Source organism: Xenopus laevis, chromosome 9_10L (assembly GCF_017654675.1).
Source record: "Xenopus laevis strain J_2021 chromosome 9_10L, Xenopus_laevis_v10.1, whole genome shotgun sequence".
Taxonomy (NCBI): domain Eukaryota; kingdom Metazoa; phylum Chordata; class Amphibia; order Anura; family Pipidae; genus Xenopus; species Xenopus laevis.
In genome coordinates, this window is record NC_054387.1 from 44,518,074 (window position 1) to 44,635,239 (window position 117,166).

At 41.8% G+C, this 117,166-nt stretch overlaps 4 protein-coding genes across 10 annotated transcripts; 1 reads left to right on the forward strand and 3 right to left on the reverse strand.

Moving 5' to 3' along the window:
• Positions 1–3,443: 3,443 nt before the first annotated feature.
• Positions 3,444–30,957, reverse strand: LOC108701076 (deoxynucleoside triphosphate triphosphohydrolase SAMHD1-like). Of its 2 annotated transcripts, XM_018235245.2 has the most exons (15): positions 30,775–30,955; positions 28,587–28,644; positions 20,373–20,533; positions 19,172–19,287; positions 18,754–18,818; positions 17,866–18,003; positions 16,961–17,064; positions 16,457–16,565; positions 16,212–16,303; positions 8,899–9,014; positions 8,682–8,821; positions 7,573–7,662; positions 6,692–6,796; positions 4,873–5,013; positions 3,444–4,250 (listed from the first exon to the last, which is right to left on the reverse strand). In XM_018235245.2, exons 2-15 carry the CDS (start codon positions 28,608–28,610, stop codon positions 4,221–4,223), a joined length of 1,431 nt encoding a protein of 476 aa, XP_018090734.2. In that variant the 5' UTR covers positions 28,611–28,644; positions 30,775–30,955; the 3' UTR covers positions 3,444–4,220. The 2 variants fall into 2 exon arrangements, with proteins under 2 accessions (XP_018090734.2, XP_041432188.1); XM_041576254.1 differs by lacking the exon at positions 6,692–6,796 and having other exon boundaries at positions 30,775–30,957.
• Positions 30,958–32,954: 1,997 nt separating this feature from the next.
• On the reverse strand, positions 32,955–66,453 carry rbl1.L (retinoblastoma-like 1 L homeolog). Of its 4 annotated transcripts, none has more exons than XM_018234247.2 (23): positions 66,075–66,453; positions 61,129–61,262; positions 60,765–60,965; positions 59,645–59,709; positions 59,238–59,285; positions 58,668–58,796; positions 58,293–58,441; positions 58,115–58,164; positions 50,397–50,580; positions 49,779–49,945; positions 49,553–49,665; positions 49,079–49,182; positions 42,432–42,569; positions 42,086–42,247; positions 41,747–41,867; positions 41,180–41,395; positions 40,287–40,492; positions 37,872–38,048; positions 37,429–37,500; positions 36,435–36,522; positions 35,949–36,103; positions 34,758–34,922; positions 32,955–34,606 (listed from the first exon to the last, which is right to left on the reverse strand). In XM_018234247.2, exons 1-23 carry the CDS (start codon positions 66,243–66,245, stop codon positions 34,439–34,441), a joined length of 3,183 nt encoding a protein of 1,060 aa, XP_018089736.1. In that variant the 5' UTR covers positions 66,246–66,453; the 3' UTR covers positions 32,955–34,438.
• A 1,572-nt stretch (positions 66,454–68,025) lies between these two features.
• Positions 68,026–72,207, reverse strand: LOC108701077 (extended synaptotagmin-1). Its single transcript, XM_018235246.2, has 14 exons — positions 72,121–72,207; positions 71,911–71,983; positions 71,736–71,825; positions 71,476–71,525; positions 71,258–71,375; positions 70,811–70,972; positions 70,483–70,565; positions 69,604–69,652; positions 69,419–69,508; positions 69,240–69,335; positions 69,059–69,130; positions 68,886–68,972; positions 68,628–68,771; positions 68,026–68,322 (listed from the first exon to the last, which is right to left on the reverse strand). The coding sequence occupies exons 3-14, from the start codon at positions 71,778–71,780 to the stop codon at positions 68,278–68,280; spliced, it is 1,041 nt and encodes a 346-aa protein (XP_018090735.2). The 5' UTR covers positions 71,781–71,825; positions 71,911–71,983; positions 72,121–72,207; the 3' UTR covers positions 68,026–68,277.
• Positions 72,208–76,076: 3,869 nt separating this feature from the next.
• Positions 76,077–96,419, forward strand: LOC108701078 ((E3-independent) E2 ubiquitin-conjugating enzyme UBE2O). 3 transcript variants are annotated; one of them, XM_041575988.1, is made up of 19 exons: positions 76,077–76,132; positions 76,615–76,677; positions 83,240–83,299; positions 83,395–83,505; positions 83,766–83,863; positions 84,027–84,090; positions 85,610–85,753; positions 87,374–87,477; positions 87,610–87,760; positions 87,941–88,131; positions 88,375–88,529; positions 88,982–89,118; positions 90,942–91,070; positions 91,325–91,414; positions 91,508–92,219; positions 92,643–92,779; positions 93,825–94,028; positions 95,379–95,436; positions 95,535–96,419. In XM_041575988.1, exons 1-19 carry the CDS (start codon positions 76,079–76,081, stop codon positions 96,233–96,235), a joined length of 3,363 nt encoding a protein of 1,120 aa, XP_041431922.1. In that variant the 5' UTR covers positions 76,077–76,078; the 3' UTR covers positions 96,236–96,419. The 3 variants fall into 3 exon arrangements, with proteins under 3 accessions (XP_041431922.1, XP_041431923.1, XP_018090737.1); XM_041575989.1 differs by having other exon boundaries at positions 89,006–89,118; XM_018235248.2 differs by lacking the exons at positions 76,077–76,132; positions 76,615–76,677 and adding an exon at positions 78,019–78,317.
• Positions 96,420–117,166: the final 20,747 nt, after the last annotated feature.

Genomic DNA, 117,166 nt, shown 5'->3' on the forward strand with positions numbered 1-117,166 from the left:
ACCGATATAATTTATAGGATATTCATGGCTCTTGTGTATTATAATAGGTAAAAAAGGCCTTTTGAGAACCAGTTCAAATAAATATCTGTAATGCATAGACCAAAAACGAACTAAAATGTGATCTATAAATGTGTCAACGATTTGTACAATCACACTGAGCCTTTATTATTTGAAATGTACATGCACTACACAGCTGCCACCAGAAGATCTCATATGACATTGAGACACAGAATATATAAACTCATCAGAAATACTGTATATTCTATTGGATAAGCTACGTTTACACCTTTTTGATAAAAGTATCCCAAAGACTGTCTGTCTACCTTTCTGGAAATTGGTCTTCCATTTTCCCCCTTCTCCTCTGGCAAGGCTTTCCATCAGGTGCTGGAACATTATTGATGGGTCTGTTTCCATGGAGTCATAAGAGTATTAATGGAATGTCACAATGTCGGGGGCCTGCAGGAGATGAACACCACTTTTTAAGTGAAAGAAGAGAAATTATAATGGGATCTTTGAATGAGTGAGGGCCCCGTGTGCATTGCTATGACCAGTGACATTTTTTGCACGTTGCATGCGTCATGGTGCATTGTGTGACTAGTGCAGGCCCCTGTGCTCTGTTTCAGAGTGTAGTCATGCGGCTCCCTTAAAGGAGAAATCAACCCCTTTGGCGCTAAAATCCCACCCCCCTCCCCTGTGTTGCCCCCACTCCCTCCTCCCCCCCCGGGCAAATGCCCCTAACTTGTTACTGACCCCTCCGTGCAGGTCCTCTCCTGTTGAGTTCACAGCAGCCATGTTCGCCTGTGCGCTCTTCTTCCTGTATTCGCCGGCATTTGGTGGCGTATGCTCAGTAGAGGGATTTATCGGTAAGGATCTACTGCGCATGCGCTGAAAGTCACAAAGTTTCCGAAAAAAGAAATAGGCCAAAAAGTTGCCACAAAAAAGTGTGGTGAAATGTTTTTGACCACACCCTTTTTTGTCGCCACTCCCCCTAATTGCCATGTTAATTTTACAAAATTTGCCACATTATACAGTGTCGGACTGGCCCACCGGGATACTAGGAAAACTCGCGGTGGGCCCAGTAGTCAGTGGCCCTCCTGCTTCTAAAAATTTGGCCTATTTCATGGCCATTACCTATTTCTATGAGAACAAAGAGGCTAAATAGCTGGAATAAGATTATAGTATGTAAAGGAAAGAGAGAATAGAGGCTGATTCAGGAGAGGAAGAAAATAATACTTAGACTGGGCCCCTAGTCCAAAGGTTTTGGGGTGGGCCCCTGGTCTAAGGGTTTTTGGTGGGCCCCTGGTGTCCCAGTCCGACACTGTTATGAAAGTTTGAACATATTTCTGTGTTTTTTTTTTACAGTTATTAAAGTTTTGCTAATGAAGGTGAATTGCCCTTTAAGCTGTGAGTCTAACTTTTCCCAAGGGACCCCCTTATCTTATATTGTTACAATTACTTATTTGCTTATCTAGATACATTTGAATTGTTACATAAGTATCTTATCTGTCTCTTATCTTGGCTGTTCTGGGCTCTCTGCCAAAAGCCAAGCCAAGTTAGAAACTTTGTTTCTTTTTCTGACTGTTCAGTGCAGAGAAAAACTGGAGTTTCCAGTACAAACGAGGGACTGCGGGTTGAGCTGTCAAAAGAGGGACTGTCCCTCTAAAAACAGGACAGTTGGGAGGCATGCACAAGGTATGAAGTGGCAGGAGGTAGAGCCCGCCTCGAGCAGGCAGTAAAGTTATCGTCAGGCAGTAAAGACAGGGCTGAGCTGTGCCTTCTGATGCTGTTGATGACTGTTAGAGAATTCAATACATTAGTTGCTCTCGTTTGGTTTATTTAAGCACTAGCATTTTAAGATAGGAACTGGGGTAACATTAATGAATAAATAATTATAACCATATTTGAACTTAAAGAATGACCCAATCACAAACACATACAGACTTCAGTTATTTTATTATGTATAAATGAATTAATTTATGAAAGCACAAGCACTTTACAGAATAAATCTGAAATCAATATAGAATATACAAATAATCACGCTTTAAATTGATGAATTGATAACTTTAAAATCATGCAATTAATTGTATTAAATTATTAATTGTATAAATAAAATAAAATTTAATGTTTAAAAGGAATCTAGTGTAGAAAAATTGTTGAAAAACAATTCTTTAAAGCATATACAATTGGTATATTTAATCCGTACTGTCCGTATCCGGTATAATCTATATGTATGTAAAAAAGTATGTGAAATTAAAAAGGGGAAATCCCGGAAATCAGAAAGAAAGAGATTTTATATCAGCTTTTTATGATTGTGAACAAGATTTAAAAAATATCTATAGCAGCGATCATCCGGTTACCGTGAGAACCCGTGAAACCCGAACTGAGCAAATCCAGAAATACAGGGAAGGAGAAAAGCCACGCCGGTGGAACTCAGGCCGCTCTTAGAGGGGAGTTGAGCGCAGGAATAGACGCATTCGTTTTTTTTTTCAATGGGGCTGTACTCACACAGGCGCGTGTAGGTGCCGAAAGCAGGTTGAGACACAACATGCTGCATTTTTCCTGCGTTTGGCGCCTACACGTGCCTGTGTGAGTGCAGCCCCCGTTTTTTGAAAAAACCCGAATGCGTCTATTACTGCGCTCCCCTGCGGCTGAACGCAGAAAAACGGAACGCAGCTTCAACCGTTCGTCAGTAACAGCCCTAATAAATGGGAGTGCAATACACATTTTTTTAAATATTTTTACTAATAAATTTTTTTACACTATTGGATTTCTATGTTCCCTCTTTGGAGCTTAAAAGTGTACTGCGAGGAGAATCTACACCTGTGAAATATTACATGCGATACCCCAATTGTGGTCCTGTAAGTAGGCATTTGTGCCAAACTGGTGGAGGCTGCTATAATTAATCAGTGGTGTGATACTCACGGGGAAAAGAAGGTGTCACTGAAGAACCACATATTACAGGAGTTCTGATTGAACGCAGGGTGTTAATTAAATTTAACTGGAACATACTACACTAAGGGGCACATTTACTAAGGGTCGACGTGAATTTTCTAAATTCAAAAACTTCGAATTCCAAAGTAATTTTTGGGTACATCGACCATCGAATAGGCCAAAATTCTGTTTGAATTGAAAAAACTTTGAATATTCGACCATTCGAAATTTGAAGTACTGTCTCTTTAAAAAAATTTCGACTTTGACACTTCGCCACCTTAAACCTGACGAATTGCTATGTTAGCCTATGGGGACCTCCTAGAACCCATAGCCAGTATTTGGTTAAGTTTTAAGAAGTCAAAGTATTTTTTTCAAAAATCGTTTGAATCGTTCCATTCGAATGATTCAATCAAATGATTTTTATTTCGACCGAAAACGGCCGTTTTCGATCGAAAAAATACTTTGACTATCGTAGTATCAAATTCGATGGTCGAATTTCGAAGTTTTTTAACTTCGAAATTTGATCCTTAGTAAATGTGCCCCTATATATTGTTTCGGGTCTCTCCATTGCCCTAGCCGCTGATCCTCTTCTTTAATTGTTACAGCTGGGAGACTGTGAAAGGATCAGCAGGAAGATTAAACACTAAAGGACTAACTAACTTTTCTTCTTTCCTTTTTTATATCGTTGCTCTTGTTTAAAGTTGACTTAAGCCGGCTAAAGAACTTCAAATTTGATATATTAGTTCCTGGCAAAGCTTTAAACTGAGGCAGAACCAGCTGAGAAATGCCAGCAAGTAATGTATCCAATTGTTATGTGGGAACAGATAGGATGTCAGGAAGCATTTCCCTTTCAAACTGGAAGCTAAAAGCATAAATTCAATACAGGTATGGGATCTGTTATCATGAAACCCGTTATCCACAAAGCTCTGATTTATGGAAAGGCTGCCTCCCATAGACTCCATTTTATCCAAATAATTGAAATTTAAAAAAAATTATTCCCTTTTGAATTGTAATAATAAAACAGTAGCTTGTACTGTCCCAGCTAAGATTTAAATAACCCTTATCGGAAGCAAAACCAGTCTATTGGGTTTATTTAATGTTTTACTTTATTTTCTAGTAACTTAAGGTATGACAATCCAAATTATGGAAAGATCCATTATCCGGAAAAACCCCAGGTCCCGAGCATTCTGGATAACAGGTCCCATACTTGTATATAAAACTGTTTAACATAGACAAAATTGGTAGGATATTTGTATAACTCAAGACTGCTGAGGCAACTGAGCCTCAATTTAGTGATCTCCAGCCGCAGCTCCATAACCCTATAAGAAAAAAGTTGAGGAGTCAATGAGATATGTTTGTTTCTTTATCCAAAGCAAAACATTTGAAAGATGCTGCTTAGTGTAAGTTTCTGCGCAGGTTAGGCCAAAACCTGCTGGCAGAGGTCTGGACCAACTACATTGCCAAAATGTGGATCAATGGCATGTGCTGGGTGGGCGAATACCCAAATCCTTTGTGAAAGAGTCAGCCAAATACCGATCCAAATCATAATTTGCATATACGGATTAGGGGTGGGAAAGGGAAAAGTGTGAGTATTTTTTTAACTTTCTTGTTTTGTGATGAAAAGGCATGTGATTTCCCTCCCTGCCCCTAATTTACATATGCCTAACCGATTTGGATTCGGTTCGGACAGACACAAGGATTCGGCCAAATCCGAATCCTGCTGAAAAAGGCCGAATCCTGGATTTGGTGCATCCCTAATATATATATATATATATTTATTTATTCTTTACCCCCTAATGTCACCAAACATATTTCAACCCCTTTCAGTGACATCTACTCCTGTCCATGACATCACAGGTTGGGGGAAAGCCTACGCAGAAAAGTCAAGCAGGAATTCCCAGCATGCACATCACTAGTCTCAATCAAACTAGAAGCACAGACCTGGCGAATTGAGAAGCCTTTGTCCTGGCACAACTTTATGAAGGCCTTCTTGGAAGCTTTCAGTATATTCTCATCATCAGTTTTTTTGCAGTAGGCGCGGATGATCCTTTCTGAGAAATTCTCTAGAAGTAAATAGGAGACCTGAGAAAAGAAGCAGACGGGTGTGAATTTGGTTAAATGAGCCCCAGTTATCTTTGATTGGTTTGATATAACAAATGGAGAGCAGCTCTGTGATTACACTGCTGTAAGCACTGATATTCAAAGCAAATTCTGGTTACATAATGTAAATTGTGCCATCCTAGAAAACCTGGACCCATCGGAGAACCTACAGGCTGCTGCAAATTGGAGTAAAGTGTCTTACTGGTCTGGGGTCTGAAGTAAGCAGTTAACAGTTAGTATAACCACTAGGGGTGTCTAACAAGTTACATAGTTAAATTGGGTTGAAAAAAGACAAAGTCCATCAAGTTCAACCCCTCCAAATGAAAACCCAGCATCCATACACACACCCCTCTCTACTTTCACATAAATTCTATATACCCATACCTATACTAACTGTAGAGTTTAGTATCACAATAGCCTCTGATATTCTGTCTGTCCAAGAAATCATCCAAGCCATTCTTAAAGGCATTAACTGAATGAGCATCACAACATCACCCGGCAGTGCATTCCACAACCTCACTGTCCTGACTGTGAAGAAAAAAGTTCCATGCTATTTGTCTATAATGTCCTCTGATGTACTTGTAAAGTGTAATCATGTCCCCTCGCAAGAGCCTTTTTTCCAGAGAAAACAACCCCAACCTTGACAGTCTACCATCATAATTTAAGTCATCCATCCCTCTAACCAGTTTAGTTGCACTTAGTCTCTGCACTCTCTCCAGCTCATTTATATCCCTCTTAAGGACTGGAGTCCAAAACTGCACTGCATACAACAAGTTAACCTTTTCCTTGTCCTTTAAAGGGGTTGTTTACCTTTGGGTTAACTATGATGTAGAGAGTGATATTCTGAGACAATTTGCAATTGGTTTTCATTTTTTTTTAAATGTTTTTGAATTATTTAGCTTTTTATTCAACAGCTCTCCAGACAGATATTTAAGCAATCTGGTTGCTAGGGTCAAAATTAACTTAGCAACCATGCATTGATCTGAATAAGAGACTGAAAAATGACTAGGGAAGGATCTGAATAGAAAGATGAGTAATAAAAATAAATATGTAGCCTCACAGAGCATTTGTTTTTTTGATGGAGTCAGGGACCTCTATTTGAAAGCTGTAGAAGAAGAAAAAGATAAATAATTAAAAAAAATGATAAAAAAAATAAATAATGAAGACCAATTGAAAAGTTGCTTAGAATTGGCCATTCTATAACAAACTAAAAGGTGAACCACCCCTTTAAAATCCACTGGGTGAGTATCATCTTAGACGGGGAAGCCTATTTATCAAAGTCCGAATTTTATCTCAATATTTTTTAAGAAACTACTCCGACCAAATCCGCATGGGTTTCTTTCTCCTTATTTATCAATACACTTTCCCCAAAATTTTCTTTGCGGGAAAAAAACCTGAAAAAAACGTGAAAATAACTAATTGTACAAATTTTTTAGATTTTCCACCGGAAAACTTGTGATTTTTTTCCACTAAAGATTATGATTTTATATTAAAAAAAAAACCCACAATTTTTTCTGGGTTTTGCCATTCGGAGTTTAATAAAAAAAAACCCTATTAGAGTATTCCAAAGAAATGGAAATATACAAAAATGCACTTATCAAAGTTGCGCTGTGTATACAGTGTGGGTTTTGGTGAAGGAATCATTACTCTTGTGCCTCACCTGACCTTTCTCGATATGAAATGCTTCTTTTGGGTCATTCTTGCTATAGAAGTGAACTTTGTCTATGGGATTTTTTTCTTTCATTCCATAATCCATAAGGAACACCTACATTACTCAGAAATAAACAGAAAAAAAATAAATCTGTTGAAGGGAAACTATACCTCTTCACATTGCAGGTCTCTATAAAAATATATCACATAAAACAGCTCATTTGTAAAACATTTTAGCATTTAGGAAAAGGATCATTTTCTAATAGTATGTACCATTGGATAATGCCATATACAAACTGCCATTTTTAGTACTTAAGTCCTTCCCTATAGGTAATATGAGGCACTGTGCTCACACATGCTAGATTATATCAGCCAATGAATAGACAGAGGTGAGTCTTCCACTTCCAGGCTATTCCTGTTCCAGTCAGACACTGTATGTGTGGGCAGAACTGATTGGGATATGGCTAAAATGTTTTGTATACTAATATTGGGCGTCAATCAGTAAGTCCGAGGGGATGGAAATAACCAGTATTTCCAAGAACAGTATACTCTGTATTCAAGCTGGGATTTTTTATTTGTGTAATAATATTAGAACAGTCTAATGAGAATTTAACTTCACCATCTCTGGTTATAAATAAATAAGGGTCTGCATGCTTCTGTTCCATGTCTGCACAAGTGGAATGTTAACACAACTGATAATTCAAACATAACTTCAGTATGTTACTGGGCCCCACAGCAAATTCATTTTAGGGCCCCCAACATATCCAGAGTTTGTCCTGTTTTGCCAATATATGTTGCAATTGCTCATTAATTAGAGGCCCCTGTGCCTCCTGGGCCCCCCTGCAGCCACAGGGTCTGCTTCTTCTGTAGTTACGCCCCTGCATTACTTACATCTACCACAAAATCCTCACTGGTACATCTCATATTGGGATCTTCTGCAGCAACTGCTTTGGCCAGTTCTTCCAATAACTGTTTTTTATCCTGCAAAAGAAACACTATAAATAATATGCACGTATATGGACCAAAAACAATCACCAACATGGACCCAAACAATCATTTTTCATCTTATCAGGAATAATTCAGATATCAGTCATACTAGGTGGTACATCCCATCAGTGGAGGAGCACATCGATCCAGGGTATGTGATCTGTGGCTGACAGCATTATATACTTGGGCTACATACAAGCCCATGGACCCCAAGTGTAAAATGCTGTCAGCCACAGATTACATACCCTGGATTGATGTGCTCCTCAGCCGATGGGTTCACACTTTTTTTTTCAGTTCAATTGCTTTCAGATTGTTCACCAGAAATAAGGACTTTTTTCAATTACTTAGCATCTTTTATTTTTTACTGTTTTTTCCAAAAAATTAAAGGGGAACTATCGCGAAAATGAAGATTTAATATAAGTTTTAGCATACTGAAATAAGAAACTTTCTATATACAAAAAATTTAAAATTCTGTATTGTTTTTGAAATAATCAAGTTTATCTTCACTATCCCTCTCTCAGCATCTGTTTCTCCACATTCAGGAGTTGGGTGTCAGATGAATGAACCAATATATCTTAGGGGGCTGCTTTTGCCTAGAAGATGTATTAGAGCTCACGCTACTAAAATCACTAGAATTCCTGTCTCTCTACATGCAGAATTGTTGAAAAAGGCAGTTATTTTGTTAGATTTTATTTGCCCCTCACCTCATAGAAGGTGATAAATGAAACTTTACACTTCAATGTTAGAAAAACAGTCAGACATAGAAAACAGAAAGTAATTGCAAAAAGTCTTTATTTGTGGTGAACAATCTGAAACCAACTGAATTGAAAAAGGTGTTGGAAGGTGAACAACTCCTTTATTATTATTACTATTTTATTATTAACATGTATGTTTAGAGCGTCACCATACTGCGCAGCGCTTTAACATTGAAATCAGTCAGATTAAGCCTGCCCTATTGCAAATTCAATATTACAGTATGAAAACACAAAAGATAATGAGTACTAGCACTTTACCAGGGATTGTGTGTTGTTTGGATTGGGAGTTGCTTCTCCCAAGTATTTGTAAAACTTGCGTTGTACGATTTTCTCCAAGATTTTTTTGGCATCAGACAGTTTGGAATCACTTGAATACAGAATCTGCACAAAGATTGCATCTGAAAGAGAAATTGTAAATATTTAATTTTTTTTAAAGGGCAATTACTTATGATAGGCCTCTGCTATAGGAACTCACCTGTCAGTTTAGTATAAGCAGCCATATCATCCACAGCTTTAGAGATGGTAAAGGATCCTCCATTTGAACCTTCTATCTGAATGTATTGGTCGGCTTTTCTAAAAGCTTCTCCGATCCTGTATGTAAATATAAGCGCACTTGGGTGAGAGCAGCTGATATAATGGAGAGGTCTGCTGGGAAGCAGTTATTCATTTTTTTATATAAGAGGGTACAAACAGGGGGCATGGTTTGGCGCTACATGTAGGAGGACGCACTAGAGAGTTGCTCTGACTCCCGATACCAAATATCCTGTGAATATCAGCGACATCACCCAGCAAAAACGGAACCCAGAGACCTGAGTTGGGAGCCCTTGCCGTGAAGATCCCTGATGGGGCAAAACCGGGTGCAGAATCGAGATACAGAAGCCGCAGCTAGGCTGGAAAGGTTTGGCCACGATGCGCGGCAAGGCCAAGATGGCGGTGATGGGCCCGACCCCAATGACAACGATGATCCTCAGCCAGCAGAGCCCACGCTTACGGATCTCCGTACTGAAATTAGATCATCTAATGAAGCTTGCACATCGCTGATATGTGCAAAGACCGAGGAGATAAAAGTGGAACTTTCTATAATAAAACTAGACCTCCAGAAGCTGCGAGAGCGTACTGCCACACTGGAGCGCAGAGTAAGCTCGATGGAGAAGGTGTGCAACCTGCTGGCGGAGCACATGCAGCAACTGGATAAGGCGATACATACTTGGGCAAGTAAATCCAACGACCTGGAATACAGGCTCCATCGCAATAACCTCTGGTTCATTGGGTTCCCAGAAAAAGCTGAAGGAGGTTCCCCTGAGAAATTTATCGAGGCCTTGCTGGTGGAAAAATTTGGAAGAGAGTCTTTTTCAACCGCTTTTGCAGTTGAGCGAGCACATTGGATACCAAATAAGGCTCCAATTCCAGGTGTGGCTCCGAGACCAGTCATCACAAGATTGCTTAATGCCAGAGACAGGGACTCCTGAGGGAGCTGGGATACCAGTATGCCATCTTGTACCCAGCTCGGTTAAGGGTGATTGCAAATAACAGTTCGCACTTCTTCACCTCTCCACAGGACCTCAGCGACTGGATCGATACAAAGAAGAAGAGGGAAGCCTAGTAACCCGGGCATGTTTCCAAGCTGAGCGTACATCGTTTCATCCCCCGGGCATTACGGGGAACTTGTGACACCACAGTCAGGTCGTATAAATCTGCCATGTTACTGTTTATCATTATAATCTTTCAGTTGCTCGGACTATTGCTGCAGGGGCCCTATCCCACAGCTGCTGTTCTCCTTACAGGAACTGTTCTCGTTATTCATGACTTTCTTGTTTATTCCCAATTGCTCAGTGGGTAACTACTCTTAATCGCTATGGGATCGGGCGAGTGAGTAACTTTTTTTGGAACTGTGGTGTTGTTCCTAAAGGTGGCCAGTGCTAAGCTTAGCACATGGGAAAAAATGGCCACTCAAGCACCCCCGGCAAACGCTGATGTTAATTGTTATTGATGGTTATGGGTAACAAATCTGCCAGGAGTTGGGGAATTGGTCAGTTGGGGAGGGGGAACGGCTTTATGATTGCAAGTTGATTAATGGGTTAATGTTCCTCAACAAAGGTTCAAATATGATATGTCTGATCAACAGGTGCAGCTAGGGCTGATGCCCTAATAGGTACACAGGAGCATCAATAGTAAAAAAATTTCAAAAAGGAAAAATGACGCGGTTACTTAGCTTAAACGTCAGAGGGCTAAACGATAGTATAAAACGCAAACTGGTTATGGATTTTGTTAAGAAAACTGGGGCTAACATAATTATGCTACAAGAAACTCATCTAGTTGGCAGTAAGACCCTAGCCCTGAAGAGACCTTGGGTGGGCTGGTACTACCATGAGGAGTACTCTAGCCACTCTTCAGGGGTAGCAATACTTATCTCCCGCAATACTCCATTCAGGGCTGTAACAATCAAATCTGACCCCAAGGGAAGATACATATTCATACATGGCTATATCCAATCCCAAGAGGTTATTCTAGCGTGTGTATATATACCACCCCCATACCAGGATGCATGTCTGGTTCAACTCATTGAATTTGTAGCAAACTATCCGCATCCCATTTCCATGGGAGACTTTAATGCACCACTAGACAACACTGTGGACCGTCTCAGAAGGTACAGCCAGGTTACCAAAGATTACTGAATCTGCAGGCCTCACAGAAGCCTGGAGACGTAGACACCCAGATAAACAACAGTTTTCATGCTACTCCATGTCCCATTCAGTGTTATCCCGCCTAGACCTTGCCTTCTTGAGCCGTGGGGCACACCTAATGCTCCAGAACGTGAGATACCTGGCCAGGGGACTGTCGGACCATGCTCCTCTTGAAATGATTTTGGGGCTGGGAGCACCTCTTAGTAGATCACGCTGGTCCCTTAACCCAAACTGGCTGAATGTGCTAGACAACTTCCAGTCCATTGAGGATGAAATCCATGAATTTCTGGCCATAAATGATAGCACAGTAGACCACTTAACACTATGGGATGCCTTAAAGGCATTTCTTAGAGGGCAATTTAACTTTGAAATCAATGCCATTAAAAAACAGCATAAGCTCCAGCAAAGCCAGCTGGAACAAAAAGTATCTGAAGCTGAAATGGCAGTAACCCTTGACCCAACGCCAGAGAAATTTAGGGCCCTGTAGGTGACTCAAGACAAATATGCAGAGTTGATGAGAGAGAAAGCTCAGCACTCTTTGAGCTTCATGAAACTCAATGTAAGAGAGTGTGGAGAAAGAGCAGGTAAACTGCTAGCTCATCTAGCCAGAAAGCAAACTTCTCCTCCAGCAATAACCTTGCTATAAACACAGGAGGGAGCGCTAACCTCTGACCCCATTCTAATTCAGAATACCCTGTCGCACTTCTATTCCACTCTCTACGTGTCTACCCTTGACAGCACCTCTACTAAACTAGTAGACAACTTTATTGAATCAGTGACACTGCCCTTACTAGCAGACAGCCATAGGGAATTCTTAGAAGCAGACATCTCTCTGTTGGAGCTTCAGTAGGCAATTGACTCGTTTCCCTCAGGGAAAGCTGCTGGAGCAGATGGCTTACCCATTGAGGTCTATAAAAAGCATGCCCATACATTGGCCCCAGTCCTATTAAAAGTATACAATGAGGCAGTCACACAATCCCACCTTCCCGCCTCAATGTACCATGCAGCAATAACCTAAAACCGGGAAAAGACCAGACAATACCGGAGTCCTATAGGCCAAATTAAAAATTCTTGCTAAGTTCTTCCCTGGTTGAGGAGGATCAGTTGGGCTTTATGCCAAGGAAAACAAATGCCCTCAACATCAGACGTTTATTTTATAATTTTACCTCTGACTATACTAATTCAGGCACTAGAGCCATAGCTGCATTGGATATCGCCAAGGCCTTTGACACGGTGGAGTGGCCTTACCTGTGGAAGGTCTTGGCGGCATTTGGTATAGGCCCAAAGTTTGTAGCACTGGTGCAGCTCCTATACAAAGCCCCTATGGCATCTCTCAGGGTCGGTAATGGAGACACACCACAGATATGCAGCATGGGGTAACTTGCCGGTGGGACCAGCAGGCCGAATACACCTAATAAAAATGTTTGTGCAACCGAAAATCTCATATATGTTGTGGCATTCTGCAAGGTCGCCAACCCGGTCCTTCTTTAAAAAACTAGATGGAATAATTAGAGGGTTTGTCTGGGGTAAAGGCAAAGCTAGAATAGGACTCCCTCTTCTGAAGCGCCCTAGACACGAAGGCGGGGTAGCCCTCCCAGATTTTCAAATTCTATATCTAGCTGCGCAGCTGTCGCATGTGTGCTCACTAACCCTGAGTGGCCCGTGCACACCTCTGTATAACAGCTGGCAGCAGGGGGGCAAAATGCAGCAGCCTGCCTTGCAGGCCCTACTAAATCTACCCTTGAGGCCTGAAAGGAGCCAAATGAACCAGGAATCCAGATCTGCATATACGGCCGCCAAAAAAATCATGCAGAACACAATAATAGACCCTGCTACCCCTCTCTGGCTTAACAAAGCCTTAGGAAAATTAGCCGAAATGGTCCCCCCATCGTGTTGGTTAGAGTGTGGAATTGTAAACATTGGAGATGTGTGGGGGGAGGAGGGAATGAAATCATTTGCAGCCCTCAGGCACCAGTGCAATCTACCAGCTGCCCAATGGTTAACCTATAACAGAGTTAAAGTGTATCTAGGGAAGAGGCATAGGCTCTCCCCCATTAAAATCGCAGAGAATCCAATGTTAAATTTAATTAAACAAGGCCCATTGAAATGTAAGATCTCAACTATGTATAAGCTTATCACTACAGCCAATGCGAGTTCCACTAGTTTAAAATGCAGACCCCCTATGGGAGAGAGATGTGGGGGGACCTGACAGATACCCAGTGGAAACTAGCACTTAAGACCCCCAGGATGGTCTCAAAGGATTGTAGACATGAACTTCTCCAGTTTTACCTGATACATAGGGCCTATTATACAAAAGAAAAACTGCATAAAATGTTCCCAGAGATATCCCCACTGTGCAACAGATGTAAAACGGAAGCTGGATCCCTCATACACACTCTGGGTATGCCCGGCACTGCAGCAGTACTGGAAAGAGGTCCTGTATCGTACAAGTAAAGCTATAGATACATTGGTCCAAGCAGACCCGATGTTATGTATATTAGGGGTGAATACAGACCAAAGTATGCTGGTAGAGAAGAAACAGCTGTTAACTAAAGCGTTATTTCAGGCCAGGAGGCTTATAACTAAAAATTGGAAAGTGGAAGCACCCCCATCCATAGAGGACTGGGTAGAGGCAATGCAGGATGCCTGTTAGTTAGAGAAGCATATATATAAGAGAAGAGGGACACTTCAGCAATTTACAAGGATATGGGCCATGTGGATGGCAAGTAATATGGACATGGATAGCCCAACGTGGGTGAATCAGATTAAGGCAATTTTAGCTCAGACGAATATTTTGGCCGTGTAGGTAGCTTTCAGCCATGCCTCAAAAATTTCTATTTGCTGGTTGTAAAGTGTGAGAATATGTTATACACATACGAAATATACTGTACTGTTGATAATCAGTTGGTAAATGATGTTGACTGTGTATTTGCAGAAGCACACCAATCTGTGAATTGGGCTTGGAATGTACATGCACTGTTGTGTAAATTGTTGCTTTTCTAACTGTTCAATAAACTTATTTGAACCAAAAAGAGAGGGTTTGTTTTTTTAAGGTTTACCTATCCTTAAAGGTTATCTGACTACCACTTCAAGGCATTTTTGGTTTAATGGCTATCTATTTGGCTTTATTTCTATCTACTTCTTCCAGACCCTTTGGCTTTTTTCTATCTACTACGTCCAGACCCTTTGGCTTTAAAGCTATCTACTACCTCTAGACTCTTTGCCTTTATTTCTATCTACTAGCTTTAGACTCTTTGGCTTTATAGCTATCTACTAGTCTAGACTCTTTGGCTTTATTTCTATCTACTGCTTCCAGACCCTTTGGCTTTATAGTTATCTACTACCTCTAAACTCTTTGGCTTTATAGCTATCTACTACCCCTAGACTCTTTGGCTTTGTGGCTATCTACTACTTCCAGACCCTTTGGCTTTATAGCAATCTACTACCTCTAGACTCTTTGGCTTTATAGCTATATACTACTTCCAGACCCTTTGGCTTTATAGCTATCTACTACCTCTAAACTCTTTGGCTTTATAGCTATCTACCTCTAGACTCTTGGGCTTTATAGCTATCTACTACCTCTAAACTCTTTGGCTTTATACTGTAGTTATCTACCTCTAGACTCTTTGGCTTTATAGCTATCTACTATCCCTAGACTCTTTGGCTTTGTAGCTATCTACTACTTCCAGACCCTTTGGCTTTATAGCAATCTACTACCTCTAGACTCTTTGGCTTTATTTCTATCTACTACTTCCAGACCCTTTGGCTTTATAGCTATCTACTAACTCTAAACTCTTTGGCTTTATAGCTATCTACCTCTAGACTCTTTGGCTTTATAGCTATCTACTATCCCTAGACTCTTAGGCTTTGTAGCTATCTACTACTTCCAGACCCTTTGGCTTTATAGCAATCTACTACCTCTAGACTCTTTGGCTTTATTTCTATCTACTACTTCCAGACCCTTTGGCTTTATAGCTATCTACTACCTCTAAACTCTTTGGCTTTATAGCTATCTACCTCTAGACTCTTTGGCTTTATAGCTATCTACTACCTCTAGACTCTTTGGCTTTATTTCTATCTACTAGCTTTAGAATCTTTGGCTTTATAGCTATCTAACCTCTAGACTCTTTGGCTTTATTTCTATCTACTGCTTCCAGACCCTTTGGCTTTATAGCTATCTACTACCTCTAAACTCTTTGGCTTTATAGCTATCTACTACCCCTAGACTCTTTGGCTTTATAGCTATCTACTACCCCTAGACTCTTTGGCTTTATAGCTATCTACTACTTCCAGACCCTTTGGCTTTATACCAATCTACTACCTCTAGACTCTTTGGCTATATTGCTATCTACTAGCTCTAGACTCTTTGGCTTTATAGCTATCTACTACCTCTAGACTCTTTGGCTTTATTTCTTTTTTTTTTATTATTATTAATTTTTATTTTATTTATTTCTTTGGCTTTATAGCTATCTACTACTTCCAGACCCTTTGGCTTTATAGCAATCTACTACCTCTAAACTCTTTGGCTTTATAGCTATCTACCTCTAGACTCTTGGGCTTTATAGCTATCTACTACCTCTAGACTCTTTGGCTTTATTTCTATCTACTGCTTCCAGACCCTTTGGCTTTATAGCTATCTACTACCTCTAAACTCTTTGGCTTTATACTGTAGTTATCTACCTCTAGACTCTTTGGCTTTATAGCTATCTACTAGCTCTAGACACTTTGGCTTTATAGCTTTCTACTACCTCTAAATTCTTTGGCTTTATAGCTATCTACTACCTCTAGACTCTTTGGCTTTATAGCTATCTACTACCTCTAGACTCTTTGGCTTTATAACTATCTGCTAGCTCTAGACTATTTGGCTTTATAGCTATCTACTACCTCTAGACTCTTTGGCTTTATAGCAATCTACTATTTCAATACCTGTTGACTTTATGGCTGCACACTACTTCCAGACCCTTTGGCTTTATAGCTATCTGCTACCTCTAGACTCTTTGGTTTTATAGCTATCTACCACCTCTAGACCTTTTGGCTTTATGTCTATCTACTTAAAGATATATAGAAGTGCATCATACTTGGTATAAAATATTGATACTCTTACATTATCTCAATGACATTCACAACTCTGTGGTGGCAAGCTCTTCGGTAGAGACCATAACGTGTGTAAAACATATTGTACAGGTTCCAAACCTCCTACAAAAGGTGAAAAGTTTCAGTTTTAGCAGCAGGTCAGAAATGTTTACGCTATACACAGCACAGAAGAAATTAACTTTCCAGAATGATATGTAGTACGTTGAAATATCTCATTGTTATTATGGGGAAATATTTCTTAGTGAACATGCTTACCTTGTCTCGGACACAAATGTGTTTCCTGTTACCAACATCACAAACTCGGGCAAATTTGAGAAATCTCTTATAGTCAAAATTATTTTGAATACCCAGATGGTAACAGTCCCTGTTGAAATGCAAGAGCATAGTTAGGAATACAAAAAAAAGTTAATTGCTTGAATGCTATTGGTTGTGTTATATAGGTATGTTGCATTCTAAAAAGCGAAAATTACTATGCTCGCCCCTAGGCACCTAACCTTGGCATGTCATTACTAAGTTGAGGTGTTTAGGGGCACCCTAACTCTAGAAATATATAGACATTCTAGGTAAAGTTATAATGCATAGAAACATCTCAGTTGGCTTCTACAATCAGTTACTTATTCATTGTAGATGTAAAGGCTAAAGCTGTTTTATGCCAGTGATAATTATCACTAGCTGGTTTAGTGCTTTAGACAATCATTTAAATTAAACTTTCACTGGAGTTTGTCTAAAATTAGAAATGTTGTTTCTCATTAGCAGTACCTGGCAAAATAGTCAAATTTATCCACATCAATGCCGTTTTCTTTGTTAGCCACAATTTCATAAAGGAATGATTTCTCTTCTGGTCTTCCTGCATATGGCCACACCTAGTGAATGAATGGGAGAAGGAAAAAAGTTGACAGAATTTGAATACATAGATTGTACAGTATACTCATATTAACACTACTCCAGACCCCACCCACTTTCAGATGAGCTCTGTCCTTTTTGGGGTTTGCAAAATGAGACTGTCCATCCTAAATAAGAATAACTGGGAGTTGCGATATGGAATTTGAGACCACTGTTTTCTGCATTGCATTTAGGGTTGCCACCTGGCCGGTATTTTACAGGCCTGGTCGTTAAAATGATGGTTGATCCCAATGTTATTAATAAGGAAAAAAAGATGGTGGAGATGATAACAGCTGCCTTACAAACTGGGAACTGTGACAGCAGATAAAAAATACTCAAGTGAGGGTTTTAGTTTGGAGACCTTCGCCTACACAAAGTTATAGGTTATTATTCCCCAAACAAGAAGACAGGAGAGGGCATGGCATAGCAGATATGGATGTTCCTGTAAGCCACTGTAAGGACTTTTTGTAGCAGGCATAACTCCTTAGGTTTGCTTATAGCCTGCATAGAGAGATCCTACACAACTAGGGTTAGTGTAGGTAATCATCAGTAACAAAGCACAGTTCGACAGTCTCCCAAGTTGGATGGTTACTGTTGCCATTACCCTATTAAACCTAATCAACTCTTCCTGCCTACAAAGCTCTTTGCATGGGCAAACTAATGCGCAGGACTCAGGGTACCCTCCCCAATATGAACTCTTTAAACATTTCTTTGTGTGTGTCTCTGGGAAAGCACTGCACAATGACAGTGAAATAACACCATGGCCAGGCAAAAATACTTACTTCTTGCTTCAGTTCGTCTGACAATGGGCAGCCCATTATAAGCTCTTTTATAAATATTAGGTCACTCTCAGATATTTCTTCCTTTAGATTGTTGGATGCAATTAGATGATCAAACATTTTTACAGATACATCTTCATGCTAAAAAAAGAAAAAGAACAAAGCCAGTATTAGATTAAACATGCAGAGAAAAGCCTTCTGAAAAAAAGACGGTATTCACATTCCTCATGCTCTACACATACACTGCCTGAAAACCAAAAATGACATTCTTAACTCTCACATATGGAATTATGGGCAGCAACATGCAAATGCCTCTGCCCAACTATGGATCCAGAACTGCTGGTTTAATAGCACAGATACAGTCTAGTAGGTCACAGCCATATGCCCAAACTTGCACACAGCATATTTCCATCTTCTTTTATCTCACTGGTGCAAGATATTGGCTTCTGAGGCGACTCTAAATATATCTGAAAAAAATTAAGTAAATATACAGAAAGTGATCCCTGTATAGGGTTCTCTACGTTACTACCCAGCCCTGATGCACCTACTCTGTCAAGTGTTACCAGATCATTAACAAGACACAATTCGGGGGGGTGAAAGGCCTTAAAAGCATAAAAGTGGAAAGGAATGCAGACTGCGTGAGGCTAGCACATAGAAAATTAGTTTTTTACCCTTATATCAATTGTTTATAAAAAATCTGATTCCTTTCATAATAAATGTGCTCAGAGGAGCATTATCTGGGTTTTTCCATCCCCTTTAATAAAAATGTCATCATGTATCATTTGTACCAGTTGGGCTGGTAATACACTGATGAGGTGCCAACCGTCACACAATGTGTTTTACTGTAGGTGACACCATGGAAGATTGCTCTGTAACAGCTGGAAAGCTCACCTTAAATTCTGGCTTTGTGTAGGTTGTGAATTGTTTTTCAAACAAATGTGAAAACGGCCCATGGCCTAAAATAAAAAGTTAAATTAAAATGGTAACAAATTCTCTTATGGCTGATGAGATCACAAAAGTGCAAATGATTTCCATCCGTGTAGGACAAATGTGAAATTCCATTGTTACCCCACAGCAATAGCAGAGCTTTAGCAACTGTGCACTCAAGTAATTGCTGTATTCCTTTAGAACTGCTATATGTACACAAATAACAAATCAACTCAGCTGACACTGTATACATAAAGGCAAATAATCCCATATCAGGTAGTATACATTGATGCAGAGGTTTCATTATCAAAACAATGAGGAATGATCACTAAAACCAACTTTGCACTGAGAAGAGTAGGTAGGCAACAGCACTGGTACTTACCCAAATCATGGCAAAGTCCTGCTATCTGTACACACAGTATATCTGTGTCAGTAATGCCAAGATCTGTCTGTCTGTCACGTAACTCTCGGGCGAGACATCCTGCCAAGTGACCTACTCTGTACAAGGAAACAAAACATTAAACAGGGACATCTGGGAATAAAAGCCACAAACAATATATTAATCCTTCACTGTAATCAACATTTCCATTTACCATATGGAGTCATGCCCAAGAGTAAGGCAAAAAAAGATTGATCTTTTATTAAGTAGTGAAGACTACTACATGTCACATGGTGCTAATCAGCTCTTTGCTTTGTTAGTTTGGAAGCAGTGGTATAACTATAGACGAAGCAGACCCCGCAGTCGCAGGGGGGCCCGGACTGTGGGGTCAGCTTCCTCTATAGCTAATAAAAACCCCCTCCTCCCCAGCCACTCCTCTTGCCGGAGAGGAAGGGGGAAGCAACACGGATGGGAGAGGGCGGAGCTGGGGTAGGATGTGGGTGGAGTTGGGGTGTGGTGTGGGCAGAGTCAGTCAGGACATGGGTGGAGCAGGGCAGAGGCGGGACAGGAAGTGGGCAGGAAGATGGGGATCTGAGTGTGATGGATTTTTTTGCAGGGGGCCCGGTGCGCTCTAGTTACGCCACTGATTGGAAGATTACTCTTCTTTCTATTCAGGCCTCTCCTATTCTTATTCCAGTCTCTTATTAAAATCAGTGCATAGTTGCTATGGTAGTTTGAACCCTAGCAGCCAGACTGCTGAAATCGGAAACTAAAGAGCTGCTGAATAAAAAGCAAAATAATAAAAAATCAAGACCAATTGAAAATTGTCTCAAAATATCACTCTCTACGCAATAACAGTTCATTTAAAGGTAAAAACCCCCCTTTAAGTTACAATTTGTATTACATTATAGTATATAAAAGTCCTTTTAGATGTGTATACAAGTTTGAATGCAATACTCACTTTCTGGAACACATTTTGTATTCATATGCTTTTTCTCCATGAGATTACTTCCATTTACAACAATATAAAAAGTCATTTATAAACAGGATCACTTTAAATTAGGCACCTTGAATTTGTTTGGGCAAAAGCATTGTGATAAAGAAAGTGGGAGTACACTTCACCTTTGAACATCCTTTTTCTTTGTTCAGTGTATACAGCTGAAAAATGTGTGTGAATGTGTGTGAATAACATGTATAACCTCACCCAATGGAGTGCTCAAATCTGTTGTGAGAAGCCCCAGGGAAGACATAATAGATTCCTCCGAGCTGTTTGATGTATCTCAGGCGCTGAAACTCAGGGGTGTCAATGATACGGACTAGCAGAGGGTGCAACTCAATGTGACCATGTACTGGATCATTGAACACCTGGACAGTATAAAGAGCAACTATGTAAGACAGTAAGTTATTATAGAAGTTGGATTCTGAATATAAAATTGCAATAAAAACAAGTCAAAATAAAAAAAGGACAATTGCCCTACAGAATTGAAGGATAAAGTGAAAGACAAAGTAAAGCTGGCCAAATCAATGTGCCAATGTGTTTCTCATACAAAGCATTTCTAGCAAGGATTGTCAAGGTAGAAAAGATTGAAATAAGGCTTGAGGAAAATGGCTGAGAGGGCAGGAAAGGGGTGGAAATGGGAGGAAGGAAGAGACCAAGAGGGAAGAATGGCAGAGTGGAAAGAGAATATTGGGAAGAGAGATGGAGAAAGGAAAGGGCATGATTAAAGGCAGAGAGTGAGATGGAAGCAGAGCTGTAACCAAGAGGGAAAAAGTGTTAGAACTCACCCTGGTGGTCTAGTGGCTTCAAGGGGCCAGCAGGAACGCCCGCACGCCGATGCACAATTCTCCTATGGCGCACGCGGCCGCTTGCTTCCGGGTTTACGCGGAAATTCAAGTATTTAAAGGGAGCCGTGGGCAATATTGATTGCCCAATGTAAAATAGGATTTTTGTTACTCACCGTTAAATCATTGGTAGAAAGGGGGACACAGGGAATGAATGGTTAAGCTCCATCCTCCAGGAGGCAGGACACTTGATTCAAATTTGAAAAAGGGTATGTGCCAACCCACTCCGGCTTACCCCTACACTTAACTCCTCCTACAATCAGTTGGTACCAAAGTCCATATAAGATAACTCTGATAACTTGATAACTCAAACAACTTATAAGGCAGAACGTAGAATGGGAAATCATTCCCAACATGGCCATTAGGCCGGCAACATAGCCACAATTTATACAGGGTGGGAAGCCGTGTCCCCTTTTTACCACAGAGAAATGGATTTAACGGTGAGTAACAAAAATCCTATTTTCTCTGTTGTTTAAAGGGGGACACAGGGAACGAATGGGGACTTAACAAAGCAGCCCCAGATCCAGCAGGGTGCGATACCATAGAGATATCTGCCTTACCGCACTACTGAATGCAGAACCTTTCGGCCAAAGGCGGCCTGAGCGGACAAAATGTGTCCAGTTTGTAAAATTTGGTGAAGGTGTGCACAGAGGACCAAGTAGCTGCTCTGCAGATCTGGTCCAGAGAAGCCGAGTTGCGCCATGCCCATGATGCACCCATCGCTCTAGTAGAATGTGCCTGGATTCCTTGAGGCGGTGGTTTCCCCTTTGATAAGTAGGCATGTCGGATAGTCTCTCTGATCCATCTTGCGATCGAGGACTTGGACGCTGCCTGACCCTTCCTGGGTCCAGATGGGATGACAAATAAGGCTTGTGTTCGACGAAACAGCTTGGATCGTTCTATATAGCTTCGCAAGGCTCTGACCACATCCAGGGTGTTGAGCCTACTTTCCTTCTGATTCTTGGGATCCGGACATAGAGATGGCACTACAATCTCCTGATTTATGTGAAAGGCGGAAACCACCTTAGGTAGAAATGAAGGAACCGTGCGCAATACTGCTTTGTCTTTGTGGAAGATTAAAAACGCAGGGTCGCATGACAAGGCCCCCAATTCAGACACCCTTCTGGCGGACGATATTGCTACTAGGAAGACCACCTTCCATGTTAGCCATGTGTCAGAGATAGAATCCAAAGGTTCAAAGGGTGGTTCCAGGAGAGCTTCCAGCATGAGTTTGAGGTCCCAACCAGGAACCGGTGGTTGGAAGGGAGGGGCCAAGTGAGCAACTCCCTGCATAAAAGTTCTAACAGAGTCAGCCAGTGCTAATCGAGACTGAAGTAGAACTGATAGTGCCGACACCTGGACCTTGATGGAACTGAGCTTGAGTCCTAACTGGACTCCCTGCTGTAGAAACATTAGGACTCGAGGGATGTCAAGTTGTAGGAAGGGAACCTGCGACTCTCTGCACCAAATCCAGTAGGAATGCCAAACTCTATGGTAGGATTTAGAGGAAGTAGGCTTATGAGCCCTGATCATAGTCTCTATGACTCTCTCGGAAAATCCCTGGCGTCTCCAAATGGCTGCTTCAACAGCCATCCTGTCAAAGTGAATAGGCCCGGATTGTGATGAAGAATGGGCCCTTTTAGTAGAAGATCCAGCCTTGGCGTCTGTCGGATCGGTTGGTCCACTGACATTTCCTGCAAGTCCAAAAACTAGGTCCTCCTGGGCCAGTAGGGTGCTACTACTATTACTGTGACGGTGGCTCGTCTGATCTTTTTGAGGATGCGTGGCAGCATTGGCAGAGGTGGGAATACATAGGCTAGATTGAAGTGCCATCGTTGAGTCATGGCATCTACTCCGTCTGCCCTTGGATCTCTGGATCGTACAAAGAATCTTGGCACCTTTCGGTTGTTTCCGGATGCCATCAAGTCTATCTGAGGAATGCCCCAATGACGTACTAGTTCCTGGAAGGCTTGTGGATGAAGTTCCCATTCCCCTGGATCTAGTTGATTGCGGCTGAGAAAGTCTGCCTTTATGTTTGACACGCCTGGAATGTGAATGGCTGACAGCCGAGCAGAGTTGGCTTCTGTCCATGCTAGGATCTGTTGGGATTCTGCTAGAGCTGCTGCGCTGCACGTCCCTCCTTGTCGATTTATGTAAGCTACTGTCATGGCGTTGTCGCTCTGAATCCGGACGGATTTTGCTTGTAGTCCGTGAGACCAATGGTTGAGAGCCAGACGCACTGCTCGCAGTTCTAGAATATTTATGGGAGGTTTGGACTCCGTGGGAGACCACACTCCCTGTGCGGCTAGATCCTGCCACGTTGCTCCCCAGCCCTGAAGGCTGGCGTCTGTGGTTATCACTGTCCAGGTGGGTGTTGACCTGTGGCTAGTGTGGTTGGTTGTAGCCACCAGTGGAGAGAATCCTTCAGTCTTTGAGTGAGGCAAAATGTCTTGGAGAGGGATCCCCCTTTCCAGACCCTGAGGATCTTCGCTTGGAGGGGACGAAGGTGAATCTGTGCAAATGGCACTGCTTCTATTGACGTCACCAGTGTTTTCAGAACATTCATTGCCTGGTGAATCGTGGGCCTCTGAGTGTGCACTAGTAAGTGAACCTGTTCCCGGATCCTGTCTTGTTTCTCCCGGGGAAGGGACACCGACTGTAACAAGGTGTTGAACTCCAGGCCTAGAAAGTCATGAGATGATTGGGGTGAGGGTTGGATTTTTCCCAATTGATGATCCACCCAAATTCCTGGAGTAGTGACGATGCCCGTTGCAAATCCCTCTCGGCCTGGATTACTGTTCTGGCTTATATCAATAGATCGTCCAGATAGGGCATCACCGATATTCCCTGAAGTCTCAGGGTTGCCGCTGTTACCACCATCAGCTTCGTGAACACCCTCGGGGCTGAGGATAGTCCAAATGGGAGTGCCACAAACTGAAAATGCTGGTTTGCGAAGGCAAATCTGAGGAAGCGGTGGTGGGGGGGCCAAATTGGAACATGTAGGTAGGCATCTTTGATATCCAGGGACATCAGCAGCTGTCCTGGTTCCATTCCCCGGATCACCGATCGTAAGGTCTCCATTTTGAATCGTACCGACCTCACGAATTTGTTCAGTCCCTTCAGATCTAGGACTGGGCGAAAGGATCCGTGTTTCTTGGGTACGATAAACAGGTTGGAGTAGAAGCCGAAGAATCTCTCGTGCGGTGGTACTGGCACGATCACTCCGGCCCTCTGTAATGTTGTTACACACTTTAAAAATGTCTGTGCTTTGGGGTTTTTTTGAGGAACTCTGGACATGATGAACTTCCTGGGGGGATGAGAAGTGAAATTGATGTGGTACCCTTCTGTGATTATTTCTACTACCCAGGTATCTGTGGAATACTGGGTCCATACCTCCCGGAATCTTAGCCTGCCCAATAACAGGTCTGCGGACTCCGGAGGGCGTGCCCCGTCAGACTGAGGTGGTCTTATCTGCAGGGGGCCATGTTGGGCTTCCAGGTGGGACGGTTCCGGTCCCCTGGTCTGTTCTTGAACTAAGAGCGATGTGGGGAGACAGTGCGTCTGTTAAAACGATTGGTTTGGCCACGAAATGTTTTTCCACGTCTTGAGGCCGTGGCCGATCGAGCCCTGGACTGAGGGAGATGAGTACTCTTCCCGTCCGTGGCCTGCGAGATGATCTTTTCCAGCTCCTCTCCGAATAGGCGACCTCCTTTGAAGGGGAGCGCTGTGAGTGACTTCTTAGAACTGATGTCTGCTGACCAGTTCTTTAGCCAGAGTGTTCGACAGGCTGCCACAAATAGCACAGAGGAGCCTGCAATAATTTGAGCGGACTCTAGAGTGGCCTCGCACAGGTAGTCTGATGCCTCTAACATTGCCCTTGCTGTTGCTAGTAGATCTGATCTTGGGGAGCCCTCCTGTATGTCGTGAACTAGGGATTCCGCCCAAGACTGAATGCCTCTGCTAACCCATGCGGAGGCAAGGGTGGGGCGTAGTGAAGATCCGGAGGAAGTATAAATGGCCCTGAGAAAACCTTCTAGCCGCTTGTTAGATGGGTCTTTGAATGCTGCTGCGTCCGTAACTGGTAATGCAGTGGATTTGGATAACCTAGATACTGGTGCATCCACTGATTGGGGGTTGCTCCATTTTTCCGTCAGTTCCTTGGAAAAGGGGTAGGATTTAGAAAATTTCCGAGTGGCCTGGAACTTTCTTTCAGGGAAATTCCATTCATCCTGTATGATGCCTGTAAGCTGTTCATGTGAGGGGAAACAGGTTGAGGACTTGTGTTGTCTTTTGAATAGGCCCTTTGTTTGTTGTTGACCAGGGTCCGGGGTAATGTTGAGGGTCTCTATAACTCGTTTGATTATACTGTCAATGTCATGGTGTACATCCTTGCCTGTATGTTCCGCCTCCTTGTCATCTGAGGAGGTGTGGGAAGATGGCAGTTCCCCTCTGACTCCGATGGGTCTTGAGACTCTGATGATACCTTAGAATATTTACTTGTTGACGGAACAGTCTTGGATTTGTCTGGCCTCTTGCACTTGCCAGTAGTTTTGTGGTCTAATTTGGCAATGGCCTTTCCCACTGAGTCAGCGAGTAAGGGGAGACCCTGGAGGGAGGCCAGGGACTGAGATAATTGTACCGCCCATAGTGGTGCCGGCGGTTCTTCAGAGGAGCTGGCTGGCGGATCCTGTGAAGTGACTTCTGTTGCAGTAGGCAAGGGATCAGGGTTGCTCACTGGGCTAGGCGCAGACTCCTGTCCCCTGGAACAGGATCTACAGAAAGGTTCTGACTGCCCTCCGTGTGTCTTAGAGTGACACTTAGTGCAGGCTAGGTATCTCACCTGAGCTACTGGCGCTGGGGCTCTTCCCCCCACCCTGGGAAATAAATCCCCTGTCCTACCTTCTGCCATAGTAGGGAGGTAAGTGTAAGGGTGAGTCGCAGTGGTAGCACTTGCTGGAGTCTGCTTATGTCTCTGCTGGCTCTGGATTGCGCTCCGTGAAAAGGCTTGATACCTGTTGATTGAGCACGCGCACTGTAACAGCGCGTGTACGTTTTTGGCGCAAAGCCAGAGAGAGACGCTAGGTCCATCTGCGCTCATTAAAAATGGCGCCCAGACTGCCTGTCCCCGTCCCCTTCCAGGATTCCCTTGGGGACTGTGCATCAGTAATGCCGTCTTCCCCCTGAATCCTCCAGCCCGGCGCGCTCCTCCATTGCGACACACTGAGGCAGGAGCTGAGACTGAAGCGCCATAAGGAGCAGGGGGGGCCGAGGGGGGGGGAAGAGCTGCCAGCTAGCCTTCTGTGTGAGGGAGCTGAAAAATATCCCTGCAATTCAGTCCCGGGCAGAACGGAGTGAGGAAGAGAGAAAGAGGGGGCACTGCGATAAAGCAATCTACTCACCCCAATGCTTCACCGGCCAGACCGTCTGCATTCCTATGGGTAGCAGGATGGAACTGTCTGGGTGGTGGGTATGGTCAAAGACCAGAGTTTTACCCTGGTGAATTCTCCCACGGAGGGGGTTAACCGAAGGTGGGTCAGGCAGTCCTGACCCCGGTCTCACACCTGGTGTCAGTGCTACCCACTGACCGAAGATTTCCATCTGTCTCACTAGAGACCAGGTTAGGCTCCAACCTCCTAGGAGCAGGACACTTGAAAAACTGATTGTAGGAGGAGTTAAGTGTAGGGGTAAGCCGGAGTGGGATGGCACATATCCTTTTTCAAATTTGCATCAAGTGTCCTGCCTCCTGGAGGATGGAGCTTAAGCATTCGTTCCTTGTGTCCCCCTTTAAACAACAGAGAAAATGTCTATTCATAGTTCCTTGGTGTGATTTCTATCTGTTACTGTTGTTTTTGACCCTGCCTGTTACTGACCAAGTCCTGTCTTGCTGCCTGTCCTGACATATGCTTGTATTTGACCATTCTTCTGGATTCCGTAATTACGCTGCTTTACTGACCCAGCCTGTTTACTAACTACACTCTCGTCTGCTGCTACGGTACTACTCAGCTCTCTTGATATAGACCCAGCCTGTGACTCGACCATGCTCGTCTCCTGAATCTGTACCTCTCTGCCAGTTTGGTATTGACCCGGCTTGTGACCCGACCATGCACTTGCTCCCTGAATCTGTGCTGTCCTGCTTTTTTGGTATTGACCCGACTATGCTCCTTGTTCTGCATTTATGTATAACGTGCAGTTCCCTTGCCTGCCCAGAACTCTTCCCCTGGTCTTCTAATTTTAAGATCTGGCGGCACCCAAGTAGCCGAGGGCTCCTCCCGGAGCGAAAGGTGGTTGTTAAAGGCAGAAGGCTGAGCCTTGACCGGGACCTTGGGGTTTGTTCTGGGTTTGGGATACCAGTCATAACAAAAAGAAGAGTAAGTAGGTGTTGAAAGGAAAATGATAAAGGTACAGAAGAAATACTAAGGCACAAGGAAGGGAGTGTGAAGTGTTGGAAGGCAGTTATTGAAGGGGCAGAAGGCAGGATAGGCTTTGGAATCCAGCCCAGGTAGAAGACTGCAGCTTAAGATCTCAGACAATTGTGTGTCAGTTGGGGACACAAGGTGAAGGTTAATGGGAACCCACGGTTACTGTAGGGAGGTAGTCTGAGAATTTTGTTCTCAGAGGGGAATAATTACTAGTGGGGTGACCCCCCCCCTCAACAGCTGATGGAACTCTGCTAGTGTATTACTCACTACAACTGGAACATGTGTATGTGATGCAAGTGAGACAGAAGAAATATTTATTAGAAGTATATGGGAGATTTGGGCCACCAGTTGTTTCACATGTTCCTTGGTTCATTGCACCTGTATGTTCCATGTCTGAATTTTACCTCTCCAAACAGCTTTCCAGTGACAGGAGCCCATCAGCCACGGGTGTCCCTGTTACATGGTGGTGGTGGGGGGTACAGTATACATTTAGTATCACAAAAAAGAGGGGGTTGCCTACCACCTTTTCCTGGTTGTGATGGGTGATTTCCCCTAACATGTACTAGTTTCCGAGCACACCCGTAATTGATCTTCCCTGTATGAATCACCAGGGAGTTTTTGGTAAGCAGCAAACCAATTGGCTGAGGAAAAAAATCAAAATCTGCTATGGGATAGGGAGGTCCCATAAAGAACTTGGATTTGACACTGAGCAGGAACGAGGCACCACCAGAACCCAAGTTACCATCTTGTGTCTCACAACATCTAGGGAGGTAGGAATGCCTGGTGAACAAGGCCTCGAGCCCCAACCCAGTACAGAGAGACAGAGCAGTCACACATAGAACTGACTGATGCCCAGCAGATGATTGAAGCAATTAATGATCATGTAACCACTCCCATGTTGCCTGTAAACTCCAGTGTGCATATGTGATATGCCACCAGGGGATGAATGAGTATTGGAAGGGTACTGGCAAAACCTTATCACCCCACAGTTACAATTTACAAAGAGAAGGAGCTTATTACCTGCCCTGCCATACCCAGCTAATAACCAATAACCCCTCATCCCCAAACATAGAGACATTTCCTGTCCTTGAACTCTTGTGTTAAGAAACAGAATTCTTAAAAAGAAAAAAAAAAATTGTTCAGCAAAGTCAACATACCTTGGTTGGTTTTGAAGGGTTCATCTTGTAATGAATAAGACAGCTTTATACCACACAGCTGCAAACAAACAGCGGCACATCACAGGCTGCAGTCACTGGGTCATATCAAAATACTGTACATGTTTTTACTATTTTGAGGTCCCAGTGCAACTATACCAACACCAATATATTTTTTTTTTTCATTTTTGGAAGTAAGAATACTTTTTTAAAGTTATGGAAAGTTGAGTTTTATATAATATTCTTTGGTTTTTAAAACTCTTCAAATGTTTTTCTACCTAAAATTGTTAAAAATGTGGGAAATCGTTTTTAAAAAAAATGACTAGGTATAGGAAAGCCTTGCTCAGGATAATGATATTTATAAATGTGTACAATAGTAGTGGCCAAGCCAGTCGGGCGCCCTAGGCAACCTGGTCAGCCACCTCGCTGGACTATTGAATGTGATACATTTCCAACATGGTCAATTTTTTATATAAAACATGAATATGCAAATTAGGATTCAAGTGAGGTCCTGTATTCAGTGCATAACTAATGTATAGGGATTAAGATTAATATGATGTTACTTTTAGTTTTGTAGGGCTTTCTGTATGAAGGCAAAAGTATTATACAGGTACAGGATCTGTTATCCAGAATGCTTGGGACCTGGGGTTTTCCAGATAAGGGATCCTTCTGTCATTTGGATCTTAATATCTTAAGTCTACTAGAAAATCATGTAAACATTAAATAAACCCAATAGGCTGGTTTTGCTTTCCATAAGGATTCGTTATATCTTAGTTTGGATCAATTACAAGATACTGTTTTATTATTACAGAGAAAAAATTTGGATAATCTGGATAAAATGGAGTCTATGGGAAACAGCCTTTCCTTAATTCAGAGCTTTCTGGATAACAGGTTTCCGGATAACATATCCCACACCTGTATAAAGTTCCACTTAACATCAAGGTGCCTGAAAGTCTTTGGGTAATGGTACATCGGGCATTTTTGTGCATTTGAATTGCTGTGTTTTAAGTAGCCCTATAACATCTCAAAAGCAACCCCTCTATAGACACTAAAAATTGTCTGCAGGGTGGGAATTCTGAGCTGTGTGCCATCAACCAGTGCATGCCCCCCGTAAGACTGTAATAATAACTAATTCTCCACCCACCAGCTCATATCATCATTGCAGATACAACTGGCCAAGGTGCTATCTCGCTATCGTTGACGCTTCTGGGAAAAATGTGTTGCAGGGCAAAAATGGAGACAATGAGCTCTGTATAAACAAACTCCTGCATTTTTAAACTGCAGCCTTACTACACAGAGGGCTCATTTCGTCATGTGCTCTATAACATTGTCATTGTAGGGAGAAAATGTAAAAATAACGTGAGTCTTGTGATGTTGCACTGCTTAAAAAGGAGACTTTATGGGGCAGATTTACTTAGGGTCGAATATTGAGGGTTAATTAACCCTCGATATTTGACTGCCGAATGTAAATCCTTCGACTTTGAATATCGAAGTCGAAGGATTTACCGCAATTCGCACGATCGAACGAAAAATCCACGATCAAACGATTTTTCTTTGATCAAAAAAACATTAGAAAGCCTATGGGGACCTTCCCCATAGGCTAACATGGCACCTCGGTAGGTTTTAGGTGGCGAACTTGGGGGTCAAAGTTTTTTTTAAAGAGACAGTACTTCGACTATCGAATGGTCGAATATTCGAACGATTTTTAGTTCAAATCGAAGTCGAAGTAGCCCATTCAATGGTCGAAGTAGCCAAAAAAAACCATTCAAATTCGAATTATTTTTCCTCTATTCCTTCACTCGAGCCAAGTAAATGGGCCCCCCAAATCTTTCCTAAGGCTTTCCTTTTCTTCTTAAAAATCTCCCCCAACTTGTCTGGCTGCTTGGTAGAACTGGATAACAGAGGGTGCTCTTGCTTCAACTGCATTATTATTATTATTATTATTATCAGCCTAAAAATTGCTCGTCTCGAAAACAAAACATAAATGCAATTTAAAATTTAAAAAAAAGTTTTCAGTAGAGGACGCTGAGCAATTTTAATATTTGAGGGTTTACATTTCCTTTAAAGCATCAAAGAAAAAGGAGCCTTACTACTAAAACATGCAGGGAAGCGGATGCATAGCTCACATAAGGATTTAAATGTCAAGAAAGTTACAAGCAAGACAAATCTACACTCTGATCTAGCAACCTACCAAATGAGTAAGTACAGAGCACAGTACCGGGATGTACCAGATGGGCTCCTCCTGTTTGAACCTCGAAGATCCAATACCTAGAAGCAGTAGAAAACGGCTCTTTAGAATAATATAACACAACTGTGTTTAGCTGCACCAGAACAAAAATCATCCTACCAAACAGGTAGTAGAAAGGACCTAACCAATAATCAGCAAAAGCCCAACTAGCTTAAATGAACCTACTCTACGCATTTCCTTTATAATAGAGATAAAAGTTGTTAAGTCTATTGGTCAAACACACCTTATTTTATTGGCATAGACAAGTAGGTTTGATCCACAAACACTTTACAGTAATGAGGAAGTGATTTGTGTTTCTATTGTTTATTTGTTTAGAGGTGGGAACATCTATTCCTGATGCATAATAAATACCATAACAAGGGGGTGAAGTTTCATGTTTACCTCATACATTTAAATGGCTAAACAAACATGTTGGGGATCCAAAAACACAGGCTGTTGTAAGAGCAGAGGTGTACAGCTGCACGATGGATAGGGATACATCAATAATGTCGATTTCCTTATCGTCCTCCAGGCAACACACACACTTAGGAAAGCTCATATTCAATTCCCTGGTAGGACAGAAAAAAATCACAGCCAATTAAACATCCTATATAAACCCCCTCCTCACAACTCACAGTAGTGTTTTTTTTTTTTTTCTGTCCTTTCCAGGTAGGAAAGTAAAGGGACTTATGATCCGAAGAGCCAGACAGGGTGCTGTCTGAAGACCGTATGAGGAACCACCCGAGGGTGGGTTGCTCAGGGGGTTCAGTCATACCTGGCAAGGTTGCAGCGGTCCCGGTATCTCCTGTGGGGATAGAGTTGATTTGCTGCATGTTTTCCCCTACTTGCCAGACACAGAGCATTCTCACAGTGCTTTGCACTGGTGGGTTGTCACTGTAGGTTATTGCTGACAAGTATCTAAGCTCCACTGAAGCTCTCATTGATGGCTACTGGTCATGCTGCAGTTCCTGTGGTCCGTGCTGCCAGGCTGCAAGTGTTGTGTGAGGCTCCATAAGGTACCAGTCTTCTGTTCTGCCTTCTCTATTCTCCCTGTATGTGCGCCATACTCTGCCTGCCCTCTGCTCTGTGTGTGCCATACTCTGCCGGTGGAACATAAGCCTGGTATTTGTTTTGGGGATTTGTTAATATTTGAAAATTACAGGGGTCCCTAAGATGTTTTATCATTTGCTGGGGGGTGCTTTGTTATCCACAAGGGAGGAGGCATATGGATTTAAGGGTATGTTTTAATATGACTTTTTTTCACGAGTGATATCCCTGCAGATAGTACGAGTGTTGAGTGATATCTCTGCAGTGAGCACCAACCATTTGTTTTTTTGGTGTGCTACAACCATTATGTGGACATGGTCTTGTGGTAACATGGGTGTGGTTTAAAATGGGTGTGGCTAAAAAAAGTAGAGGCCAACACTGGTTTCCATTAGCGGCCCACCAAAATTCCGGCCCTCTGTACCACAGAAGTTGGTCAGCACTGATCTACTATACAGCTTGCTGTTATTTAATCTAGAGGTAACTTTGTAGGTCAATACAATTTGGGCAAAAGTTCCAATTATTTGCGAGGGTATAGCACATTCACCAAACAACTGTAGCCTTTGTATAGGAAAGCCTCTTAGCTCCCATAAACCGCCTTTGGTATCTCAATTCTCTTCCAACAAGACAGCAGTTGGCTTCATCGAAACAGCACCGTTGTGTAGCAACATTGCAGGGAAGACTTTTCATATAACCCAGATTTGTCCATTGTTTATTATACTGATTTCAGAAGTGACGTATTTAAAATGTCAGCAAAAAGCAGAAACAGTTTTTATTGTAGGATGGAATTTTACACAAGCCTCACTTTTTCGTAAACAGGAAAAAACAAACATTCGAAACAGTGGGATGACAGGAGCTCAGGAGTAAATGGACCAAAAACTAAAAGGGGCCAGGACCATAAAACAAGTCCCCACACTGTTTAGGTTGGGGGTCCAAGATCCCCCCCCCATATTAAATGTATATTTAATGGCCCATGAGCTGGCACCATATAGTCCAGTGTACAGCGCATAGGCAGTTCAGTTGCAGCTCCTCCTCACTTCCTGCTATTAGGATTGTTTAAACCCCCCCCCCCCCCAAAAAAAGTCTGTGCAAGCAGCCAGTAAGGTAGAGGACATTTTATTTTACATATTTACACAACATGGGCATTTTATATAGACATTTATGGAATATACCCTCCAATCTTCACTATAGATATGTTGAAAGAAATACACTGGATCTGAGGCTACATAGATTTCACCCCTCCTCTGTGAACCATATTAAAGGGTACATGTTAGAAGCTATAACAGGACAAATTCTGGACAAGGTGCATCTGAATGGAAGTGACATTATAATGTACATTACAATGTTCTGTACAGGAAGATTTAAAAAAAGGTGCTAGCAAACCATAAAATGTGTAGATGCTACACAATTTCATTAAGCTCAAAAAGGCAAAGCAAAGGTTCACACAGGTGTTTTAGCACGGCAACTCATTTTAGGTTACGTAAAAGGCATCAGAACGGAGGCACCTAGAGCAGGTTAAAAAACGGCACAGAAAAGGCACTGCAAAACTTTTATACTCCTTTTCAATGAAGTCGGTACAATGAATAGAAATATAGCGCTAAAATAATTGACCAGCAAGATTTTTTTAAAGTCGGTCAAATCTTGGTTGAACTTCAACCCACAGGGTGACAGCAAAACAAATGGGGGGGGGGGTAGAGAGTCGTGCCAGTTTTAGACTGTACTTACATTAGGACAGAAATACCTGACCAGAAAACCAGCACACCGCAGTTAGAACAGGTGGTGGTCTGGGTGGCCTGACTGATTATACCGATCCTGGAGGTTAAAATTTAGGAGGCAGGGACCCCTGCTCCATGCCTAGACCCTGGGGTCAGCACTATTCGCAGACTGAAGACTTCCTTTCAGATGGAGACCCAAGTTCCAACCTCCTGTGGACAGGACACTTGAAAAACAACATCCAGGTACCACCCCACATTTTCTTCGGTCAATCAAATGCCCTGCCTCCTGGAGGATTGAGCTTAACCCCACTGGTCTCCTGTGTCCCCCAGAAAAATAGTGTTTACAAATTAAAAACAAAAAAAGTACTTGCACAAAGCATTGCTTTTAACAAGAAATCTAAAAAACAAAACACTACTGCAGGAAATAATAAAATCCAGTCCTTTAGGGGGCGCCTTCACTGGCAGTGTAGTTACAGCCCAGAACCCTGACAAACACACAATAGGGACAAGGCTGAAGAATGATGTGCTTTGCTTTATCACAATAGTTAAAAATATCATGCTGAGTAGAAACTGATAAAACGGAGTAAATCCATGGAAACAGCAGTGCAGTTGTCACGTGACTGACTGTAGCTGAGAAGTTTTCCACCAAAGAGCCTGGCAGCCAACTGCAGGGACATTACCCATCTGGGTAAGTGAGATTGCAGACAGTGCTAGTACATAGTTTCATATGTGCAAGCAGAGTCTTCATCAACACCTAATTGAATTTGGGGGTCAAGCTCAAAGGCTACTGGGACTGATTCATATAAAACAGAACTAAATTTAACTTTTCAAGGGGCCTAAACCAATGAACAGCAATGGGCAGAATCCACCTAATGGTTGGCCCTCTCGCTCACAACATCCTGCAGGCGTTTCAGCAGAGCATCGTCATTTTCCTGGCAAAGCCTCTTTGCTGGAGACTCTGTGTCGCTGTCTATAGCAATGATTCGCTTCCGACTCCTCTGTTCCTGTTTGAGCATGCTGTTTATGTCCTGCAAGCTCTTCAATAAAAAAAAAAAATGAAATGAGTACTTGCGTTTTCAACAACATAAGCACAAACAAAATCATTTCAACCCATCAGCTTCACAGCCACCAGTCATGCCTCCCTTTATTCTACTGTATAGAAATGCTGACAGTAAGGCCATAACTTACTTTTGAAGGGCTTCCATTAAACTTGTACAGGAGGGCTGTGTGGGGAGTCAGGTTGCCACTGTTCTTATGGGGAGACACATAAATAGAATGTTGCTGGGATACTCTGCGGGGAGAAATAGCTTGTTGCTTGATGCTGGGAAATGGGGAAAGAGGAGGTGCATCCACCTAAAGAGAAAAAAAAAAATAATCACACCATGTATGGCACATAAATACACAATGTTTTTGTTTTTTTTGCTGTAGTTTACTAGTGTGCCAGTGCATTTTGCACCTGTTTTGTATTTGAGGAAGTGCAAACCTGCTGCCAAAGCCTTTTAACATGAACAATGGTAAACAAAGCTGCATTAGAATCAGAAACAATCCCAGCCTTAACATTAACAATGCTGAATGGTATGATTATTTTGCTGCCGATCAGCTTTCAGGCATGTCACTTGATTCTAATATTGACTTATTGGTTTTCAAATCCTGTTGACCAAGGAAGGACGTAAAGACATAGCATTCACAAAATTCTCTTAATCGCACTCAAAAATTTATTTTGAGACAACTTTTTAAAGGACAAGGAAAGTTAAACTAAAGAAGTAATCCAGAAATGTTGTCTGTTATGTTTTGGGCTTCTGTACCAAATCTAGGCAACCACAGCCCTTTAGCAGTAAAGATCTGTGTCTCCAAATATGCCCCAGTAGCTCTCCATCTTCTTTTCTGCTGATTCACTGCAGATGCTCTGTGCTGCTGTCACTTACTGAGCTTAGGGACCCTTACAAAACATACAGTACACATAGAAAAGAAATCAAAGTCACAGTATAAGGCTGATTAGTAATTAATGCAAATAATTACTACATGGCCGCACCGAAGCCAGTGCAATTAACATCAGAATTTAATAATCAGCCCTGTAGCATCGGCTTGTATGACAGTCCAACCTCATTTTCTACTGGATAATTTGTGACGACCCCTAAGCTTAGCTTCTCAACAGCTGCTCAGAGCCCACTGAGCATGCGAGTGTCGCAGACACTTTCCAAGATGGTGCCCCCTGTGACAAGTTTGAAGTCCTGGATCATTGCTGCAATTGAGAAGCTGAAACTTTTGGCTGATGCAATAAGTTCAGTATATAAAACATGGCATTTAGTCCTATTTATTTTTAGGTTTTCCTTCTCCTTTAAACTGCACGTGTGGCCCTTAGAAATGTAACTAGCTTACCAGATGGTCTTGAGTGCTGCTGGAAAACTTTAGTGCAAATAATCTCACACGTTCTACATAGACATTGTTGTAAAACGTTATGAGATCTCCTCGCTCTGCCTGGCCACAGGGGCTGCCACTAAAACCACTGGGGGTTGGATGAGAGTCATTGGAATCTGCAAAGAAAGGGAAATGACAATTTAATATTGTTGATCTGTTGAGGTCTGCACCCATGTGTGGGCCCAAAGCATGACAAATGTCTAAGTGATCTATTTGGAACCAATCAGCGCTCAAACAAGCTATTGGTCTGGTCATTCTTGCTACTAAGTTTCAATGTTGAGAGATTGCCTGCAGACCATTGATCAAACAATAACATTTAGTCATTATATGTGGTACAACTTAATATCTGACCATTTTTTGCCAACTTTAAAAGGACTATCTACATGGAAATTAGACTGTAGATGGTCCATTGTGTGTTTTAGAAAATGACCCCAAACAGTGACTTACTGCTTGCAGTCATCTCTACATCCTGACTTGTGCTGGTTTCATCTTCACTTGCTTGAGGTAACCTCTTCAATAACACACTTCTATAAACCTACAAAAAAATAAATAAATAAAAAAATAAAAGTCCAGATACTGTATCAGTTAGGAGCAAGAGACAGTGACTCTTCCCAGTGTACTTGAGAGCCTGAAAAGCTATAGATGGCACTAGAGACAGGTTAGGTTTGGGTTAATCATTAGAACTACAGCTAAGAGTATTAAAATTGCTTCCCAAGCCTTAAATACTAGCGGATCCTACATCAATCGTCACTGTAGAAGGCTTTTCATATGATCAAAATTTGCAAGTGCATTAAGATGAGGTCAGTAGATTGCCCTGTGTAATTTAGAACACATTCAAAAGTGAAGATTAACAAAACAATATGAAGTAGGACAGCCCTTAAAATGAACATAATAAGACGATGCCCCAAATTGATGTGGTTTGTATTCTTATAAACAAGGAATACTTAAAAAATTCAGAACATCACATACAGACTCATGTCCATTCAATGGAGCATCGAATGTAAATTGGAGCGAGTGTGTGTGTGTCTGTGTGTAAATTGGAGCGAGTGTGTGTGTCTGTGTGTAAATTGGAGCAAGTGTGTGTGTGTCTGTGTAAATTGGAGCGAGTGTGTGAGCGTGAGTAAATTAGAGTGAGCGAGAGTGTGTGCGAGTGTGAGCGTGAGCGAGAGGGTGTGTGAGTAAATTAGAGAATGTGTGTGAGCGTGTGTGTCCCGGGCACAAACAAAATGACACACCCTCAATTGAATGTGAATATGTCAAAAGTTGTAACATAACAGAAACAGAAGCATGTATGTTATGCAACGCTTTACATGTTTTTTTTTAGTTTTCAAAATTAATAATAATGCAAGGGGAAATCCAAAAAATGCAGAAACAAGGAAAAATTAATGATTAGCAATATAAATAACTGAACAATATGTCATGAGCAACACAATTCACTTACGTGGCTATTTGCCTGGGGCTGGTTTCTGTAACATTTCATGATGTCGTGAAACAGTCTCTCTTCTTTACTGATCTTAAGTTAAAAAAAAAAAAAAAATGTATTTATATATTCATCATAAAGAATACAAATATCTAATGAAGTTTTATTAATCAACTGGAGAGCTCTTTGTTATATATACACAGGAATATTTGCCATGGCAGCAACAGTCTGAAAGCCAACCAGGATATGATCCAGATGAATGCTGATTTGCTGCGCTCTATACTTTTTCAGCCTACTAAAATATTTTGATCAGTAAGTGCATTTTGTACTAAACTTAGAGCAAAATCATTTGTAAACATCAATTATAACTGAACTTTCTTTGCCCTGACAACAGAAAGGGCATTTCACAACAGATAATGTTCTCCTTTGCAGTGTTAAAGCTGCTGTCAAATAGAAAAGCTTACCTTGGCCATTATGTACACAGCACAGAGGAGGAGCTGATCCAAGTGTCTGTCTTTCATTAGGTCTGTGCAATGGACAAGCGAGTACACAAACAGAGTCCAGATCTTCCGCCGCAAATCATTGGACACATCCAGCTTTAGGCACAAGTCACGGAGACGGACACTAGCTAAGTGATACATCTGCAGCACAAAGTTTAAAAATTCTATGGCCATTCAAAAGAGCATGACACAAAAACCATCAAGAATCATTACATGGCTAAACTTCAACATCTTGCACAAGAAATCCTGGGAATTGCAGTTTAATATCACAGTTTTCTGAACTCTACAATAAAAACTCTAGCAAAGTATTTGCTATTTGTAAGAACATTTGCATTTAAATGATCCTGGCTTATATATTTCCTGGTAAATACAAGCCTATGTTCTTCCACTCTTGTGCTTTTAGCTCAGTCTCAAGCGAGTCAGTGTTCAGACATCTCTACGTTCTCTTATAACAGGCGATTTTCAACATTACACAGAGGTAGATTTTTCAAAGGTCGAATTTTAGATTCATGCATTTTTTTTAAAAAAAAATTTTTTTTCAAATTCAGGTGAATAAGGATCGAAACGTAAATCTAATTTGAACTAGATTCGAGATTTTTCTCTGAAAAAAAAAACGCAAATGGACATCGGCAGGTTTTAGGTGGCGAATAGTCGAATTAGAGTTCTTAATGTGCTAGAGTATCATAAGTGTAGAAAATTTTATTAGAAATTTTTGAAAAACTCAAATTGGCAGTTTTGACCATTAAAAAAAACCTCAAATTCGAATTTCTAATTCTCAATTAGACCCTTGATAAATCTGTCCCATAGTTTCTTCAGATTTTTATCAGTTGAACGGATAGTGTAATTTTAAGTCTTTGTTTTGAATATAATCACTGCCTTTACATGACACAGAATGCCATGGGTTTCCAAACAACAATTGCCAAAACAGCAACTGCAATCGGCTTGGAAGCGTCAGTTAAATGTTTGAATAACACACAGAGTTGTTGGAACAAAATACTCTGAATTGTCCTTTATGCTATTGTGTAAGACAATGAATAAATGCTCCTGTCAGGGCAGTAATCAACTGTTTAATCCCTGGAGTAAACAAAGTTAAAAGAATTTAAATTTGTTTCACTTTTAACTGTAAAGGTCCCCATAGAGGCAAAGATTTTTCTTTGCCGAACGACCGATTTAAGCGAAGTCCGACCAATTCGTCAAATTATCGTGAAGTTAGTGGGATTCAAACGATTGCACATCTTATGATTTTTCGTCCGACATCTGTCAGAAAATTGATCGGCCAGGTTAAAACAAAAATCTTTATTGGCCCCAGTGCAATCTATCTATGTTTGCAGGGCCAAGCAGGCAGCTACCCTTCAGTTTTGCTGCAAATATCGCCTGAAATGGTCTTTTTAGCAAATTGACATCGGCAGGTTTTAGGTGGTGAATAGTCGAATTAGAGTTCTTAAAGTGCTCGAGTTTGATAAGTCTCGAAATTTTTGAAAAACTCGAAATGAGTTTGAATAACTCCCTTGGCAGTTTTGACCATTAAAAAAACCCCTCAAATTCTAATTTCGAATTCTCAATTCGACCCTTGATAACTCTGCCCCATAGTGTCTTCAGTTGAATGGATAGTGTAATTTTAAGTCTTTGTTTTGAATATAATCACTGCCTTTACATGACACAGAATGCCATGGGTTTCCAATCAACAATTGCCAAAACAGCAACTGCAATCAGCTTGGAAGCGTTAGTTAAATGTGTGAATAACACACAGAGTTGTCGGAACAAAATAAAGGAATTGTCCTTTATGCTATTGTGTAAACCAATGAGGGCTCAGGGCAATAATCAACTGTTTAATCCCTGGAGTAAACAAAGTGAAAGAATTTAGAGTTGTTTCACTTTTAACTTTAAAGGTCCCCATAGAGGCAAAGATTTTTCTTTGCAGACCAATCCGTCAAATTATCGTGAATTTAGTGGGATTCGAATGATCGCACATCTTATGATTTTTTTGTCCGACATCTGTCAGAAAATTGATCGACCAAGTTAAAAAAAATCTTTGTCGGTCCCAGTGCAATCTATCTATATTTGCAGGGCCAAGCAGGCAGCTACCCTTCAGTTTTGCTGCTAATATCGCCTGAAATGGTCTTTTTATTTGATGGACACATCGTACATTTAAACGATAGTTTCGAGATAATCATGGTCTCACGATAAAAAAAAAATCTTTTAAAGATCTTTACATCTATGGCCAGCTTTAGACAGCAATCTATGAAGCAGGTTGCCTGGCATCATGCTTTCTGCCTATACTTGTGAATACAAGGTAAAAACAGAGTTTGCATTGCTGGCAGTTAAAGGCTCATATGTAACCACAAGTCAATCATTGTCAACAATATATTTTAGCCTTACCTTTCTGAAGAACAAAGCCAGAGAGCCCGTTTTCTTGGGCTTGCGTGCTGATGTGGGACAGGTTTCCAGATTTCTACCCAACTGATGCTTCGTAAGCGGGCTGATCAGGGCTTGTGCAGTTAAAGGCACTGGAACAGAATTTTCACTTTGCGATGGAGACGTTTTCATCGTAACAGAAAGGCTCTTGCCAGTTTCAAGTGCCACGCCTAATAAGTAGCAGCAGTAATGGATTAAAAGAGATGTTCTTTGTTTGCATTTGTAATTAAAGTTAGGCTAAGGTCACCGTAACATTTTATATAATAAGCCCATGTGTGCAGTCAGTGACATCAATGGCATTGACCTCTCACAATCTGAATAAGTCTGATTTTAGCCTAAAAATTAAAAAAAAAAAAAAAAAATTATATATATATATATATATATATATATATATATATATATATATATATATATATATATATATATATATATTTTTTTTTTTTTTTGTTTTTTGTGGCCTGAAATCCATCTTGTTTACACAGCCAGGTGGATGCCATTTAATAAACAGGGCACAATAGATTAAGCGTAAGTGCTTATGTCATGCCCTGGGCACCCCGTAACACCTATTATTCTATAGATTTGTAACCTCATAATTTATAGATTTGTAACCTTCTCATGGGTATTGAGAAGTTAATGCATGCCCTGATCGAATGGTGGTTAGGGCACTATTCTGATCGTAATATCTGAAACCTCTGCCATATAGTATTTGGTACAGATACACGTAATGCTAGATAACGGAAAAACATTGTAATAGGATTTAATCGGAAACTGAAGACAAATGAAATGGTCAGTGACCAAATTGCCTAATTCTAGAGAGGTAAGATTAAAGCTTTCGCCTTTTAAGATCCAGTAATTACCTTGTACAGGTATGGCAACTGCATGTCCGATAGGATGGACAGTTTTAACAGGAGATGGGCTTATTGCAATCCTTATGCGGGTGATATCAGGTGTGGTTATTTTATCAGCAGCTGGTTCCCTTGGGCAGTCATCTCCAAAGAGCCTCCTCTTGGCACTACCAGCAGCTGGTGAACTGTAACGGTCATGAACAGAAATCGGCGAGAGTGGCTGGCAGTCTATAGCAAAACAGAATTCCAATGATAAATGTCATTACTAATAGACAGACATAACCTTTATCCATGTTCCAAACAAAAGTTAAGAAATGGAACATACTGCCATTTCGTACAGCAGAAATCACCATTTATGTGTGATAATGATCTGACTGAGCAAAGACAAGTAGTAGTGATAACCAGTCAAGCACACAAAACACTTATTCAGAATTTAAATTAAATAAATTTTCCCCCCAAAACCAATACATTAAATATTTGCTCTCAGGTGCAAAATCACATACGCAAACACAAAATTATTTTACTTGTATGATCTCTATCATTGTGGATGACCTCACTACCATAGGCCCATTTTCTCACCTCGCCTATATGATCCCCCCAGGTCTTTCACACGAGGATGAACAATGGGAGATGCAGGTATCATGGGCAAGTGGCCCACCAAAGCCTCATTTCCAGTTTCAAAGTTGCTGGGTATTATTACCTATGACATGAAAAAAAAAAAGCAACTCAATTTCAAAACAATTGAAAAAGAAAAACTATTTTCCACTGAATCTAAATCAATGTTTCAACACCAACTAGGAAGGCACCTCAGCAGTGGCAAGAAAGATGGAAGCTTTTTAACCAGATGATGGAATAAAAATATGCACGTAATGTATGTTCTGGGAATACGGTCTAAGGTGCGGGATATATTTCACATACCTCTTCACAGGTTGGCACATCATCAACAGCATCAAGATGAACCCAGAGAACAGAATCACTGGTCCAGGCACGGCTCTCCAAGATTTGTTCTTCAATGGTATTGAGGTGTTTTACCATATCCCGTGACAGCCCATCTTCAGAGCGAATAAACACTTCTATTACCTAAAGGGGATTCAGGTTGGAATCATGTGTCAAGGGTAGGACTTGCTGGGGCATCCCTGCTCCCCAATAACAAAGTTTCCATTCAAAAGTAAAATAAATTTTTCATTTTACAGGCAAGCAAGGTAAGCAGAGAACATCAACTTGTGCTATTTACTTTTATTCAGCTGTGGTGTCCAGCACGTACCTTGTAGAAGTAGAAAGCACTCAGTTTAAGTACTTCAATGGTCCAGGGGAAGGTCTTGGGAGAACTGTAAGCAAATAGGACAATTTCCAAACAGCAGGCAATAAGTGACTGATGAAAGATGTCTTGCTCTAATAGAGCCTGAAAAAAAAATACATAAAGCATGCAAGATTAAAAATAAATGATAAAACCTAATAATCTTTGGATACAAATTGTGTTTTTAACCTCGTTTAAGAAACAAAGACTGTCAAAGCAAAACAATTAATTATGCCCCACTGCATAAGACATTTTTCTTAAACCCCAGTGATTCGCTTCTTATTGACTGTGCCACGAGAAATATTTAAAAAAAAAAACCAATGTGTTCATGCTGTCTCTCCTCACCTAGAGCCCTATTATCGGACATTTGAAACCTGCGATTTTGCCTAGGGTGTTGGTGGCAAAAACAAGATTTTTGATACTCACCATAGAGGGGACACAGGGACTTTAGGGGTTAAGCTCCATCCTCCAGGACACTTATCAATTATTTGAAAGGGGCGTGTCTGGATCTCCAGCTTAACCCAACACGCTGTGATTATTCCAATCAGTTTGTACCAAAGATACTGCTATAATATAGTGGATAATGTACCCCCTACTGTAATTTATAAAGATATTATGTCACCGAGGAGTTGTGACCATATAAAAGCACGAGCCCGAAGGCCGAGTGATTTTATACAGGTCACATAACTCCGAGGTGACTTCTAATATCTTTATAAATTACAGTAGGGGGTACATTATGCGTTATAATCTACATTTTGTTTGAAATGTTGGGAGGGGGGTCGGTGTCCAATTCTGGTCGCCAGTGTCCAAATCGGGTGCGCCGGCGTCCAATTCGGGTTCGTCTGCGTTCAATTTGAACGCGACCGTGTCAAATTCGGACGTGATGCGTCAAATTCGGCAGCCCGGGGACCCCTGTTATAACAGGAGCGTTCAGACGTTAGATCGCACCGTTTATAAGGATATAATTTACAGTCTGGTCCCATAGGGAAATGACCAGACTGTTGATTATAAATGAATAATAACCAAAATAATGATGGCATAAAACAAACAGAAGGCATATTCCACCCTGGACCAACGTGGTCAACAATTTTCATGAGGGAGGGAAGTCCTGTGTCCCCCCTATTGACTACAGAGAAACAGATTAAACGGGGACTATCAAAAATCTTGTTTTCTCTGTCATCTCTGGGGGACACAGGGAACTTAAAGCAGCCCCAGAACAATGGGTGGGAAGAGTAGAATTGTATTGACACTTTACTGCACTACAGAGTGCAGAACCTTGCGGCCAAATGCCACCTTGGCTAAGGAGTACGTGTCAAGGTTGTAAAATTGTGAATGTGTGGACTGAGGACCAAGTAGCCGCTTTGCAAATCTGCTCCACTGAGGCAGAGTTGCGCCACACCCAGGAAGCTCCTGCTGCTCTTGTTGAGTGAGCTTGCGCATTGGTGCTTGCACTGGTGGCGTCTTTCCTTTGGTCGTATTGTTTCTCTGACCCATCTTGCAATGGTCGTCTTGGAAGCTGCCTGACCCTTTTTGGGTCCCACTGGAATCAGGAACAAGGATGGAATGTCGAAAGTGTTTGGATCTTTCTATATACCAGCAGAGTGCTCTAACTATGTCCAACTTGTGGAGTCGCCGTTCTTTTGTCATTCTTTGGATCAAAGCACAATGTTGGCACTACAATTTCCTGATTTACGTGACACTGAGATACCACTTTAGGTAAGAAGGATAAAGTTATTAGTACTGCTTTGTCCTTGTTAAAAATTAGGAAGGGCGCCTCACATGCGCTCAACCCGGACACTCTTCTGGCTGAAGAGATTATAAGTAATGACTCCGAGATTGATCCCATGTGCTCAAAAGGTGGCTTGATTAACGCTTCGAGTACCAGATTTAAGTCCCACCCTGGAACTGGAGGGTGAAACAGAGGTCGTAAATGTTGAACTCCCTGAATATCCTTATGGAATCTAGCGCCAGTCCTGACTGGAATAATACTGATAAGGCTGAGATTTCTACCTTAAAGGAGAAGGAAAGCTAGGGAGGCATTTTATTGCCAATAGATTAGCTGCAATAGTGCAAGCTAGAATGCTATATTTATTCTGTAGAATGTTTTACCATACCTGAGTAAAAAGCTCTAAAAACTCTCTGTTTGTTTAGGATAGGAGCTGCAGGATTAACATGGTGTGACATCACTTCCTGCCTGAGTCTCTCCCTGCTCTGGGCTCAGATTACAGTAGAGAAGGGAGGGGGGGGGAGAGGAGCAAACTGGGCATGCTCCTGCCCAGGGCAATGAGGTTTAAGCTGAAGGCAGGAAGTCTGATACAGAAGCCCATGTGTACACAATAGAAGGAAAGAAATGCAGTGTTTCTTTTGACAGGGGATTCAGAGCAGCACTACTTTGGGGGTTTACTGGTGTATTTAGATGGACCTTTCTGATAAGGCTTACTTAGTTTTAACCTTTGTAATGACCTCTTCTGATAGTCCTTATTTCTGCCAGATGGCTGTTTCAACAGCCACCCTGTCAAAAGGAATAGACCCGGGTTGGGGTGGGCTATCGGACCTTGTAGGAGGTCTTTTCTGGGGGTCAATCGTATTGGATGATCTACCAACATGTCCTGTAGATCCGAGAACCATGTCCTTCTTGGCCAGTATGGTGCCACCAGAATTATTGTGAGTTGTGATTGCCTGATCTTCTTCAGTACCCGAAGTAACATAGGAAAAAGTGGAAAGACGTCTATCTGATGCAATCGGATCTCGGCATTGGGCAAAATATTTTGGGACTTTTCGGTGATGAACTAGTTTGGCAAACGCTTCCGGATGCAACCCGCATTCTCCTGCGTCTAAGCAATTTAGACGGAGGTAATCTGCTTTACTGTCAGATTGCAGACAGTCTCACCCTGTTGGCTTACGCCCAGCGGAGTATTTTTTCCGCTTCTGCTAGGGCTGCTTTGCTGCGGGTTCCTCCCTGCCAATTTATGTATGCCACAGTTGTTGCGTTGTCGCTTTGCATCCGTACCAGTCTCGCTTGAAGCAGCTGTGACCATTGATCTAGTGCCAATTTTACGGCTCCCAGTTCCAGTATGTTTATCGGAAGATTGGATTCTTCTGGAGACCATGGTCCTTGTGCTGTTGTTCCAGGTCACTCCGCATCCCCGGAGGCTGGCATCCATGGCTATGACATTTCAGTCTGGTGTAGCCCCATATTGTCCCGTGCTGGGTTTTAGCAACCAGATGATAGAATTTCTGGTTGGCTGAGATAGCGAGAAAACTCTGGATAGGGTCCCCCTTTCCACACCGCCATTATGTTCGCCTGTAGAGGGCGCAGGTGCATCTGTGCAAATGGTATTGCCTCTATTACCGAGACCATCACTCCTAGTACTCTCATTTCCGCATGTATTGTTTTCTGAGTGTGAAGCGGATGTTTGACCTGCTCTCTGAGTCTTCTCTGCTTTTTGTGTGGGAGAGATACTATCTGAGAAATTGTGTTGAATTCCAGTCCAAGGAATGACATCTGGTGGCTGGGAATTAACTTGGACTTAGACCAATTTATAGTTGGCCTTGTTCCATTCCCCTGATTACTGATCATAGGGTTTATATTTTGAAAATGACAAATCTGACAAATTTGTTTAGTAGCTTCAGATCCAGCACTGGTCTGAATGACACATCCTTCTTCGGAACAATGAAGAGATTTGCGTAAAATCTCGAGAATCTCTCTTGTGAGGGGACTGGTATTCTTACTCCCGATCCCTCCATCATGGAGATGCAGTCTAGAAAGGCTTGGGCCTTGATGCTGTTGATGGGAACTTGACATTAAAGGAATAGTTCAGTGTGAAAATAAAAACTGTGTAAATAGATAGACTGTGCAAAATAAAAAATGTTTCTTATATAGTTAGTTAGCCAAAAATGTAATGTATAAAGGCTGGAGTGAACAGATGTCTAATAAAACAGCCAGAATCCAACTTCCTGCTTTTCAGCTCTATAACTCTGAGCTAGTCAGCGACTTGGAAGGGGGGCCACATGGTACATTTCTGTTCAGTGAGTTTGTAATTGATCCTCAGCATTCAGCTCAGATTCAAAAGCAACAGATATGACCCATGTGCCCCCCCCCCTCAAGTCTCTGATTGGTTACTGCCTGATAGCCAGGGTAACCAGTCAATGTAAAAAAAGAGAGATGAAAAGCAGGAAGTAGTGTTCTGACTGACATGTTATACATCAAATCACTCCAGCCTTTATACATTACATTTTTGACTAACTATATTAGAAACATTTTTTATTTTGCACAGCCTATTTACAAAGTTTTTATTTTTACACTGAACAATTCCTTTAAGAACTTTTTGGGGGGGGAATAGCGAAGAAGTCGATATGATAACCCTCTGATACTCTCTCTTTCACCCAGGCATCTGAAGAGTGGTAGGTCCATGCCCCCCGGAATCGTAGTAGAACCCTATTTGTTCCCTTGATTCCAGAGGGAGTGCCCCGTCAGGCCGTTGTCGATTTTTTGTTTGTAGGCTTGCTGTGGGGCTTATTGTTCTTCCATGTTGGTCATCCCCGGTCACTTGTTTTGGATCAAAAATGTGATCTTTGCAATGAATTGCTTCTTCGAGGGAAACTTGGCCTCGAAAAAACCATCCTCGTCTGGAGGTCGTAGTTCTATTCTTTGATTGAGCAAGAAAGGTGCTCTTTCCTCCGTCACTTGAGAAATATTTTTTTCTAATTCCTCACCAAATAAATAGTCTTTGTCCCTTGAACAGAAGTGAAGTGATTTCTTAGAGCAGAGATCTGCAGACCAACTTTTGAGCCACAGGGTCCGCCTTGCTGCTATTGAAAGTGCTGATGGCCTGGCTGAGGCATCTAACGTAGTGTCACATAGGTGTGCTAATGCGTCCACGATTGAAAAAAATGGATGAAAGGAGATCCGATCTGGGGACGCCCTGTTGAGTATCTCTGAGGAGAGCCTCCGCCCAGGCTTGTTTGGCTCTTGATACTCACGCCAAAGCTAGTAATGGTCGTAGTGCTAAGCCAGATGCAGAAAAAATTGCTCTAGAGTACTTTCCATCCGCCTGATCTTTAAATGCTGCGGCATCAGTAACCGGTTACGTGGCAGATTTTGACAGTTGCGATACTGGTGCATCTATTACTGGAGGATTAGACCATTTATCCATAAGTTACTTTGGTAATTAATAAAATTTGTGTTGCCTTTTGAAGAGTCCTGTGGCTTCGTTCTTCTCTTTCTGTGTTTGTGAAATATTCAGAATGTCGAGGACTGGATTAAAAATGCAGTCAATGTCATGTTGTGTGTCTGTATCTTTGCCCTCCCCTTGGATCTCTTCCTCCTCTGAGGATGCATCTGATGGAGGGAGTTCCCCTTCTGACTGGGAAGAGTTTTGATCTGCTGATGATGCGTCTGAACGGTTATGTGGAGCGGCATCAATCTTAAGGCTATCTGCTCTCTTGTGCTTGCCTGTATGCTTGTGGTTCAGTTTAGATAATACCTTGACTAGATTATCAGCAATAGCTGGAAGTCCCTGTAGGGTTGCCAGGGATTGCGACAATTGTATGGCCCACAGTGGTGCTGTTGCCTCTTGTGAGGTATTTCCTCCTGTGCTCTGGGATGTGCCCTGCGAGTCTGGGTTCCCTGGCTGAGACAGACTTTGTTTGGGGTTGTACACTTGAATGGGAGGCGTGCCGAGTGTGCTGGTGCCCTTCCCTCTGCGGACGCGTGCCAAACTCTGTAAATTTGTTTGTGGTTTTTTTTTTTTTTTTTTTAAGGGAGTCGCACCGGCCGCAAGGGATGATTTGTTGTGTCCTCCTCGTGCTCTTGCCCTGTGATTCTGCGCCTGGGAGCTGCCTTCACAAGGAGCACTGTGAGCGCTCTCCTATGTGTGGCTGCTGTGAGAAGGCGGGGGTGGAAGGCAGTGAGGTAGGAAACGCTTCCCTGCATCCACTGTGGTGTTGGTATTAGAGTCTGAAGAGCTGAGAGAGAGAATGGATGACTGATGTGTTCCTCTCTGCATCCACCGTCCAGACCTTCTGTTCCCTGTGGGAAGCAGGCTTGTCTGATGTGCTCATTCAGCATTTTCTGGGCTGTCAGTATTGGCCCATGTTATTCCCTCGTAGGGGGCAACCCTCCAGGTTGCAAGGGTTTCTCCTGCTCCTGGGTTGCCCCTGTCGTCCAATGTGATGTTGTTGTTATAATATATAAATTTTGTAGAAAAAAACTTCTTCATGAGAGAAGCTGTCCATCCTCCCGGTAGCAGGACACTTAAAAAAACTGATTGGAATAAGCACAGTGTGTGGGGTTAAGCTAGAGACCCAGACACCCCTTTTTGAATAATTTAAGTGTCCTGCCTCCTGGAGGATGGCGTTTAACCCTTAAGGTACCCGTGTCCCCCAGAGACGACCGAGAAATCAGGATTAACTTATATTGTGTCTTTGGTGAATGAGATATTTAGCTTTAGATTAAAATGGCAATACCATGCACATTAAGACATTGTGAGTTTCTCATCTTAAAAGCAATCATTAAATACAAGGAATCAAAAGTATTGTATACTACATGCTACCAAGTCAGGGAATATAACTATAAACTGGGTCAACCATGTAAAATCAAATTTATTTCTTACCGTCAAATCTTTCCCATGAAGTCTCCTGCTTTCCTGGACAACTATGGTCTCTAGTACTTTAAAGTACAAAATTTCAGCCAGTTTCCACCGATTGACTGCAAAATCTATACAAGAGAATAGCAAGAGACTGAGACTGCCCATATTTCATGATCCACAGAATTCACAACTGAGCAAAAATGAATTTGCTTAAACAAAAGCAGCAAACAATGTAGTTATATGAAATATGCTTACCCAATTATTTTCTGACTTATCAAACAAGAAAATAGCTATTATTGAACAAATGAAGATAAACTGTCCACTAAGTAGGATCAGTGACAGTTATTCAAAGCAAAAGTGGGGGGAAAAAATGGCAGTTAATGATTTAGAATTATTTTGAACAAAAATATATTGGTATATTTTGCCCCCATTTAAGGTTATAAATATCAAACCTGCAATTAAGAGTAAACAGCTGATAAATAGGAATTCTTAACTCACCAATATGAGACCCAGGTTGGTCTTCTGTGGATTGTGTATAGTGATCGACGAATCGAAGTCCGATATCTCGGACTATATTCAATACATTCTCTATTGGGTTTCTAACACATGACCTGATAACACAAACATTGAGTGTGTTAATAAAAATGAATAATGAACAACAGATATCCTTTATATTCACAGTTCTTTGTATCACAAATAGGACAAAGCTATGTAGAGAGCTTACTTGAAAACTTCGATTAGCTGCTCACTTGGAGCATTTCTGAGTCCTGCCACCATGCTCTGTAACCTACTAACACATTGTGTTGCTGACGAAACAGGTGTGATTACAGTTTGCTCCTCCTTCAGGTAACCCCTACCAGTCAGAGGAGTAGATGGAGCAAAAGACCTTTTCTGCAAAATGAAGTGAAAAATTCCAAGTGTCTTATTGTTGTGAGAATAGATAGGTATAACAAAATTCCTCAATCAGCCCAAATCTCAAACTAACTGGCCTTCACGCTGGCCCCCCTTCGCTCATAAGGTTACAGATATATAGAAACATTGGGGTAACAGTCACCGTGCTATAGTGCCAGAGGTACCCAGGGCACAAATAAACACTCACCCCAAATCTCACCCTAACTGGCCTTCAGGCTGAGCCTCCTTAGCTCATAAGGTTATAGATGTAGAGAAACATTGGGGTAACAGTTACCTTGCTATAGTTCCAGGGGTAGCCAAGGCACAAATAAGCACTCACCCCAAATCTCACCCTAACTGGCCTTCAGTCTGGGCCCTTAACTCAAAAACACAGTAAAAGTAAACAATTTTACAAGCACAGGTACTGTGCAACCATTTATCCAACATGTACCTTTTCAAAATGTTGCTGCAGGTTGCACTCCATTTGTTTCCGTGGAGTGCAGTTTCCTATAGGAAATTCAACAAATTTTCTGGGACTTCCAATCTCCTCGTCTGCATCTACACCCAGAAACACCCGCTCGTCAAAGTCTCCCTTAGTAAGGACATACTCTTCATACTCTTTATTCAAGGATTTACTATGGGGAAAGAGGATAAAATTAGTTTATACAAAGATTATTACAAATGATTGTACTGCAGAGAAATAACAGATTCTTAAAGCAGCACTCCAGTAGCTGACCAAATTGAACCATTTTATTAAAATTCGTTTAGGGTCCAAAATAATCCAACTTACTTAAAGAGACACTCCCCCTAAATGTAGTATACAACATAAAAAAAGGAGCATTCCCTATTTAGGAGGCTGAGAGAAAGCAATCAATGCAGAACTTGTTGTTAGTGTTCTTTTATATAAGGTGATTAGAGCAATTCCTAAGGGCCAATTTATAAAGGCACGCAGGATCATTTCTGAAGAGGAAAAGTATAACTTGACAATTGGATACCCTCAAACAAGAGATTTATTAAAAAAGGGTAAAGATCAAAAGATATTGAGAATTGTGCCAAAGAAGTGGGTAAGATGCCTAGGAAACAGTTACTCACATATAAACAAAAAAACAACAGAAATGTTCCCATTTGTAAGTCAGTATAGTACCCAGAGCAAAGAAATAGAACGGATTGTTTACAGGTACTGGCCACTATTACAAAAGGAAAAAACACTTAGGAGTGCTCTGGCAAATCCTCCAGTGTTCAGTTACATAAAAAGGCAGGTGACTCAGAGACATACTGTCTATCAGAGGTAACCCCCCCCCCCCCAATTAAAGGGAACCCAGAGATTCTTGGGACAACCAAAACTGGAACATATGCTTGTTTAAATTGTAACTGCTGTTCCTAGATTATTAAAGGAGATACAACATGCCATCCTGCAAATGGTACTCCAGTTAAATTGAAACAATTCGCCACATGTGATACAAATAATGTGATTTACTTATTAAATGTCCCTGTGGATTAGCCTATATAGGCCAACCAATAAGAGCAGTAAAGACCCACATTAAAGAACACAAGGATAACATACGAAATTATAAAAAGGGAACGGCTACAGATACCACGGTGTCTAGACACTTTAACACTGCTAACTATAATCAGTCTCCGCTAAAGTGGGCTATTCTGGAGGTGATTAGACCCCAAAATAGAGGTGGGAACCCGAAAAAGAGAATACTACAAAGGGAAGCATACTGGATTAAGACGTTTGATACGCTCCATCCAAAAGGGTTGAACAATAGCTGGAGTGTGAAATGCTTTCTATAAAAATGTAACAATGTTGCTTTGTTCATACTATGTGTATAAACTTTAGATACTGTTTTACTGACATTGTTCTTTTTTCTTGATTCTGATGCCTTATTTATTTCTTTTCAGATAACAGATTTCTGAGCCCTAACATAGTTACATTAATATGAACAGCTAATGGTAAGATTATTGGGAATTCTTTTTTCCTTCCATACATTAGAACATGTTATCAAGCTTATTTGTGGTAGGCCTAGAAATGGGCAGTTCCTAATTTGTTCATTATTGGATACAAGCAAGAAACTTGAATTTTTGAAAACTTTTAAATTGATTAAGCACTATGGACATTAAAAAAAAAATAGATTTTTGTACTTACCGTTAAATCCTTTTCTCTTGTCCTACATTGGGGGACACAGGCACCATGGGGATGAAGATCCTGTTGCTTGGAGGATGGACACTAAACAGTTAACGAAGCTCCTCCGCCTGCACTGGGCTTCATCCCCTGCCTACTTCCTCTACCCTCAGTTTTCGGGCTGAAGAAGGAAGGATAACCCTACTAAAACCACATGCAAACTGAAGAGGAACTCTCACCCCTTATAAACTATATACATTATGATGTCACACTTCAACTGTGTGCTTGAACTGTAATATTTGAACTAGAATTTTTAATCAGGGAGGGAAGGCCTGTGTCCCCCAATGTAGGACAAGAGAAAAGGATTTAACGGTAAGTATAAAAATCTATTTTTCTCTTGCCTAGATTGGCGGACACAGGCACCATGGGGATGTCCCAAAGCTACACGAGGGCGGGACTTACACCCCAGTGCTCATTTAACAACTGTCTGTAGCACCTTTCTCACAAAGCTTGCTTCTGCTGAGGAGAAGGTGTGTATCTTGTAGAACTTGGAAAAAGTGTAGTGATGACCACACTGCAGCCCTACAAATCTGATCAGTGGAAGCCTGGTGGCGTACCGCCCAGGAAGTGCTTAGAGAACTGGTTGAGTGAGCTTGAATCTGAAAGGGTGGAGGTCTCTTTAGCTACATAAGCCTTTGAGATGGCAGAACTGATCCATTTGGAGATTGTTGTCTTCGATGCCCGGAGGCCCTTCCTTGGTCCCTCCGGAATGATGAAGAGACTGTCAGTTCTTCTTATACTCTTGGTAACAGAAATATACATCCTTAGAGTGCAAACCACATCCAATGTGTGCAACTTTTTTTCTATCTGTGTCTTGGGATTTGGGCAGAAAGAATAATGTCCTGATTAAGGTGGAATTCCGACACCACCTTAGGAAGGAAATACGGTGTCGGTCTAAGAACTACCTTGTCCATAAGGAAAACTGTAAACTGAGATTTGCAGGATAGAGCTTCCAATTCAGACACTCTTCTAGCTGAAGTGAAGCTAGTAGAAATACTGTCTTATCGTCAGTATAAGCAAGGGAATGTCCGTGATTGGTTCAAATGGTTGTTCCTGGATTGCCGATAGTACTAGGTTAAGCTCCCATGGAGGAATTGGCTGACTGTATGGTGGTACCTGTCTCAGAGCACCCTGTAGGAACGTCTTGATGTTTTGGCGTAACGCCAACTGGTGTTGGAAGAAAATGGATAGAGCAGATACTTGGACCTTCAATGAGCTAAGGGCTAGCCCCTTATCCAGTCCCTCCTGAAGAAAACGCAGTATGTTTGCCTCATTCATTACTTGTGGGTTCTTGGGAGTTAGCCTCGCACCATGCAATGAAGCTTTTCCATACTCTGTGGTAAATACGGGCTGAAACAAGCTTTCTGGCTTTCAATAAGGTAGGTAAAGCCTCTTGTGGTACTCCAGATCTGGAAAGCATCAAGGCCTCAATCAAAGAGCCACGTCGTTAAATCCAGCCGTGGAGAATTCGTATGGACAATCGGTCTTTGTGTTAGAAGATCTTCCCTGATCGGAAGTCGGAATGGAGTGTCTGCTGTTAGCTGCATGAGTTCTGCGAACCATGGTCTGCAAGGCCAGAATGGAGACACCAGTATTGCCTCTACTCTCTCTTCCTTTATTCTTCTGAAGCAGGGCGAGTGGTGGGAACACGTATACCCTGTGAAAAGGCCACTGAGCTACTAGAGCTTCTACCGCTGACGTGAACGGTCAGCGGTAGACGCCCTGTGAAAAGGCCACGGAGCTACTAGAGTGTCTACTGCTGACGCTAACGGGTCTTTGCTTCTCACCGGTCGACCCTTCAGAATGTGGGTCCAGTGGGACAAGGAGAGCCATATTGCCCTCAGTTCCAGTATGTTGATGGAAAGATCTTTCCCCTGGGTTCCATTTGCCCTGGACAGTGAGCTGCTCCAGGACTCCTCCCCATCCTTGTAGGCTGGCATCTGTTGTTACTATTGTCCATGCATGGTTGGGAAACAATTTTCCTGATTGTAGTGTGGATGGCTGGAGCCACCATTTCATTGATGCTTGAACTGGATCCGTTACGAGTATCCTGCGTTCTAGCTCCGTACGTTTCTGTCTCCGATGCCGTAAAATCAACCTCTGCAGTGGTCTTGTATGTGCCTGAGCGTACAGTACCGCTGAGATTGATGCTACCATTGTCCCCAGTGCTCTCATTGCTACTCGTAGTGGTATATATTTCTCCTTCTGAATGATCAGAAGGACCTATCTTGGCAGGTGGGAGAAAAGCTTTCCCCAGCGATGTGTCTATCAGAAGACCTAAATATTCTGTCCGCTGAGCTGGTGTGAATGTTGACTTCTGGTAGTTGATGAGCCAACCTAGATGAGTCAGTCTGTCTACTACTGTCTGTAGGTGACTTGTGGTTAGGGAGTGGGACGAAGTCTTAACAAGTAGGTCGTCTAGGTATGGTATGACTCCAATGCCTTGGAGTCTCAGGTCTACTAGAGCTGCTGCCATAACTTTTGTGAAGACTCGCGGTGCTGAGGATAGTCCGAAGGGAAGTGCCACAAATTGGCAATGTTCTCCTGCAGCGAAGAAATGAAAGAATCTGTAGTGGTTGAGATGTATCGGCACGTGAAGATACGTGTCCTTGATGTCGATGACTGTCATGTATTCCCCCATCTCTAGTGATAGTAGGACCGATTGTATGGATTCCATTTTGAAGTGCTGTTTTGACATATTTGTTTACTGCCTTTAGATCTAGCACAGGACGATAGGATCCGTCTTTTTTGGGAACTATGAACAGGTTGGAATAAAAACCTCTGCCCCTGTCTAGCTGTGGGACCTGCTGTATGACCCCCGAGGAAGAGAGGTCTTGGGAGAATTTTTAGAAACGCTTTGGCTCCCTTGAGGGAATTCGTAACATAAAGAATCTTTTTGGTGGAATTTGTATAAAGTCTATGAGGTAGCCGTGAGATACTACCTTCAGTACCCAAGGGTCTTGGACTCTCCATTTCCACACCTCCCAAAAGTTTCTTAGGCGTCCGCCTAGTAAGGCACCTTCATGCAGAGGTGGATTTCTCCTGTAATGGTTTTGCTGTGTTTCTGGTCAAGGACCAGTTGTGGCTCTGTTTGTTTGGATATCTGGGACGATTGGAAGTCTGGTGTTTTTCTGTTTGTGCTCTCTGTCTTTGGCCTTGACCTGGACGAAAGGGCCGATTGGGTCTGTTTTGCGGTTTTCGTCTGTGAAATTATCTTTTCTAGTCCGAAAAGCTGTTTTCCCATAAAAGGAAGGCTGACCAGAGTTCTTTTTGATGTGAGATCTGCAGACCAATTTTTCAACCATAGAAAACGTCTGGCTGCAATGGATTGTGATGAAGCCCTGGCAACTAGTTTTGCTGCATCCAGTGCTGCTTCACAGATGTAAGAGTTAGCGTCAGCAATCTGCGACAAAAGGAGGTCTGTTGACGGGTCCTCGGACCTAATGAATTGTGCTACTTGCTCCACCCATATCTCCATTGCTCTTGAAACCCAAGCTGTGGCAAAGATCGGTTGCAGAGCCACTCCTGCCGCTGAAAAAATGGCTTTACAGAACCCCTCTAATCTCCTGTCTTTGGGGTCCTTAAAGGAAGCTGCATCCGCAACGGGTATGGTTGTGGTCTTCGAAAGAAGCAACACTGGTGGGTCCACAGCTGGTGGGGAAGACCAGAGCTTGGTAGCTTCCTGAGGGAAGGGATAAGTCTGTGAAAAACGTTTAGACAGTTGAACCTTGCGGACTGGAATTTTCCATTGTGCCTTAAGTATATAGTCTAGATCAGTGATCCCCAACCAGTAGCTCATGAGCAACATGTTGCTCTCCAACCCCTTGGATGTTGCTCTCTGTGTCCTCAAAGCAGGTGCTAATTTTTGAATGCCAGGCTTGGAAGCAAGTTTTGGTTACATAAAAACTAAGTGTAGTGCCACGTAGAGCATCTTGTAGGCTGCCAGTTCACATAGGGGCTACCAAGTAGCCAATCACAGCCCTTATTTGGCACCCCAAGGGACTTTTTAATGCTTGTGTTGCTCCCCAAATCTTTTTACATATGAATGTGGCTCACGGGTAAAAAAGGTTGGGGACACCTGGTCTAGATGTTCATAAGCTGGGAAGACATATGAAGTCTTCTTCTGCTTTTTAAAAACGTTTTTACTTGGTTCCGCGGTAGCCGAAGTGTCTTCGATATTTAAGGTTTGTAGAACCATCTGAATCAGTGATTCTACCTCCCTTTGAGATCTGGGAGTATCTTGCTCCTGATCTGACTCTTCACATGACAAAACTTGCCCCTCTTCTCCTGAATCTTCCTCGTCTGGGGATTCTGATGATGGGGGGTGAGGGCGCTTGGAAACAGTCGCCTGTGCGCTCATCCTTTGTGGTTGATTGGAAAGGTGCTCTAAAACCTTGTTTAAGGTTTCTGGAATTCTGGCTAGGTTCTGAATTCCTGCCAGGGAGAGGGAGAGTGCTCGCACCAATTCAGAATCCAAGCTCAATTGAGAAGCCGGAGCTATCGCTGAGCTGGGTTGTAGGGTTGCACTAGGCAAACTAGGTGCAGGGGTAGTGCCAGGCCTACAAGATATACACTCTGGGTCAGCAGAGGCAGTGTCAAATTTGGTTTTGCATGAAGAACATGCAAGGTGATAACAGGCGATAGCGGAGACACGAAGAAGATAGGACGCAAGCGTCCCAAAAAGAAAATGGCCAACGCGAGGTCACCCACGTCAAAGATGGCGGTCGCATGCGGAAAACTCAGCAGTGACCTAGCCTGGAAATAGTCAGCTTTATTTCTGCTGCAGGTACACTAGGGAAACTTGTAACTAAGGTACACCAGGGACTCAGCTCTCACATGAAGGTAGAGGGGGGCAGATAGCTGGAGACTAACGGAGAGGAATAAGGAGGTGAGAAAGGGATAATGACAAAGAACTTACCCCCTTTGCTGCCAGCCATTATTGCCCAGATATTGGTGCATACACCGATTAGGGCCTCTGGTGCAGCCTCCGTGGAGTGGAAACCAAGGGCTCAGGGGTGGTGAGGGAGCATCTGCCTGCAGACCTCCGTAGAGCGGGAAGGCATAGAGGGCACAATGTATTTGGCTGGGGGGGGGGGGGCTCAGGAAAGACAACTCTGGCCCCCACTGCTGACATAGCACAAGAATCGATCAGTACCACTGCTCCCAGTCAGAAGTATCCGTCCTCCTTCTGAGGACACTAAAGTAAAACTGAGGGTACAGGAAGTAGGCAGGGGATGAAGCCCAGTGCAGGAGCTTCGTTAACGGTTTAGTGTCCATCCTCCAAGCAACAGGATCTTCATCCCCATGGTGCCTGTGTCCCCCAATCTAAGCAAGAGAAAGAGGACTTTTTTTGCAATATTCATTATTTAAATTACGGGGAACTGTGAAACGACATTATATATTTGCACTCATACACGGTTAATCGACACGTATTGTATGTGATATCACTTCCTGTATATACCCTTAAAAGCTTGTATCACTGAAAAACCTTTACACTTGATAAAGGGCACCTTGCCCGAAACATGTTGTGTGCAATAAAGAACACTTAGCAGCAAGTTCTGCATTGATTGCTTTCTCTCAGCCTCCTTAATAATTGACCAGGTTCCCACACCTGGAGCAGGGGTGCTTTACCGAGATCGAGAGCATAGCTACCATTCCCCAATCATCTGTTCAATTTTCTGAAAAGGAGTATCCCCCTCATTGCACTTTTTTTCTAGTGCTATATTGAACAGGGTGTGTGCCAAGTTATCCATTTGTGTAGAAATCCAGCTTAGTCATGCAACATGAATACAAACTGAATTAGGTAAAAGTCCTAAACAATTTCAGTGACTACAGTCCAATATGGCTGCCTTAACTCAGAACTGTAGCTGAATTGCTAAGCAATCTGGTTAAATACAATAGTTTTGCCCAAACTGATTAGGCATATTCAGCCAATGGCACCTTTCCAGAAGGTCATGGAACTATTTACTAAATAAATTACTCACTTGTTATCTGTGAAACAAGAGACATCCAAAAGACAGGCTCCTTTCAAAATCTGGAGTTAAAGAAAAGAAATGGTGAATTCAAATATAAAACAAGTCAGGTAATTAAGCACATTGCCTTTATTTATAGTGTAAATATGGTAAGGTGGACATCTGATTGTCTTACAAATTTCCGAGTTACCTTTTTATCATGAAGTTTCGCTATGTATGGTTTGAAGTAATGTTCTTTTATCCCCTTGGCTTCAACAGATATTCCATCGTATAGCTCACACAGTGCTCCAATGATGCACGGGGTATCCTCTGAGCTGGAATCAAGGGCGGGAAGCTTTGCTGTAGAAGCAAGGGGGAAAGGAGGGTAATAAGTGGCAGCAGTTTGAACCTCAATTCTTAGCTCTACCTCCACATTAAAAAAAAAAAAAAAAAAAAAAAAAAAAAGCAGCATTTTCCAGAGTAAGCCACTGACATGATGGGATTAAACAGGTTGTTAGGACTGCAATAGAGAAAATATTGTACATTTGGTTTGGTTGATGATACAGCAATGACCCATATTACATACCTGTAAAGGAAGGATTTAGCAGATCTTCTTTATTAGGGCACTGTAGCACGTGTGCATAAATAAGATCCAAGCAGCACAAAAGTAAGTGATAAGAATTAACCAAATCATCTCCAATCAAGCAGAAATTACCTAGAAACCAGACCAGTTTTTAGTTAAGTGAAAGATCAGTGTCTTCGAAGGTGAATACATGTAAGATCTATAAAATCCCCTATATTCAAAAGAAAGGTTCATCTTACGATTAACTTGTAGTAGTCAGTCATTTCCCAACACTAAATAAAAGGTCTTAATTTTTTTGTAAACTTATTTACAAGTTTAGTTCTTCAGATGGTATTTTGTTCTACAACACATTATTCAACTGCTATGAGCAGAAACAGCACCAAGAGAAACGACTTTACCAGCTGTTTTTTAGTTCACTCTGACAACCACTTTGTATTTCCAGCTGTATGTCAATAAGACTAAAATAGGCCAGCGCTTATATGAAGGAAAACCATTTTTTTGCCTCTGCAAGACTTCAGCTTGGGAAGAAAGTACAGCAGGACCAGGAGAGGGTACAAGAGATTTCATACTTACCCTCTGCCTGGTCTTTTACCACTACACTACGCTGGCCTTCAGATCCTCCTGTAATAAAGTACAGGTGTCAGTGCATGAACCAAGGGTGAGGATCTTTAAGAGAAGGTATGGGTTAGGCCTTTCAAAGTGCGGCTGGGAAGGTTAGATTAACTGTCGATTATTACTTATATAGCATGTTAATAGGGGACCATATTCTTTGATCAAATGTTTGTTGATAAATGCCAGGTCTTTCTTTCTACCCCTACTAGGTATAGTGACACTAATTTGTCTGTGTGTCCCTTGTCATAGTGCTGAAAGCGGTATCACAGAGCAACGCCTGCGCTGTCAGAGAAATTCTACTGAAGAACCTACATCACCTACAGGCATCACCATCAAAACAACATATCAGTACATATGACAAGACTTACCCTTGGAGTAAACAAATAATGTCCAGCAGAAACTGAAGAGATCTTTAACACTACACTGCAGCCTCCTGCAGAACAAAATACTGCCAATGTAAACAACTTCAAGCATACAAAAAATGCTGTTGAAACTACCTTAACAAGCAAAAAAACAAGCAGAGAGAGGATAAATATTTGGCATATTAGTTGCCCTGAGGTTCCCAGTGCAGAAGAACCCTACAGAATGGGCTTGCACAGTGATTGCCGTAAGGTGGATGGACTAGTGGTTTCTAATGCAAGCCACTTGTCAATAAAGTGTTGAGGTGGGCCCATCCAGTGGCCTGTCTACACATCCCATAAGAGGAAACTATTAAATCGGAGGTGTCAGGGGTGTGGAGCCTAGAGGATATTAACGTTAGAGGGGCTTGCACTTCTGTGTGTCAGTATCACGCATCCTGGTGGGAGGGTCTTTAACACAGTGTGTCCCCCACCAACATGACAGAAAACCAGGTTACAGAGTTAAAGAACCCCTCTGCAGATTACTTTTTGTGTGGAGGATTCCCCCTTAAACCCTTCCCTTGATGGTTTAATAAACCTGGGGTATGCCCCATTACAAACATGTGAAGCCAGATTTACATATGGTCGAATATTGACTGTTAATTAACCCTCGATATTCGACTGCCGAATGTAAATACTTCGACTTCGAATATCGAAGTCGAAGGATTTACTGCAAATAGTTTGATTGAATGATTAAATCCTTCGAATCGTTCGGTTCGAAGGATTTTAATCCATCGATCAAACGATTTTTCTTCGACCAAAAAAATTGTTAGAAAGCCTATGGGGACCTTCCCCATAGGCTAACATTGCACCTCGGTAGATTTTAGGTGGCGAAGTAGGGGGTCAAAGTTTTTTTTTAAAGAGACAGTACTTCGACTATCGAATATTCGAACGATTTTTAGTTTGAATTGTTCTATTCGAAGTCGTAGTCGAAGGTCGAAATAGCCAATTCGATGGTCGAAGTAGCCAAAAAAAACATTCGAAATTCAAAGTTTTTTTTTATTCTATTCCTTCACTCGAGCTAAGTAAATGGCCCCCGTGGTGTACTATACAGAAAGCACCAGAGAAAAAACATTTCAGGAGACCTCACCTTTGCTTTCTGCTCCTTGGTAATCTTGGTTGCTCGTCGTGAGGATTTTGAAATATCTCCCTAAAGATTGGTTCAAATTTCTTAAATATAACCGTGGCCACTTCAAAGTTCCTTTCCAAACGCTCCACTCGCTCTCGGAACTCCTGCGGAAGGTTGGACATATCTATCCACTTCTTCATTTTATTGAAGAACTGAATCAAGCTGCAGAACAAAGAGAATAGAGCCTAAATGAGGGGAGTACACATACACAGAGAAGTATTTTCCAATCTAGAAAAAAACCCAGTTATAAATCTTATAAATTGGATTCAAAATGGCATACGTGAATGAATAACTGGCAACTGCAGTAAATAGTCCACATATGCACCTTAGTTTTGCAGAGCGCAGAATGCGTGTCAGCGACACGCCATTCCCCTCCATTATTCCTTTTCCAACTGTTGGTATGATGCTTTTTCGACATGCTGCATACAAGGCACATGCTAGCCAATGCTTCACTTCTCCCTAAAAGAGGACAGAAAAAAAGTTTTATATGGTTTTCTATAAATACATTGAAGCAAAAAAGAAAAAATGCTGTGAGCAAACGTATTCAATCAGAAACTTTTAAGTAGCTTCATGTGCAACAAAAACAGCTTTAACAGCATGATGCTAGACCAGTGATCCCCAACCAGTAGCTCGTGAGCAACTTGTTGCTCTCCAACCCCTTGGATGTTGCTCCCAGTGGCCTCAAAGCAGGAGCTTATTTTTGAATTCCAGGCTTGGAGGCAACTTTTGGTTGTATAAAAACCAGGTGCACTTACAAACAGAGCCTCAATGTAGGTTAACAATCCACATAGAGGCTGCCAAATGGCCAACCACTACACTTATTTGGAACCCCAAGAACATTTGTCATGCTTGTGTTGCTCCCCAACTCCTTTTTCTGCTGAATGTTGCTCATGTATTCAAAAGGTTGGGGACCCCTGTGCTAGACCATGGGACCCAAGCATTTTTTTTAACCACGTTCAAAGGTAAAAAAAAAAAAGTTGGGGAGGGGCAACACAAGCATGAAAAATTTACTTGGGGGTGCCGCATAAGGGTTTTGATTGGGTATTTGGTAGGGGTGCACCGAATCCACTATTTTGGATTCGGCCGAACTCCCGAATCCTTCACAAGAGATTTGGCCGAATACCAAACCAAATCCTAATTTTCATTCGAAAATTATGGGTGAGAAGGTGAAAACATTTATTACTTCGTTGTTTTGTTACAAAAGTCACACAATTTCCCTCCCTGCCCCTAATTTGCATATGCAAATTAGGATTCGATTCGGCCGAATCCAAATCCTGCTGAAAATGGCCGAATCCCAAACCAAATTCTGGATTCAGTACATCCCTAGTATTTGGTAGCCCCTATGTGAACTGGAAGCATACAGGAGGCTCTTTTTGGCAGTATACATGTTTTTTACGCAACCAAAACTTGCCTCTCAGCCTGGAATTCAAAAATAAGCATTTGCTTTGAGGCCACAGAGAGCAACATCCAAGGCGTTGGGGAGCAACATGTTGATCGTGAGCCACTGGTTGGGAATCACCGTGCTAGACCATAAATACACAAGACTGCAGACCAACAGCAGTAGGCCAGAAATGCCAGACTCAAAATGTTTTTTCCGACTCATAAATGACAACCTACCAGGAAACTAAATATTAGAATCTAGAGCCTCATATTATCCTCTCAGAAGTGGCGAGTTTAAACCCTAGATGTATGCCAGGAGTGTGTGCAATGAGAGTTCAGTTGGTAGATAGCATACCAGAAATTTCAGGGGCTTTATATTTTTGACTGTTATTCTAATATTGAAGGTTTCTTGTGTACTGTATGACAAGTGAACTGAAAGTGTGTTTGAAAAGTGAACAACCCTTTGTCCGTTAGATGTACAGGGGATACAGGGTGCTGCAAGTACAGAGTCAGGAATCCATTCCTATACGCTACAATGCCTCTGTGCTGCTGCCACACATATATAGCCCACTGTTGGCACCACCTAGAGACAAATCAAACAATAAGCAAAGTTGGCACTTTAAAAGAAAGTCTCCTGGGTGCTGGTATTCTGCATGCGGCAAGTGCAACATGTGCAAAATGGTGGTTAGGGATCCAGCTCAGAGGGTGCGCTGGAAAGTAATGGGCAAGGAGTAAACTTAAAGGGGTTGTTCAACTTCCAACACTTTTTTCAGTTCAGTTGGTTTCAGATTAACCAGAAAAAACTTTTCCCAATTACTTTCTATTTTCTATGTGTGCCCGTTTTTTCTAATATTGAAGTGTAAGTCTAATTTTTCATCTTTCTAAAGCTGCTCTGGGAGGACATTGCCAACTTTCTAAACTGTTCTAAATTAATACATTTAGTTGATACATTTCTTATATTTGTCCCTGCTGAGCAGAAGGCAGCTGTTAGAATTGATACAATAGTTGCTGTTTTTCCAGAGATGCTGCTAAGAAATGGATCAACTAAATGTAGCAAATTGTAACAGTTTAGAATTTGCGTCTGAAATACTGAGCTGATACAAACACCAGAGGAAGGAACATTAAACATTAAACTTAGATTTTGGAAAAACGGGAAAAAAACATAAAACGGAATCAATTGAAAAAAGTCTATTTCTGGAGCACAATTTGAAAAGAATGGTTCATTGTTTGGTAGGTAAACAACCCCTTTTAAGGTGGTGGCACATGTTGCTACTTGGGGAGATTAGTCGCCCAGCGACAAATCCCCTTTTCTTCGGGCGACTCATCTCCCCGCAATGCCTTCCCGCCAGCTAGAATGTGAATCGCCGACGGGATGGCACTCTGATCGCTTCATTTTTTCCTAAGTTGCCTAACAAGGAAATTTTGGGGCGACTTCAGAAAGCCGAAGAGATCAGAGTGCAGTCCCACCGGCAATTTACATTCTAGCCTGTGGGAAGGCATTGCGGGAGATGTCACCCGAAGAAGAGGTAATTTGTCGCTAGCAACTAATCTCCCCATGTAGCCACATGTGCCACCACACTAAGAGCTGCTGTTTATAATATAGCCCCAGACAAAGTGGCTGACCTTTAAAATAGCAAATAAGGCCTGTTTCTGCTGCCTCCCACGTGCCGGCAAGATCAGTTGTCATGTCAGTACATGCCTACAGCCCAGGCACTAGGGACACTACTAAGTATGCATAGCGACACTGCAATTTAAAGCTACAGCACAAACTCAGCATAAAGGATTTGGGTGTTTTACTGTAAATGATCAATACATCAGATGTTACTCATAGTTCTGCAACTCAACAAATAAAAGCAAATATAAAGATAAATGAGCAATTCTTTGCTGGGTGTTCAACTAGGGAGCTCCTTCCAGCACAGGTACTGTTTAAACTGGATCTCCAGCCTATTCTAGACTGGTACCAGCCACAAGCCCAGTGTGAAGGCAACTACTAGACACACAGGAGGGCCCGAACCAAACATGAAACTCCGAGGTAACTTCTAATATCCTCAAATTTTACAACTGGGGGTACTTTATTTATTATAATACACAAATTTCAATGAGTCATGTGACAGAAATGACATCAAAACTCACCGTTTATAACTGATGACATCAGAACTCACCGTTTATAAGGATATAATTTACAGGATATTCATGGCTTTTGTGTATTATATGTGTGTGTATGTGTATATATATATGCTATATCACGGTTTCATTATGTACACATGTAATAATACAACATTGTGGGTTTTGACACTGCATATGTTTTCTGAGTCATCATACACACCCACCTGTGACGTCATACAGTAGTTTTTGGCACCAATGGGGATCTTTAAATGGCAGTGTTTGTTTGTGTGTTTTCTCACTTCCCGATGACGGCTTAAGTGAATAGCCGAAACGTTGATGCGTGCACCAGAGTTTGGACTTATATATATATATATATAATGTTTTGGGTGTCTGCACTCGATCTCCAGTAGAGCAGAGGTGCACGATCAATGTTCATAATATGCAGTAGTAATGGATCAGCACACTCATTTTAGAAGTGAATAAAGTGTTTTTATTGGTAACACAGCATTGTTATTCACTTCTAAAATGAGTGTGCTGATCCATTACTACTGTGTGTGTATGTGTATATATATATATATATATATATATATATATATATATATATGTATATATGTGTATATATGTGTATATATGTGTATATATGTGTATATATGTGTATATATGTGTATATATGTGTATATATGTGTATATATGTGTATATATGTGTATATATGTGTATATATGTGTATATATGTGTATATATGTGTATGTATATATATATATATATATATATATATATATATATACACACACATACATACACACACACACAAGGTCCATGTGGGTCGAAACGTTGGATGCACAAGTTTGAAAAATAAAGATATTTTTGGTTCACTAACCAAGGAGTGCGGGTCCTCTTGAACTATACATAAATACTTTGACCCTGCACCCACGCTTATGGAAGACCAGTTCGGAGTGCAAGCGTCTGATTCAGGATATAGATAAGATAGATTCAAAAAAAAAAAACTGTTTAGATGCCTGGGTGCGCGATCAGCAAATGCAGCATACTAAACAAAAGGGAAGATCAGCACTCACAGGTCTTAAAAATATTAAATGATTTATTATAGGGTTATGGACTAAAGTTTTGCCTTTTTCAAAGTGACATGACCCACTAAATCTTGTGTATTATAAATAAAGTACCACCTGTTGCAAAATATGAGGATATTAGAAGTTTAGAAGTTACCTCAGAGTTAACTTATAACATCCTTATAATTTACAAGAGGGGGTACTTTATTCACTATATATATATATATATATATATATATATATATATATATATATATATATATATATATATATATATATATATATATATATATATCCCTAATACACACACACTCAACTAACTTTTGCTGGGGGTCCGAGGTCCAATTGGTAAAACTGCTTTCTGGTGGTCTCACTGGCTGCCCTCTGGCATTGCAGTCTGCCCCCCCAGCACCTTAGCAGTCCTGGTGCCCCAATGTTTGTGGGGCGTTTACATGTTCCTCCTCCCTTGTCTGTAAGTGTCTCCTCCCACTCTCCAAACTCATACAGGCAGCTACATTGGCTTCAGATTAAATCCAGCATAGTGAATGTGATAGAGACATTAAGGAGTGTAAACTCCACTGGGGTGGGGATATATATATATATATATATATATATATATATATATATATATATATATATATATATATATATATATATATATATATATATATATATATATCCATATCCCCAGAAGAAAGGAAATCAGTCAGACCATGTTACCTCCAGACTGTAGGTGCTCCATGTCCGGGTAAAGTCCCGGATAGTTTCGGCAGCAGTCTCCTCATCCAAGTTGAGTTCCTGGCACAGAGTGTCCAGCTGCTCCTGCACCGCCTCACCCGGGCCCCCGTCCGATGAGTTAGAGGCCTCGGTATCCGTCTCATCTCGCTGCATTTCCCCGGTATAACCAAGTAATAACCTCCGCTCTCTCCTTTGCCTGCTTCTCCTATCCCCGCCCCCCGCTACAGCAAAAAGGCGCGAAAATCTGACCGCCTCACAGGGATATACTTCCGCCGTCTCCACCTCGGCTTCTAAACCTACTCTCTTTCCGCACTGAGGGTGTCTAAACTGGGACCCTCTGTACACGGAGAACCCCAATAATTAATACAGGGGCTAAGTAAGGCGATTTAATCATTGTGTGCAGTCAAAGGACCCAGCGGATGAACACATTATTCCGGGAAGCGAATAGTCCACGCGTTGCATTTTGGGTCTTGTAGTTTTTTATGACATTTAAAGTCCAGAGAGCCATTTAAACTGTTTCTGTTATGCTTGACTTCCAGGATCATATTGTAATAACATTACAGTTGCGTTTATAAAAAGAATTACAAGAAATAACCTGCATGGTTATATATCTACGGGTTAAAGTCTCTATGTACGACCCAGTGTGGGAAACCTGATACAAACTGCCCTCACAGACACATTACTAGTTATGGTTCCTATGGAACGAACCACCCATGGCTAGTGTTATTATAATTATTACAAAATGAAAAAATAGCAAACCATTGGCTCTGTGTTATTCAAAAGGGACAATAAAGGTACTTCCAGCAAGAGTAGTTGTAACATTGGCCCCTGCTGGTCAGTGGTGGTTAATAGTTGCTGTGTTTATGTCTGCTTAAGATGGCCATAGAGGCAAAGATCTAAACGTACGAATCAAGGATTTTCGGAACGTGTGTGGAGAGTCCCGACATTTTTCCGTCCGGCGGAGATTGGTCGATTGGACAGGTTAGAAAATTTCTGTCGGCTGCCGATAATATCTCTGCGTGTATTGCCGATCGTATGATTTTCAGTGGGAGACTGTCACTAGCTTTGTCAATCGTACGATTGCTGTCAGGGGAAGAACTACATCGGCTGATCTATTCTTTAACTACTTTATTTGGTTGGAATGGTAAGACTTTGATCTGAATGGTTAGTGGCAGGTCGGGAGATGGGAAAGTCCGATCGTACGATGATTAGTACGATCGGATCTTTGCGTCTGTGGCCAGCTTTACACCTGTCTCTGGTTCCACTGGTTTCTATACATTATTTCATTGTATAAGCACAGGGCTGGGTCTAGCATATATATATATATAAGAAAAGGTGCAAAGTACCACACGTATTGCACTTTGCACTGACAGTTGCAGCTCTTTGCAATCCCAGTGGAATGTTTCAACCATTCACGTAATTCATAGTGACAGTCCAAAAGTTGAATTTCTGCTCCTCCTCTCCTTTCCTATGGTATTCCTGCTTGGTGGTGCAGAGCTCCCTAGACGGTCAGCACACGTCAATCATATGAGTAACAGCAAAATGGAAGAGAGTCGCAAGACACCATAATTATTGCAGATGGGGAGCTTACCCCTTTTATTTTTCACCACCCGTGTGATACACGGTAAGGGGTAAGCTCCCCACCTGCAATAATTATGGTCTTGTTCAACTCTCTTCCATTTTGCTGTTACTCAACTGTTCACGAATACACTCCCCCAGGTACAGTTCCCATGGAAAAGTCTGTGATCCAACACCCATATGTAAGTACCCTAAGGGGGTCGATGTCTGGTGACTGTGGAGGGCAATGAGTAAAAGTCAGAGCCCCTTGTATTTTCTTGGAGCTCAGAGTCAAATGGGTTGTTAAAATCGCAAATATATATATATATATATATATATATATATATATATATATATATATATATATAATCTCATTTCCTTATATCCATATCCCTCGATTACTGTTTAGGAAGTTAAGCTTGGGCTGCTGCCAGGTCATATAGAACCAAAGTTAGTCCAGGCAGCAAATAGGGCAAAAGATCTTTTATTTATTATTTTGTTCTCTCCCACTCGATAGAGAAGCAATCCTCTCCCTCCATCCCACAATGCTCTGCTCCTCTTCTCTTTGTAGATCATCTTCCTTCAAAGTTGATAGTTGAGTAGGGAATCTCTGGTACATGCTCAGCTGTTAGGACCTATTACTTTCTTCTCCAAAGCTCGGAGGCACTAGAATCTACAGAAGACAAAATAAAATATTGTGTTGAGCAGCATATAAAGCTGGCTAACAATACTACGAGATTCTGCATTATTGTTCCCTTAATAAATGTGCTTAATAGAGGTTTAAAACTGATGCGTGTCTACCTTTAGTATGCTATATAATAGCCAGCTCTTAGCAACTTTTCAATTGATCATTTAGCTTTAATTATTTGCCTTATTCTACAGCTGAACAAAAAGCTAAATTATTCAAAAACCACAAACTATCACACTAAAAGTTAATTTTAAGGTGAAAACCCACTTTAAGGAATGCCGCTCACTTACCCTTAGCTCTATCTTCATCAACACGGCACCATAAGGCTCGGTCGGATGCAGTGTAATCCAGCCATCCATGGTTAGACCCTTCGAGATGAGGTTGGACAAGGGAACTGACATTCTTCCCATCATCCCTTTTACCTTGTCTTTTACCTGCAAAATATATAATGTGTTGGTGTCCTGATAAACTGAAAAACCCACAGCAAACAGAACACAAAGGCACAAGCTAATTGACAGCACAAGGAAAACCAGGAATATTCTACTTACCAATATCTGTAAAGTCTCCTTTCTTGGGTCTCTTAAAGTAAAACTGAATTTTTGTCTCCAGTCCGGGAACCTGGTGTCTTTGCGGAACTGGAAAGATAAGTAAATATAAGTATAAGCAAAAACTGGGAATTGTAGTTCAAAAATGGCAGAGAATAATGTAACTGAGTCAGTACCTTTGTCTTCCTCTTGGCATCCCGGATCATCATCTCTACTCTGGTGGTTGGTTTCTCCTCACTATTGTTCAGCTGTTGGAAAAGAACAAATAGTAATGTATGAGGGATTGTTGCCGGTGGTGTCCCTTATGGATACGACATTTAATAATAAAGATAGTACAAAGATGGGGAGGTGCCTTACCTGGAGATCCTTGCCTTTTCTAACATCAACAAAAAGGATGGCGGATGAAAACTCCTTTATCTGCACAGGCCGTGAGATCTCATTGGCCCTTATGATCTGGAAAAAAAAACAAATGTTACTATCAAAAAAAGGGACAGAGTATTGCCCAGGCAGCCAGAGAAGAGGATCGTGGTTAATACCTGTTGAAGCATGTTAGCATCTAGCACTGCACTGATGCTTTCCAGTCTGACGTGGAGTTTCCCTGATTCCGCATTCTGCAATGGCAGCCACTGTACGGGGAAAGAGAAGCAGAACTCAGTACAAAACTCTAACCCATCTCACAGGGAAAAATGTCATTATTAACTCCTGGGCACAAGACTCTTACCTTATCAATGAATTTCTTATCAATGATCTCTTGTACACTGTTTTGGCAGCTGCATAGCAAAAAAAGGTCAATTAAAACACAGATAGTGAAATTGGTTTTATATATATCTATATATATCTATATATCTATCTATATATCTATATCTATCTATATTTCTATATATATATATATCTATATCTATATATATATATATATGTATCTATATATATATATATCTATATATATATATATATATATATATATATATATATATATATAGATAGATAGATAGATAGATATATATATATATATTAAAATTGGGCATTTGTTTTGGGATTGCTGGCTGGGGAGGATTTAGCCCTCAGTGAAAAAACAGCGTTCAACGGACATTGATTACAGGTAATGCTAAAATGCACATAAAATATAAAACAAGTTAGGGACCGCCATTCGGGGTTTACCTTGACGTGGTATGGTGGCTTATCAATTTTATGATCATAATTTTGTAACAAAATATCCCCTGTTTTGGGTACATATGCAATAGCATTTATTATACTTATATATATATATATACTTTAAAGCCTTTAGAGTGCTCCCACAACCCCCCTGTTTTGATATTATATATATATATATATATCTATCTATATATCTATATCTATATATATATATATCTATATATCTATATATCTATCTATCTATCTATCTATCTATCTATCTATCTATCTATCTATCTATCTATCTATATATATATATATAGTGTTGCTACAACACAGGGGTACCTCATTCAGTACAGGTTATCCAACTCCAGGCTTTATGGGCCTTCCCAGTCCAGGCTTTTCCTCATACAATAAGGGGAATAACAAGTAGGGAACTGAAGTTGCAAATTTGTAAAAATATACTCACCTGCCGTAAACTTTCGTTTTTCCCACTTCACGATAACAGAAGTCGAATTTGATCTTCTGATAGGGAAGATCCGTATATATCATCTGGGAAAAAACATGGAACCGAGTTAGTTTTTTTTTAAAAGGAGCCATATTTATGTGTACTCGTTGAGGTTGGACACACACAATAATTAGCCCGCATGTTACTTAACAGTACAAGAGCATACAAATGCAGATGATAGATTCCCCCATGTAAATAAAATATAAATGTTTTAGAGATAAGGGGATGAAAGGGGGAAGAGAAGGTGATTGTAGATTTGTGTGTGAAAATCTATATAGAGAATTGATACCTCATATGCTTGGTTCCAAGTTGGTTGCTGGCGACTCTTGGCTAATTTCGTCTTTGCCTTCTTGCCGGCACCACTTATAACCACGTAGGGTCGGAAAATCTTCCTTATTAAACCACATGAGTTTATATCTTCAGCTTCCAGTACATGAACACGAATCACATTCTGCAAAGACAAAAACAATTGTATACATAAGTTCTAACAGCTACTTAATGACCAGACACACAGATCACAAATCCAGTCTCTACTTTTGTTTTGGGTTTCACCCAATTATACCATTAAGGTATATGACATTTAGTAGGTGATGGGATTTTGTCAACTAATGATTATAAACAGTCACACAGTCCTACAGGAGATCTTTGGGGATGCAGAAGGACCATGGGACAGGCTAAAAGGGACACAATGTCACAGGATCACGGATAGATATTAAAATAGGAATATGGAAAGTACCTTGGGCACTTTGAAGTTCAAAGCATCCACATCAACGTCTGTCTGCATTTTAATAGATGTGACTTCTGGCTCTACGAAAAGGTCCACAAATTTGTATGCCGCTTTGTTCAGTAATTTCCTGCAACAGAACATAATATATCAATAAAATAAGCCCTTTCTATAGGGGAAACATGGAAAATACAACACAAATTCCGAGACAACTGGATAGAAGCACTTACTTCACTCCTGGAATTCGCGACAGGATTCCAGTCCATCTAACTTTCACAGCCTGCAAAAAATAAATCTCAGCTCAGTAAATGAGAAAAGGACACAGAGACATTCCCTCAAACTTTCCTTTTCTTTTAATTGTGGGGTCTGATTGACTGCAGTGACCGATTGTCCCTCAGCCAAAGTGCCTGGTTACCGGCCCATTCTTATATAAGAATTGTACAGCATTATCAGCCCCAATGGTCTCTAAATGATGTTTTTATTAACTTACCGGTCGTTCTGGCAGATACCAGGTCACCGCTCCAAAAAGTGGCATGTCATTCACCAGCGGTGCCAGTATCACCCGCACTGTTCCCTGTAACTGAAAGAAAGGAAAGGATATTTATTTTTATGTAGAGGAGAAAAGGGAACATACACGGGGATGATAAATAATGCCTCACGCTCACCTCAATGTGACTGGCTCCAACCTTTAAAAAACGCTTGAGTAGAGCCACTTCAGCCTTAATAGGTGCTTCAGCACTGCAAGAAAAAGACACGAGTTATATCAGTGACTTGGGTTATTCTGTGTAGATCAAGCTCCAGTTATAAAATGATTATGTAATTGGTGTAGGACTGGATGAGTGAAGCGAGTAAATAAGATCATGCACACTACTTACCTAAAGTCCACATCAAGGATAATTTGCTTCTTTACACTCGGGATCCTCACTGCAGTTATCAGCGGTGGCTAAACAGAACATGGAAGGGTTAATGATTTGGGTACGAGATCTCTAAGCAATACAATATACTATGCAATATTATCTGTACATTTATAGTGAGACTTCGGAGCTGCTAGTATGATATCAACCACTGGAGTAACCAGGGCCACTCCTGCCTTGAGGCAAAGTGATGCGGCCCACCCTGGACGGCATCTGGGCTGCTGCCTCAGGTGACAGCAGCCCCTAAAACACAGCTGGGTGTAACTACCTATACAGCAGACCCCGTGCCTGCGGCAGGCCCAGGTCAGCGGTTCTGCTACATCATAGTTCCCCTCCCTGCCCCATCTTTTACCTTTATAATAGTGTCACAGTGCCGGCCTGGGAGGTGCGGCTCAAGCATGTTTGGACAGGGGCCAGGGGTAGAGGACTGTTTGTGCTGGGCCGCTCAGTAGATTTTTTGGTGGGGGGGGGCCTCGACTCTACTGACTCTAAGTTACGCCACTAAAATCAACTGCCTTTTTTTCCCGGGCTGTTATGGGATGGTTGATTCCAATGTTATTAATAGGCAAAAAAGATAAACACATAGGAAGGCCAGCATTTTTTTCCAGAAAAGGTGGCAACCCTAGGGGACACTAATGCTAGATCGACATGAATATGCTCACTATATATCATTATAATACACTGCATTGCTTGAGGTTTGGAGGTGATGGGTAAAAATATCCCAAATACTACAAATAATGTGTTTATTGCATAGGCCGGTCTTATTTAACTTTGACATTGTTTGCTTCTAACTCCATACTGAGCCTAAAGGACTGGGGGAACTAGCACATTTAATTAGCAGAAGAGTTAAATTTGTTACCTTTTCGCCCAAATCAAATTCAAGGAAGCGGATTAACTTCAAGAACACTGACATTGCGCAGATTCGAGGCTCATAATAATCGATCAGTAGATTCTTTAAATAGCGATTAAAGTATGGCCAGATTTCTGCAAGTAGCTGCAAGGCAATGGAAAGACATCAGATTTATTGTGGTATGAAATGAGGACAGGTTACTGGATGCACAAAATCATTATTACGTACATTACCTACAGAAATGGCCTCTTACCTTGTTTTTAGGATCTTCTTGATTATCTGTTTCTTCTTTCTGTTGGCCAATCTGCAGATTAACAGAGAGAGAGAGAGATATTAGGGTTCATGTTCTTATTCTGCTCTTTCCCAATCTCATTAACAAAGCAATAAACTGCTATTATACTGTATAATATCCCCAGCTTAGTCTAGAACACTTTATTTGGGTAATAAGATCCCATGTCTTATAATGAAGGAGCTTTGGGGCTGATAATGCCTCATTCAAGGTTCACATATCATGTTTGTAGCCATCTAAATACCAAGAGTATATACTGATGATCTAAACTTTTTATAACTTTATAATTTGATCACCGTACCTTAAATCTGCCAAATTATTTTTAAACATCAAATAACCCCCCTCAATTAAGAAAGAGTAATTATTTTCTAGATATGGGATGGCCTCTCTGTAATTCAGAGCTTTCTGCACATTGGGTTTCTGGATAAGAGATCCCATATCTGTACCAATACATTTAGCCCTTCTCCTATTTCTAGTAAGATTGTAAGAAAATGCTTTATTCTATAAAAAGTTTTTGGGGAAAAAAGTAATATTTTAGAGACATACCGCTACTGCTTCTTCCTTTCTTTCTCCCTTAGTATTAGAGGTGTGGGTTCTCTCTTCCTCTGGGTCTTCATCACAGTAGATCCACCAGAAGACCAGCAGCCCAAGCGCTATGTATCCAATGTGCACATTCACTTTTCCTAAACAGTAACCTAGGGATAAGGTAACAAGGATGGGAAGGGCTTTCCAGTTTTGTCTCACTTCTTCATGCCGGGCTGGTATCCGCTCTTGCTCGGGGGTTAAATAAAATCTCACAATCATGCAGGCAATGACATAAATAGCGGGTATATCGCTTCTTCCATTTAAATATCCAAGTAAAAATGCAATGGTAAATCTAATTATCCAAAAATTTATATTCATTTTTGTATGTAAGTTGTTGCTTCACAAACTGAAAATGTTGCAGGAGATGTCTCCTTCTTCAAAGTCAGTTTGCAAATGACTGGTATTCTGAGGATACGTAGTAAAGCCTTCTTCCTGTCATTGTGATGTCATGGTGCAGGTGGAAATTTAGTGATGTCATAATGGTGCACCTGGAATTGTAGTTACTGGTTTAGTGATGTCATAATGGTGCACCTGGAACTGTATTTACTGGTTTAGTGATGTCATAATGGTGCACCTGGAATTGTTTTTACTGGTTTAGTGATGTCATAATGGTGCACTTGGCATTGTTTTTGTTGGTTTTGTGATGTCACAATGCCATGTAGCTGCTGATTGTTAGCCAAGCAAAACGGAATATGCCATTTAATAAAATGGTGAAGGGGAATTACATTCACTATTTTTTTATACTTTCCATGAATTTACCAGACATTATTGATATATGTGTGCATATAGTACAAAACACTTAAAGGGGTTCTTCACCATCCAAACACTTTTTCAGTTCAGTTGTTTTCAGATTGTTCACCAGAAATAAAGACTTTTTTTTTCAATTGCTTCCCATGTTTTATTTTTTCCAAAACTAAAAGTTTTAAGTTCAATGTTCCTGTAGCTGGTGTTTCAGTCTGGCAGCTCAGGAGCAGATTCTGAACTGTTACAATTTGCTACATTTAGTTGATACATTTCCCAGCTGCCGGTTGAAAAATGAAAGCAAAGCTTTGACTGGTTGCCATAGGTTACTGCCCAGGTGCAAATTTGCCTAGTGTTTAGAAATGAGCCTCAGTGTGTTCTCGGCCTCCAATCTCATTGCGCCTTCTGTCATTGTCATTGATTGGGTGTCAGATGTCCATGTTCCTAAGTGGACTGGGAATTCAGAGTGAAACTGTGTCTGTCATTTGTGTGCCCCATACATTCAGTCCTGAGCTTAGTATTTTTTCTTAACTTCTGTATATCTAATCCTTCATACTTTGAAATACATGAAGTATTGGTCTCCAGGGTATTAATTATAGGTGGTTCAGGGGTTAGATATGAAGGAGGTACTTGAGCACAAATAGTTCTTTACTTGTTTTTAGCGCTTTGCATTCACAGCTCTCTGTGCTCCCCCAATGGATACAATGCTGTCTGCATTCATGTATAGTTCTCACTCTTCTGTCCCATACCTGAACATTGCAATGGAGCTCTGTCTGCCCAGTAGCAGGCAGTAAGGACAGCACAGCCTTGTACAGGCATGGGACCTGTTATCCAGAATGCTCGGGACCTGTTATCCAGAATGCTTGGGACCTGGGTTTTTCTGGATACAGGATCTTTACATAAGTCTACTAGAAAATCATTTAATCATTAAATTAAAGTTTATCTTACAAGCTCCCTGGGCTCCATTTCATTGACTATATGTCATTAAATGGTGGGGGCGCACTGTGTTTTTGTATCTGATAGCACCATTCCAAGCATGGAAAAGGGTGCGATTTGTAAAATGAGCATAGCATTAGGGGATTTGGCAAAAAATGTCCACCACACTACACGAAGCAGATCATTATATAGCGCACTTTTGTCTGCAGGGGGCCCTCCAAGGACATTATATTCATATGTATGCAATGAAATTCCCCCTTCCTTTTACTTGCTCTGACTGCTGAGGATAGACGGCCCCTAACTGCTTTGCAGGGAAACTGATCATACTTTCATGGGAGCTGTAGCCTTTTAATGAACGTAGGACATTTTAATTAGTTTTTTTCTTTAAAATTGACTACCATGTCATCAACCAAAAATACCCCATTCAATGGCCATCAGTAAATTGACGTTGACACCTCATTTTTCTAATTATTCAGTTGTTGTCAGTTACTAGCCCTGCCTACTGATTGGCTCCCGGGATGGGCAGCACCATGTTACCACTCTTGGAAAACCTAACAGCCAGCACCACGATGGTATGTAGCAATAATAATAACAACAACAATAGTAATAGGCTTTATTTATTTTATTTACTCATGTCTACTGCATGTGAAGCTGAACTTACCCTTTATCCCTTGAAGGAACCCTCACAAACGGCTTCACTGTATTTATATATACTGGGTGCTTAGTACGGGGAGCAGGAGATTGCTACTGTAGGACACTGAGGTGGAGGCAGGATTAGGTGCTAAAAATGACTGACTCCTAAAAATTCAGCAGACATGTGTCCCTTATCTTTGTGGGTTTCTTCTCAGAATCCAGACACATACAGGTAGTTTAACTGACTCCTGATGAATTTGGCTTTATTGTGCGTCATGAGTGAATGTGATAGATTGTAAGCTCCACTGGTGCAGGGATGACTATAAATGATGAACAATCTTTGTAAATCACAGCATACTATGTTTTCACTAAAGTGTAATAACAGAGAGCTCTTTCTCATGTATATTATTTTTCCTCCCAGGATCCCAATTCCATGATGATGGAGTTGTATTCTTTTATTCATGACTGGACTTTAGAACATGAGGTAGGTTGTTTAGGAGAGTCCAGTTTGGGGGGGCTGATAGAAACAAGAAATGTAATTATAAATGAAGTGTACCTATTTTGCCATTGGTTAACCCATTAAAAGTGTTGGTAGATTTTATGCTGTGTAAACTGAGACTCACCACCATCCAACATTTGCAATAGCCTTGGTCCCCAGCAGCGTAAGGGTTAAACAAATAAATGGGACTGCTTCCATGCCATTGGCCACCTCTTTGTGTTAACTTTGTGACACATTGTGGGCTTTTGGGGAAAGATGGAGTTGAGTCATGTGGATACAAGGCTAATGACTGCTTTCTGCATTTTTGTTAAATGATTCATTTGTATTATGTGACTGACTGAGCTTCATTCCTGTCTAAATAGACAACATTGTCCTGTAACAAAGCATGAAGTGGTAAAATAAACTTGGATCAGCTATCGGGAAAAATGGATGTATCTGTTGTTCACTCCACTGCACCCGGCAAAGGCAGTTATTGTCATAACTAAACAGTAATAATTAAGTAATTAAGTATGTGTGGATTATAGGAGGAGGAAGAATATGATATAATAGTGTCCATTAAACATTTGACTGAAAGGAGGTCACTCTGTCGAGTAGCATCCATACCAGGCACAGCTCCAGGCTTTCAGAGTACAGAGACATTAACAAACTAATGCATTTATACCATGCTTCTAAACTGGGCATCGCTTTGTAATATTCCCTAGAAATCAAAATGAGCTTGGTGCCCTGTGTACTGGAACATTCAGAGTCCCGTGGTTCCATGTTCTGAACTCCTCTTGGGTCCAAAAGTAAGCAGTTACTTGGCGTATTAATACCTGCACAGCTTTACATGTATATGTTTCTACCTATTGCTATACCAACCTAATTAGGGGTGAGACAGGGGATGCCAGCTTTATGAAAATCATAGATACATTAATGTGACACCTCCAGTATAAAGCTCAAGTGCTACTAAACTCCTCATATGTCAGGAATGGGGGACCCAGGCAACTCAATGAATTCACAAGAGAAATGTTTGGGCTTTGGGAAAGGGCTCTGAAATGTTTGTTCTTAATATAATAAGATCAAACAGTTGGGTGTCTCCTGTGAAAGCAGTAGGAACAAGTACTTGCAATCAGACAGGTCTATAGAGAAACACAAAGAGGGATATATGGACGTTTCTAGAGTCCCACAAACACAATAAGACTAAGGTCAGGCCTTGGTTAGAGTTACCCAGCAACCTTAGCAACAGAGACCCGGGCATTCCCCTAGCAACAGCATCCTTTCTCCTAGTTACCACGCTAGGCGCGCTGACGTCAGTGCGCCCTTTACGCCGCGCTCTCCTTGGTAATCGCCCCGGCCGGCAGCAGCGGCTCCTCTCTCTTCCCTTCTGGACAACAACAATGGCGGACCCCTCGGACACAGCTCCATCCTCCGCCTCCTCAGGGCCCCCGGCTGGTGACGGCTCCCACCGCCTCCTTTTCTCTCACGATTTGGTATCTGGCCGCTACCGGACCCACACCCGGAGGACTCGGACTCCAAGGAAGAGAGGAGGATGTGCTGCCGGGAGAGGATGAGAGCGCTACTGGGGTCGGAAGAAATCAGCTGGTGGCACTGCGGGAGGAGCAGGGAGCCCAGGCTCTGAGCCTCAGGTCAGCTGGTTCGTTCCACTGAAGAGGCGCTATGTGCGGATATCAAGAGGATATCAAGCAGGACGTCAACAATGGGTGCTGGGTGTTGTAGTGAGGCAGAAGCAAAGTAAATCTAGATGCCCCCGCCCATTGCTGATTTAGGAGCAGTACTATAGCTGTTCAGCATTGTGGGAAGCAGATTGGGGTCAAGTGGGGTTTGACCAATTTTGTGCTTCACTGTGGGCTCTTCCCCTCCTCCATTTGCATTTTGGGGCTAATGTCAAACCCCAGGGTATAATTTGCCTGCACAAAATGCCCAAAACCAACTGTGTTACCTGACATTAGGCTTAATGGCTCAAACATCACAGTGCCAGGCAGCTGCTGGTTTAGTCCAACGTGGCCTGGGGCCAGGGTTGGGCATAAGGAATAGATGGTACATTAGGGTTGGGTATAAGAAATAGATGGTACATTAGGGTTGGGCATAAGGAATAGATGATACATTAGGGTTGGGTATAAGAAATAGATGGTACATTAGGGTTGGGCATAAGGAATAGATGATACATTAGGGTTGGGTATAAGAAATAGATGGTACATTAGGGTTGGGCATAAGGAATAGATGATACATTAGGGTTGGGTATAAGAAATAGATGGTACATTAGGGTTGGGCATAAGGAATAGATGGTACATTAGGCTTTGGCATAAGGAATAGATGGTACATTAGGGATGGGCATAAGAAATAGATGGTACATTAGGGTTGGGCATAAGGAATAGATGATACATTAGGGTTGGGCATAAGGAATAGATGGTACATTAGGGATGGGCAGAAGGAATAGATGGTACATTAGGGTTGGGCATAAGGAATAGATGGTACATTAGGCTTTGGCATAAGGAATAGATGGTACATTAGGGATGGGCATAAGGAATACATGGTACATTAGGGTTGGGCATAAGGAATAGATGATACATTAGGGTTGGGCATAAGGAATAGATGGTACATTAGGGTTGGGCAGAAGGAATAGATGGCACATTAGGGTTGGGCATAAGGAATAGATGATACATTCGGGTTGGGCATAAGGAATAGATGGTACATTAGGGTTGGGCAGAAGGAATAGATGGTACATAAGCGGTTTAGCATTCCTCTGTTTCCTGTTGGGTTACATGTCATAGTTTGCCAATTCTACCCCAGTGAGGGGACCCATACACATTACTCTTAAATCCCTGATGGTAAAGGGCAAATTGGGCGCTGGATAACAGAGAAGGGGCAGTGTTGTTGGACACAGAGGATTAATACATATTGGGGTTCCCTTGATATAGATGACATTCACTGGCCCAAATCAGTCTGTCTCTCAGGGTTCATCACTACAGTCTCTTGCTTGTTTCTTGTATCTATAGTGACAGCCCCAGTGCAGTTACCCCCCTCCCATCCCTGGGGTATATGTCACATTACACTGATCAGGAAGGTGACACATGGCAGGCGTGAGTAGGGTGGCACAAGACATGGCTGCTGGAATAATCTAGTTGCAAAGTGATGACTGTACATAACTGAATGTGGAAGGAGGTGAGATGCGTTTTGGAATGTAACACTCCAATGCAGGGGCCAAGGAGCCAGTGTTTACCTACCTACTTAAGCCGCTGGTAACCTACCTACTTTAGCCGCTGCATTATGTGCTACGGAGAGGCATGTAATGCAAATCTGGTTTATTAGGGGGCTCTTAGGCAACGTTTCGGGCTAAGGCAACGTTTCGGCCTTAGGCAACGTTTTGGGCTACACAGGCCCTTTGTCAAAGGCTTGACAAAGGGCCTGAGTAGCCCGAAATGTTGCCTAAGGCACTTTAAGTAAAATGCTTTACTTTTTCAATAACACCGAAGTGCTGCTGTTTTCATTGATCCATGTAACTTTGCCCTGGCAGGGGGTACAGCTTGTCCCTGGGGCTGCAAAGAGCTTGTTCTGCTTTTGAAGCTCACATGGATTGAATCTACATGCCCAGGACATTCCTTCTTTGTTATGTGGTGGGAGCTGCCACTACAGAGCTAACATTTCTGTATGAGGATATAGCTTATTGTGTACAGAACATTCCTTATCCGTATATTTATGGGACCTGTTATCCAGAATGCTTGGGACCTGGGGTTTTCCGGATAATGGATCTTTCCGTATTTTGGGTCTTCATGCTTTGTCTGGTAGAAAATCATGTAAACAATAAATAAACCCAATCGGCTGGTTTTGCTTCCAATAAAGATTAATTATATCTTAGTTTGGATCAAGTACAAGGTACTGTTTTATTATTACAGAGAAAGGGGAAATCTGTTTTAACAATTTGGATTATTTGGGTAAAATGGAGTCTATGGGAGATGGCCTTTCCATAATTCAGAGTTTATTGCATAATGGGTTTTCGAATAATGGATCCAATACCTGTATTTGTGTATTTCTGCATATAGGTGGAAGGTGACATATTGTTTTGCATGGAACATTTTCTCTTGCCTAATTGGGGGACACAGGCACCATGGGGATGAAGATCCTGCAGCTGGAGACTGGACACTAAATAGTTAACTTTAAACTCCTCCTCCTCCTGCTCTGGCTTCATCCCCTGCCTCCTCCTACAATCTCCAGTTTCTTTAGTGTCCTCAGAAGGAGAAGACACATCTTCAGTGGCTGGAGCAATTGATCAGGACTACGTGTTAAGATCATGCCACACATGGGGGCCACTGACCTCTCTCAAGAGCCTCTCCAGCTGACACCTACTCTACCCTATAGCCTTCCCGCTCTACGGAGGTCTGCAGGCTTGCTCCATTTCCCTACGCTGTCTTCCCGCTCCACGGAGGCCTGCAGCAGCGCTATACACCTCATGTGTGTATACCCTTACACAGACAATTATATATGTGAGCCCTCACATATATTCTTGTTTGTGTCTGGACAGGGAAAAATACTAACTGGGCACAGTACAGCTGGCAACGGTGGTGAGTAGATTTCACCATTCTACCCCCTTTTTTTCTCTAAATGTAAAGCCTTTTTTTGTGTGTTTTTTCCACGCCCTGGTGATTCCCTGGCGTTTTTCCCTGGCCTACATCTTTCCCCCTCTGGCTCTGCTTCCAAAGGTTGTCAAAAAGATCAAGAGGGAAGGCACACAGACCATTCTGGTGGCGCCATACTGGCCCAGGAGGTCGTGGTTTGCAGACATCGTGATGCTCGTGAAGGACGATCCATTTCCCCTTCCTCTACGGCACGATCTGCTAACTCAAGGTCCTGTCGTCCACCCGAATTCTCTTCAGTGGGCTTTAACGGCGTGGCTCTTGAAGCCCTAGTGCTGCGACGCGCGGGAGCCCCTGCGGACGCCATACCTACCATGCTCCGTGCACGCATGCCCGTCTCTTCCAAGATATACCATAGGGTCTGGAAGACCTTCATCACCTGGTGCGAAGGCAGAGGTACGGACCCACAGCATGCTACGGAGGCGGTGATTCTCTCCTTCCTACAGGAGGGTTTGCAGAAAGGGCTGGCCTTGAGCTCACTGAAAGTGCAGGTATCAGCGCTGTCCATTCTTCTCCAGAAGAAGCTGGCCCTACGGAGTAATATCAGAACTTTCCTTCAAGGGGCCATCCGGTTAATACCTCCATATCGCTGTCCAGTACCGCCTTGGGACCTCAACCTCGTGCTCTCGGTACTCCAGGATGATCCATATGAGCCTATTGACCAGGTTCCTCTGTATACCCTTACAGAAAAAGTGGTTTTTCTTCTGGCCATCACTTCAGCCCGCAGAGTCTCGGAATTGGCGGCGCTCTCCTGCAAGTCACCCTTTACCATCATTCACCAGGACAAGGTGGTCCTCAGACCTACTCCGGATTTTTTACCAAAGGTGGTGTCGGAATTTCACCTTAACCAAGATATCGTGGTGCCTTCCTTGTGCCCTGACCCCAAGAATCCAGGAGAACGAAAGCTTCACAACCTAGACGTCGTTCGGGCTATCGACACTTATCTACACGCTACCAAGGAGGTCAGGAAAACGGAAGCATTGTTCATCATTCCCAATGGACCCAAAAGGGGTGCCAAAGCTGCCAAGTCCACACTTGCCAAGTGGATTCGTGCTACCATCATCAGAGCCTACGCACTCAAGGGTAAAGAATCTCCGCTGCACGTGAGAGCACATTCTACTCGCTCTATTAGCACTTCCTGGGCGGTTCGGCATCAAGCATCTGCGGAACAAATTTGCAGAGCGGCCACCTTGGCCTCCATTCATACTTTCACGCGCTTCTACAGGCTACACACACAGGCTTCAGCCGAAGCGGTTTTTGGGAGGAAGGTGTTACGGGCTGTCATTGCTTGAACACCTGTTTTTACAGTGTCCCACCCTCATGGGTTGCTTTGGGACGTCCCCATGGTGCCTGTGTCCCCCAATTAGGCAAGAGAAAGAGAGATTTTTGTACTTACCGTTAAATCTTTTTCTCTTGTCCTATATTGGGGGACGCAGGCCTTCCCTCCCTGTACAGACACTGATTGATACGGTTTTACTGACTCCCGTTGGAGTTCGGTTCGGTTTTTATACGTCTGTTCAACCTTGTTTTTTGAGAGTTTTTCAAGGGGGTAGAGGTCCTCCTCTTCTGTTTTTGGTCATCATGCTCCTTCTTCGGTCGAAACTGGAGATTGTAGGAGGAGGCAGGGGATGAAGCCAGAGCAGGAGGAGGAGGAGTTTAAAGTTAACTATTTAGTGTCCAGTCTCCAGCTGCAGGATCTTCATCCCCATGGTGCCTGTGTCCCCCAATATAGGACAAGAGAAAAAGATTTAACGGTAAGTACAAAAATCTCTCTATTGTAACGTCACATTTATATATAAGAATAAGCACACCGAATGCTTTAACATATTGCTGCCTTAGGAAAGCAATGTATGCATGGTACAAATACAATGCACATTCAGTTTCCCTATTATATGATTGCCTTTCCCTGTTTGCAGTTAGAACTGGAAGACCGGTCACTGGTTCCCAGAGATGTTGTACGTAGGATGAGCAAAAAGGTAAGGGGGCATCTCAGTTGCTCTTATCTTATACTTTATCCTTCTTTTTACTTGCTGCCTGGGATCATCTTCCTACATTATTCTGCCTCTTCCAGGACAGTCAGTGCGGCACAGTGATCGATATGAACATAGACTGCTTAGTGAAAGTGCTGGGTACCAACCTCTTCCTCCCCCGGGTCAACAGCAAGGAGCTGTACAACATTTGGGTGAGATGATCTGTCGGGTTGGCTTTCACAATAGCCATAAATCCCTGGCTCAGCTACCAGTTACTGGGCCCCACAACACAACTCTGTACCCGAATGATTTGATTTTAGAGAAGCTTGCCTACAAATTACAGTGACAAGGAGGATGTGTGGCTTTGGATTGGAGGTTTCTTGGTCTCCTAGAGACTGGTGACTGTTATGTTACGACTTAATCATTCTCCTGCTTCTTTCTGATGGACTTATCTCTCTTGTTGCCTCTCCAGCCTATCATGTATGGGGATTACATTGCTTATGATTTCTGGCTGGGCAAAGTGTACGATCTGAAGAAACAGGTTGTCCTCAAGCTGTCCAACGGAGCCAGGTATCGACAGAACCCTCAACTCATCCTTAATGGGTGCAACCCACCACCCTTTATTACTGGTGGTTATGTAGGGAGGGGTCAATAGTGAGATGGAGAATGAGATTGGAATAGACTGATTTGTGTTTCTCAGAGATCTTTCTTTTCCTCTCCTTGCTTGCTGCAGATGTTCTATGAGCACCAAGGATGCATCCAAACTGTGTGATGTCTGCCCCCATGCCAGCGACTCGGTAACTCTTATTTACTTCTTGCTTCTCAAGTGATTAGTAGGTTCTAGGGAAGTGGGACCAAATGCTCATAATTGTCCCCACCCATTCAATTGCCTGTAAGTGGCTTTCAAATGTCAGTGTTTTTGTGTGGTTTTTATGGTGGTACTTATTAGATGTGCCACAAAATGGGATGAAGAAAGGACATATGAGCATTTTATGTCATTGGCAGGAAATAATCTCTTTTTTTTTATAGTTTTATAATGATTGGCCTTTTTCTTCTACCTTTTTCCTGCTTTCAAATGGGCGTCGCTGACCCCATCTAAAAAGCAAATACGCTGTAGGGCTACAAATGTATAGTTGTTGCTAATTTTTTTTCCTCATCTTTCTAGTAAGGTCCTCTCCTATTCATATTCCAGTCTCTTATTCAAATCAATGCATGGTTACTAGGGAATTTTGGACCCTAGCTACCAGATTGTTTATAATTGAAACTGAAGAGCTGCCAAATAAAAAGCTAAATAACTCAAAAACCACAAATAATAAAAAATGAAAACCAATTGCAAATTGTCTAATTGTCTTTACATCACACTAAAAATTAACGCAAAGGTGAACAACCCCTTTAAATATAATGTTGGGCTTCTTTATTAGCCTGGGCTGGCCACAGCCCTGAAAGTGATACTGACACTAAAAAAAACTACTCAAAGTAGTGATGAAATTAAGTTACCTATTGGTCATGTTGATCATTTTTTCGCTGATAGGGTCAGCTTTTGTACATAATTGTTACTTGAAGTTCCTAAATCTGAAACTTTTGCCAACACGATTGTCTCTTCTCAACCTGTCAGAGTTTCTAATGCTAACAGACTACTGCTGCACAAAAATGGCAGCCCCCTCATAGAGGAACATGGGGGATCAGATGGGTAATGTAAAAGCATTGGGCAAATATTCTTATGGCAACATTAAAGAGATACTGACACCTGAAATTAAACTTTTTTTACATCTATTATAATATTGGCTTTGCAAGCTACTTCTAACTTTGCCATAAAGTATTTGCATGATGCTTTTACATTACCTGTCTGATCCCCCGTGTTCCTGTATGAGGGGGCTGCCATATTTGTGCAGCAGGAGTCTGTTAGCATTAGAAACTGTAACTAACAGGCTGAGATGGGACAGTCAGGTTGGCAAAGTCAGAGTGTCAGAGAGTCAGGCTTAGGAACTTCAGCTAACAATTATATACAAAAACAAACCTCTCAGCAAAACATGATCAACAAGACCTATAGGTAACACTTAATGTACATTCATATGCTAAAATAAATTTTTTAGTGTCAGTATCACTTTAAAATGAAAGAAAATCTTTCATTTCCCAGCTCATGTGCTATCACTTACTTGAGCTTAGGGACCCACTCACCATATACTGTATATAATATGAGGCTACTAACTAATTAGTGTCCTAAGCATTTTTATTTACAAAGGCTAATTTAAATAGGAACAGGGTTTTTTCCATTTCACATCTTTCTGTTGTGCTCACTTCAAATCTTTCCCCTAGGGGCTGTCCTTTGACGACTCTTATGGCTTTTATCCTGGTCAAGCACTAATTGGCCCCTCCAAGGTGTTCTCCCGTGTACAGTGGCTCTCTGGGGTCAAGCCGGTTCTGAGTGTGAAGAGCAAGTTTCGTGTGGGGGTGGAAGAGGTAAGCTCTGCTTTCTAGTTTTTTTTCCCTCTTTAGTTTGTCACACTTCTTGAGTATCTCACATGCATGCATGTATGGGCCTACTCTGGAGGTGATTTAGGTATTTGTCTGGTCTAGGATTGTATGTCATACATCATTGAAGCTAGAACTAGGTAATCCTCATACACTTGAGATTTCCTTATTCATCGATTCTGCTGCCTTTTCATTGTGATCTGTGGCCCTTGTGCATTACTTACTTCGAAAATTTAAGGCCACTTCCTTGTGGAGTTGAACACAGACCTACACATGAGCTTCTCCCTGGAACCCTTCCATCCCTCTTTTACCTTTTATTTATCTTTGTCCCAAGTCTTTAATGCATATGGAAATGACATACCTTTGATTCAGTTTATGCACCAACCCTTAAAAAGTCCTTCAGTGAGGAGTGTTGTACACTATTGGTCCCATTTCCCAACCTAATGGGTCATGAGGCTGGTCAAACCCCACCCCATGCTACTGCTCCAAGCCATCCCAGGAGGACCAACATCACAATTTGAGAACCACTCCCTAGTGTGCAGCAGTGGAGATTGTGAAACAAGATCCTCTAGAGCATTATAGTTCTTTTTGTTTGTTTTTAAATCATTAACTAATGAGCCATTGAGAGTGCAATGATTTTAGTGCTGACACTCAAATGTCACTATTGTCTTTACACTGTAGCAAGAAATATAACCTGCCTACCAAATGGCACTATTACTTCAGGGAAACCTCTCCTCTCTCTATATACATTTAGTACTTGTAGCCATTTAATTTTGTCACACAGCTGATGTTTTATTCACAGTATGTGACGGTTATTTATGTGCCTGTAACATACACACAGGTACATGTTAAAAGGAAAACTATACCCCCAAAAACAGTTTATATCATATTACGTGACATAGTAAAGAATCTTACCAAACTGGTATATAAGTAAATATTGCCCTTTTACATCTCTTGCCTTGAACCACCATTTCGTGATCGTCTCTGTGCTGCCTCTGAGACCAGAAATACTCCAGCTTTAACTGTAACTGGAAGAAGTGTGGAAGCAAAAGACAGAACTTTGTCTGTTAATTGGCTCATGTGACCTTACATGTAACGTTTGTTTGCGTGCACAGTGAATAATTCTATTACAGGGGGTGGCCCTTTTTTTTTTAAATGGTAATTTTCTATTTATGATTAGCCAATGGCACAGACTGTTCTGCTAAAAAAGTACATTATTATGAAAATGTTTTCAGCGCCGGATTTCAATGAGGGGCGCCCCTAGGCCGCGCGGTCCGACCAGGCGGCCGCGCGGCCCTAGCGCCCACCTCACCTCCCCTTCCCAGCGCGCCGGCGGAAAAACGCCGGCGCAGCTGCTGTAATTGAATGGGGACGCACGCGTCCCCATAGTGTGGCTGGGCGGCATGCCGCCCCTATTTTTTTGCCACCCTAGGCCCGGGCCTATGCGGCCTTGCCGCAAATCCGGGCCTGAATGTTTTGTTTACATGAAGCAGGGTTTTACATATGAGCTGTTTTATGCAGAATCGTTTTATAGAGACCTACATTGTTCTGGGGTTATAGTTTTCCCTCGCAAACTCTCCTGTATAACCATAACACTCCATCTTACAGGTGCAGGTAACCGAACTACGAGTTACTTGGATTACGAAAAGTCTTGGGGGCACCGATTGCATGGATCCACCACCCGCTGTAATTACTCAGGAGAACCTGTCTAGGTGAGTCCAACATGAGCCAAGGTGTGGGGATTTACAGTGCACAAATCTGTATGAGTTCATAGCACCCAAACTGTCATATTGCTAAAGGGCAATATAAACCACTCAATGAACTGATGTTTTGCTTCCCTTCAGAGTGAAAAGACTGGGGTCCTTTGACCACACGCAGAGGCAGCTGGGAGAGAGGTGTCTGTATATCTTTCCGACTAAAGTGGAAGGTACAAAAAATCTGTGTGAAAGTTTTGAGAAGAACTGCTTGCTGGGGGAGGTCACAGTCACCAGAAAGGTAGGGCCACTAAAGTACAAAGGTTTGAGTTTTAATTGGGTTGTCAGAAGTAGTAGCCTACCAGAGAGTTATGGGTGTCCCAACTGCAGGCTCCTTTGCATTAGCTGGTTTAGGTTTAGAAGAATGTTTGTCTTGTGGTATAACGGCAAATTTCTTGCATTCTGCCTGTTTAATATGCAGCAGGTGGACAAGCTACGGGAGAAGCAGAAAGTCAAGATAATCTCGCGTATTGCCAGCTCTACAACATCTTTCCAAAGTGGCAGTGGGACTGGGCGCAAGAAGAGCATTCCCCTGTCCATCCGAAATCTTAAAAGGAAACATAAGAAGAAGAAAAAGAGCAAAGTGTTCATAGAGTTCAAACATGGGGACAGGTTAGTATCCATTTGCCGTTTAAAGGGGCAACTATGAAGCTGCAGCACCCTGTGCTCTTCTTACTGATCTCCCACAGTTTTACCTCTTCTGTTCTATGACCAGGTATTTAGAAACACAAAAATATTTCCTTATTCAAGTCATATCAAGCTCTGGGGGGGCATCAAATTTAAGATGTTTTCTGAATACACATATGGTGTGTTGGCAGGTTATGTTACACAATTAATCGATTCCTGTCCCTGCAGAGTGGCTGTAGAGATTATAACTACTGTGACCACGGCTGATGTCATGTGGCAAGATGGAAGTGTTGAGACCAACATCCAGTCAAATGAATTGGTGCCAATCCAGCATCTGTATACCAATGAGTTCTTCCCAGGCGACTTTGTAGTTGACAAGAGAAGTTAGTAATTTTAATTTAATTTTGCTGGATTTAACAACCGAATACTAAAAGCAGGTTTTGAGCAGGTCATAGACAGGTATAGACAGATCAGGAGGCATACTGGCAGACGAGGGAGGCATAATGGCAGATTATTGGCAGGGGAGAACCTGGCCCCTCCGCCACCTGAGGCAACAGTTGCTGTTGCTGCTGCCTCCCCCCCTCCCCCGGAAATTCGCTCTTAAAGTACCAGGAGCAGCATTTTTGCTGCCCCTGGTACCTAGTGGGCGCTGCCACCTGAGGCGACAGCCTCAACTCGCCTCATTGGCGGAGCACCCCTGATTATTGGGGACATAGATGATTGAGACATACGACACAACATAGGGAACAAAACCATTTCTATTCTGGTTCTAAGACAAATCAGCAAAACTCCTGTAAATCTATTTATCTGAAATAACTTTTTCTTTCTGTTTTAGTTAGATTCTGTTTTGCCCCAATAGCCCGTGCTGCCCAGGATCCCAGTATATATGGTGTGGTGCAGTGTGGGGATCACAAAGGACGTACTTGTGTGGTAAAATGGATTAAGCTCAATTCGGAAGGGGATGATACTGAAGTGAGTAACTGTGACACAATATATCTGTTCCCTGAGTGAGGACTCGCCTAAATGTTTCAAGTTCTTTAAAGGAGAATTCAAACCTTGCTGAAAAAAACCCTACCCCCGGACCCCACGTAGACTCCCCTCCAGCCTAGCTGCCCCCGGGGAAATGCCTCTAACTTTATACTTACCCCTCCGTGCAGATTCAGGCATCTTCCGGGTATTTGGTAAGTGGGAGACCGGCGTAACGACGCATGTGAGGTTGGAGCAAATTACCTGTTTGCGACAACTGTACATGTGCTGAAAAGGAAGGAAATTGCTGAAGCACCAGACGATGGCTACAGTGAACTCCAGTGAAGTATAAAGTTAGGGGCATTACCCTGGGGGGCATCGAGTGAGGGGGGTCTATGTGGGGTGGTGGGTAGGGTAAAAGCTGTGTGTTTGCTTCAGAAAGACTAGTATAGTTTATATAAACAACCTTCTGTGTAGCCATGGGGGCAGCCATTCAAGTTTGGGAAAAAGGAGGAAAGGCACAGGTTACATAGCACATAATAGATAAGCCCTGTCCAGTACAATGGTGTTTTATCTGTTATATGCTATGTAACCTGTGCCTTTTTTCCAGCTTGAATGGCTATCCTCATGTCTACACAGCAGCTTGTTTATATAAACTATATTAGTGTTTCTGAAGCGCAAACACATGACCTTGCCCAAGAATCATACAGCAGTAGCGCTTTAAAAAGATACTGACAGCAGAAATGAAACTCTTTTTTTACTTCTATCATAATATTGCCATTAAAAGCTACTTATAACTTTGCCATAAAGTATTTGCACAATGCTTTTACATTACCTGTCTGATGCCCCATGTTCCTGTATGAGGGGGCTGCCATATTTGTGCAGCAGGTGTCCGTTAGCATTAGAAACTTTGACAGACTGAGATGGGACAGTCAGGTTGGCAAAACAGTCAGGTTTAGGAACTTCAACTAACAATAACTCACAAAAACAAACCTCTCAGAAAAAAATGATCAACATGACCTATAGGTGACTTTTAATGTACATTCATATTTTAAAAAGGAGTTTTTTTAATGTCAGTATCACTTTTAAGATATATTTTTCAGATGTTCCAGGTGGTTCTGCTATTTCTTAGCTGTATTATATAAAAGGATGTACAGATTGTAAACTAGGTTTATATATAATTAGATGAATTGCTGATTAGCCACACAGTCCTTTTCATCCTCTATCTCTTTCCTGCTTGTCTGGGCTGCTCTGTGTGTGCCCTCCTTGCTGGGCTGTGGTTAGGGTTGCCACCTTTTCTGGAAAAAAAATACCGGCCTTCTTATATATTTACCTTTTTTTCCCCTATTAATAACATTGGGATCAGCCATCATTTTTACGGGCCAGGCCGGTAAAATACTGGCCAAGTGGCAACCCTAACTGTGGTGCAAGACTTAAATTAGGCTGGAGATATTGTTTACATTAGTACATGAGCATTTTGCCACTGTCTCAGCCCAACATGTAGGGACACTCATAGCTGAGCCAGGAGAATGAGTATAGGACCTGTGCTAATAAAATGCTGTATTATGTTTTGGTGCTTTGGATATCAGCCTGTTTTCTCAGTGGTCCTAGTCAGCACCCAGTCCTCACCCATCCGTGATCATATTAACTTTGTCTCAACAAAAAATCATAACTATAAAATGTAGAGTTGTTTTTTTATGCGAATGCCCTGTGAATGCTAAAGGTGGTGCACAGATAAACTTCTCCAAGGACATTCTGGTCTCATTATAAACTTCACAGCCCCAACCCATCATGCTCTTGCTATACATGTAAATATTTTTCTTTCTCAGGTTGTTGGGGAAGAGGAGAATGTCAGCGTGTATGATATTGTTGACCATCCAGATTTCCAATTTCGAGCCACAGACATAGTGATCTGCATTGGCAGCTCTGATCCAGAAGCCTTCCCTGATGCCAGACAGGTCTGTGATTTTTTTTTGTCCCAAAAAAGTTTTTCATCTGTACTGACAACCTTAGCAGCTGCATGTGTTTATTGTGGTGTCTAGTTGTTGCTTGGCAGGTAGAAGGCCAGGGAGTGTGATTCCAATATGGAGGCAGGTGGTAGTGGTAAGCATGTGTTTGTCTGACCACTGTCCAGATGCCTTACCTGACAGTGGATGTTCTATTTATTTCATCCTGCCTTTCTGTGATTAAACCCAGTTTCACCATTTTGCAGCCCTCTGTGGGACAGGTCGCTTGTGTGGATGTGAGTAGCAAGGTAGAAGTGATCTGGGCTGATAATTCCAGGACAATGGTCCTTCCACAGGTAAGAATGTTGAATAATTATTAGGTGTCGACCCATGGAATTGTCTCACATCATTTGATGCATCCTGTTACTGTATTTTTTAATTCTGTGCAGCATTTGTATAATGTGGAATCAGAGCTGAAGAAGAATTTTTATGTGGACAGCAGCTCCAGTGGCGCATCATCTGATGAATGGGAGGATATGAGTGACAGCTGGGAAACGGACAATGGACTGAAGGACAGCAGCTCCAGTGGCGCATCATCTGATGAATGGGAGGATATGAGCAACAGCTGGGAAACGGACAATGGACTGACAGACAGCAGCTCCAGTGGCGCATCATCTGATGAATTAGAGTATACGAGCGACAGCTGGGAGACGGCCAATGGACTGACGGACAGCAGCTCCAGTAGCGCATCATCTGATAAATTGGAGTATACGAGCGAAAGCTGGGAGACGGCCAATGGACTGACGGACAGCAGCTCCAGTGGCACATCATCTGATGAATGGGAGGATATGAGCGACAGCTGGGAAACGGACAATGGACTGACGGACAGCAGCTCCAGTGGCGCATCATCTGATGAATGGGAGGATATGAGCGACAGCTGGGAAACAAACAATGGACTGACGGAGGATGTGTTCCCTCTGGCAGCAGGGGAGGAGGCTGCAGCTACACAGAATGAGAACACCCCTGCAGAGCCGTTGCAAGAACCAGTGCAAGATGAGCCAGAACAAAGTGCTGTCCGTTCAGAATGGCCCAGTGATACACTTGGAACTATCTTCACCAGCGCCAAAGGAGAAGTGATCTCTTTGCTTGAAACTGCACCAGGTATGTATCTTTACTTCCTTTAACTAACTGTCAGCTGTTTAGTTATTTATCTTGAATCCTTTTCATAGACAGGGACAGGTGAAAGCACTCGGATCATGAGTGTAGAATAAAACCCTCCCAGAGGAAACCATTTTTGGGTGACAGACTTTTAAGGCTGAATTTTGTGTTCTCTTCTTTAGATTGGTGCAGAAATTACTTCCTTGTTTTGTGACAAAAAGTTACACGATTTCCCTCCCTGCCCCTAAGTTGCATATGCAAATTCAGATTCGGTTTGGCCAGGCAGAAGGATTCGGGTGAATCCTGCTGAAAAAGGCCAAATCCTGGCCAAATCCCGAACCGAATACTGGCCAATTCCTGAACAGCATCCTGGATTCGGTGCATCCCTATTTCTAACCCGTGATCCTGTTCTTCCTTCCACCTTAGAGAGTCACGCCTTTAAGAAACTGGAGTTTCAAGCACCAAAAGCAAAGAAGTTCTTAAGTACTGTGTATAAAGAGATGGCTCTTCTGGCTACTTCACTTCCTGATGGCATTATGGTGAAGACCTTTGAAGACCGAATGGTAAATCCCAATTTGTTTGCCTGGGACTGAGATCAAAGAATTGTGCTTTAGAGGAGCCAAAATATAACATAATTCATACATTGTGATCATGTATGATACGTGTATTGGTAAATAGCTTGCTTCAAGTTTAAAGGAAAAGGAAGCTCCAGATCACTGGGGAGGGTAGAGGGACCTGTTTGCTAGCCACCTCCAAGTGATTATGATCATGTACTTTATACTTTGGGCACTGTACTCGCAGGTATTCCTTGTGCCTGTTGGGCAACTGCATGTGTATGTACTAAAGTCCGATTTGGAATAGGATGTATTGTGCCAGGGAAGAGGTGGCAGCTGGAACTCTGCAGGATGTTGAGCTTTTTAAAGAGTTTAGCTTTGGGGGGGAATGATTCTAGGCACTGGAGTGTGCCTAAAAAAGTACTTTCTTCTTTAAAGGGGTTGTTCACCTTCAAACACTTTTTCCAGTTTAGTCGTTTCAGATAGTTCACCAGAAATAAAGACTTGTAATTACTTTCTATTTTTTTATTTGTTATCGTTTTTATAATATTGAAGTGTAAAGTTATATTTTTTGCCTTCTAAAGCAGCTCCGAGAGGGTTGGTCGCCGACTCTTAAACTGTTCTAAATTGATACATTTAGTTGATACATTTATCTTTTTTTCTGCTGAGCAGAATCCCTTAGTTTCATTAAAGGCAGCTGTTAGAATTGATATAGTATTTACCAATATTCCACAGATGCTTCTGAGGAATGTACCAACTAAATGTATCAAATTGTAACGCTTCAGAATGCTCCTGGATCACTGAGCTGCCAGACTGAAACCAGAGACAAGAACATTAAACTTTCATTTGGGAAAAGCATTAAAAGATGGAAAGCAATTGAGAAAAGTCTTTATTTCTGGGGAACATCTGAAAACAACTCAACTGAAAAAAATTGTTTGGAAGGTGAACAAACCCTTTTAGGAAATTAATTTTAATTCATCCTAAAAAAAATACTTTCTACATTGGCTATGGCCTAACTGCCGCCCCTTCTTTCCTCTTATCTCTCCTACCTTAGGATCTGTTCTCTGCATTTATTAAAGGGCCAACACACACCCCATATGAAGACGGCCTTTTCTTGTTCGACATGCAGCTTCCAAGTAGTTACCCGGCAGTGCCCCCTTTGTGCCGTTACTTGTCTCAGTGCCGTGGGAATCTAAACCCAAACCTCTATGACAATGGGAAAGTGTGCGTCAGCCTTCTGGGGACCTGGATAGGAAAGGTATGTTCTAGTATCTAGCATATCCATCATAAATCACCCCTACCCCCTATGTCACCACAAAATCTTCTTGTTACTTTGCAGTGTTCATTTTTGCATGCAATTGACTTACCGTATATACTCGAGTATAAGCCGAGTTTTTCAGCATCCAAAATGTGCTGAAAAAGTCTACCTCGGCTTATACTCGTGTCAGCGGGCAGTAGCCGATATTGCAGTCACTTTTAATCATTCCTATACCAACAGTTCGCTTGGGGAGAGACTGCAATATCCCACAATGCCCTCTGTTGGTTTTATGAAAGAATAACAGTGCGCCCTCTGTTGGTTATATCAAAGAATAACAGTGACTGCAATATCACACAGCGCCATCTGTTGGTTGTATCAAAGAATAACAGTGACTGCAATATCACACAGCGCCATCTGTTGGTTATATCAAAGAATAACAGTAACTGCAATATCACACAGCGCCATCTGTTGGTTGTATCAAAGAATAACAGTGACTGCAATATCAGCGCCATCTGTTGGTTGTATCAAAGAATAACAGTGACTGCAATATCACACAGCGCCATCTGTTGGTTGTATCAAAGAATAACAGTAACTGCAATATCACACAGCGCCATCTGTTGGTTGAATAAAGGATTAACAGTGATGGCAATATCACACAGCGCCATCTGTTGGTTATACGAAAGATCAGTGATGGTTTTATGACACACAGCACTTTCTGCACAATTCTCTGTCACCATCAACTTTGCGAAGAAGTCCGGTCGATCGCTGGGGGAGTCTCTTTGGCGGAAGGTGCGCTGCTGGGAGACAGGGCTGTAGTTGTGTCTAGGCTTATACTAGAGTCAATAAGTTTTCCCAGTTTTCGTAGGTAAAATTAGGTACCTCGGCTTATACTCGGATCGGCTTATACTCGAGTATATACGGTATAACACAGTTTTGTACATATACATATGTCTTGTAACCCCACAAAGGTGTTGTAAGTAAATGAAGCCTTAAATATCCAATTGAAGCACAAAGTATATGAACACTTCTGATATGGAAGAACTTGACTGGCCAGCACAGAGCCCACACTTGAACCCTATTGAACCCCCTTTAGGATGAATTTGAGAGGCAGGTCCCATCAGCCAACATCACTGATGCTATTGTTAAAAAGTGGGAGCTGTTCCCCGACCAGTCACTAGTCCAAAATCTAGTGACTATCCTTCCTAGAATAATGCATTGTGTTAAAACGGCAGAGAGGTGCAGCTCCATATTAATGATTGTGCTTTTCAGTGCAGATGAGTTCCATATTGGCCTGTGCTAATTACATTTCTGCATCCTGTGAATTCTCACTCACATTTCTCCTCTTCTCAGGGTACAGAGAGGTGGACCAGCAAGTCCAATCTCCTGCAGGTCCTAATCTCTATTCAAGGTGGGTTTCATGTCTATCTCCCTCATTATTCTGTTTAAAAAAACGGAAATTTACAAATCATTTCCCGTAACCTAAAAACTATTTTCTTGTCCCCATAGGCCTTATTTTAGTGAATGAGCCGTACTACAATGAAGCAGGTTTTGACCGTGACCGTGGCTTACAGGAAGGCTACGAGAACAGCCGATGTTACAATGAGATGGCGCTTATTCGTGTAGTCCAGTCTATGACGCACCTGCTACGAAGACCAGTGGAGGTTTTCCAAGTGGAGATCTGTGAGCACTTTAAGAGCAATGGTTGGCGCCTGGCCCATCGCATAGAGAACTGGTTAGAAACCAATTCAATGGTAGAAAGAGGAGACAAGCTTACAAATGGGCAGGAGCACCCATGTATAGTGCCATACAGCTCTACTGAGCCCGAGTGCACCCCAGATCCAACTCTTGATTCCAAGGACCTGGATGATTCTGGATGTGGTGCCTCCACCATGTCACCTGGGGAATCCCAGCAATTGTCTGACTTGCAAAGCACAAGCAAAGGCGCTATGGGGGGTGTTACCCTCTCAGAAGAGCCAAGAGGAGCAGCTGGGGGTGGGCAGCCCAGTGTTAAACCAAAGAAGCACAGAAAGAGCTATCGTAGCTTCCTCCCTGACAAACTGGGCTTCCCTGATGTTGGGTTTCCCCTCTTTCCCTTGTCCAAGGGCTTCATCAAGCGCATTCAGCGTGTTCTGGCTCAGTACAAAGCTTCCCTCTTGGAAGTGGGAATCTCAGAGCCTCGCGGAGGCAGACTGACGCTACCATTATAAGGACGAAAGTGGAATAGCGGGGGCCATACATTGCTACCCAGCTCAACCCATGCATCCTCTCATCCCCCATATTTCCCTACAGGGAGGTCTGCAGTACCTCGGTACCTAAAATGTGTAGCCTCTCATTGGTAGAAGCTGAAACCAATGAAGACGGTTTCTACTAATAAACCTCCCTTATGCCTGCTGTTTTTCCTATGTCCAGTTTTTTTACTCCTAACATACCTGGAGACCGCCTTTATACACAGAATTTTGAACAATCATATGTAGGGAGAGATGGTGCCTATAGTAACAGTGGGATAATAGTCTCTGGGAAGGGACTATGACTGTGGGACAGCAGGTATAGTAGGGAGAGATGGTGCCTATAGTAGCAGTGGGATAATAGTCTCTGGGAAGGGACTGTGACTGTGGGATAGCAGGTATAGTAGGGAGAGATGGTGTCTATAGTAACAGTGGGATAATAGTCTCTGGGAAGGGAGTGTGACTGTGGGATAGCAGGTATAGTAGGGAGAGATGGTGCCTATAGTAACAGTAGGATAATAGTCTCTGGGAAGGGACTGTGACTGTGGGATAGCAGGTATAGTAGGGAGAGATGGTGACTACAGTAACAGTGGGATAATAGTCTCTGGGAAGGGAGTGTGACTGTGAGATAGCAGGTATAGTAGGGAGAGATGGTGTCTATAGTAACAGTGGGATAATAGTCTCTGGGAAGGGACTGTGACTGTGGGATAGCAGGTATAGTAGGGAGAGATGGTGCCTATAGTAACAGTGGGATAATAGTCTATGGGAAGGGACTGTGACTGTGGGATAGCAGGTATAGTAGGGAGAGATGGTGCCTATAGTAACAGTGGGATAATAGTCTCTGGGAAGGGAGTATGACTGTGGGACAGCAGGTATAGTAGGGAGAGATGGTGACTACAGTAACAGTGGGATAATAGTCTCTGGGAAGGGAGTGTGGCTGTAGGATAGCAGGTATAGTAGGGAGAGATGGTGTCTATAGTAACAGTGGGATAATAGTCTCTGGGAAGGGACTGTGACTGTGGGATAGCAGGTATAGTAGGGAGAGATGGTGCCTATAGTAGCAACAAAAATGCCCAAAACAGTCTTGCAATGTGATAAAAGATAACAGGCATGCCTGAGCAGTAAGGTTGAGTTTCTGGTTTTATTGTTGGGCACAGGAAAGTGGAGGGGTATTTTGCAGTGCATGACGACATTCTGGGGATGCTGGTGAGGAGAATGGACATCTTGATGTTCCTGCAGAATTCTAGTGAATATTGTAGAGGAGAGGAAGCTGAACATTATGTCCTGGGTGGGTCTGTAATCACTTCTTGTACCAGAATGAATCTATTACATAGTATTTGCCCTGTGTTGACCTTGGTCTAAACCCTCCTTGGCACTAATCTCTCTCAGTTGATGTATTTCCCATCAACAAGACTAGAGGCAGTTGATTGTATTTGCAAAGCTCTGTTACGGTCACAAAATTGATTTTTTAATCTGTGTTGCATCTCTGCTTCATGAACTTCTATTAATTAAGTGGATAGAAATGAGTTTATAGCTTTACTTTTGTTGGTTTTGTGACCAGAAACAACATTCCTGGAATTACTGATATACAGTATGTTTAGGTAATATGGAATAACACCTGATGCAACAGATCAACAAAACCAGGAATATAACTTTATAAAACCCTCGGCTGTTTGGGCCAGTATCAGCGCCAGGCCTGGACTGGCAATCTGTGGGTTCTGGCAAATGCCAGAGGGGCTGCTATAAGGTCCCATAGAAAGTCAGTATTTAGTGGGCTGGTGGGGGCTGATTGGGCCTCTATGTGGCCTGTTTGGGCCTCTGTGTATCTGAAATGCCAGGGCCTTTTAATTCTCAGTCCAGGTCTATAGGGAATGGTGCCCAGTGTAAGCCCCCACTTTTCATTACCAGATGTAATGTAGGAGTACAGTTCATAGAATGTATATCATGCAGTTCCAGTGCTGTGTATGATCTTGCGTGTGCAATATAATCAGCGTCTTACAGAAACAGAATTATTACTCTTGTTAACTCTACATACCGGGTCCAACGCATGCTCTTTGTTGTTCCATAGTAAAGCACTGAATCATCATTGGTTTAAATTAGCCTAATATGTTGTTTCTTATTTCTTTCCACTTTTATATACAGCAATCCGTCATCTCCAGCTTGAACATCACAGGTTCCCATGGAAGCAGTTATACAAGGTACCGTGCAGTATTGTTTGAAAGTATTCTGGTTTTCTATTGGAGGTTGCCTTTAAGCGTTCACAACAGGTAGGTGTGGGCAGGGCAGCCATCAGGGGGGGACAGCGGGGAGAGTTGTAGGGGGCCCGGAGGTTAAGGGGGGCCTGGCCACGCCACACTTACTTGATTAGCCGGGTCCCCCATCTATCTGAGAGCTGCTGACTTCGGGAAGGCATGGACGTTTAAGGGGCCCTGGCCACCAATTTTCTTATAATGTGGGGGGGGGGCTGGCCACCAATTTTTTTTTCTCATGTGGGGTCCTAGCCACCAATATTTTTTAATGGGGGGGGCCCTGGCCACAAATGTTTTTTTATGGGGGGCCCTGACCAACAAAATCTTTTTATTTTTTATTAACGTGGGAACCCACCAATATTTTTTTGTTTTTTTACTGTGTGGTGGGGGCGGACCTGTTGGGTGGGGAGGGCGGACCTGTAGGTGTGGCTTGCGGTAGGCGCAGCCCGGGGGGCCCAGGAAGTTTTGTCGTCTGGGGCCCTGCGATTTCTGATGGCGGTCCTGGGTGTGGGAGATGCTAAGTACATGTTACCTAGCGGTTATGTCATTTTACTCACAAAACAGAACCAGTGGTTAATGAATAATTGTTTTTGGGACTGTGGCCCTCCAACAAACAGGTGTACAGCAATCAATTCATGAGCATTAAGTGAGATTTAGCACCCGTTCTACTTCATAGCGCCAGTCCCTGGTTAGATAACATGTTAAATAAAAACTCCTTTTCAAGTTCCAAAGTCTGATACTTGGTATACGGGCAACGTTTCTTGCTTGTAGAACAAGCAGGGATCCAATTCGCTACAGGGTTGTCTAACCAGGGACCGGCGCTATGAAGTAGCACAGGTGCTAAATCTCAATGAGCGCCACAAAAGCCTCCTACCCTCATCCAGCTCACTTTGCAAGGCATGGGCACGGGGGCAGGTTTGCTGGAAGGGAGCGCACGAGCTTGCTGAAATGTTGATATGATGGCCAATACATTTTTCTGCAGCGGTTGCAGGCTGGAGGGGGTTTGCTGGTAATTCAAGGCTACGATCTGTCACAGTCAGCTGCCGAGAAGCCTGGCCCTCACTTCGGTGTTCTCGCAGGTAGAGAGGAATCAGGTGACTTCTTCCTGCATTTGTTCCGGCTCTGTAGATTCCGAGGACTGAGGGGTCGGCAGTTAGTGCAGCTGTAAGAGAAAGCAAAGAGGGGGTTGGATTCAGGATATCTTCTCCACAGGCCATGTCTCCTGCACTCAGCGCCGTGCCCAGATAGAGTCCAGACATCAGTAGCATGTCCAGCGGCAGCCCCCACATTCTTCACATGATGTCAGTAGCCAGGGAGGAGAAATCAAACACTGCAGCATGGATGGTCGCCCTGTCGCCTTTTTTGAAGTAGACCAGAAGTAGAGTTTCAGTAAGTTATTTCTTAATAAAGGCTTTGCTATTTTAAAATTTAATTTGTCTTGGTGTTTAATTTTCGTTGTAAACAAACAAATTTTATTGAATTTTTTTGATGTTACTGTTGCTTTAAAGGGGGTCAAGGACCCGCTGCCAAAAAATATTGCTATGTGAGACTATAATTATGTTATTATTTTGTATTAGTTTTCCTTCTGTTCAGGCACTCTTCTGCTCATCTTCTACTCATTCTCGGACTCTCAAGCAACTAAACAACTACTAGAATTTCAAACTGGAGAGACAAAAACACTCGAGAGAACAATTTGGCCACAACCTGCGTGTTAACGTCTGATATAGACGGTGATATTCTTACACAGTTTGCAATTGGTCTTCATTTCACATTTGTTGGGCTTTGGAATTATTCTAAATGAACGACTAAAGTATGGGAACCGTCAAACTAGCGACAGTCGTGAAAATAATTAAAAGATTCATTTATTGGATCATAAACAGCCGAGTTGTTCATTGTATTTTTTTTTTCGTTTAGCTGTTCGTTTTGGCGATTACCTGTAACCCACAGACTGGCGTTTAGCTGTAAGACCATCTGTCATTTTTCACTTAACATTTTTTTTTCACATCATAGAGCAGAGCTTACACACACCATTTGCTACTTTTCTTTTGCATTATTTAGAAACTTTTTGTTCTTAGCAGCTATGTGGTTGTTAGGGTCCAAGTTACCCTAGCAACCAGGCAATGGTGTGAATGAGAGACTGAATAGAAAAAAATAAGTAATAACAAATAATGCTATAAATGTAAATGTTCACATTCCAAACTTACTTTATCAGCCAAAAGGTTCATCAGCAAAGTAACAATCCAGGCCAACTTTGTCCACAGCAGTTCCACATCTTGCTAGGCCATTTTCTGAGAGTCTGTGACACTGCACATGCTCAGTGTGATTGTAAGCAGGAAATGTGGTTTGTCATAGGTCCCATACCTGTATCATATTGTACCCATACTGTATATCGTTTATCCCTAATTATTCTTATTTCTTAAAAGATTCAGCCCAGTACCAAACTGCAATCAAATCCTTCAATAAATCCATCTATACATAAAAACAAATCTGCTCAAAATACTGTATATTTCCATATTAAAACAAAAATGATTGTCTTTAGTGTCTGACTCCCAATGCGCTACAAAATCTTGTTTTTTGACAAAATCCTCTACAAACACAGTATATATCCCTAAAAATCACATGTTTTAGCTTGAGTATCGCTCATGTATTATAAGGGATAATGTACCCCCTACTGTAAATGATAAGGATATTAGAAGTCACTGAGGAGTTCTGTGACCATATAAAGGCACAAGGCTGCAGGCTGAGTTATACAGGGAACTCTGAGTATCACTCATGTATTATAAGGGATAATGTACCCCCTACTGTAAATTATAAGGATATTTGAAGTCACTGAGGGGTTGTTCTGTGACCATATAAAGGCACAAGGCTGCAGGCTGAGTTATACAGGGAACTCTAAATATCACTCATGTATTATAAGGGATAATCTACCCCCTACTGTAAATGATAAGGATATTAGAAGTCACTGAGGGGTTCTGTGACCATATAAAGGCACAAGGCTGCAGTCTGAGTTATACAGGGAACTCTAAATATCACTCATGTATTATAAGGGATAATCTACCCCCTACTGTAAATGATAAGGATATTAGAAGTCACTGAGGGGTTCTGTGACCATATAAAGGCACAAGGCTGCAGTCTGAGTTATACAGGGAACTCTGAGTATCACTCATGTATTATAAGGGATAATGTACCCCCTACTGTAAATTATAAGGATATTAGAAGTCACTGAGGAGTTCTGTGACCATATAAAGACACCGAAGAAATTTGTGTATTTGTGGTATAAATCCAAGCAGTCAATTGAAGCTGCAAAATTCTTTATTGGGGGAAGTGTTTTACACGACATGTTTCTGGCTATGCCCTTTATCAAGTGTGAACAGAATGTGTTCCTAATAGAGCCTACAATTGACCTTTGGTCTGTGAGCCCAATGCATTCTGGGTGTTAGGCTTAAAGTGGTAAAACCATTACAAAGTTACATTGCCTGTGACACCATTCTCTGTCATTATGTGAAATGTATATATCAGTCAGCAATTCTTATGTCCATCTACTGGAATATAATTTTTTTTTTTTTTTTAAAAGGTTTTTTATTTTTGCATTTTCAACACAAAAGAAAATCAAAAAACATAAACAGTAATAATAATCATCGTACTTGACATTTATAGAGTAGACTGGGTACAAGGGATATCGTAACACAGTGACTGACACATCACAAACAAATAATAGCACAACTTGCAGTCAGAGTTTAGCAATCTGAAAACGAAGCCTGGGGATTGACATCCAACCAAGAGGTCCATATTTTCCCAAACTTGTCAGGAGTACCCCGAGCATTATAGGTCATCTTGATTAGGGGAAGGGTGGCATTTATTAAATCAATCCACTGCTGGAGTGTGGGGGCATGAGGACTCATCCATTTCATAATAATTAGTTTTTTTGCATAAAATACTATGGAGCGTAGTAATGGTCTAGTTTTTTGTAACGGTACCACTTCATCAATTATACCCAGTATACAGACTTCAGGAGTACAGATTCCAGGGAGAGACAGGTGTTCATTGCTATATCGAGTCACCTCCCTCCAATATGTTAGTACTTTGGGACAGTCCCAGATTAAGTGTAGGAAACCAGCCTCTGCTGTACCGCATTTAGGACATTTAGCCCCTTCTATTCTACCCATAACCTTAAGTCTCTGGGGCGTGATATATATTTGGTGAAGCATCTTAAATTGGATCATTTTATCCCTTAAGGAGATTAGAAACGAGTAAAGGTTGTCTATAGTCTCCTCCCAATGTTCCTCATCTAGGGAGGGAAGTGTAACCAACCATTTCCTTTTGGCTTTGTCAACCGGCACAGACTGTGAGGCCTGGATTATATTGTATAACTGTGACACCAGTTCGGCTGGGGATGGATCCCAAAGTCTGGCCTCCCACGCCTGCTGCGTTGGTGAAATCTGGTACGTTTGGAATTGGGCATAGAAAGCATGTCACAATTGAAAGTATCGGAATAGTTGTATGTCCTGCCGGTTAAATTTAGTTTTTAGCTGTTCCAGTGAGGGGAAGGAACCACCCACTAACAGGTCTTCCAAGTGTCTGATCCCTATAATTGGCCAGTAATGAAAATCCGGCAGTTGTTGCAAGTGTGGCAGATTCGAATTTCTCCACAGTGGTGTTTTCTCTGATAATTTAGAATAAGAGACAGCCCCCCCCCCTCTTCTATACGGGGCATTACGAATAGCTTCCAGACAAATTTGTTAGTGAGTTGCTGTCTTCTGGGTTAAACCAGTTATGAATATAAGATAGTTGGGACGCATAGTAATAATTCTGAAAGTGTGGAAGGGCAAGTCCCCCTTTATCCCTAGATGCAGTAAGTGTGAGCCATGATAGTCTAGGCGCTTTGTTGGCCCAAATAAATGAAAGTAATTCGCTGTTAACTTTCTTAAAGAATGGGACGGTTACGTAAACCGGTGCGTTGCAGAGTGGGTAAAGAAACCTAGGGAGATATAGCATTTTAAAGAGATTAACTCTACCCCATAGTGTCAGCGGGAGTTTAACCCAATGTGGAATTGCGTTTTTAAACTTTACTTAAATTGGGTCTAGGTTCTCAGCTATATATGCTGTTGGGTCTGCACTAATTATTATGTCTAGATAGCGGAAACTATTCACCGGGGTGAGAGCAAGGTTGCTTTCTTTCAGCTTGGTCTTTCCTAAAGGAAATAATATTGATTTTGTTTTATTAATCAAAAGGCCGCTAAACCCCCCCAAGGATATCTAACGCGGCACAGAGTGATGCACCTGTATTTTCCAAGAAAAGTAAAACATCGTCTGCATACAAGGCTACCTTTTCTTCAGTATTGCCTAATGTGATTCCCTTGACTAATGGTGTCTGTCTTAGCTTTGCTGCTAGAGGTTCAATTGCTAAAGCAAATAAAAGGGGCGATAAGGGAACTGGAATATAATTTACTAATAATAGTGGCTGTGGGGCTTGTTACAACAGGTGTACGTGAAAAGTGCTCTTTGTGCCAAATAAGTTCATTAAAATACATCAGAAATGTATCAGAGCAAGTAGTAGTGCAAAATTACAAAAAACATATATATATATATATACACACAAGGTAAGAGTTCATAACAAGTACAAAAAAGTCCATATTCATTCCCAACTGCAGGTCACTGCTCAGCGGCCCAACTTGTGTTAAAAGAAATTGCATTATGTCTGTCCAAAACATTTCCTGAAACAGTGTGTGTAACTTATTAGGTGACTCGTCATCATTAGCGTGCTATTTATATACAATATAGCTTTCATATTGAGCCAGTATTCAACTAAGCATTACGCTTAACTGTACTAATCTCCTGGCCCATTGGACTCATCCAATCAGGATGCGGCAAGGCCCTCGTGTCCAACATCTCGCTGTCCATCAAAAGGAAGGATATAATGTTAATCCTTATGTCTTTTTCTATAAGAAACAGGTCAAGTGAAGTACTTTATTCATTCCTTTAGGATTAACGCTCTGTAGGCGCCTAATCCATTGTGCCTCCCTCTGTAACAACAGTTTGTTGTGGTCCCCTCCCCTCATGGGTTTTGGTACCACCTCCAAATCCTTCCACCTTAATTGGCAGACGTTGTGTTTTGCATTAGCAAATGCCTCGACACTGATGTGCCGGTGAATGTGTCTATTTTGTACTTACGTATGGCATTTTTGTGCTCCTTTATCCTCGCTTTTACAGGTCTGATTGTTTTGCCTGTATATAGCATCCCACATGGGCACTTTAAGGCCTATACTAAGTAGCTAGTATTACAAGTGGCGCAGGTTCGCAATTTAAGTTCCTGTCCTGTCAAGGGGTGGTTGATAATGGGGCCTTTGATAATAGCGTTGCAACAATTACAACTCATACACGGGAAAGTACCAAATTTTGGGGTTCCTCCCCTTGGGTACCCTCTTGCCACAAACCTTTTAGTTAGATCAGTTGCTGCTGCAGCATAAGCAGCGTCAGTGGAGATGATCTTTTGGGCTCTCATATACTGCCCTTTTTGGGATTGCTTCTAGGGTCTGTGGGTAATGATAACTATTTTTATGCAAGAGGTTGTTTCTGTCCATATCCTTTTGGTATAGGTTAGTCCTCAATGAAGAATTATCTATTGGGATTTTGACATCCAAAAAGCGAATTTCCAATTCTGAGGCCTCTAAGGTGAATTTCAGTGTTTTATGTGCACATAAAATGCACTTAATGGGCCTTCCCATAGGATTAGTATATCGTCCACGTATCTAAAGTAGTGTTTGATATACTGCATATATGGCTCAGTAAGGAATAGCTGCTTTTCTAATCCATATACAAATAAATTCGCAAATGAGGGAGCTTCTGCTGAACCCATAGACGTGCCTTACTTCTGCCAATAAAACACATTCCCGTATTGGAAGTAGTTCTTTTTAAGCACTATTTCCAAGCAATCCAGGATAAAGTATATTTATGAATTTGGGATATTGGTCTCTAGTAGTGCTTCTTCTATGCATTTAATCCCTTCATCTTGGGGGATGTCTATGCTACACAGCAATGTACCTGGTTTAATGCTTTGGATCTGGCCCACTTTTGTAAGTAACTCGGTGTCTTTTAAGCAAGTGGGGATTGTAAGTACCAGATCATAAAATGTGGTAATCCACAAATTTGGAAAGAGGTTCCAATATAGACCCAATACCTGAGACTCTAGGCCTCCCAGGCGGATTTACTTAGGTCTTATGTATTTTAGCTAATGCATAGAGCAAGGGAATCCTACGAAAATCTGTTGTCAGGAATTCTTTGGTAGATTTGTCTATGATGCCATTGGTATATGCATCTGATATCGTTAAGTCAATCTGCGTTTTCAATTTGTCGGTTGGATCATTGTCTATAGGGGAATAATGGCCCGGCATATCCAACTGCCACTGAACCTCTGCACGGTACTGATTACTGTCCATTACCACCACCGCCCCCCCTTATCTGCTTTCCTGATTACAATATCCTTATTATTTTTTAGACCGACAAATGCTTTATTCTCATTGAAAGTTACATTTCTGGGAGTATGACATGGCTGTTCGTTCCAACCACTCTTAACCTCATCTGTAACGGCCTTTACAAAAGTCTCGAGTGCTGTGCATGTAGTGTCTGGAAGATAGGCACTTTTTTTCTTAAGACCTGATGGTTTATGGACAGGCTGGATATGCTGCTGCTGCTCTGAAAACACATTCTCAATTTGGCAGTACGGATAAATTAAAAAAATTCAACCTCCCAGTCCAAGAATTCTATACTGTAGCTAGGCACAAACCCCAGTCCTTTGTTGAGGGCACTTGGTTCAGCAGTGTTCAATACAGTACTGGATACGATCGGCGAAACGCGTTAAGTGAGAAGGACACTTCTTCCAAGGGTTGCAGGAAATACCACAGAGTGAACAGCAAAGAAAGCCGGCAGAGTCACTCCAGGGAAAATACAGCGCCCTATATGGACTACATGCTATTGTTTTTATATTGAAAACGTGAGTGCAACTGATTTTAATTCATTATTTTAAATAAAATTGGACTACACTATTTTTCGTTTTCTATCTCTCTCCCTGCCTTGGAGCCAGGAGACACGTGTGCAGCGGAGATCTGAATGGGAGCCCACATTATATATGTTACCAGATCCTTTGGTTTGTGAGTAGGAAATTCAGCCATTGGTGAATACTCACTGCGGTTTTTGTGAACTTAGAACAAGAAATTTCACTACCAATAGTTGCTAATATTAGTATAAATTCTGCTGAAGAGGGAAACAGTGGATAATAGGCACCCTTAAGATAATTGCTAATGAACACCGGGTGTTACCTTATTTATTACATATACTGCACTATATTAGTTTCTGACTTCTGTTGCCATAGGCGCTGGTCTCACACATTATATATTGGACAGTACTGGATACATTGACAACAAGGCTAGTTACCTCCTGTTGTTGCTGTTGCTGTTCCTCTGTGGATAAGCTTCCCTGCTGATCGGGTATCTCGGATTTCTTTTTGGCAGAGGTACTTTACCGGGACCTACGCCTAAAAAAGGCTGTGCCTCTCTATCTGAGGAAAAAGCTTCTGCCTCTGTGCTTGTATGCTGGGATGAATCCGTGGTATACTGCTCCCGGGACTCCCGGTTCTGTCTAGACGATGGACAGTATTGCCAGCGATCTCCTCTATACTGTGGTTCATTCCATTCACGTGTCTTCCGAGTTGCTGTATACTCAGTGCTAGGGTTGAGGGGCAGTTTGTCCAAGTTTCTATTAGAGTGCTGCCTCTTAAGCTCTTCCCTCCAGTTATACACCTGCCTGGTCTCGTAATCTCTATGTCACGCTGGAATTTGCGCCTCTTCCTTTCGGTAATTTCAGCACGGAGTCTGCTGAGGATCTCACTGTGATTGGTAAACGTCACTTCCGCCCTCGAGTTGCCCAGCTTCCTTGCTACTTCCGCCCTTTCATCAACGAGCGTAGCTGACAGGCTTGTAATTTCAGCCTCAAGGCACTCGATGGTCAGTATCATAAGGTCAAAGGAGCATTTAGTACTTATTTCCTGCCAGCGTGTATTCATTAGTGCAATCTAATGCCACCTATTCCACTTGTAATATTAGCAACTTAGTATAGGCCTTAAAGTGCCCATGTGGGATGCTATATACAGGCAAAACAATCAGACCTGTAAAAGCGAGGATAAAGGAGCACAAAAATGCCATACGTAAGTACAAAATAGACACATTCACCGGCACATCAGTGTCGAGGCATTTACTAATGCAAAACACAACGTCTACCAATTAAGGTGGAAGGATTTGGAGGTGGTACCAAAACCCATGAGGGGAGGGGACCACAACAAACTGTTGTTACAGAGGGAGGCACAATGGATTAGGCGCCTACAGAGCATTAATCCTAAAGGAATGAATGAAGTACTTAACCTGACCTGTTTCTTATAGAAAAAGACATAAGGATTAACATTATATCCTTCCTTTTGATAGACAGCGAGATGTTGGACACGAGGGCCTTGCCGTATCCTGATTGGGTGAGTCCAATGGGCCAGGAGATTAGTACAGTTAAGCGTAATGCTTAGTTGAATACTGGCTCAATATGAAAGCTATATTGTATATAAATAGCACGCTAATGATGACTAACGAGTCACCTAATAAGTTACACACACTGTTTCAGGAAATGTTTTGGACAGACATAATGCAATTTCCTTTTAACACAAGTTGGGCCGCTGAGCAGTGACCTGCAGTTGGGAATGAATATGGACTTTTTTGTACTTGTTATGAACTCTTACCTTGTGTGTATATATATATATATATATATATATATATATATATATATATATATATATATATATATATATATATATATATATATATATATATATATATATATATATATATATATATATTTTGTAATTTTGCACTACTACTTGCTCTGATACATTTCTGATGTATTTTAATGAACTTATTTGGCACAAAGAGCACTTTTCACGTACACCCGTTGTAACAAGCGGCACAGCCACTATTATTAGTAAATTATATTCCAGTAGATGGACAAAAGAATTGCTGACTGATATATACGTTTCACATAACGACAGAGAATGGTGTCACAGGCAATGTCACTTTGTAATGGTTTTACCACTTTAAGCCTAACACCCACAATGCATTGGGCTCACAGACCAAAGGTCAATTGTAGGCTTTATTAGGAACACATCGTATGCTTCTGTTCACACTTGATAAAGGACATATCCCAAAACATGTCGTGTAAAACACTTCCCCAATAAAGAATTTTGCAGCTTCAATTGACTGCTTGGATCTATCCCACAAATTTCTTTGATTTATCGTTTCGGATGCTAATACAGAGTAACCCGTGGGATGAACAATACCTTTCTTTAAAGGGATACTGTCATGAATCAGTTAATAGTGCTGCTCCAGCAGAATTTTGTGCTGAAATCAATTTCTCAAAAGAGCAAACAGATTTTTTTATATTCAATTTTGAAATCTGACATGGGGCTAGACATTTTGTCAATTTCCCAGCTGCCCCAAGTCATGTGACTTGTGCTCTGATAAACTTCAATCACTCTTTACTGCTGTACTGCAAGTTGGAGTGATATCACCCCCCTCCCTTTTCCCCCCCAGCAGCCAAACAAAAGAACAATGGGAAGGTAACCAGAGAGCAGCTCCCTAAAGCTGGCTATAGATGTTAAAATTTTTAAAAGATCAGATCCTGATCGTGAGACCACGATCTTCTCAGAACGATCGTAAGAATTTACCATCAACTAAAAAGACCAATTTACCAGGAAAACAAATGGGAGCTGCCTGCTTGGCCCTGCAAACATAGATAGATTGCACTGGGACCGACAAAGATTTTTTGACCTGGCCGATCAATTTCCTGACAGATGTCGGCCGAAAACATCGTAAGATGTACGATCGTTCGAATACCACTAACCGCACGATAATTTAGAAGGATTGGTCGGGCTTCCCTAAAATCGGTCATTCGGCAAGAAGAATCGTGGCGTCTATGGGGAGCTTTACACAAGATAACAGCTGCCTGGTAGATCTAAGAACAACACTCAATAGTAAAATCCCATGTCCCACTGAGACACATTCAGTTACATTGAGAAGGAAAAACAGCAGCCTGCCAGAAAGCATTTCTCTCCTAAAGTGCAGGCACAAGTCACATGACTAGGGGCAGCTGGGAAATTGACAAAATGTCTAGCCCCATGTCAGATTTCAAAATTGAATATAAAAAAATCAGTTTGCTCTTTTGAGAAATGGATTTCAGTGCAGAATTCTGCTGGAGCAGCACTATTAACTAGTTTTCCAAAGACAGGATCCCTTTAAGGTGAGATACAGTTGTACCTATTGAATTAAACCATATAAAAGCACATCACTCAGCACAGATATAACTGATGACATCACTAAGCACTGCTAATATAGTGAATAAAGTACCTCCTCTTGTAAATTATAAGGATATTAGAATTTACCAAGGAGTTTCATGACTGTATAAAAACACGAGGCAAAGGTCATGGAACTCCAAGGTAACTTCTAATATCCTCATATTTTGCAACAGGGGGTACTTTATTTATTATAATACACAAATTTCAGTGAGTCATGTGACAGAAATGACATCAGAACTCACCGTTTATAACTGATGACATCAGAACTCACAGTTTATAAGGATATAATTTACAAGATTTTCATGGCTTTTGTGTATTATAAGGATATAATTTACAGTATATTTGCATGTATTATACACACACTCATTCATACCCAGACCCACAACATACGCCCTTAAAAACACCACACAGTGAAAGCGTCAAGTTTTACCGATTTTCATGGGCGTTTTTATGCAGTTAAAAAACCCCCACAAATCAGCATTATATTGAAGAAAAAAAAAAAAAAAGCCAAACAAAACCATTTGCTTGTTAGCAAAGTCTTTTTTTTTTTTTCAAGGTCTTAATTTCAACATATACATCATTTATAATCCCAGGTGTATAAAAGACAAGTGACAGGGTGGGAAACAAAAAAAAAAAAAAGAGAAATGAAATAAATAACGCAGCGGTTGAAATGTTGGGGTATTTTTGTTGAAGCCTCTGGACCATTTGATAAATTAGTAACACTACAATAAAAATAAAATAAAAACGGTAACAGAACTAACAGGTGACGGCTACTGACAGAATGTGTATTTCTAAACCTCCCACAATCCACTCGTCGTAGTGTCTGTGCATCGGAAACCATCAACCCACACTTTCAATGGAGAGAACCTTTATATGCGAGTCCATACAATACTGACGTGTCTACATACAGATCCGTGCGTCTAATATATAATCATGGTATGTATATAATATATATATTTATATATATATATATATATTACACACCTTACAGACAAACACAAGCCATTTAACAGGAGCAGAAAAATGAGGATGATGGAAATGAAAATACTATCTAAAACTCGGTTATGAAAATATAAACATCTAAGAGTTTGTTATTTGAAATGTTAATAAGAAGCGTCGCATAAGGTACATGTCCCTAGTCAAAAACAGGCAGCTACGAGCCCAGGGGGCGTTCCTGATCCATATATATATATATATATATATATATATATATATATATATATATATATATATATATATATATATATATATATATATATATATATATGAAGCACGTTTAGACTGAATCCGATATATACTTTGTTATAAGAAGTGCTACCGATTTCTCATCTAAAAAAACAAAAGAATCATTATTATTATTATTATTATTAAGGATGGCCGTTGTAGTCACTAGGTGAGAATAATATGGGTTGGATTTACTGGCAGAAACAGAGGATTTGGAGATGAAATGTGTTACTGGGTGAAAATGGAAGCTCATAGAGTGCCTGCTACCTTCCTTTTAATAGACACCAGGGGGTGGAAAAAATCCTTCAATTTATTGTTCAATTTATCTTGATTTTTTTCCACAAAAGTATTCCCGTTGAGTGCGGTACTATATTACTTATACAGTGTGTGTGCGTGTGTATGTATATATTCGGGATTTGGCCTTTTCCAGCAGAATTAGGCCAAATCCAAGTGTCTGGCTCAACCGAATCACGTGACTTTTCATCACAGTTAAAACATTTTTAACCACCGTTCTTTTTCCCCCCCCCGTTGACCTAATTTGCATATGCAAATTAGGGGTTGGATTCACACAAATCCTAAGAAAGTGGATTCAGTGCATCGCGTGTGTATACGAGTGTCACACAAGGTTGTGATGCATATATAAATATAATATAAATATATATATATATATATATATATATATATATATATATATATATATATATATATACCCTCTAAGCTGGATAAAGATTGCTTCATTTGTAAGTCAAGTCAAGTACAGGACTGAACCTAAGTTAACAGCACAACTGTAAAGTAAACGTTCAGTATGGAGGACCTTTGGACACCCATTTGGTTTATAGGACAGATCTGCCAGTTAAGAGCTTTGGAGACAAATGATAGTGATCTCTGGCTTGGGAGCAGCATGGGAGTCTGTCTGACCAAAGAAACAAGTGCTTAGACTGAAATTGTGTGCAAATGCAATGCCGATAGATTTGGATCTAATTATGGATGTAATCAAAGGCAAACGGCCACCCCAAAACAACAAAGGAAGGCAGGGACGATCATCTGAGGGATGGGCGGGGCTGTCTGGCTGCTACACAACAGATGGAGGACTGCTGGTGTGATGTATATACTCTAAAAGAAATATAAGCACTTTCTAATGTTAGATCCAGGGACATGATCTCACAATGGTAAAGGAAACCCTTGCAATCACATCTGCAGCTTTGACCTACAACACAAGCAGGAATGGTGCAAATACATACATGAGATCTGTCTCTAGTGAGAACAGCCCCACAGACTTCAATGTTACAAATCAGCCCGACAAAATGGATATACGTATTAGAGAACTTCTAGTAGCATGCCCACATATGGGCAGAGGGTTCAGGGATCTGTTAGATGTGCGGATTAGGCTGGGACAGAAGGGGAAGAATTCTTTTTGGCCACAAAAGGCCCCCTATCTGCAAGACCCACACTGAATTGCCCCCTCATATTTAAGATACAGGATCTATTATCCGTAAAACGGTTATCCAAAAACTTCTGACTTACAGCAATACCAAAAGGCATCCGCATTACAAAAAGATCCCTTATCCGGACATGTTCATACCCCCAAACACACACACAGAGGGGCCTTGTGGAACTTGCTTCATGTTGCCATTATGAATTTATTAAACAATTGACACCATTAAAAACATAAAACTAATTTGCGTTAGAGGAAAACAGACCCGCTGTTTTTAAGATCAGGTTCCCGATGGGATAATCTAATTTTGGTGTGGGGCCTAGAAAGTGCTAGTAATGGCCCTGAATACACCGTTTCCCAGTTACAGATATAAGTACAAAGAAGGAATGCTTGGTGCACACAATAACCTACGCACGAAACAAGAGTCCAAACGAGATGGCAGCACCGTCCAATTTGTATATGTAAATATACCGAGGATTCTTGTGTGAAGACAATAAATAAACCTGCACTCTATACTGCCTAAAGGAAATAACATGGCAGCTCTTACCCACATTTACAACATAAAATAAATGGAGGAGGAACGAGAGAGCAGCACAATGGACACCAAGTCCCACTATAACCAAAATCAAAACCGAGTGTAAAAAAATGAAGTTGCTACATCCAATTGGCAATTTCCTGTCATGTGACTCATCTGATGAAAACAATAGAAGCATACCACTAAAAGGCCCAATTTTCATTTACAGGACAATGCACAAAAGAGTGTTGTGATAGAAGACTTGTCCTTGGGAAGACTTAAGCAGGGACAATGTCAGCCAATGAGCAGATTTTAGCCCAAATATGGCCACCCCTGCACTGGGCTGATACAATCTACTGAGCAGAGGATCACAATGAAGGCCTATGCAGACCTGTTGGGAGAGGACCAATGAGTGAGGTGATGCTCTTATTATCAGATAGCCTTTTTTTTTTTTAATATGAATCTGACTGATTTTCACCAGATATTGGTCAGTCAGGCTGGCCTACGAGAAAGCCCCATAAATGGTTTAATAAGCTACCAACTTGACTATGAAGATTTTCGTTCATCCAGGTCATGGTATATCTAGTATAGGTCAATCTAAAAACAACTGGACTTGCTGAGTAATCAATGAAGACGTTTCACTACTCATCCGAGCAGCTTCTTCAGCTCAACTGGTGTGGGAAGTTCTCGGCATATAAACTCTTCCACTGATCCAATCACAATGGCACATTGTAACTCTTCAGAGAGGTGACATCTGAAGAAATTCACGGAGATTAGTGGAGGAGTTTATATGCCGAGAACTTCCCACACCAGTCAGTTGAACTGAAGAAGCTGCTCGGATGAGTAGTGAAACGTCTTCATTGATTACTCAGCAAGTCCAGTTGTTTTAGATTTACTATACTAGATATACCATGACCTGGATGAATGAAAATCTTCATGGTCAAGTTGGTAGCTTATTAAACCATTTATGGGGCTTTCTCAGCAAGTCCTGTTATTTTTAGATTAACCTATACTAGATCAGCTACCAACTTGGTCTGGTGGGACTGAACTGACAGCTTATACCTGGATGAAACCTGTCCATAACCCTTTGATGCTACATCTCTAACCGCCAGGAAGGTGCAAACATAGAGAAATTAGCAGTGCTCTTGTTCAGCAGAATATACACTCGATACTGGACAACACAGTTTAGAAGACGAGTACCTGAAGGAAGGATACAGGAAGGAACAGACTTATAACACCGCTGAGTAATGGTATGACTCTTTCCGCTAAAACCAAACTGCCGCCAAACCTTTGTTAATACAAAAAAAATGTATATGTCTCTGCTACCACACTAGTAACCTTTCATAAGATAAAGAACTACGTCTGAAAGCATATAGCAATTCCACAGGGTTTCACTTGTGCTTCAAAATGCTACAAGACACAGTTAGAATATAGGGTCTTACTCTCAAGAGATTTGAGGATGAAATGACCGTTTGCCGCAATTCACCAAATTTTGTCAGGATGGAACTCCATTGCTCTTTATTCCCATGTACAGGTTTATTAGAATTCCCACTGGCAAAACGATTATAAACATGTCTCACAAACATATATTAACAATGTACTTCAATTAGGGCCCCGTTGGACCTTCTGCAGAATCAAACAACCTCCCCCAGTCATTGGGGTCTAATACCCTTAGTTTTATACCCCTGGTTAGGAAGAAGCCAGTAAAGATGGAGCACAGGAAATCCTACGACCCTGACACATTAGAGAACAGAAAGTAAACCCTACATGGAGTATTTAACCTAATCCCTCAGCCTAGGGCTATTTTCAGATCAGGCATTAAAAGCTGCAAATAGACGTGTCTATGCCATATTTTAAGGATATAACCATATATACATATATGAAGAAATAGATCAATAGATCTGTGTTCCATTTGTTTTCCCTTAGACAGTAAAGTATAGAGATATTGTTTATGAGGGGCACAGAATATTCCACTGTTGTATCCTGTATTTGCCATATTTATGGCTCCTGAAGGTGCTGTTGTTACGGGCTCCAGCAAACAATGAGATATTTGCTATTGTTTTTAAGCTAAAATTACGTCTGAATCATTCTGATTTTCCCCTTGAATACTAGGCCACTGGCAATGAGACAAATGGACCAATGACTAATGATTTAATGCGTTTTATCAAGTATATATTACCAAATGGTTGAACAATGGAGCCTGCGCATTCATGACACCAATACAGAACTACAGCAGATATGGGATTTTATAGTGAACATTCAGTTAATACTAAACTACCCGGAAAATTCAAACATAGCCTTGTGCAATAAAGAATATCATTTTTGGTCTAGCCATAACATTTTTTTTTTTTCCTAAGGAAAATTTAAAAATTTTTTTTTTTTTTAATTTTAAAAGTAAAACATGTTGGAATTTTAACCTAGTAATAAAACCCTGTAGCATCATTTTATATAACTCCTAAATGGCTCATTACTAACTGGCCCAGGCTTAACTGCAGAAGTGATAACCAGGAATCGTGAGAAAAAAGTCCAAACGTTGCATTCTGGAAATGGAAAATATTGAAGCAAATGGTGGTATTTGTGAAGCGCTGTTATTTCTCCTTAAACTAGTGCCACACGGGCAGGTTCTTGTCCTGTAAGATTGAAGTCAATGGGATAAATTTAGGGATAGAAACATTTCTTGAATAAGAAGTGGTGTATAAGGTGCTGGTGCAAACAGCTGTTTACACTACAATTTTATTCTCAGCTTCACATTCATGACACAGCTGGATTAATATACTGAGTTGCAATCAATTACAGTGGTTATTTGTGGTGTATTCGAAATCCATTTATTTACACAGCTTGCTAAATATGGCCCCTTGAGGTGGCCCAAACACTTGTGGTGGCCAAACATTGCCATATCTGGGCCCTATTTGGCCACCAACACTCTAGGTTAAATCAGGCTGATCATGCAGTGACCAATCAGATGAAGACTCCATCAAAGCATTGATTTGATCCTCTTCTGATGGGATTTTTGAACCTGTCGGATTACTATCTGGTTTTCAGCCAAATATCGGTCAAACATGTTCATCAGGAGCCCCCATTCACAGGCAATGAAGTGGCTAACTTGGTCTGGAGGGAGCTTTGATCAACAGATTTATGGCCACGTTTAGTCTGACTCTTGTATTATTTAATACTCTGCGACTGTCACTATTTAGCTGTGACAGAAAGGAGCAGGGAGGATCAAGAATATAGCTTAAATTGTCCCAATATCTATACCATAGATAGTGATAGATACAACTATATGGTATAAAAAACAACATTTTACCCACACAATATGCAAAGCTGAACCTTTGTTTCCATGAATTAGAAAACGAATCTTTAGTTTGGGGGAAGTGCCTCGTTTTAAGAAGGGTTCTTAGAAATGGAAATAGTGATTTTACAGACTCTGTTGCAACAAATAAGTTCTAAATTTAAGTTTTACGGCAAAAGAAATCTTTGAAGTGCCTGTTGGCATCGGGCATTAGGGGATCACATCCCCAGGAATCTGTCAACAGAAGAATTCGGTCATGTTTGAGGGAGATCTAGACTCCATGTAAGGTGCTAAAAACTTCCTCTAAGTGGAAGAATTCAAAACATGTACAAAGCCATATTATTATGGCTGATGGCAAAGCAGGGAGTTCTGGGGCTAAAAAGCAGCCATACTGGCACTGTCAGTCCAGTTCTGGTGAACCAGTGGTGGGGGGATTATCATAAGGGCAACCCAAACCTGCAGTTTAAATGGGGGGCAGTGTCACATAAAAGGGTGCAGCTTAGGTGGGTGGAGCAGGTTAGGGAAGGTGGCGGAGAGGAGGCTGGGCATTGCCCAGGTCTACAGCTAAAATAAAGCCTCCCCTGGAAATAAATCAAAAGCATTTTTTAATTTTGGCAGCAGCAAAATCTTAAGGGAAATGCTCTTCATCAATGTAAAAATGAATTGAGTCGGCGCATGTGAGACCTGATTGTTCATGCAGCATGAAGCATTTGTAGCAGGAAAAAACATGGAAGCATCTCAATGAAATACATTTTTCCTTCCAAGCACACCGAAAGGGAAGAGCTAAACTATGCAAATCCCCATGAGATCTGTGTGAAT

Bases quoted from the DNA above. Each gene is read 5' to 3' on its own strand.
- rbl1.L (XM_018234247.2), bottom strand. From the start codon at position 66,245: ATGCAGCGAGATGAGACGGATACCGAGGCCTCTAACTCATCGGACGGG. The intron at 60,966-61,128 runs GTGCATATGTGG...TTTGTTCTGCAG, and splicing joins CTGCGCTCTGCAAAACTAAG to CTTGATTCAGTTCTTCAATA. The intron at 37,501-37,871 runs GTAAGCTTTTCT...TTTTAACTTAAG, and splicing joins CTGTGTACATAATGGCCAAG to ATCAGTAAAGAAGAGAGACT.
- LOC108701077 (XM_018235246.2), bottom strand. From the start codon at position 71,780: ATGCCACTTTTTGGAGCGGTGACCTGGTATCTGCCAGAACGACCG. The intron at 71,526-71,735 runs GTAAGTTAATAA...TATTTTTTGCAG, and splicing joins GGTATCTGCCAGAACGACCG to GCTGTGAAAGTTAGATGGAC. The intron at 69,131-69,239 runs GTAAGGCACCTC...CTTTTCCAACAG, and splicing joins GAAAAGGCAAGGATCTCCAG to CTGAACAATAGTGAGGAGAA.
- LOC108701076 (XM_018235245.2), bottom strand. From the start codon at position 28,610: ATGAACCCTTCAAAACCAACCAAG. The intron at 20,534-28,586 runs GTATGTTGACTT...TATACTGTCCAG, and splicing joins ACCCTTCAAAACCAACCAAG to GTGTTCAATGATCCAGTACA. The intron at 5,014-6,691 runs GTGAGGCACAAG...TTCTTTTCTCAG, and splicing joins TTCATATCGAGAAAGGTCAG to GTCTCCTATTTACTTCTAGA.
- LOC108701078 (XM_041575988.1), top strand. From the start codon at position 76,079: ATGGGCAGCACCATGTTACCACTCTTGGAAAACCTAACAGCCAGCACC. The intron at 76,133-76,614 runs GTATGTAGCAAT...TTTTCCTCCCAG, and splicing joins TAACAGCCAGCACCACGATG to GATCCCAATTCCATGATGAT. The intron at 91,415-91,507 runs GTAAGAATGTTG...AATTCTGTGCAG, and splicing joins GGACAATGGTCCTTCCACAG to CATTTGTATAATGTGGAATC.